The 144,179-nt window shown below is 43.9% G+C and overlaps 2 protein-coding genes, 1 long non-coding RNA gene and 1 other non-coding gene across 6 annotated transcripts; 3 read left to right on the forward strand and 1 right to left on the reverse strand.

The window, feature by feature from the left end:
• Positions 1-2,165: 2,165 nt before the first annotated feature.
• Positions 2,166-68,014, reverse strand: LOC119652920 (putative nuclease HARBI1). Of its 3 annotated transcripts, none has more exons than XR_005249621.1 (4): positions 67,817-68,014; positions 67,176-67,631; positions 59,124-59,245; positions 2,860-2,991 (listed from the first exon to the last, which is right to left on the reverse strand). XR_005249621.1 is itself a non-coding variant. In XM_038057311.1 (2 exons), the coding sequence occupies exons 1-2, from the start codon at positions 4,416-4,418 to the stop codon at positions 2,182-2,184; spliced, it is 1,278 nt and encodes a 425-aa protein (XP_037913239.1). In that variant the 5' UTR covers positions 4,419-4,445; the 3' UTR covers positions 2,166-2,181. The 3 variants fall into 3 exon arrangements, 1 of the variants encoding a protein (XP_037913239.1); XR_005249622.1 differs by lacking the exon at positions 2,860-2,991 and adding an exon at positions 47,217-47,360; XM_038057311.1 differs by lacking the exons at positions 59,124-59,245; positions 67,176-67,631; positions 67,817-68,014 and adding an exon at positions 3,951-4,445 and having other exon boundaries at positions 2,166-2,991.
• Positions 68,015-68,421: 407 nt separating this feature from the next.
• On the forward strand, positions 68,422-102,843 carry LOC119660156 (putative tyrosine-protein kinase Wsck). Its single transcript, XM_038068562.1, has 9 exons — positions 68,422-69,007; positions 81,086-81,243; positions 87,086-87,385; positions 87,456-87,688; positions 88,067-88,253; positions 88,310-88,476; positions 88,537-88,756; positions 88,823-89,106; positions 101,435-102,843. Exons 1-9 carry the CDS (start codon positions 68,724-68,726, stop codon positions 101,918-101,920), a joined length of 2,319 nt encoding a protein of 772 aa, XP_037924490.1. The 5' UTR covers positions 68,422-68,723; the 3' UTR covers positions 101,921-102,843.
• On the forward strand, positions 94,204-94,277 carry Trnat-agu. Its single transcript has one exon. It is a non-coding gene; the product is annotated as a tRNA-Thr (tRNA).
• LOC119660165 lies at positions 94,262-95,729 on the forward strand. Its single transcript, XR_005250403.1, has 3 exons — positions 94,262-94,472; positions 94,568-94,783; positions 94,846-95,729. It is a non-coding gene; the product is annotated as an uncharacterized LOC119660165 (long non-coding RNA).
• Positions 102,844-144,179: the final 41,336 nt, after the last annotated feature.

Genomic DNA, 144,179 nt, shown 5'->3' on the forward strand with positions numbered 1-144,179 from the left:
ATTTTTGCCTATATTCTTTATTTTATATATATGTTACGATTCTAAAATCACATTATCACGTTGAAGAAAAACGTGACTTGATTACACGCGCTTTAAAATTTTTGTCTACGTTCAATTTTTTCGCAGACTTTGGAATTCATTACTTTTCCAAATTCAATAATGCTTAGTAATCGGTTTTTTCTTTAAATGTAGCTTGCGGGCTAGACATGTCGCCCAGTTTTTGTTAATTAACTTCAGCGGAAGCTCTGTCGGTTTGGAACCTTAAATAAAACTTACTCCGGAAACAATTTAGATCTGTGTCTATTTTTACTAGAAGAAGAAAGTTCACTTGATCAACTGGAACAGCGAATAATTCGACCAGATCATCACCTCCTCCGGAAGCAATCATTGTTGGGAATCCTTGACCTTGGATTCCTTCATAACATATATATATATGCTTGGAATTTAGGATGAATACAGAATGAATAATTTCCACCAAAGTTTGAATGGCTTAAGGACTTCCCCCCTTTCTCTTCCTCCTTGTTCCCACAGAACATTTGTTGGGACATCCTCTAAAAAAACGAAATGACCTGAGGATGTCAAGGAAGGGTGGGAACCTCAGGGGCCGCGCCTCATTCACGACCTGAGGCAGAAGAGGCAAAAGTCGGAATTATGATCCGTCGGGGATCCTTCCCCCCTTTGATCGCCGCACTCGCATCCGGAGACTCTCTGCTTCACGCGCGCGGTCGAGCCGTTTTTTTTTCAATTTGAGCTCGCGTTCTGGTCCTTATTCGTTAGGCCATCGTGAATTCCTTTGGATTGTCTATTTTGAAATCCGGTGCGGACACACGCATCGGAATAGACACGTTCATTTTGTAGTAATGAAGCGTGAGGGATCAAAGCGCTCAAAGACATGAGAATCGATCATCTCAACGTCGAAAAAAGAAAACAGTTGATTCATGTTGGGGGTACACCAGCGCCACCATTGACACGATGATCAGGAGATACACACGAAGGTTAGAACGTAGTAATCTCACTACACTATATACCCAACAATCGCCCTCTACCGCTCTAAAATGATCAAGTGTCACCTTCTCAAATCTATCCAAGCACATTGAAAAGGTTTGACATACAACTGGTAGGATCAAGTTCCAGCTGGCTGGGGAAAAAGACCGAAAAACAATGGAGGAGATGAGCGGCATTTAAAAAATCGCTTGCTCAGATTGTCCGAAGGTATTTATCGGACAAACGAAAAGGCTGGTAACTACCAGATTTAGGGAGCATATGAAGGAGGTAGAGTTGGCTGTCAAGTACTCCCGAAAACCTACAAAATCGATGGTGGCTAAACATATGGTGGAATGCGGCCATAAAATAAGCGCCGAGGATTTGAAGGTTTTAAGGGGGCTTTACACGCAACGATACGTTGTAGCAATTTATCGTAACGATCAGATTGTTACAATTTATCGTTGTGTGTAAACGGGAGATTGTAGCGATTTATTGGGATTGGAGTTGGAGTGGATGGTTGATGCCGGCCGGCATCAATTTCTGGGAATCGTAACGACATGTTGGAACGTGTAAACAGTTGCACCAATTCATCGCTACGATTTCACTCAGTGTCCATTCTGTTTTTGCGCTGAGGTGTTTGTATTGTAGGGTTGTTTCGTGAGTGTTGTAGGTAATCATGGCAGAAAATGCAAGTAAACAAAGACCTCGTGAGTTCTTAATTGAATTTATAGAACTTTATAGAAGTTTTACCTGTTTGTGACTCGTTAAGAGCAAAGAATACTCCGACAGGAACAAAAAAGACTTAGCTTATATTGAGCTAGTTAAAAAGTTCAAGGAGTTTGATCCGTCGGCAGATAGGAACACTGTCGTAAAAAAAATTAACGCGTTGCGTACGGTTTACAAGAAAGAACTTTCGAAAGTTAAGAGTTCGGAGAAATCTGGGGCTGGTGCGGATGATATATACAAACCTAGTTGTGGTATTTCGACCTTCTTCATTTCTTGAACGACCAGGACTTTGCAAGACCTAGTAGAAACACAATGAGTGATGTGGATGCAGTAACACAACAAGACGTAAGTAAAAATGCAATTTATTAATAGCATAAATAGTGTAATGATTTGGTTGAATTGTTACAATATTAAAACAAATTATTCAATCTAGTGTTTGTATAGTATGCTTTAACTTTAGAACTGTTAATTTCAAGCGTTAAGTGCAAATTTTTCTTGCCAAGGAACTGACCCCTCACCGTTAAAATCCATACAGAACTTTTCTCGAACAGTTTTCGCGTGTTGTAAAACTTGACCTCCTGAACGACGTTGCAGGTTGTGTAGCAAATCGGGATGAGCCCTTGCACCTAGTTGAATAGTACCATCGATAATATTTTCATGATCAAAACTATCAGGAGGGGTGTAGGTGGCTGATTTTTTTCGCAATAAGTTGTGCAAAGCACAGCATGCAAGAACTACTGATTCAATGGTTTCCACATCTAAGTTTATTGCGGTGTGAAAAATGCGGAATCGTGAAGCTAAAATTCCAAAACTGTTCTCAACCACTCGCCGTGCCCTCGATATGCGATAGTTGCAAATTTTTCTCTCGTTGTTAAGGGAATCCCGGCTGTATGGCTTAATAAGATCAGGGCGCAATGCAAAGGCGTCGTCCCCCACAAATACATATTCCAGATCAAGATCGAAGGTAACTGGTTCAGGTTCAGGAATGTTCAGTTGCTTATTTACAAGTTTTTCATAGAAAAGAGTGTTGTTTATGACGCCTCCATCAGATATTCTACCGTTCGTTCCTACATCACAATATATAAATTCACAGTGAGCGTTTGCTATAGCCATCAAGACTATACTGTGTGTCTTTTTGTAATTGAAGTAGTAGGAACCGCTATCCTTGGGTTGAACAATCCGGACATGCTTTCCATCGATCGCCCCCAAACAGTGAGGAAATTGCCACTTCTCATCAAAATCTGAAGCGATTTTTAACCACTCACTTGCTGTTTTAGGAAACTGAAACAAAAAACTATACTTAATAGTTTTATTATCAAATTATTTATCTAATACTAGATTAAGTTAGGTTAGGTTAGGTAGGGTTAGGTTAGGTTATAGTTATATTTCCATGTTTGTGGGCTTAATAACTAACAATACGTGGTTTTTTTGAACAGGAAGATTCAGAACCTACTGACCAAGACCACTTTCAACGACGAGAGATAAACACACCGGCTCCTCCGACATCGGGGGATGATGGATCAAGTGCATCAACAAGTGTGGCAGCTTCACCAATGTTATCACGGCCAAAACGAAAAAAGAACATGACTCCAGCAGATGAAGTGATACACCTCGCGGGAGAGCAGTTAAAAGGTCTTCGTCCTGATGATGAATTCGAAGCCTTCGGAAAGTATATAGCGCATAAGTTACGTTCCCTTAAAGGAAACCAGTCTGTATTCGCACGAAAACTCATAAACGATGTGATTTTTGAGGGAGAGCTTGAAGCACTCACCAAAGATTTTAAAGTAATGGATAGTCAACCACACCGTTCACTCGGAAATGACTATGTACAATTCCACCCTCCATCATACCTTCAACGACCTCACCCTCCACCTTCCATTTCTCAAATTCCAAATCATCAACTCTCACAACTCTTAACAAACCAATACAGTCCTGAACAAGCCGACTCCCAACAACCCATTACTCAGCAACCAGAACCTCAACAACACACTGATTCAAACTACACGTGACAATCAGCTAGTGAGATATATTCCAAGCAATTAATGGGTAACAATGTTTCGACCTTCTTTAAGAACTTCTCTGAGTAGCAGGACCTTTTCTTCTATGCTTATTTACTTTATTGCATTGTATTACACTTGATTGAATTATATTACACTTGATTGTATTGTATTAGAATTTATTGTATTGTTTTAAGCTTGAATTTGAATATGATTACAAATAATAAACTGTTCTTAACATACCTGTATGTATTGTTTTAATACTTCGTAGATAGCCTCACATGTTTCCGGGATTATTTTGCTGAGAGCTGGTCTAGAAATGACAGTTGAATATTCCATGTCCTTCAAACTTCTTCCAGTGGCAAGGAATCGTAAGGTAGCAGAGAGTCTTTCGTGGGGAGATACCGCTTTCCTCATAACAGTATCACATTTCGCTATAAACGGAGAAACTAAACTTAGCAGCTCAACATAGGTCTCTTCGTCCATTCTCAAATAATTTCGCCAGTCATTTGGTTCATTTTGTAATTCTTTCAACAATTTTACATGAGAGAAATCCTTCCTCTTAAGCAACCACTCCCGGCTCCACTGTGTTCTTGGTTTTCGCGACTTCTTCACCTTTCTCACCAAACAACCGATGTACAGCGACAGCAACACTACTTCCTCCATGGTTAAAGCTTTTATAAAGACTGGGGGGTCGATGTAGGGTGACATTTGACAAGAAATCGTTACAATTTAGCGTAGCGTGTAAACAGTGCTCTACTCTTTCGATTTGTTGGAGCGATAAATCGTTCAATGAATTGTTATGAGTTATCGTTGCGTGTAAAGCTCCCTTAAGGTTTACGCCTCTCCTAATTCAAATTTAGATGTTTTAAAATTAAAAATTGCCGATTTCTGGGAAAATGACGATGAAATCAAGCAAATGATAGATCGATGCTATGAAAGTATGCCTGACAGAATAAGGGCAGTTATTGACACTAGAGGTAGTTTCACAAAGTATTAATGTTTAAGTCAGTTTCCTTTTGATTAAATGAATTATATATAAGATAGGGAATCTAAAAATAGCATTTTCTATTTTATCTCTATTTTCTGTAATAAGCTTTGGAAGAAAGAAAACCAAATTTCGGAAAAAAGTAGTGCGGTCCTAATTTAATGAACAGGGTCTGTAGAACCCACAATGAGCATGAGGGCAATTACAGCACAATAGAGAAGGAACTACTGTCAATAGTCTGGTCAACTAAATATTTCAGACCATACCTTTATGGAAGAAAGTTCCCAATTAGAACTGACCATAGACCATTAACCTGGCTTAGTAGTCTGAAAGAACCAAACAATAAACTTCAGAGATGGATGATCAAGTTGGAGGAGTACAATTTCACAATCGAATATGTCAAAGTAAAAGACAATGTTGTCGCAGATGCCCTCTCACGAATAGACATCAACATAAATTCGGAGTCATCAATGTCAATCGACGAAGGAGACAGTAATTCTGATAATGCTACTATCCATAGTGCAGAAGAAATGTTAACCAGGATTACATTCAAATATCAAAACAATCTCTCAATCTCTTCAAGATACCGGTCAAATTCATGAAAAAGCTCAATTAACAATCATTAAACGATTTAATTTCATTTAACGCTCGATTGAACACGTAAATGTAGCTCCTTAACAGTGAAGCCTACATAAAGTTAAATTAATTCAATTCTCCGCAGAGATCAATACAAGAATTCGGAAATCATTGAATGATGGATGCATTTTGTCTCCGCTGATCTCCCAGAGAGATCAGACGTGGCAGCTCCTGAAGTGAAGTGTTCTTAATCAACAGGAAAAGTGTTTTAGTGTACAGCGTTACTTTCGACTGGCGCTCGACAGCAGGATGTCGAAGCGACCGATCCGAAAAAATTCACGCGGAGGGACACCGTTCCCACAGCCGATGGGTCTTTCTGACCCAAAGCGGTCTCACTCCGTCGGAGTAGACAATATCGAAGCGAATTCACCAACATCTGTTTCTTTCCACAGCCGCATGGATAGCCCAGAACTACCATCAACAGACGAGGGAGAAATAACGACCCTGACAAGCCAGCTTAACGATTCGAGGAAGGAAGTAGCGTGGCTGAAACAGCGAATACGAAAACTGGAGGCCCTCTTTGGGATAGCCCCGGACGAGGAGATACCCTCCCCGGCTACCCACAACGCAACAATAAACGAAACCATGGCAGCGCTCAGCAAGAACGCGACGCCCAACCACGTGACAACTGCTGCATTCACCGCGACCACGGCATCATCATCGAAGAGAAATAGCGCCCAGTCTGACACCCCAGCGCCAGCTGAGGCATACCAGCGACCAGCGTTAGCCGCACCAGCCCAGCCAACCATACCGGCGCCTCCCAGAAACGAGCCACCAACCGCCACACCGTCAGCGCAGACATCGCACCAGTCCACGTCATCAGCCACCAAGCCGGAAAACCTTCCCGCCACGCCATCAAGTCGAGACATCTCCGGCACGACAATCAATAATTACTGGACAGACGCCTAAGACGGTAAGTAAACTATCTCCCCTGATAATTAGGGCTGACCCTGCTGTCTCAAGAAGAATTACCGGTGAGCTCATAGCCGCTAACCCAGGTAAAATCATAATTAAGAAAATAAGTGTCCACTCGACACATGTTTTAACTTCATCAGAAGCGGATTACGACGCCGCCAAAGCCCTATTAAAGGAGAAAAACCAGCCGTTCTTTACTTTTACCCCGGCTCATCAAAAGCTAATTAATCTAGTTCTTCGTGGGCTAGACTACACGTACACCCCTGAGGAGATTCTTAATGAACTCCACAGGGTCGGTGTCAAGGATGCAATTGCTGTCCGTCCATATGAGACAAGCGTCTCACGACGAAGCAGCCAAGACATGCACATTTTCCTCAATACTTTCAGCCCGAGCTTCAAGCAGGCATCCTTAGCGAAGGCACGCGCCCTATTCCACTGCATCGTGAAATTCGAAGCAGTTAAGAACAGAGACATTCTTCGGTGCAGGAATTGTCAACGACTTGGCCACGCGGCTATAAACTGCAATTTAAAGTTTAGGTGTGTTAAATGCACCAAAACCCACGGCCCTCGGGAATGCCCGAAGACCAAAGAGGAAAGCCCAGAATGCGTGAACTGCGGCTCAAACACGCACCCGGCCAGTTATAGAAACTGCCCGACGTTCATTCAGGCCCGCGCCAAATTGAACGAACAGACACTAGCGCCCAAGCTAACACCCTCACCAAAGCTACCCTACTTAAAACACCAACCAATAACACAATCCACACGCACAATCCTCCTCCTCATACTCAAACCTACGCCGCCATCACCAGGAACTCCACGCGAGAGCAACCTTCCTCGACTATTGATAGGGAAATTCTTTCCCTATTCAATACCTCCTGCTGCATTTCCAAGCAAATTATCACAATTCTTTCCAAGCTACCATTTGCTATCATCTCCGATGGAAAAGAGACTAGCTCTCATTTCCTTCCTGTCTGAAATCTCCCCAGTCAACGGGCAGTAATGTAGTACACCACACGTCATACCACACCTTTTTCCCACAAATCCCACATCCAAATCACTAACAAGCCAAGGAGGTTTTTTAATTTTTCCTCTTACAGCTAACCACTAAGAACATACTATAATAAGTAGAGCTTTAATTTAGACATTAAATATACGATAAGTTAGTCTCTAGGTAAAATTTTATTAATTGTTAGAGATAAAGACAGCCATAAGTTTTAGCCATAAGTGAAATGTATACAAGCTTTTAGTGAAATAAATTTGATTTTGGAAACAAAAAATTGAAAGATGGAAATAAATCAAATAGCAATGTAGAGTAGATAGTTTAAACATTAGAGTAACAACAATCTCCGCCTCAATTCACAATAAACAAAAGAAAAGCGCGACCCATACAAGCCACCGGGTATTCGAAAGGTCCACTACGAACCAATCGCACGATCCACAATCCCTACATAGACGGTAGGACAGATACACATGCGGCGACGATTCATATCACGATCAGTCATACCGCGCCGAGTCTCCTGTAAGCTGACACGCAGTCAGCCGCGTCGGGAAATAATTGAAATCTTAAATTGGTTACTAGTGAATTGAATTCGTTGAAATGTAAAAAGTGGTGTGGCGAGTTAAGTATCATGCACACACACATGACTCACATACTCTTCAATCGTGCTCGCAAGTCAGCGATATTAAACAAGTAAATTAACGCTGACTTGGATTTCCATCGAACCACACAAACCGATGTGGCTTTCCAGTACTTATCACTTAACAATAACAATCTTATCCTGCAGATCACTTATTAAAATCAAGAGATCTCATAACAACAACAATGTGACCTTGCAGACCAACTATTGAAACAACAGATCTCATAATAATAACATTTCAACATAACAGTCTTATAAAAGATTTCTCTAGCCAACGATTGTTAGTTAGTAAGCTTGAGGGTTTGCAAATAAACCAATCTTTTTCACCCACGTCTTATTAATTCATCGAAAGTAGAAAGTCAGGATAACGTGAAATAATTAAAAGCGCATCGACACTTTATGCTTTTTACCTCTGCTCGGACTTGAAACTTCACTCGCGCCGGACAATAATTGAAATCTTAAATTCCTAATTAGTGAATTGAATTTGTAGCGCAGCAGGATTAGCGACATTCGAAATGTATTTCGATGCAGCGCACGCGGAACTCAAATACGATCAAACGCACATCGGTTACATGGGAACTGATGAGTCCAGGACTGATCCTCAGTCTTATCCTCAGGAACCCGACCCGAATATTCAGATATTTTGGATACCGCAAATCCTGACTATCAGGACGTCCATTTTTTAGGTTAACCTACTCTTAGATTCGTCAGTTGAGAAGAAGTATAGATTGGTAATAGATTACCGAAAACTAAACTCCGTCACCATCCCCGATCGTTACCCGATTCCGGAAATCAACGAAATCCTAGCTAATCTCGGCCAAAACAATGCTCTATCTGCAAGGAAAGTAGATACGAGCGCCACCTCAGTAATCCTATCCTTAAACCGACTCCTATTCCTGAATTCCCTGCATATAGACATCTTCCATACAGAAGGACAATACATATTAACAACCATAGATAAATTTTCAAAAATTGCCCAAGCCAGATCACTCAATTCCAGGGCAATCGAAGAGGTAAAATTACTCTTGCGAGAGCTTCTTTTCTTCTTCGGGGTGCCCCGAAGTGTGGTGATAGATGGCGAACCGTCTCTCAACTCGGCTACTATCCTTTTCATGATGCAAAATCAACTAAGCATCGAGGTTTACAAGACGCCAGCATACAAGAACGTGGTACGCTCGCAGAAATTATGAGGTGCCTGAAAAAGGATGGCATTCAGAGAACATTCAGTAAGCTACTCAAACGATCCGTCTACGAGTACGAGAGTACGAGAGCTTTCACTCTGCCACAGGAAAGAAATCTATAGAAATGTTTTACGGTAGGGTAGACTCCACGGACCCGGAACAATTAGAAAGATCTCGGAAGGATAACATCGATAAGCTGAAGAAGACACAGACAAGGGATCTAGATTTCCATAATAAAAGTAGGAATCCCTTTAAGAACTACGAAATAGGACAAGAAATTTATGTTAAAGTAAACAGGCGACATGGTTCTAAATTCACTCCGCGGTATAAAAAAGAAATTGTCAAAGAAGATAAGCTTACATTAGTTATAACCCAACCAATTGAAAATGGACCAATATACCAAATTTGCTTTGAAACTTCATCCCTCGTAAATCACCACATCCCAGAAGTTAATCCATTCTACTCACTTCTGGTACGTGCATGAGCTCTCACAAATTCAGAATTTGCTCGACAAGCTCAAAATAAGTAGAACAAAACGATCCTTGAACTTCCTAGGTTCGGCAATAAAATGGATAGCGGGTAACCCTGACTATGTTGAGTTGAAATTAGTAACCCGAAAAATTGATGAAATTGTAGAAAATGATAATAAGCAAGTGCTAATCAATAGAATACATAATGAACGCTTAAACAAAATTACGAATGTATCTAATGAAGTCCTGAATACCATATCGTAACACCTCCATCAGAATTAACAACCAGGAATATGTAGCTGCGGAAACCGTCAGCCTTCACATAATACCTCTGCGGCGTGGCAGGATTCGCAGCATTCGAAATTTATTTCGAATGTTGATTCGCAGCATTTGAAATTTATTTCGAATGTTGTGAATGCGAGCGAATAAGTGGCGCGCCGAACTCTCGACTCTTTAGAGCTCGCCACGGGTGTAGAGGACTAGCGGTGAGAAGGTGCCGTTGGTTGGGACAGGAAAAGATCGCATGGAGATAAGCCGGTCTCTTCTGTTTTGACTACCGGCAAGTACGTGTGGCGCGACAGGATTCGCGGCATTCGAAATTTATTTCGAATGTTGCGAATACCAGCGGCCAGATGACGTCACCGGCGCTCTTCACTCAGTTTAGAGCTCGCCACAGGAGTAGAGACCAGGCAGTGGAAGAGTGCCATTAGTAGGCGGCGGAATGAAAGAAAAATAATTGAAGTTTTAAGCTTGTCTCTCATTTTCTTTTTTATCGTTTTTCAATTTAAATTTTAATTGGATTAGATAATTTTTTAATTATAAAAAAATAAGAGTGGAAAAAAGGGAATGTAAAAGTGAACATCGTTTGTTACAAAAAAACGTTTCTTAATACATAATATATATAACGAATTTGGTGTTTATGTATAAATGGATGAACAATACATAGAGCAACAAAGGATAATTACATCGTTAAAGGAGATCATTGCGAATCTCACCTAAGCGAAGGACTTTCTCTGAATGAGCAACTTATGGATGAAAAGAGTCTGTCACGTGATATCCCAAGTCGTCTCGCGCGAAAACAAGTGTTAATAACTTCAAAATACGCACAGCACGCTTTCTTTTCGAACACGCTTCCAGACGGAAACAGGGAAGGACGATCTTGAGGAGATACTATTGTGGCGCGGCAGGATTCGCGTTTCGAACGCGAACAAATAGATGGCGCGGAACTCGCCACGAGAGTGGAGGATTAGCGGTGAGAAAGTGCCGTTGGTTGGGACAGAAAAGACCGCATGGAAATAAGCCGGTCTCTCCTGTCTGAACCACCAAGGAGGTTGGAAGTTGCCGTCATCCTCAGCTGTGGATTGCAATATTTACGGAAATGCTAAAGGAATTGCATGTCAATAATACCCGACAAATTAAGTTGATTGAAACAGAGAAAAGGACCAACCAACGGATCAACTATCCAATGTTCGCAGTCGACCTTACGGTCCTAACAATAGCTAAATTCGTTAGCATGTTTACCAAGAACACAGATGCCAAAGTCAGTATAGAAACAACAGCACGAATACCAGATCCAACATCCGCAGAATCAAACTTACCTGCACTAAGGACTCGTAACGAACGGTATCCAGAAGCATCAGATGGAAGGTATCCCCAAGGAAGGATCTACAGCATCCGTTTCTTCTAGTTGGACGAGGACGTCCAAGTTAAGAGGGGAAGAGTTCATTTTGTTAATTAGCATCTTAGCAGCATCTGAGGGAGTTTTTTAGTCAATTTCTAATAGTTGATAATATACTATTTATTTTTACTTGAGCAGATATCGGAATGGAACATATTTTGAGGCCTAGATTGCATCTAAGCGCACCACCCTGATTTTTTTGGATTTTTAGGTTGGGTACTTTCCGAAAATGAGTTCTGCGTCACTTTAAGTGCGTACATTTTGACTCCTTACTCACGCACTTTGCAATTCACGCCAAAACTGATGTCAGTTTCATTTGATACCCTACACGACTATATCCGGTGAAAAAAAATTTTGAATCCTCCCTTTGCGTGGATGGGAACCCCCCTTTAAACTCCATCTAAATTTATGTTACTCGCCGTATGCGTGGAATTTCATAGTTTCCATCTGTCTCCCAAATTTCGTCCGGATCGGTTTGGCCGTTTTGGAGAAAAGTGTGTGTGACAGACAGTTAGACAGACATTGAATCAATTTTAATAAGGTTTTGTTTTACACAAAACCGATAAAGAATCCTATATAGATTTGTCCAACGTAGATAGCGAATGTCGCTAAAAAGATGACTTAGGGAGTCCTTCTAGACAAGATATACAACAAAAATGACTTAAAAGAAATCATAAAAATAATGAGAATACGGAGATTCGAGAATACTTATATTAGGCCACAGTTTAGAAAACAAAAGTTCAAAAATTTTAGTTCTGAGAACCCCAACAAAAATTATAAACAGTTTATAGAAAATAATCAAAATAGTACAAACAACAGACAAAACGGTGACAGATCACAAAACCGGTGACAGCAAGTCACAGGAATTACATCCCCAACATACAACACCACTGAACTACGTCCCCAACGTACATCGTCACTGTGTAATCACACAGCTAATGCACTTTTCCATTTTTATGAAATAATATTTCGAAATTGTAGGCAGTTGCTGTTAGAATCTCTTGAAATAAAGTTGAATACACGACAAACTTGCAAGTGTTATTATTCACGCAGTCAGCCGCGTCGGGCAATAATTGAAATCTTACATTCGTAATTAGTGAATTGAATTCGCTGACAAGTAAAAAGTTCTGTAGAGAAAAGAATTTCTAAAGTTGACTTTAGAATCAATGTATAGCTCGGGCGGGTCTAAACGGTTTCCCGAAATAGTTAAAGTGTAGGAAATGCAACACGGAATGTGTGAATTGAGAGAGAAACGTGGGATTAGAATTGTGAATAATAATACAATTACTTTTGAACTGCTACAATTGAGTTTCCTAGAATGATATATTTGGAAGGGAACTCAAGAGAGCAGGACCACCAAAATAAATGATGGCGCAACGGGGATAAGACTTGGGAGAAATTCTGCAACACCTTAGTAGTAGGATAGGAAGAAATCAGGGCGCTACCTGATTTGATAAACGCAGATTTAAACAGCCACTGACCGGAAAAGTTCCAATCCAGTCTCCTCGAAATGTCCACCTGACAGTCGGCTCCCTGCCTCTCCAAATCTGCACAGGTAGAAAAACCCGGACATATATAAGGGATGACAAACTCACATGATCCCTCAGTTAACAAATGTGCTCCGCCGGGACTAAACTCTGCTTCATCGCATTATCTCTGCTACTACAATAAACTCAGTTTTTTCAAAACAGTCTTTTTCAAAATAACGCGTTTAAATACAACGTTCCCTCAAGTTTTGCCTACCACACTCAAAGCAAAACCTTTGAGCAAACCGTGAACATCAAAACCTCATCCGGGCTTCTAACGTGATATAATGACATGAAGTGACCAAAGCTCCCATATGGTGGAGCCAACATAAGTATTTTGAATAAAGCGTCTCCTTTTGCATTGGGGGGAAGCCAATATAATGTTAGGAAGGGTGGGTTGTCTAAGAAATGATAGTTTAGCTGCGCAAGTAGGTAGGGAACAATAATTATAAGTTTAGGAAATATTTTTGGACACTAGGTATTAGAATTACTCATATATCGTCTCGAGTTTGAATTTTACATAAAGCCTACTGATGAGTCCACTCGGAATGAACGAAATGCGTATATAAGCGTTCCCAATAGGTCCGCAAACCCAAGTAAGGAGTGAAGTTTTCTAAAATCTCCATGAACCCGCGATATCCCAATGATGCACTGATCTGCACTTTTCACTGACACTTCCTCCAAAGATAGATATAGTTTAAAACATAGTGATTAGTTCAAGGGCAGACGTATGCAATATGTCGCCAGCCAATAGTAGAGATTTTTTAAATTTAGGGCTAATGGAGCAATGACGCGTACTAAAGGACGGTGAGGTTATAGTGACTCCACACATATCTCACCTAATATTGTCCCATTCAAGGAGCCCTCACACGGTGATTGATGACGTGTTTCACAGGTACAACTCCGCGGGAGGTTTAAAGCTACATTAATGGGCTTCTCCCCCTAAAGCCTTAACGGCTAACTAGTTAGGAGCAGAAGATGGAGTTCCAACTGGTGCAATCGGAAGGTTTTAACATGCCTTGTTTGTCAGGGATTACGTTTATACCAACATTGGACTTCTACGAAATTCAACACTATCGACCGACGTTAGTCGGACAGGTAATTTTTGCGTAAATTATTTTTTATCTTTTTCCCCAGGATGTCCATTTGGGTGGCGGTGAAACGTAAGAAGTGAGCTACCGCGCCGCTTAAAGATGACGCCACGAAGGACATCGACACCGTGGAGAAAGAGGAGCAACCAACAACTAGCGCTACGGACCGGAACGATCCGGCAGCAAGGATCCAGTTCCTGATGGCGCACATCCAGCGCCAGAACCTGACGATCCTGGAACTTCGAAAGCAAGTGAAGGAAATGGAGAGCGCGCGGACGACTACAACACACCGTGCACTTCCAAGACTTCGTCAGCGAACACAGTCGCCGCGAGTACCGCCGACAACAGCACCACCACGACGAAGCCAGCACCCGCATCAACCAGTAAGAAAGTGCGAATTCCGCCCATCATCCTGTGCGAGGCTGAGGCAGTATTTCCCGCTATCATATCGGAGCACCTCGAGTCGCTCCCGGATAAGTATACATTGAAGAAAAGTGGCGCTAAAACCAAAGTGGTCTTGAACTCACTAAGTGACTTCAACGAGACAAGAGACTATCTTGGAAGAAAGGAGAAGAGCTTCTCCTACACCCCGAAAAGCTTGAAACCGGTGAATATGGTTGTCCGGGGCTTGCACCGGTTCCATCCGAGAACTGACGTTATGACCGCTATCGTGCAGGCCGGCTTATCCGAGGCCACAGACGTCAGGGAGTACGCGACGAGACGCTCTCTACGAGAAAATCGTTTGCTCAACCTCTGGCTCATAACGTTCAAACCAGGGTTCAACACGGTGAAACTCGTCCATGTAAAGACACTCCTTAACACGCTCGTTAAATTCGAGCCTGTTCGAAACAAGGAGGTGACGCAGTGTAAGAACTGCCAGCGGATCGGCCACGCTGCGGTCAAGTGCAGCATGCCCTATAGGTGTGTGAAGTGCGCCACTTCACACGCGCTAGGCGAATGCCTTAAAACGCAGGAAGAAAAACCCGCCTGCATTAATTGTGGTTCAACAGAACATCCGGCCAATTATAGGAAATGTTTCGCCTTCTTAGTGTTCAAGAAGGTCTAGTGACCGCGGCTGCATTTAATAATGTGCAATTGCCCTAATGTTCGCCGCAGATTGCACATTATTGAATGCATTCGGCCGAATTGATCTTGACAGAGGCGAATGATTTGCCGCATCCGCAGGCGTATGCGCATGTTGCCGCAACATTGACTAGAGAGAGTTGAAGGCAATGTAGCAGCAAATGAAGCGGTGCGAAAAAAAAGAGGAGGACCGTTGGTTTTTGTTTTTTGGGTGAAAGTCGGGATCGTTGGAAAAAAAGGTGCAAAGATCTTGGGGAAAAAGGAAGTGAGTTTTGGGTGAAAGTCGGAATCGTTGGAAAAAAAGATGCAAAGATTTTGGGAAAGAAAAGGAAGCCTCCAAGACTGCTTCAAAGGGAAAAAAGAACGAATCAATTAAAATTGTTATTTTTAGGATGTTCGGTTTCTAACCTATCCTTCTTTAATAAATTTCATAGTCATACAGCAGCATTGTTCGAGCTCGGAGTGACGGCCGAGGTGAGGTTTTTTTTAAATTTTCTTTGTTTTTTTATTTTTCTTTTAGTTGTTTTTTTTTCTTTATTGCATTTCTTTAATTTAGGTTAATTTTTTTCTATTTTTTGTCTATATTATATATTTATAATTTGTTTTTCCTTTAATATACGATGAATCGGGAATAATTCAAGCGTAATTTCAGGACTTCCTCCCTCTTTTTTCCTCCGTGCTCCCGCAGAACCTCTATCGAAAGGAACATCCTCAAAAATGACAAACTGGCCTGAGGATGTCAAGGAAGGGTGGGAGCCTCAGGAGCCGCACGGCATTCAAGATCTGAGGCGGAAGAGGCAATAATTGGGACTGTGATCCGTCGTGGATCTTCCCCTCCTTGATCGCGGCACTCGGGTCCGGAGACTTACGGCTCCACGCGCGCGGTCGAGCCGTTTTTTTTTATTTTCCAATCTTAGTTCGCGTGCTGGTTGCTATTCGATAGGCCGTCGCGAATTCCCTAGTCTTGCCTATTTTGGAATTCGGTGCGGACCCACGCATCGGAATAGACACGTTGATTTTTCGTAGTAATGAAGCGTGAGGGATCAAAGCGCTCAAAGGACCTCCCCCCCCCCCCCCCCCACATTCCCGAGCCTGGCTAGCGCAGAGGCGTGCAAGAACGTGTCGACCGAGCACTTTGATGGAGCTTCAATCTTTGCGGGCGGACGTTCACGGTCAACTTAGCCAATTTGTTTAGGTTTCTGGGATAGCTCTGCCCTCTAGGTCGTTATCGGCCACTTAGGATGATCGCTCTGATCATTCTATCCATCAAACTCATAACAAAGGGCGCAGGAAACCATCAATCTTCTAAAGTAAGCCCTGGCGTCTCCAACGCCCAGGCCACCCACGGCATGCCTTTAAAGAAAAGTCAGCAGACGCCTGCTCAGACACCAGCCTCAAATGCACATGAGGCCATTGGCAGTAAGGCGCAGGAGCTCTTTAAGTGCAGCCTGCTGGAACTCAGTCGCCAACTGAAAACCTTTTTACAAAACCTGTCCAGTTCCAAGGACATAGTAGTATAGATTTAGAATAGTATAAATAGAACCTTAATGTTTACAGATGAGCAAACTTGTTAGCACTGATGAAGGGAACAAGTGGTTCCCGAAATATCGCGTTTTGCAAGAATAAATATCCACACCAACGAAAAAGAAACAACAAGTTTTTATTATTTCAACAATAATCCTTTTCCACCCAATTCATTGGTTGTGGTATTGACGAATTGATATATGATGATGACGTCATGCAGGTTGTATAGTGCACGAAATTCACCAAAAATTGTAAAGTTTTACCCCCTATAACTTTGTTAATAACAGTTGGATTTTCTTCAAACTTGACCGAATTGTGCACCACATTCTTCATTACACCTATCCTAAATTTTGTACTTTTGCGATGAATATGAGGGGAGTGCCGGGTAAATTTCTAAAATGTGGAAATATACTATTATTAACCTTATTTGGGCAGATATCGGAATCGGATATATTTTGAAGCCTAGATTTCATAGAGGTGCACTACTGTGATTTTATTCGGATTTTTCGGTTGGGGTCTGAGAACAAGACCTGTTATACTTTTTGATGGTCATATTTTGAGCCCTCACTCCGCTATGTTTCAGTCAATTTCAAATAATGAACCAATTTCGAAAAGTACTGATTGAGACCTTTCATTTGATACACGACATGGCTACATTCTGTGAAACAAAAATTGCAGCCTCCTTTCACCTGTATGGGGAGCCCACCTTAAACTTAACACAAAATGGCGCATGTATGCTGCATGTAAAGGGAACGGCAGATCACATACTCCTTCCAATTTTCGTGACAATCGGTCTAGCCGTTTCCGAATAAATCGGGTGTGACAGACAGACGCATGGGCAGAAGAATGGGGTAACAGAGATAACAAGGGGACGTATAATGCTGGAGACATTCTCGCGCTTGAACGTGGTACTTGCCAACTCTGGGGGAGCCAACACATTTCGGAGTGGAGAATTGCAATCGGTGGTAGACCTCACCTTCGTCAGTGATACTTTAATCAGAGACTTGGAGTGGCGTGTCAGCGAGGAGTACACACACAGTGATCATCAGGCTATCATTTTTCAAACCCCGCAAAGGAATAATTTGAAGCCATGAAAACGAATAACGATGACCTGGGTAATTAAAAAATTCGACGCAGAAATGTTCAAGGAGGTACTTCTGGAAGATACATTGCTATCGGGAAACGCACAAAACAGGTCGTGGAAAAATTGCAGCGGGCATGCGATGCCGCTATGCCTCGACGTAGCACTTTCCGAAGACGAAATCTTAATTTTTGGTGGAATTCCGAAATTGAGGAATGCCGGAAAAAGTGCCTCAAAGCTAGGAGACGCTCCCAGCGCAGAAGAAACCGACCTGAGTTCGAGGAGCTACACGTGCAATATAAAAATCCGAGGTGAAACCATGGCGAATTAAGCTACGAGTTAACACAATTCTTAAGTGGACATGGAGGTTATCGTCTGGCCTTTGCAATGACCATAAATAAATCGCAAGGACAGTCGTTAGAAGTTTGCGGAATCAACTTGGAGTTTCCCTGTTTCGCGCATGGACAATTATATTATAGTCGCGTGTTCGCGTGTCCGAAAACCGCCTTCTTTGTTTATTTACGCACCACAAAACAAAACAAAAAATATAGTTTATGAGAAAGCTTTAAATTGATTAACAAACTGTATCATAGCGATGTGTGTCTGTCATTATCAAATTTAAACCTTATAAATGCTTCATTTACAATGTGCTTTTTATTAAATACGGATTCGTTTTGTTTGTTTTAAAATTATTTTATACAAAAGTTTAGGTCTTTTATTTATCGATTGAGGCAATACGAAGTCTGCCGGGTCAGCTAGTAACAGATAAAATTCTTTCATAGGAATTGCAACCGAATGCAATTCAGCATTAATTACTAAATAAATGGACTTTGTATACGTAGCAGCACGCTCAGTCGTTTGCAGGATTTCAAGTCGTATAGATCGAATAATAAACTTTGTTTTTTTCTGTTTCAAACTCATCTTTTAGTGGAACCTAGAGTTTTCTTCATTTTTATTTTTTTTAAAAGGATTACCACTCAGCTACGAAACTCATGCCCATATATTAATTTACTCCGGAATTGCTACATTTCGTGAATAGGTAGTTACCATAGAAGTTTAGGAAATATCCTTTCTGTCACAAAATCTTATTGACAGTCAGCGCTAGGACCTACAAAAGGCAGAAAAGAACAAATTGCTATGGGAAAAGCAAGGTTCTATGGGTTTCTGCTTCAGGCAACAATATTTAAAGTTGCACCTTGTACTTCAATTCGGCTAATAGCTACTCGTCTTCGTCTTTTCTCGTTTTACCGCCCATAGAGGAAAATATCGCATCGTGCCCAATTCTACAAGCCACTAGGCAATTTCAAATGCCTACTTCGCACCACCCGCGTTATCCAATCAACAATTACATGATATCAATTCATATAAAGTGGCTTATGTTCCCACCAGAAGGAGCCAACATAAAGTTTTAGTTTAGAAGTTTTCCTTTTGCATTGAGGGAACCCAACATAAATGTACAGTCTGTCAAGTAAGAGCGTGGTCGACTTCACCGACAGGTAATGGAAGATTTCGCTCTAATTCCTTCGCGAGCCGATAGAGGGAAGTTTTGTCCTTGATACTGTAGCGACATGGTAATGACATGACAGCACCAACATGGCAACGCCTTTCAACAGCTGATATGTTCAACAAAGTAACGTCACTATATGGATCGGCAATGATATAAATTCGACGCCATCCGATTCTTTTAGACGCTCTATCTCTCGACCTTCTCGGTGTTTGTAACTTAATTGTTTTTCTCGAATTTGAATAAATGGGTAGTACCTTAAAAACATACTTTTTCATGTTTCTACATTGATGACCCCGACGACTAGAGTTAAAATAAAAAGTGCAGTGATCTTAAATTTCCATACGTTTAATCGACACCAAGCGCGATTTTCAAAATGGCCACTGAATCTAAATCGCCAGAGATGCCGAAAACATCCCTTCAGAGTGATTTCCTGCCGCCGATAGCTAATCGACCAGCAGGCGTATTCGTGGAAGCGGCACGCATACAAAAATTTCCGTCATTTTATCGACCCGACCCGGCATTTTGGTTTGAGCAGGTAGAGGCTGCGCTCCACACTAATCACATCACGTCGGACGAAACAAGATTTAAGTCCGTGATACAATTTGCCGAGCCGGAAATCCATCCGCATGTGATCTCGATAGCACGCAATCCTCCGGCAACAAATAAGTACGAAGCCGTGAAGGAGAGGATATTGGCAGCATTTGCAGAGTCCGCCGAATCCAAGCTGCGACGACTTTTCCAAGGGAAGAATTTGGAAGGAAAGAGACCATCGCACTACCTGCAGGACTTGCGAAACACTGGCGGGGAGCAGGTAACTGACGCCATGCTAAGATCGTTGCTACTTGAGCAATTGCCCGAAAATATTCGAATGATGTTAGCAATTTCTAACGAGGCAGACGTCGATAAATTGGCGAAAATGGCGGATTTAATGATCGAGATGCAACAACTGCCTTGCATTTCCACCGTTCAGAAGGCACCCACGGAAAATGATGTCTTGGATCAAATATTGAGCCGAATTGACCGACTGGAAATCACGACACGCAACCGGTCCCGATCCAAACAACGGAGCACCAGAAGGCAAAGATCAGGTTCACGGAATCGAGGGTTTTGCTTCTTTCATCAACGGTTTGGGAAACAAGCGCGTAATTGCCAACCGCCATGTAAGTGGCAAAATAATTCCGCGACTTCGGAAAACTAAATTCGTCGTCCTGAATTTCGGCGGTCGAGGACGACCCCTCTCACAGTAAACCCAGCCGATTATTAGTACTCGATCGGAAAAGCTGCATGCATTTACTGGTGGATACCGGTGCTGATATTTCAGTTTTGCCTAAAGACAAAAATCAGCACACGCCAATGCAATTTCAGCTTTATGCCGCCAACAATACGCCAATCAAAACATATGGACATCGCATCATAACGCTCGACCTCGGCTTACGACGACCGTTTACCTGGAGGTTCGTTTTAGCGAATGTTCGACAACCAATAATCGGTGTCGATTTGCTGCACCATTATGGCTTATTAGTGGACCTACGCAGGAGGAAGATAATCGACGAAAATACCAACTTATCCTGCATCGCAAAGCTCACCGGCACCATAACTTGTGGTATGACAACACTGAAGTCTAGCGAAAGTTATCATGACATTCTGAGAGATTTTGTCGACATCACAATTCCATCTGACGAAGCGAAAGTGATGGCTCATGATATCTACCACCATATCCTGACTAAAGAACCGCCTGTTTTTGACCGACCCAGACGATTAACGCCCGAAAAACTGCGCGAAGCAAAGGCCGAATTTGACTACCAGCTACAACAGGGAGTTTGCCAACCATCGAGTAGCCCATGGGTGAGCCCGTTACACTTGGTACGGAAGAAAAACGGACAATGCAGACCATGTGGAGATTATCGGCGTTTGAACGCTATCACCGTCCCAGATAAGTACCCCATCGCTCACATTAGTGACTTTGCGCACAAACTGAGTGGATGCAGATATTTTCCACGATTGATCTGACAAGGGCATACCACCAGATTCCTGTAGCACCCGAGGACATTCCCAAAACAGCTGTCATTACTCCTTTTGGGCTTTTTGAGTTCCGAGTAATGACGGTCTACGGTACGTATTGCCGCACATACTTTCCAGCGGTACATTGATCCGCGGATCAATCCGCGGATTGGACTTTTGCTATGCATACATCGATGACATTCTTAACGCTTCTAAATCGAACGAGGAGCATCGGAAGCACTTATTGACGATATTTAATCGACTCCGTGAATACGGATTATCCATCAATGTCGATAAATGCAGCTTCGGAACATCTTCTGCCGAATATTTAGGATATTTGGTGAGCGAAAATGGCATCAAGCCCCTTCCAGGTCGAGTGGAAACCATTTTGAATTTCGGAAAACCGTCAACAATTGCCGATTTGCGACGATTTCTAGGAGCTGTTAATTTCTATAGACAATCGTTGCAGAATGCAGCCGAAATTCAAGCACTTCTCCAAGAGTATCTCATTGGTGCAAGGAAATGGGATAAACGCAAAATCGAATGGAATCCACGAGCAGATGTCTCATTTGAAAAGTGCAAACAGCAAATTGCCAACGCTGCCTTACTACGACATCGAGAATGCACCATTGGCCATCAAATCAGACGCATCGGACACGGCTATGGGAGCAGTTCTCGAACAGTGGAACAACGATGTTTGGGAACCGCTCGGTTTCTTTTCGAAGAAGTTCTCCGATACACAACGTAGGTACAGCACTTACGATCGAGAACTCCAAGCAATCTACAGTGCAGTTAAGTTTTTTCTCTACATGGTCGAAGGTCGTCCGTTATTAATCAAAACCGATTATAAGCCGATAACGTTTGCCTTCCAACAGAAAGCCGATAAAGCTAGTCCACGGCAATTAAGGCAACTGGACTATATCGGCCAATTCTCGACCAATATCATATACGTCACTGGCGAGGAAAACGTTACAGCAGATGCCTTGTCCCGAATTAGTGCTATTACATTGCCGGTTGCCATAACGCCCGAAGAATTAGCTACAGCGCAACGAAACGATGAGGAACTCCAACATCTACTGCGTTCTGAAACGACCTTGGATTTGAAAAAGTTGCGAGTTGACGACAAGGATACAATGTTGTACTGCGACGTGTCAACTTCCCAAATACGGCCGTATATCCCAATACTTCTCAGGAGGAGAATATTTGAGATTACTCACCGACTATCTCATCCAAGCGGACGCGTCACGAAGAAGCTGATTTGCCAAAAATATGTCTGGCCTAGTATGTCCAAGGACATTCTCGAGTGGGCACGAACATGTCTAGCGTGTCAACGAAGTAAGATTGGACGACATGCAAAACCATCGCATGGCCAAATCGATATGCCGGACACGAGATTCAGTCACGTACATATCGATATTGTCGGACCGCTAACGCAATCACAAGGTCACTCGTATGTATTGACTATGATCGATAGATTTACGAGATGGACTGAAGCGGTTCCGATACGATCAATTACGGCAGATGTTATCGCAGACGCATTCTACACCAACTGGATTTCACGATTTGGAGCACCTACTATATTAATATTGGACCAAGGATCCCAGTTCGAATCCTTGATCTTCCAGTCGCTGACGCACTTAGTGGGTTGCAAGAAGATTCGAACCACTGCATACCATCCTGCTTCTAACGGATTGATTGAGCGATGGCACCGATCGATGAAAGCAGCTATTATGTGCCACAACAACCGTGAATGGGTCGAAGTGTTGCCAACGGTTTTGCTCGGTCTTCGTACAAGCGTTAAGGAGGATATTGGCGCAACCACTGCTGAGCTAGTCTACGCAAGTTCGTGCAACGCCAATCTCTCAACGTGATAGAAGGAAGATGTTCGTCCACAAGGATTTTTCTACATGCTCACACGTGTTCGTGCGGATTGATCGAGTGAAGAAGCCGCTAGAGCATCCATACGAAGGACCATATAAGGTGTTAGAAAGACTTTCCGACAACGTTTTTAAAATGGAAATTCAGGGCAAAGCAACAAATATCAGCGTCGAGCGACTAAAACCTGCCTATTTCGAAGTAACATCTGATCCAACGGAAGCAGCCCAACGACCAATAAGTTTGGCTCCCAAAACGTATGTAGGACCAAGAGCGAAACCAGCGAGTGAGAGGCGAGTAATATTCGATACGTAGTTTTCCAGCCGTTAACCGTCAAAACTACTCAGGAGGGACCAGTGTAGCGACATGGTAATGACATGACAGCACCAACATGGCAACGCCTTTCAACAGCTGATATGCTCAACAAAATAACGTCACTATATGGATCGGCAAGGATATAAATTCGACGCCATCCGACTCTTTTAGACGCTCTATCTCTCGACCTTCTCGGTGTTTGTAACTTAATTGTTTTTCTCGAATTTGAATAAATGGGTAGAACCGAAAAACGTATTTTTTTCATGTTTCTACAATGCATTATCAACAAAGATTCAGTTGTCGTTGATCTTTTGAAAGAGAATCACGTTAAACGCCATGTGTGCTAAGTACGCGTCGCGTTACGAGGCTGTGTTGCATCCACCCGAAAAGTCCCAAAATGTCGCAATCAGCGGCTGCTAAATATATGAGAAAGTCGAAGGCATTTGTACAGAAATGGATACAGCGATATAAAGTGACTAAAAATGTCGACGATTTACCAGAACGTGGCTCGATAGGAAAAGTGAACAAAAAAGATGAAAAAAGAATAGTGAATCTGTTTTTGCGGAATCCTGCTTTAACATTGCGGCAAGGAAAAGCAAAATTAATGGCAAAAGGTTTAGATCTATCCTACGAAACTATCCGAACCCATCTTTGTACTCATGATCTGAAATGGCGCAACACAATGACGAAGCCTCTGCTGACTGAAAAACATGTGACAAAGCGACTCGCTTGGGCGCATGAGAATATTGATAGAGATTTTGAAAACGTCATTTTTACTGATGAATGTTCTATATGGGCACGTTCTGTCCTCTTGCGAGCCTGGTCAACTTCCACCAATAGGCTTGTTCAGCGGACCGTAAAACATGGAATAAAGGTGCATCTTTGGAGCTGCTTCTCAAAGCAGGGATTCGGCACTTTGTACCTCTTTACTGGCAACCTAAATGCCGAGAAAATGATAAAAATCATCACAAGAAATGAATATTGGATTCTGCAGGAGGACAACGATCCTAAACACCGCAGCAAGGTCTGTACTCAGTGGAAGTCTCAATCTGGCATCGTTACAAGAAGAAGAAGGCCGCTCGAGGTGAAAGCACTGAGGGATCCGACCAAACCACTCAACTTGGATCTAACCAAGCCGTACCATCAAATCCCTGTAGCTCCCGAGGACATTCCGACGACGGCTATCTGCCCACCTTTCGGACTCTTCGAGTTCACTAGGATGATTTTCAGCTTGTGCAACGCTGCGCAGACCTACCAGAGATTCATCCCCTCTGTTTTACGAAACTTGAACTTTCGTTTCATCTACATAAAATATGCTTTGGTCGCTTCCGCTTCCGATTCTGAGCACTTAGAGCATCTCGAGTGCATTTTTCAACGTTTCCTTGAGGTCAGGCTTGTCTCAAACGTTGAAAGATGCAGATTCCTACAAAAGCAGGTGAAATTTCTTTGCCACTTAATAATCCCTGATGGTATACGATCTGACCCAGACAAGGTTGAGGGATTAAGAGTTTTCCACTACCAATCATGGTGAAGGATCTGCGAAGGTTCTTGGGCATGCTAAATTTCTATCGTCGCTTCTTCTATCTTCACCATCAAGCGATCCTGAACGACTACCTGTCTTGGCCCGAAAATAAACAGTCCCGCGAAGTTGCGTCGTCTGCTGAGGCCGTTCATGCGTTTGAAACGGCCAAACCACAGCTTGTTGACGCAACACTGCACTCAACGCTTCTCGCCGCGTACCTCGCTATAAAATACTTCTGTTTCTCCTTTGACGGCAAGCCGTTCACTCTGTTGGCAGACGACAAGCTCCTTACATTCGCGCTTAAACAAAAGTCCGACAAAGCGTCCCCTCGCCAACTTAGGCACTTGAGTTATATCAGCCAGTTTGCTTCTGATATCCAACATATGCCTAGTAAAGACAATGTTGTTGCATACGCTTTGTCTCGAATTCCGGAGGTTAAAGTCCCGCCTCGGTCGATTATACGGCAATTTCCGAGGCACAAAAAGACAACGCAGAGCTTCAGAGCTTGAAGAATTCAAGAAGTTTCCTATTTTCGGCTCAAAATTTACGAGACATTAAATAAGGGACCCGGGCATTTATTTCGGGGGATTTTCGCAGGCAATATTCCACGCGATTCACGATTTTGCGCACCTAGGCATCAGGACGACGAACCGGTTAGTCAGTGAAAAATGTTTCTGGCCATCTATGAACAAGGACGTAAACTCTCGAACCAGACAGAGTATCGCGTGCCAGAAGTGTGGACGCTCCTCGAAAGCCGCTGCAACCACCATACGAGGGCCTTTTAGAGTGCTGGATAAAAGCGAGCACTCGTTCAAGTTCAACGTTCATGTCGGGCTCAAGTGGTCTCCCTGTCGAGCTTTGTCGAAGAAATAAATTGTCAACAAAATGCGAAACCTCTCTCTGTTCTCGTCCGCCGGCCAGAGAGGAGGTCAATTGCTAACTTTATTCAATTAATTGAATAGAAAATTGTGATATTGAGTAATTATATATTGAATAAAAACTTTGGTAAAATAAAAGTAAACGTTGAAAAAGCAATGCTCTTTGATTATTGGGGAATATAGCTCCCCAAACCTATTTAGAACGACCTGTTCGGGAAAGATAATTTTAGTGTAAAAAATAGAAATTATATAAATTCATATGCAAAATAAAGAATTAATAACTCCAGAATCTAATGTCTTCATGTCACTTTCAAATTAGTTCGAAAGTCTCAATATTAACGGAAATATGAGCGTTTAAAGTTTTCCAAAAGATTCTTCCACTTTCTGTCCAATTTCCCAGCATCCAGACTCCCAACCTATATACCATTTTGCGAGTCTAATTGTCCCCAACATAAGTGATCATGAATTAAGCTTTTTTTCGTGAAAATCTCACTATTAACGAAGATACGGACGTTTGAAGTTTTTCAAAAGATTCCTCCATTTTCCCAGCACCTAGACCCCCAATCCACCGGTTGTTCAAAAAGTTTTGCGGTTTGACAAGAGAGGACTGTGGCGCTGCAGGATTCACAGCATTCGAAATTTATTTCGAATGTTGCGAATGCGAACAAATAGATGGCGCGGAACTTTCCACTTTGTAGAGCTCGCCACGGGAGTGGAGGACTAGCGAGGAAAGTGTGCCATGAGTTGGGGACAGAAAGAACCACATGGAGACAGATCGTTATCTTTTGCCTCCAGCCTTAAACGACGACGGACGGATCGCTCGCGTTGTTCAAAAAGTGTTTCCATTATTCTTTCCTTTCGTAAATTATGTTCGATTGTTAAATACAAGTTTCAGGGCGTTGCTATTAGCTAAATTGTTTTATTAAGTTGGTACCCTTGTAGGGGTGCGGGGTGATCCGCCAGAGGCGCGATGATCGAGTCGAAGAAGAGAATCGCGAGAGTCGAAACGTAACCTGCAGTCAACACGCACGCGTTTGTAACGGGCTTACATAAATTGTATTTGGCGAATGTTTAGTAATAAATGTTGTTAACAGTTTCCGTGGCGTGTGTTATTTAATTTAGCCTATATCCTCTCTGAATGAACGTACGCGAAGGTTTATTTCAATTTGCCAATTCATTCTTTTTGTTTACAAGTCATTTAGTATCGACGTGTCACAGCATTTTTTTACAATGGAATAAATCAAGTATCGTACAGTGATTGAATTTTTATTTTTGTTGAAAGTGTATAAGGACTCTTCGCCCTCAATTAGTACAGTAGAAGGATAGATTGCTGAATTTTAACGTGGTCGTACAACAACAACATCAAAAATCGTAGAAAAAATACAGTATATCGTATTGAAAATTCGTCGAGTAACTGAAAAAGATTTAGTAGAAGCCCTAGGCATCTCATTGGGCAATGTAAGCAATATTTTGACCTTTTCATCAGGACAATGCTGTCACAGGAGCATTTTAACAATAGCGGAAATCTATGAATACAAGTTCGAATGTTTTGAGCATCCACCGCATTCATCAAATGTGGCTCTTAGCACCTTCCGTCTGTTTCCAGACCTAAAAAATTCATGCGTGAAAAGCGTTTTTCATCAAATAATGAGGTCATAACAGCTGTGGAAGGGTATTTTGAAGCCCTTCCAGATTTTCACTTCAGGGATGGAATTCATAAATTGGGATCTCGTTGGAACAAGTGTATTGATGTTAACAGAGACTATAATAAAGTGTATTTCAAACCATAAAATTGTGTCTTTCCTATCGAACAGTAATACTTATTGAACCGCTATATGGTGTATAGGGTATTCATGCTGTGTACAAGCTTAAATCCGCTGTTTGCTTACAGATGAAGTTAGTGAGCGTATGCTGAGCACGCCATATTTTTTTGTTTTTAGCATGACATTTGTCAACAATTGACAGTCCATATCATCAGCAATTTCATGCTAAAACATATTTTTTCTCTTCAATAATCATGCCCAGTTTTGTTCCCGGAAAAAAGCATTTGCTTCAATTTGAAGAAATCAATCGCTGAATCGTGTCCGAAGCTTGGGAGGCCTACGACGACAATGCTCTATCGGAAACAACGTGCCGGGTTTGGTTTTGTCGGTCCAAAGATGGCGATATCGATCTGAGCGACAAGGAGCGTGAAAATCGACCCAGGGAAGTTAAGGACCACGAATTGGAGGCTGCTTTGGACGAGGACGATACTCAAACGTAGAAAATGCTCGTCAAGCAATTAGATGTTTCTCAACAAGCCGTTCCCATGCATTTACGTGCAATGGGTAAGGTTCAAAAGATCGGAAAATGGGTGCCGCATGAATTGAACGATAGGCAGATGGAGCGGCGCGAAAGCACATGAGAAATCTTGCTTGACAGATACAAAGGAAAGATGTTCTTACATCGGATTGTGACTGGCGACGGAAAGTGGAAAAAAATCGTGGGTTGATCCCGGCTGACCAGCGACATCTTCTCCAAGACTAAATTGCTTCGAACGGAAGACGATGCTGTGCGTGCGGTGGATCAGTGGGGTATTGTCTACTATGAACTGCTGAAACCTGGTGAAACTGTCGATGCCCACCGTTATTACCAACGACTCATCAAATTGCTCGTGCTCTGAATGAAAAACAGCTGGAATATCAGCAAAGACATGAAAAGCTGATTTTCCACCATAATAATGCTCCGCCGCACACATCGAAAAAAGTTCGAAACTACTTAAAAACGCTCAACTGGGAGATACTACCCCTCCCGGCTTATTCACCAGACCTAGCCGCACCCGACTATCATCTGTTTTCCTCGATGGGCTATTCGCTCGCTGAGCAGCACTTCGATTCTTACGCAGACGTCGGAAAATGGCTTGATTAGCGGTTTATCTTGAAAGATCAACAATTTTATTGGGATAAATTACCCGAGAGATGGAAAAAATGTGAAGATAGCAAGGGTCAGTATTCTGAATAAAGTTTTCTTTGGTTCCTATAAAAAAAATGTATTTTTCTTGAGAAAAAAAAAAACGGCGGATTTAAGCTTGTACACCGGTATATTTCCCGCGTACTGCAAAGTCAGCCTTTCGAATCCTTCGAGCGGATTTTGGTGCAAGCGCGAAACGCGGCAGGAAGAGATGCCTTCTTTAACATTCGGTGACCCCGAAGTGATTGTGCTATGACAAATCAGTTAGTTCGGAATAAACAAACTGTAGTGACCGCGGCTGCGCGACTGGAGCGGAATCTCATTCGGCTCTTTCTTAATTAATTTGCTTACACAATGCATTTAATAGTGTGCAATTGCCTTAATGTTCGCCGCAGATTGCACATTATTGAATGCATTCGAGTGAATTGATCTTGACAAGAGGCGAATGATTTGCCGCATCCGCAGGCGCATGTTGCCGCATCCGCAGGCGCATGTTGCCGCAACATTGCCTAGCGAGTGAGAAAGGCTATGTAGCGGGAATAGAAGCGGTGCACGAAAAAAGAACTATTTAAAGACATTTTTTTTTTGCATTTGAGAAGGGAAAGAACCTAAATTGGCATTTGTTTTTGAATTTACCTTGTAGTGGCGGAGGAGAGCAAATGAAAGTGTTCGAGTGATTTTAAACTAACATTATACAAGCACAACTTGCATTAAGTGCTATTAATATAGGTATATCAATATTATCATTGAATTCTTGATATAATTTGTTTTTTTAGAACTTGTTACACCAGCCGCCAACCGAGCTCGGAGTGACGACCTGGGTGAGTCCTTGTTTTTATTTTCTTTTTATTTTTATTTATTTTTCTTTCTTTTTTTTATTATTATTTTTTCTTTTCTCTTTGAATTTTAAAATTTGTTTATTTTTATTTGTTATGAAATTGCAACAATAATGAAGATTAAATAAAGTGATAGTGGTTTGAGGACTTCCTCCCTTCCTAATCCTCTTTTCTTCCCCCCCGCGAAACTGTTTTACAAGGGACATCCTCAAAGTAATAACTGGCCTGAGGATGTCGAGGTAGGGTAGGAACCTCAGAGGCCGTGATCATTGAGACAGTGAACCGTCGTGGATCTTCCCCTCCTTGATCGCGGCACTCGGGTCCGGAGACTTACGGCTCCACGCGCGCGGTCGAGCCGTTTTTTTTTCTTTCCTCTTTTAGATTCCAACCTTAGTTCGCGTTCTGTTTGTCCTCCGATAGGCCGTCGCGAAATTCGTAGTAATGTCGAATTTAAAATCCGGTGCGGACCCACGCATCGGAAAAGGCACGTTGTTTTGAGTAATGAAGCGTGAGGGATCAAAGCGCTCAAAGGACCCCCCCCCCCCACATTCCTGAGCCTGGTTAGCACAGAGGCGTGCAAGAACGTGTCGACCGAGCACTTTGATGGAGCTTCAATCTTTGTGGGCGGACCTTCACGGTCAATTTAGCCAATTTGTTTAGATTTTTGGGATAGCTCTGCCCTCTAGGTCGTTATCGGCCACTAAGGATGATCGACTTGATCTCCGATTCCACTCTTATCATTACAAAACATAAAAACATCGTGGACATGACCAGTATGGATGTGCTCATTCGGCAACAACAAGCCAATGGAACGGTGATCTAGCAAGTGGTTGCAAATTTCCGGAAGGATGGAGCGGTAAGGAAATGACCCCAATAATATTGTGGCGCGGCAGGACCCCCGGCATTCGAAATTTATTTCGAATGTTGCGGATGCGGACGGGTAGATAGCGCGGAACTCTCCACTCATGTTAGAATTCGCCACTCATTTTAGAACTCACCACGGGAGTGGAGAATTAGCGGTGAGAAAGTGCCGTTGGTGGGGACAGAAAAGACCGCATGGAAATAAGCCGGTCTCTTCTGTCTCCAACCGTGGCGTGTAACACTTGCGAATTGAAAAAAAACTTGGACTCAAAAGTGTGCGTGTTATTAAATCAGCAAAAAGTTTTTATTTTTAAATATATAAGTAAATAGTTGTCTCTAGCTCCGATGATGAGTGTTGTATTTAAATATTTATTTATTTACCACTTACTAAAATATCAGGCAAGATTGCGGCGAAGCATGGAGCAGATTCGAAGAGACGGACTCAGAAATTCATGCGAGTGACGTTACCCGAAACTTCGCACTCATCAAAGAATGATTCGCACACTTGTGTCAGCAACGTGACCAAGGAGTCGAGTTCCATTCTACCAGCCCGGCAAATCGGAAAACAATTCGAGAAATGGCCATCGAGACCATCTGAGGATGACGCACCCAGTGTAAAGGCAATCCGTGGCCAAAAACAAACAATAGAAATGTGAACCACGTTACTCCAGCTGCAGTCCTTGGGTCAAGAACTTGAAGGCGTTTTACTATACCACAAGGAATGTCTTCTTTGACTTGAGACTATAGATATAGCCTTGATCAAAAAGTTCCCGGAATGATCGCCGTGTAGCGCTCTTGACACTCGGCTGTTCTTTTTACGTGTGTGTGTTGCTCAACTGTCATTGATATTGCCGCCAAAGTTTGGCGATATTTCATCATCAGTTGTGAAAGTTACGTCGAGTTGAGTACATGTATCTTTGAGCGTGTTCACGATTGTCGAGAATTTTCAAAATGGATTTCAGTGAGCAACGAGTTTCCATTAAATTTTGTGTTAAAAACGATTTCAACGGTACGCAAACTTTGCAAATGTTGGGAAAGTATTTCGGTAATGATGCTGTAGTGACCGCGGGTGCGCGACGGGAGCGGAATTTCATTCGGCTCTTTCTTAATTAATTTGCTTAAACAATGCATTTAATAGTGTGCAATTGCCTTAAAGTTCGCCGCAGATTGCACATTATTCAATGTATTCAAGCGAATTGATCTTGACAGGAGGGGAATGATTTGCCGCATCTGCAGGCGCATGTGCATGTTGCCGCAACATTGCCGAGTGAGAAAGGCTATGTAGCGGGAATAAAAGCGGTGCACGAACAAAGGCAGCGAAAATGTTGCTGGAGAGAAGGTTTTTGGCGGGAAGAAAGGGGAGATGGATTTGAGATCTGGAGGACAGCGGTTGTGGCTAGAAGTTTTGATCTGGAGAAAAATTCGAAGGAGAATTCTGAAGTGGAATAGAAGAGAAAGTGACAAGTTGGTGATAAGAAAACAAAAGGAACAATTCCAGAAGGATTTCAATTAGTGGAGGAGGACAAATTGTGAACAGCAGTAAAACGTGCGAGTTCAACCCGTTATTATTAATGATTAATAATATTTAATTGTTGTTTTTTTGATATAAATCTTTTTTTTTTTAGTACTTGTTACACCAGCCGCCAGCCGAGCTCGGAAGGACGAACTGGGTAAGTCCTAGTTTTTACTTTCTTATCATTTATTTTTCTTTTTTTTTTTGTTGTTTTTTTATTATTAATAGTTGAATTGAATTTTGACTTTTTATTTCTTTAAATTTTACCACATTTTTTTTGTTTTTTTGTTATGATGGTTGAACTTGTATAAATGATGTGTAAATGACCCACGCACCGGTAAAGACACGTTGTTTTAAGTAATGAAGCGTGAGGGATCAAAGCGCTCAAAGGACCCCCCCACATTCCCGAGCCTGGCTAGCACAGAGGCGTGCAAGAACGTGTCGACCGAGAGCTTTGATAGAGCTGCAATCTTTGTGGGCGGACCTTCACGGTCAAATTTTGCCAATTTGTTTAGTTTTTTGGGATAGCTCTGCCCTCTAGGTCGTTATCGGCCACTCAAGGGATCGACTTGATCTCCTATCTCCACTAATATCATTACAAATGGCGCCCAACGTGGGGCTCAACATTTCCTGGATTCAGGCATAATTTATTATTTACAGGTTTCCTGAATCATGTGGAAGATACCCTATTCCGGCTCACAACTTCGTTTGGTGGTGTCGGATAGAGAATCAATAGATTCTCAATATTGTTCCCGGCTAGGCTCCACGTACACTTGTCTTCAGATTTCTAGTTTTAGGTTTCACGCCTTTTTCCCCGGAAGCAAGTGTTCCTAAGCCTCAATTTCCTTTCCCACCTTGTAACGTAGAGTTTCCTGCCCTATCCTTGGTAGAATACCAAAAGAGCTAGTCGTTTGTTGTGTTTGTCTTGAGACTTAACGTCTCGTAGGTGATTGCCTCCCAGAAGTCTCTGGATCTACGGGCCTTTGCGGCTATAAGCTGAAAGGTATTGCCGTCCGAGCTTCTGAGGAGTGTCCTTCCCTACCTTAATGTGAAACGGCTATCTCTTCGTTTCGGAATTTCAAAGAAAATTAAATATTCTTTCTTCTTCGTAGGGAGGAAGTGACGGGTGAGATGGATCCTTGATGGAATACGGAGGTAGTCGGCTATATGCTGTGCCATTCCGTCCTCAATGATTCATCTTCACTTTGTTCTCTGACTCCAGACGAGGAAGATTGAATTCTCGCGTTCCCTTTTTGCTTGTTCTTTTTATTTAATATTCTGCGACGGGGAGCAACTCGATTGTTGTCTCTTCTTGGAAAACACTGTGTGTGGAAGTTCTGCACACAGATGAGAAAATTTATGAGGTTGGGATGGCATTTTAGTCATCCGAGAGTTCTGCGGGAGTTGAATATGGAGTTGAAAATTAGCGAGAGGGAGGAGTCCTCAAAGTACATTTTACTGCATTTTTGGTTCTACTTGGCTGTTGTTTTTCTTTCTTCTATTTTTGCTGGGATTTTTCGGGTTGTCTGTCAGATAAATTCGGTTTTTTTTTTTGTCATTATTCATTTTCTTTTTTTTTTCTCTTCGCATCCAAAATGTCCGAGAACGAGGGTGACCCGGTGCCGAATGGCGATGAACGAGGGGCAGGGGCCTGGGCGTCGACCCATAATCGAGGGGCGCGAACAAAGCAGCGTTGGATTTCGGCCACCTGCGAAGATTCCACTTATCCGGCGACAGACAACACCCAACAGAGAACTTCTAGCACAGCGACTCAAGTTAGAGGACCGTATGATGTGACACCGGAATCACCGTCGGTGTCATATCTAGAAGCTAGATTAATGTCGCGATTAAGCATGTTTGTGAAGGAGGTGCTGGACGAGGAACAGCGTTCTTCCACGCTTAAACATCCTCCGAGAGTGGATCGCCCCCCGGCACCTGTTTCTCTTTCATCGCCATTACCCCCGTTAACTCTCCCTTCCAATTCATCAGGACGACTACGCAGCATGATGTCCCCAGACAAAATTACTCACATCATAAACTCGTGGGGTCTAAAATATGACGGCTCTGAGGGATCGCTGCCAATAGAGAAGTTCCTTTTCAGAGTCGAATCTTTGACTCATTCGACTCTGCAGGGGAACTTTTCTCTTCTCTTGGAGTTCGCCTACACCTTGTTCTCTGGGGAAGCGGCTGACTGGTATTGGGAGTATCGGCGAGGCAACCCTGACGCGCAATGGACGGATCTGCGGGACGCTCTCCGAGATCAATTCCGAGATCGTTTGCCGGACATTGATCTTTGGGAGCGAATTCGGAGCCGGACTCAAAAGGATCGGGAACCTTTCAATGAATTCTATAAGGATGTCCGACGTTGGGTGTCCCGACTTCAACAACCGCCTAAAGAAGCTGAGTTAGTGGAGACTCTACGGCGCAATCTCCGGCCGGAAATCATGCGGGCTATTTTCCCCATTCACCTAGCGACAATTCGTGAATTGCGTGAATGGGTTGAAAAGTTCGAGAATGAGCAAGACCGCTTGGCCGTACGCCAATTGGCTAAATTTTCGGGTCCGAAGCGACATTTGTCGGAAGTGGACGCTACCGAACCTTTTGGCGTACGCAGCAGCTTGAGTCGCCATGACATGCTCGAAGCGGTACAGCCCAGGGGTTATTGGAATTGTGGGGAGTTAGGACACCAATGGCAGGATTGTATGGGGGAGTTGCGTCGATTTTGCTACGGTTGCGGAACTCCTAATATCATGAAGCCACAATGTCCTCGTTGTTAAAATGGTTTCACAGGTCAAGGACTATATCCGCAATTGTGAAACGTGCAAGACGTCAAAAGCTCCCAACCTCTAATGGGAAAAGCGCTCATCTCCGATCGGATATTTCAACGTTTGTATATCGATTTGATCGGCCCATACCCCAGATCTCGCGCCGGAAATATCGGAGCAATAGTCGTTCTCGATTCTCTCTCAAAGTTTTCATTTGTGGAGCCGATTAAACGGTTTACCGCAAACGTGCTGACCGAATACTTGGAGAAGAGAATCTTTCATGTGTTTGGAATCCCTGAGTCGATCACATCTGATAATGGGGTACAGTTCAAATCCGTGGCTTTCAACGATCTTCTGAACCAGTATGGCATTCAACACATTTACACCGCTTTATACTCCCCGCAGGCAAACGCCTCGGAGCGAGTAAATCGCTCACTGTTGGCTGCTATACGCGCTTATATCGGTCCTGATCAAAGAGATTGGGATAACAAGTTGTCATCCATCAACTGTGCCTTGCGTTCAGCGAAACACGTCTCGATAGGGACATCACCCTATCACGTTGTTTTTGGGCAAAGCATAGTCACCCATGGGAGTACCTACGCCCTCTTACGACGCCTGAACGCCTTACCTGATGCGACCTTGCAGATCTGTTCTCAGGATAAACTTGCTATTCTGAGAGCAGAGGTTCAAGGGCGAATCCTCCAGGCAAGAGAGACACAGGAAAGGGGTTACAACTTGCGATCCCGAGCTCGTGAATTTCAGGTCGGAGATATCGTGTATAAACGGCTCTTCAACTTAAGCAGTGCAGCAAAACGATATAATGCCAAATTGGATCAGAAGTTTGTGAAGGCGAAGGTCATCGGTCGAGTCGGAACGGTTCAATACGAGCTGGAGGACATGGAGGGTCGTAACCTGGGCGTAGCTCACGCTAAGGACCTCAAGGCCTAATGTGGGTTTGGATCTCGGTTTACTTTTCCTCGTAAGCGCCAACACTCAGCCGCTATCAGCAGTGAGGCCCTCACTGGTCTTCAGCTTTCTTTCCTCGAGCGGGTCTCGGAAACCCAGCTGCCCTGTAGTGACCGCGGCTGCGCGACGGGAGCGGAATTTCATTCGGCTCTTTCTTAATTAATTTGCTTAAACAATGCATTTAATAGTGTGCAATTGCCTTAAAGTTCGCCGCAGATTGCACATTATTCAATGTATTCAAGCGAATTGATCTTGACAGGAGGGGAATGATTTGCCGCATCTGCAGGCGCATGTGCATGTTGCCGCAACATTGCCGAGTGAGAAAGGCTATGTAGCGGGAATAAAAGCGGTGCACGAACAAAGGCAGCGAAAATGTTGCTGGAGAGAAGGTTTTTGGCGGGAAGAAAGGGGAGTTGGATTTGAGATCTGGAGGACAGCGGTTGTGGCTAGAAGTTTTGATCGGGAGAAAAATTCGAAGGAGAATTCTGAGGAGGAATAGAAGAGAAGGTGACTTATCGGGCTGTTGCTAGAAGTTTTGATCTGGAGAAAAATTCGAAGGAGAATTCTGAAGTGGAATAGAAGAGAAAGTGAAAAGTTGGTGATAAGAAAACAAAAGGAACAATTCCAGAAGGATTTCAATTAGTGGAGGAGGACAAATTGTGAACAGCAGTAAAACGTGCGAGTTCAACCCGTTATTATTAATGATTAATAATATTTAATTGTTGTTTTTTTGATATAAATCTTTTTTTTTTAGTACTTGTTACACCAGCCGCCAGCCGAGCTCGGAGGGACGAACTGGGTAAGTCCTAGTTTTTACTTTCTTATCATTTATTTTTCTTTTTTTTTGTTGTTGTTTTTTTATTATTAATAGTTGAATTGAATTTTGACTTTTTATTTCTTTAAATTTTACCACATTTTTTTTGTTTTTTTGTTATGATGGTTGAACTTGTATAAATGATGTGTAAATAATAAGAAGTAGTTTGAGGACTTCCTCCCCTTAGTTCCTCCTTACTCCCGCGGAATTCACATGATAAGGGACATCCTCTAATAAAATAACTGGCCGGAGGATGTCGAGGAAGGGTGGGAACCTCACCGGCCGCGCCTCGTACAAGATCTGAGGCGGAAGGGACGGCAATCGGGAAGGTGATCCGTCGTGGATTTTCCCCTACTTGATCGCGGCACTCGGGTCCGGAGACAAACGGCTCCACGCGCGCGGTCGAGCCGTTTTTTTTATTTTCCAATTTAGCTCGCGTTCTGGTTTTATTCGATAGGCCGTCGCGAATTCCTACGTAAAATCGATTTTAAAATCCGGTGCGGACCCACGCACCGGTAAAGACACGTTGTTTTAAGTAATGAAGCGTGAGGGATCAAAGCGCTCAAAGGACCCCCCCACATTCCCGAGCCTGGCTAGCACAGAGGCGTGCAAGAACGTGTCGACCGAGAGCTTTGATAGAGCTGCAATCTTTGTGGGCGGACCTTCACGGTCAAATTTTGCCAATTTGTTTAGTTTTTTGGGATAGCTCTGCCCTCTAGGTCGTTATCGGCCACTCAAGGGATCGACTTGATCTCCTATCTCCACTAATATCATTACAATGCTTTAAATAAAACAGCAGTTTTCGAGTGGCACGAACGGTTCAGAAAAGGTCGTGAGTGCATCGTCCATGACATGCGTAACGGCAGGCCATCGACCTTGAAATCCGAAGAGAACGTTGAGAAAGTGAAGGAAATGTTTGCGAAAAACTGCAAATTAACCATTAGAGAGATCGCAAAGGACTTGAGCATTTCTTTTGGATCTTTTCGAAGCATTGTGGTGAACGATTTCGGTCTCCCTCGTGTTGCAGCCAAGTTGGTGTCGAAAGACTTAAATTTCATGCAAAGAAGGACCGTGTGCCCATCGCCAAAGACATGATTTTCATGGCTGATTTTGACCCAACATTCGTCAAACGCATCATTACTGGAGATGAGACGTGGGCTTATGAGTACGACGCGCAGTCCAGACATTAGGCGTCAAAGAAGAAGGCGATGCTTACGGTTTTCATCGATTACCATGGTGTGGTGCATAGTGAATCCTTGCCACAAGGTCTGTCAACAAGAAATACTATTTGGGTGTTATGAAACGTTTGCGGGAATCAGTCCGTCGAAAACACAAGCATTTGTGGGCGATTGCACCGTCGAACAATACCATCTGTTTAAGCGATTTCGCCGGATTTTCTCCAGCAGCCGCATCTTTGGAGCTAGCCCCATGAAACCCAGTCTGCATGCGCATTTAACCTCTTCCGTCGTTACATCACATGCTATGCAAAAGGCCTGTTTGGATATCGCGAGATTCTTTTCCGCCATTGTATCAGCATGTTACTTACCAAATAGTATATTTGGCCTCGACATGACTTTCTTCCGTGTCATCAATTCGCAGCGCAACAGCAGGTGTCGATTTGCCGCCAGCAAGAAAATTTATAATAATAAACAAGTGTTATTGTGTTGTGTACAAGAACACTTTCAAACCAATGTGTAAACACGGAAGGGCCAAACATAGGTGATGTAAAGAATAGCATTACATTTGATTTTTAGTAGTCAAAAAGCCTCTGAACAGAGCTAAAGTGTTCTACCGGGAACACTTTATTTCGCGCGGTAATTTCTTTAACTCGCTTATAGAATTAGTTAGTGAAATTGTTAAAAAGAAAAAAGTAGAATATTGTGTTTAGTAATAAAAGGTTTGTTGAAGTGGAAACGCGAGTGTTTTCTTTAACTAAATCCAAGCCAATCAACGTAAGTATAATTCCTAACCTTTTAGCCTTTTCTGTTCCAGTAGTTTTTGATTACTCCATCGTTCCGAAGTTAAGTTTCGACAGCCCGGAACGAGAGCAACCACGGTCCTCTAATTAAAAATCCAGGAGCTAGTGCGCGAGCTTGGCCAACGCCCAAGCAGGGTAGCCCACTGGAAGAGGCCGTTTAGGATATCGCCGAAACACCATCATTATCCGCGAGTTTTTGGCTAAAAAAAAAACACGAGTACCATCCAACAACCACCGAATTCACCTCATTTGGCCCCATGCGATTTCTCCCTCTTCAATCGAATTGAAAAACTACTGAGAGGAACGCGTAGCGTAGCCGAGAGGAGATAATGGAATAATCGAAGATGGTCCTAATGGAGATACCTAATATGGAGTTTCAAAAATGTTTCCAGGACTGTTTTCAAGCGTAGGCATAAGTCCATTGCATTCGATGGGGACTACCTTGAAGGGGACAATATCGATTTTCAACAATAAACAGCTATTATTTATTTTTTTAATGAATTCCGCGGTCTTTTTGATCAAGGTAATATTCCTGTTGCGAATTGGGATCCACATTTTTGTCAAGAAATGGGACAAAATGACCCCACAGCAATCGAAGGCAACAGCAACCCTATTGCAACAAGGTACAGCAATATGTTGTGCACGTTTGTTTTTTTAGGTTGGGATGTCGAAAATTGTAAGGATGTGAGATAGTTGGTCGCCCGGGACAAAATTGACGAATAGTAAGCTCCACCGGATCAAAGCTACTTAAATGCGAAAAGTGGATCACGATTGTGTCGGACAAATTTTTTAGGCTTACCTGTGAATGTTTTTTTTTTCGTTTTTCAATTGGTAATATAATAAAATCGACGTAAAAGAGATTTAGAATAATAGTAATTAAGTTGTTTGTTCTCTCACCTCCTCCGGAGGGCGTCCGTCTATCCTTCCATTTTAACTAGGGTTCCCCCCTTTATATTGTTGTTTTGATTCCTGAGTCAAGGCACCTGATTAAAACTGTGCCCTGACAGGGAGATAATATGTGAGAACCAAGAACCCCGGCCCTCATTTTACTGAACTGCTAGCATTCGAGTTAGCTTCAACATGTGCTTTCCGGTTCCCTATATTATCTCGCGCAGTCGGTGTACACGAGGACGCAAGACTCAGGAAGCCTGCCATTAGCTATGCTAGTGCGGTCAAGGGCATTCGACTGGCCATACTACCAAAAATATTTCCCGAGCAAATACCCGTGAGAAGCAGGAAACCATTGAGGACCTTGTTGTCAAGCAGATGATCAAGGGTTGGATTTCGAAACTGGTGTTCACCGGGATACACTTTCGACCAGGCCTTATACTGGTGGACTGCGCGACGGAGGACACTGTAGAATGGATTAGACTCATAGTTGCTAGATTGCCAGGCTGGGAAGGGGTGGAACTGTCAACATGTGCTGGGGATGGTATACCAGGAGTCCACATGGTGACACTTTTTCTGCCAAAAGCCGCGACAATAAAAACGGAAGACCTTATGGGCCTCCTAATCCCCAGAATGAAGACCTCCATACCCGACTATGGAGAGTCTTCAGAAGCAAGGTGGAGGGCCAGGGTAAACTCCTCACGATCGGGGTAGATGACCAATCCTTGGAGGCAATCAAACGTCGGAGTTGCCATATCAACTACCGATTTGGCAACAGACCCGTGCATGTGCACAGGGAAAAGCCGAGGAAAGATACCTTTGGATTAACCAGGGAAGTAGACCTGCTGCCCAGTGAAGAGCAGAAGCTAGACGACCTAGACCTAGCACTCCTAGCGTTCAGGGTGGACAGCGATGCGCAGGAAAGCGTCATGTCGGAGGAGGAGGGTGATACTCCGACAGTGGAGAAGAATTGCAAACAATAACGGAGCCAATGACCAGCACTAAGATAGCCCAGATAAACCTCCACCATGCGAAAGTTGCATCTGCGGTAATTGCAAGGGCAAGTTCCAAGGAGAATATTGGAATATTGCTGGCTCAGGAGCCCTGGGTGTACTGGGGGCAGATTCGCGGTCTGCAAGAAGGAAGCATGCAGGTAATTTGGGATTCCTCTTGTGAAAAACCAAGAGCTTGCATAATTCTTAAACGTAATTTAAAATACACATGACTTTCAGAGTTCTTAACCGGGGACCTTGTGGCTATCCAAGTCTCATTGGAAGCCGGGAGGAGCACTCGAGAGGCAGTCGTGGCATCGGGATATGGAGACAAAATCCGGGGTCCACAGGAACAAGTCGCAAAACTGACGAAGTATTGTGAGAAGAGGGGGTTACCACTTCTCCTCGGCTGCGATGCCAACGTCCACCACGAAGTCTGGGGAAGCAGCGACACCAATCGTAGAAGTGAGTACCTTCTTGAATTTATGATATTCTTAGCAATAAGTTAGAAACATATAACTTAGGGAACACTCCAGCATTTGTGACCAGCATTAGACAGGAGGTACTAGACATAACTCTAGGGTGTCGGATGAACCCTCTATGTCTGACCACAGGATAATCAGATTCGACATTGAGGAATAATAAGGAATCCCAGGAGAACGGATTGGGAATCCTGCGCAATGCACTTGAGCAACAACATTGCCCACCTTCAAAGGGGCGGTGACATCAGAAGCGAACTGGTAAACCTGTTAGGGGAGTTTGGTTGATTGACAGCCTTGGTTCGTCTTAACTCAAATTGTTCTACATCAAACAAATCGCAAGCTTTATAGTATATTTCAAATTAATCCCGAAAATCTAGAAATTGGCAGAAGTTGAACCAGAATCGTCTATTTTATTGATGATAGAAAAACAATATCAAAATCATTTTGCACTGATAGTTCAACGAAACAGCGGTGGACGCTTCTTTGCACCGTTACTATTCAGCGAGAAACCATTAGTGCCAGGCAGCACACACGCCTATAACATATTATTGGCTTTAGACCCGTTTCACACGTATACAGTTCCATACGGTTCAGTTTCGGTCGCTGCCGGCAAGTGTCAAACGGTGTTTCGGTTTTTATTCGATACCTAATTGGAACTGTATAGCACCGAAAGCTCCCACGACAGGAATAGGTCTCCTCAGATTTTAATATGGTTCGAATTCGTGTGCAGGAAGCAAAAAGCAATGAAGGCTTTCATACACGCACGATTTAGTTTGGGTTTTGACCTCATAGTGAGTGGATTTTAATGACGAATTGTTAAACTTTGTCGGGTTTTATTCGTCACTTGAAAACTGCTTCCCCTTAAGGCAGCCCGACTTCGCCATGGCTGCGGAACTATTCGGAGAAGATTTCACTTTTTTCCTGACGCATCGTCAATTTGATGGTTTTCCATGTCCTCGATCGGATCGGAAATTCGCCGTCTGAAACTTGTTTCTCTTCGAGGCAGCCCGAAGCACCCGAAAAAAACTTAATTTTCTTCTTGGCTGCTTTTGGAGACGGCAGACCCGCCCTCGTCACCAAGAATTGTAAGTTTAGCGTTTTACTCTATTAGTTATTGTATTTGAATTTTTAACACTTCCAGTATCTTCACTAGCTCGCTATTTCTCCTTGCAAAATTAACTATTCTTAGTTCAACTAGCTCTTTTGTCGTCTGGGTCCTCAGCGTTACGGACTCCATGGCCGATCCGAGCGCCTGCCACTCGTCGGTGGCTCGCCGATCATACCTTGCAAGCAGGTTAAACTACGAAAACGAAATCTTTTGGCTGTTTTTTTCAGAAAAATATCACAAACACAGATTAAAAGGAAGGAAGGAACGACCAAATGAAAATAGCACTCAATTTATTTATTACAATCACCAATTGGGGAAATCTACATCAGGAATATTGGCAATACTGGGCGTAAAAAAGAGAATAGTTTACTATATTATTGGACGTGCAAAAAAAAAAGAAGATATAATAGAGTTAAAGGAGTCAACGAACAGGTCGTCAGAGTGACTGTGTGGCGGCACATCGGAGGCGCGAACCTGAACACTATTGTGAATTTGCTTCTGATGCTACATTGAATGGCCCTGGAAACAGCTGACGGCCTGACAAGAGGCTGGGGTAACAAGTGTCAAAAACGACGTTTGTCAATCTAGAGGCTCGAATCTTGTCCGCCGTCGGCAGCTGTAACGTAAAAACTAAAACACTTATTAAACTAAAACACTTCTCAATTTGGTTTTTTTGTTGTTGTTGTTCAACTAATGTGGATGTTGCGATTATTTATAGATAAAGTAGTTAAGTTAATTAAAAACGCACCTTTCCATATATTGAGGAAACGGTTCTTCAAAACTGTGTGGCGCCACGCGTCCGACAGTGAGCGCATCAACCGCATGGGATTCGCGAACCACACACTGGGCGCACCCATTGACACTGAACCGAAGCCAGCACATCTGGTTGCCGATCCACAAGGCCCGGACGTAACGGAATTCCTTCCAGCCGCAGCCTCGGTAGAGTCCGCCTACTTTGAGGCAGGGCTTCAACGACTGCAGGAACTCCGGGCAGCATGTCAGGGGCAGTATTCTCTAATGCTTGCGGAGATTGCAACCAAACGAAACGAAGGGCATGAAGAGGACTACTTGGATCTTCAATCAACATTTAAAAATGATATCTCACGATATCAAATCAGAACAAACTACGATGAAAATGCAGTGTCACAGCAGGGGCTAAAATTCAGCTGCAACGAATAGTGATCCCGACAATCCGATAGGAACTATACCTAGTGGAGAATGTTCATCGATTCGTTCACATCGATGCCGGACGAAAAGGAGTTATTGTCTGCAGTTGAAAAGATGCAGTATTTAAAAACCCATTTGGTTAAAGAGGGAGCACAAACAGCAATTCACCTTGTCCACTTGTCCATCCATATTGTCACTTGCCATCGCCTTCAAAATGGCATCCATAGACGAATTGGCGGACTAGCAAGTTCATATTGGGGACGAAATCAAGCACCTCTTCACAAACTGCAATGCAATGGCTACCAGCAGATAATGGACGACATCAATAACCAACTGTCGATGCATCTTTCCGCATCAAAGTAGTCAGTGTCTCTCCACCGCTGAAAAACCACATCGCGGCTATGCTCAGCGAACAGAGTGCTAACTGTAGTCAAATCTGTCGAGCTCTTGCCGCTCCTCCTATAAGTTGACAGGTTCACCTAGAACTTTTTTGGCGATGTAAGCTGCAAATCATCGAGCGATATTTGAGGAAAACCCAACAGCAATAGATTTGGGACCAAATTGATGATGCAAGCTCATCAGACTACAATTGCGATAAATTCTTCGGTATAGAAGAGAAAACTAAGATCAAATTGAGCGGAATACATTATGAATTGAGCAACTACAGCCTCGAGCCACCACAGCGGTCGCTAAGACTTCTGCCCCTACATTGAAGCTGCCCAAGATGTTTCAGCCCAAATTTGACCTCAACTATCTGCAGTGGAGACAATTCCGCAATGTTTTCACGGAATTGGTCCACAATGTGCTCCATATCCTTCTCCAGCAAAAACTCGATAGGAGTACACATGCAATGTACGAGCAGTCACTAACCCAGTCTCAAATCCGCCAATTATTCAGCCAATTTTTGGCCTTTCTGGAAATAGGCTTCCAAACTATAGAGGCATTAGGGAATAAAGTGCGACCATCTGGCGCTCAATGTGAAACACATCCTCTGAAAAAGCATTATATCGTGTCGACAGCAATGATAGCATCAGGAGGAGATTGCAACTTTTGCAAGGGCGCGCACAAACTCTTGTCTCGAGCACGTCAAGAAGCCCAACCTATGCGTCAATTGCCTCGCACCGGGACATAGAGCTGCCAAATGTCCAGAACAGGTCTTAAGTACGACAAAAAATACGACATCCTGCTTCTGCTGGGTAAGCAGGGTCAACTGCACAAACTGAGATCGCATCTCCGCTTCGGGGTTTCGTGGTCCTAGATTCAATAGCCAAGCGATATCACTGACAATTACTAAGCACCATTCGCATTCAAGTAGAAGATTAAGATGGGAAGGGAATTCAGTGCAGGGCCATCTTGTATTCTGGATCGCAACTAATCGGAATGAATGAGCGTGTAGATCATATCTCCATTGAAGGCATTGGTGAGGACAGTCCATACTCCCAAAACCAGGTCAATATGCTATTAGGGTCTCGAATCAATGGTTTGACGACATGCCTCAATGCTCACGTTTTGCTGCATATTTTATCGTCACAGCTGACACAACATATTCGCATCGAATCCTGGCCAACACCACAGAACCTCCCGTTCGCCGATCTAAACTTCAACAAACTTGGAAAAATAAACATGCTCATCAAAGCGGATTTGCATTATAATGTTTTGGCCATCGGTCAATTTAAATTAGGAGACAATGTCCCACCACTGCAGAAGACAGTATCTGACTGGATGTTGCTGGCCGAACACACCGACAGACGACAGAAAAATATTCAAGGGCAGTCGGGACCAGGAAAGCGAGCTCCTCAGTGAACAAATCAAGAGATTCTGGCGACTTGAGGAGCGGGAAAGCTTCACTAATATTTTTTGTTGAGGATGCTGGGAGCCCTGAGTTCGCATCCACTTGATGGCGCAACCACTTGGGAAGCAACTTACTTCTTTTCTTTGTAGTTCACGGACTCCTCTTTTTTAGGGCAAACACCCAAGTATATCAAAAAACTTGACTGACGGTTTCGGCCAGGGAAGAGCCAACTTATCAGACGCTACCTCACCTCTGCCCTGGGAGCAGCGTGACCCAAAGTAGCGATAGGTGGTAATCGCTCCTTTTACAATATACATAATCGCAAACACGCCATGAGTGCGAGAGAGGAAGTAAGTTGCTTCACAAATGATCCGGTAAGTCATCAAATGAATGCGGACTCAGGACTCCCAGCATCCTTGACAAAAAAATCATTTTGGCTTGGTTTAGGTCTGAATTTACGACGGATTCCACTTCAATATAATTCGCATTTATGTTGTGTTTGCGATTATATATAAATGGAGCGATTACCTCCTGTCACTACTTTCGGTCACGTTGCTCCCAGGGCAGATGTGAGGCAGCGTCTGAGGTGTTGCCTCTGCCCTGGAAGAAACCCCCTTTTATTTCATAATTCCCATCCTGCCCATCTTTTTAAATACACACTTCCATTAATTAAATTTTCTTTCTTTTTTTTTTAAAGAATCCACCAACTGGTGCATATACTTTAAATTTAACAAATTTAACATATTGGACATTATTGAATGCAGGCAGACGAATTGATCGTGACTGAGGGGAATGACCAGGCGCTACCGCGAAAGCAACTGTGTACATTGATGTTAACGCTGAGGCGGCATGAACTTCGGAGTTCAAGTCCAGGTTTAGCTGGACCGAGACCGGTTAACCGATTGACGAGCGGATGAGCTGAACCGGCAATAGTCACTTTTAAAGTGACTCTCGTCATAGGCGGACGTACTGAAATTCTGCCTCCTTTTTGGTTGCTTGTATGATTTCGTTCAGTGTTAACTTTTTCACTCCAATCCATTTAAGTAATTCCAAATGGCGCCCAACGTATCCTAGATTCAGGCACACACATATTCTAATTTCAGATTCCTTGAATCCGTGGAAGAAAGCCTGTTCCGATTCGCAACTTCGTTTTGTTGTGTCAGATAGAGAAACAATAGTTTCTCAACATTGTTCCATTGTTCATCTTTCAAGTTTTCGGTTTCACGCCTTTTCCCCCAGAAGCAAGTGTTCCTAAGCCTCAATTTTTCTTCCCATCTTGTAAAGTAGAGCTTCCTCCCTAATCCTTGGTAGTATACCATAAGAGCTAGTCGTTTGTTGTGTTTGTATTTGAGATTTAACGTCTCGTAGGTGATTGCCTTCCAGAAATCTCTGTATGTACGAACCTCTGCGGCTATATCCCGAAAGGTATTGCTGTTCGAACTTCTGAGGAGTGTCCTTCCCTACCTTTAGTTTTAGATTTTGGAAAATTAACATTCTTTCTTCTTCGTAGGGGTGAAGTGACGGGTGAGGTGAATCCTTAATGGAATACAGACATCGTCGGCTATATACTGTACTGTTCCGTCCTTAATGATTCATCCTCACTTTGTTCTCTGATTCCAAACGAGGAAGATTGAATTCTCGCGATCCGATTAAGTCATTACAAGTTCCTAGTTTAGTAATATTTTCGTGTTTCATGCCATTAAAAAGGTCAGTCAAACCATTCTGCTCTTTGAAAAGGGAGTGCCGTGGGCGAAGTTCTTGGAATTTATTGCAGTGGAAGATGATGTGGTCATTGGTTTTAACTTCACCGCATGCCTCGCAGCGGTCCATGGTTGAAGCACCTATCCTGGTCACCAAGACGTAATAGAACGTGTGGTTGATGAACCAAGCCTTGGTTGGAATTTGTGGGAATATATAGCCGAAGGACTTTCTTTTCGTCCTAGAGGTTTGTTGATACTCCTCATTCGAGGCACTCATGACGTTTTTAGTGATTAGTTTCATTTCAGGAGGGCGGGAGGAGGTTTGTGGGTGTATCAACTAGAGTAGCTCTTTTGGGAGTTTTGTGTGCCAGCTCATTAATAGGAAGGAATCCACATTAGCTAAATTTTTCCGACGTTTTTTTCATTAATAAAGGCATGAATTTCTGCAGCTGCAGACCAACAGTGGGTGGATATTTGAGATACGATGGATTTGGCGAATCCTATACAATGCCGCAGTTGAGAGGTTGTGGCGACACATCGGAGGCGGGAACCTGAACATCACCCCGAATTCGCCTCTGCCGCCGCATTGAACGGGGTGGAAACAGCTGACGACCTGACAGGAGACCGAGGCGAAAAATGTCAAGATGACAGGGACTCTTGACTACACCGCTGAAGAGTGCAGACGTAGTCAAGAACGAAAAACCGAAGGATATAAAACTATTAACATCGTATATATTATACTCTTTATTATTTAATAGATAAACAAAATATAGAAATATAAATTTCAAAGTATAAAAAGTGCCTTCCACTCCCGACAATAAAAGGAAAGTACTAAAAAACTGTAAAGTTATCCATTGTGAAAATTCCGTTTTTCGACCGCGTCGACGAAATCTCCCCGTCATTATCATCGGCCGTAGTGCCCGAGAACGTGTCCCTGCAAAATCAGATCATGGAATTAAGGATGGAAGCAAATCCCATCAAAATGCTGTCATTAAAGTAGCTCTTTCGAGTGTAACAAGTGTAGTTCCTCACATCAAATAGTTTAGTGTTTTAGAGTTAATAAATAGTTTCATCATTAAACGATTGATCTTTATTGTGCCGGCATTGCATTGCCTAGACGCACAGACTTTAACAGCTGTGTTTGAGGAGACTCATTCAAGTTGCGCAACATATAATAAGTGAAGTTAATCAACCCTGGAGGAGATGGGGAACTGTTGTTGAAGAGGATTTTCATCAGACCCGCAGGTGAAAAATCTGCTTTTACGCGTTTTCGTGTCATTCTTCACACCTCTAAGAATGCTAGCGACTTCGTCAAAAATCAAAAGTTAAAGGAGAAAAGCTTGAGAGCCTTATAACCTCAAAATTATATTTTCGAAGTTGTAAAGAGGATGCCAACTTCCTTCACGGTGAAACAAACGCTAGAGGGAACTACCTGGCCAATAAAAATAGAGGAGTTTTTTCTATCGGCAAATGTTAAATTCACGTTCGAAGGATCTGACCTACGAGAGAAAATTGCTTTTGGATATACACGAGTGAATGCAGAATACTACATTCCAAAACCACGACAATGTAGCAAATGTGGAAGTCAAGATTAGGTTCCTCATCCAACCACTGCAAATCATCCCACGAAAGAAGAAATGCGTCAAAATTCCAGCGTGTAATGATGCATGCGAGAGCTCAAAATGCTTACTTTGCAGGAGCCTTGATCATCAAGTCCGGAGTAAACTTTGCTCAAAATGGGTAGAATACCTACAACACAGCCAAATAGCTGTCACCCAAAATATTATAATTGGAGAAACCCAAAGGAACTCTTCCAGTTATTATGATGTGCTTGGTTCTAATTCGGACAAAACTTTTCAGTCTCTCACCAAAAAGAAGGCCTTATCCATCAGAAAACTCCAAGAGGACATTAACAAAATCGTAAGAGGGAAACACTCCTTTAGCGCGAATCTGGGCCACCATTGTGAATTCGCTGTATTAAGGCCGTAGCAAAGTCTATAGGTGGCCTGGTAGCGGCTGGAAGGCAAATGTCAGTTATGACATTTGTCGGTAAGAAAATTTTGACAAAAGATGAAGTTTCTTGGTTCAGGTCTGCCGACCCGGTAGGAACTACGTAATAAAAAAGAAAAAAAAAGAAGGTGGGATGTAATAGAATAAAAATTTGAATTGAAGTAATAAATATTGGAGAATAAAACCCTAACAACATCAACACACCCCGTAAACACAACGTTCAATTTTCCCCAAACCTGAGCATGTGACCTTCCATAGTGAATTATGCATGCATCAGCGGCTAGACCAGTAGAATATGACACCGCCCTTCAAAACAACACTTCTTCAACGTTTCCAAAAAATCCAGACGCTAGGTCAGAAAAACATATTTAATAAATACACCTGAACCAGTTTTTACCTATAGTCCACAACCGTCGCTTGCATATATTGTAATTAAAACGTTTTGATTAATACAATTAAAGTGTTTCAATACGAAAATCAATTAGTGTTTTATTTTTTTTTAAACTTAGTAAAGGATCGAATCCTTATTAAGCGGGATCCCCGCCTATAACCACCCCATCAATCAAATAAAAGAAGACTATCAAAAGTTGCTAAACAAGATGTTAGGCCGAGACGCGAACCTGAACGCCATCATGAATTTGCTTCTGCCACCGCATTGAATGGTCGTGGAAACAGCTGACGGGCTGACAGGAGACTGGGGTGATAAATGTCAAGAAAGCCATTTTATCATTTCCGGACTCTCTAATCTTGTCCGCCGGCCAGCGAAGAGCCATTCTTCCAAAAAGTCCAAAAAATGAACGAATTGTAATGAATTTAACATTTTGGTAATCTTAGAGACATCTGTGATAGGTTTACGGTATAATAAGGTGTGTGGTCTGGAGTCGTTCAAGCTCGACGTCCGAGGTGGGCTCAAGTGGGTCTTCTTGTCGTAAAAGCGTTCGACGAGCCTGCGGCCGTTTCAACATCTGAATGATCGAATCATAATTTCAAAAACTAATTGAATAAATATATAAACTGCCATTGTGGAGCATAGTTCGGTCACGTCTTCAAGTGCAACTTTCCCAGCACTTCCATATGCCAACAAGGACTGTGTCGTATCAGTTCCGGATGTCCCTATTTTCTGCTTGTGCCATATTGCAGCTTGATGTGTTGATATTATACAAATATTGTTGATTTATTTTACAAATGTGGTGTAATTATGCAAATGATTGTTGAAATGCTGTTAAAGTTGCCAATGTGAAGTATTGATTTTGAAAGTGCCAGTAATAGGCGGTGGCTGTGATAAATGTTCAAGAAAGTAAGTTCATTAGTAAAACCGTGTTTTAAGTATTGACGTTGAGCGTGCCAGAGGTCTCAGGTAAATAGCAGGTATTCAGCTACCATCTGGGACTTCTAACTTCATAAGCGAGAAAAAAGAAAAGGGTCAACAGCTGAACCCATTTGAAGAAGGTGTAAAGATAATAAAGACTCTCGACTAGACCGCTGGCGCGATAAGAGAGTTACTAAGAGAAGTAGCCAAATAAATAAAAGTGTTAGCCAAATAAACAAAAAACGGATTTGATTTATATTGGGGGGAAAACTAATCTTCAAAGAGGCATTACCAAGTATGCCCAGCCTTAAGCTAGACCTCCTCTGCAAATTAAGGGTAAACTCAGTGTTGGTCATCCTAAAAAGTAATTTGGCTTACTTGTCTGGTGACTAAGCTATTGCAATAATGGCAGTGCAGGTCATTATTGATCCCCAAACAAAAAGAATTAATGAAGTTGGGAATATGAGGGAGAGGTTGATTAACCCTTCGGTAAGGAAAAGGGAAACGGCAGCAATTTGTGGCTGCATGAGAAGAAGTACAGGATTAATTAATTTTCCCGAAAATAAACTACCCATAATGATCGGTGTCGGAGTAGATTGGTACACCTGGACACGCAATAACCCAAATGGGTCGAAATATAAGTTCCCTTTTTGGAGTCGCAACTATCGTCCTTGGCCCTGCACACCTGTGCCAGAGATTCCATTATTTGATGAGGACTTCCAGCCTTTTCGGAGTAACTTTCATCCAGTCTTGGAAGGGTCTGATAGTGGTCGCGTAAAAAGGCTAATGATATTTCAGAGCAAATTAAAGGGTGATGTAAGGAGCACTATGAGGCATTTAGGGGTATAATGGAAAAAACTGAGGCTACAGCAATCGACATGCGTTCATAGAAAGGGACATTCAGGCCTTCACTGAGCTTACCCAGTTAGTGTAGAAAAACTCAAGTACCACTGACAAGCCTCTCGATATCGTGCATTTAGTGGTTTTAAACTTCAGGATGGCTGGGTTTCACTGTGACCCCTCTCCACCAGTAGAACATTGTGCCTTGGAGGCCACAAGAAGCTGCACAAACAAGTTTTCCAACAATAGATGATGGGATAAAAAAGGATTTCGGTGCCACATTTGCATGAAGGGCGTGAAGGTATCCACGATTATTGAACTATAATGATAAGGAAGAGATGAGACCGCGAACGCTAGTAAAGGGCAGAATGTCAAAAACGGAAATATTTTAAATGTGAAATTTGTTATAGGCAGCATGAAACTATGTTTGGAGGTACGATAAAAGATTGAAATGACGACCACGCTTGTGGGGAGACAAGTGACCAAAGAGGGACTTCCGTTCACAACAAAGGATTAGTTCATTCCTCATAGAAATATATTGCAAGTGTTTTGCCCCAATTATTTTTGGATGGAATGGAATTTGCAAACGAACTATTGTATATGTCGTATGATCACGCTCTTTCCACATTGCAGGTCTGTCCGTTCTTGTGCAAGTCGAAAAGGGAATGCGTAGCAATTGTGAAGCGCATGCGGCTTGCAACGTTCCTCCAGAAAACACTCAACAAAGGCGTGTTAAAGCTGGAGGAGCTTCTATTTCCTACTGCAGGTGGACATGCGCGGAAGATACGCGAAAAGCTGAATCTAACTCGCCCTCGGTTGAGAGCATCACAAGCGCCAAACGGATGCCAGATAGCCCATTGCAGAGCGAACTGGAAGAAAACGTAAGGAGGAAGGCGCACGTGAAGGAGACCTCACCCAGGTATTCTCCAGAACTCAGAAGAATAAGGCGAAGAGCGATAAGAGAAAACAATAAAACGTTCCGTCAAAAAAACCTCTACCTAAAATTAGCGCGGACACGAATGATGGAGCACCAAAAGAAAAAGTGGGGAGACGAAGGACTAGACCGTCAGCTCTACTTATTAAGTCGACTAAAGGCAAGACCTTTGCGGAATTCCTTAGTGTTATAGGATCAAGCCCGAAAATAGCCGAGCAGAAGTGTCTTCCATTCGGAAAGCGAAGGGTGATAGACTATCCGTCCAATTAGATCCGAAGAAAACAGATAAAGGTACGTTCTATGAAGTTGTTTGTGGGGTTACTGTGAGTGAAAACTTTGGTTTCTAGTTTAGAACCCATGCGCTTTCTGGAAATTCGAGATCTTGAAGAAGTAGAAGAGGTCATCAAGCACGAATTTCTGGAGGTAACTAATGCCTGGATTGGTGTAATCCCTGCGAACTCCCGAGATCAAACACCCGCTGTGATGGAAGTTGGCGAGCAATACACGAGGAAACTTCTTAACAGTGGGAAAATCAGAATTAATTGAGTAATATGTAAGATACGAATTCAGGCCGTTCCACTAAATGTTAGAGACGTTTAGATTACAGGCACACCTCTGCAACCTGCCAGGGACCTGACAAGAGGACAACTTGCCGTAGATAGACACTAAGGCAAATATTTGCAAGGAAAGGGAGAATTGCAATCTATGCAGGCATTATAGCCCGTCTGATGAGCGTGTTGCGCCCACTGCGCGCTTGGGGCCGTGTCCAGTCTTTAGAGGAGAACTGGGAAGAGCTAAGACGCGGTTAATATGAGTCTCATCCTACAGATCAATATGCATCAGAGTGTGGAAACAAGGACTCGGCCTTATGACATCCCGACATATCAGGCACCGCTGCGAGCTGCGTTTGGGACGGCACCCACCTTGGGATTCTTGCCCAAGGCAGCGGGGAGAACTTTCTCGGGATTTGGTGTTTAGGGGTAACGTTTTGCAATGTCTATGTCGGAATGAAACGATGCTGGACTTTCGACATAAGCTTGATGTTTTGGAGGATGCTATCTTGCACACGGGAGAGGGATCCTGCGTGCAGGCGACTTGAATGCCAGGGCGTTTGAATGGGGTATATGGAAATGAATTCTTGAAATGGTGACGAGAACAGGACTCTTAGTTCTAAACATTGAATCCACTCCAACATTCCGGCACCCAGGCTGCGAGGGATGCATTCACGATGTAACCTTCACTGGTGGACGGGTAGCGAGATCTTGAAGATTTTAGCTTAACATTGCCTTCGAAATGGTTAAAGCATTCTATGTATTCATCCACGGCGGAAATTTCTGAACTCCGGAATGAGTATAACAAACTCCGCCGTTTAACAGAAAGTTTAAACGAGCGGGAGGACACATATACCACAATGATGAAATACAGATCAGCTAAAAGGGGATTACGCAAGCCAATAAACAAAAGTAAAGCCTGCTGCTGGCAGAAACTGGTCAACGAGGTGAATGCGAACCCATGGGGACTCGATTACAAACGGATAACCTGAAAAATTTGGCCTCTACCGAAACCCTGTTCATCTAAGGCCGAACAGATTCATTGCATTGTTCGGACATTATTCCAGCAGTATGGAAGGAGTCGCGGACTGGCCACTTGTCTTTATAAAAGACTTGGGAGAGGCAGTCCTCTCTATGAAAAACAAGAAGGCGCCAGGACCCAATGGTATACCGGCAAAGGAACACAAACTGGTGCTCCAATATCAGTCCAAACTATTGCTTGGGGCTTGCCTGTAATTTTTCCCACTGGATGGAAGGTTTTTCCTACTGGATGGAAGGTGGCGAGGCTTGCACTGATTAGCGAAGGAAAAGGCGATTCTGAACTGACGTCTGCATACCGACCACGTTGTCATGCATGCCGTGGGTGCTGTTCATCAAGCTGGTGCTCAGAGGTGGCGGCGAGGAAGATGGGGCGGCAACCCTATCGGCCAAACCAAAACCAAGTGGCCGAGGAGAACCTCCATAGTGGTGGCACTGGGAGACGCTGTAATCACTTTGGTTTGCCGGCCGTGATTCAGTAGGCGAATGCTCCAAAGGCCTAATCAGGGTGATCAGACCCGAGTCTGCACGGGGACTCATCTGAAGTGGCAAATTGGTCACGAAACCTTACCAGGGGTATACTAGTACCATGGGAACCGGGAAAACCCCTGGACTCACATACTTCGAGTGAACTCCTGTTGTATGTGAGGACAGCTCGGTTATTTGCGGTTGGCCCCCCTAGTGGGAGTTTCATGGTGGTTGTGGTTATGCTCAAGCGAGAAGAGACCTTCGGACCTCGACGTGGTGTTGCGTATCAACACGGGTGCCGTACTCCTTAGTTCGGTAGAGATTTAGGTAATTCTTGCATCCACCAGTATGAATGCTAAGCCATGCACTTGGTATAGACTGGTACCGTTGTTGCTTGTCTCAGCGGGGCTCTGATTGTGGTCACAAAATCAATCCGTGTCTTAAGAGGACCGTATGATTTAAGTCTCACGACAGGTGCCTACGTAAAACACCATGGGCTTCACTGTTCAACAAGCTGAGGCACATAGCCGCCGAACTCAACAGATGAGAAAGTCTTTAATTCCGTTAGATGGAAAGGCACTCTAGGCAGACAAAACTTTCCACGCCTCGAGCTTATGGATATTGACGGATTATCTGAGGAACCGCTCTATGAGACATAAGAGGGTCATAGGTGGATGGAGACCTCGTCGGGGCCAGCGTAGTGATGTATCTTAGTCCAGCCCTCTCAAACGCTTCCTACGATAGCTTGCTAAGACTCGACATGCCAGAACAGCCTAGCCGGCTATGCAGATAATGTTACGGTACTTGTTGCTGGACGAACTGTTGAACAGCCGGAAATCAGACTTGATATACTGATATAACGGGTAAGCGGGCGGATGATTGTTTATGGTTTCGACCTGACAAAAAAGAGAATTCCGACCTTGTGTTCTATATCGAACGGCGAGTCGACAATCGATTCAAAACCAACAGTTAAGTACTTTGGGCTGACGCTTGACTCAAAGACGAGCTTTTTTGAGTAAATCGAAGCAGCACCGGAGAAGGCTGGGGCTGCAATCTCGGCCTTATGTTGGCTAATGGCAAACATTGAACGTTTTTTGATGAGTACAACGTAGTCTGTTTTGTTGTACGGGGCAGAGTTATGGACTGGCGTTCTTGGCAAGGAGGTATATCGTAAGCGCCTTACGAAAATATTATACAAAGACGGGAAGTTTTGCGGGTGGCGTTTGTTTACTGTACTGTCTCTGAACCGGCCGTAATGATGATCGCGGGAGTAATTCTTGTTGCCCTTCTTGCTAAGGAGTATAAAGCCACATAAAAGCGCACGAGAGGTGTTTGCCCGTGTAGAACTAGAACCTACACTAAATTAATGGCAACTCTCTTGGCAAAATGAGACAAAAGACAGATGGATTGCGCGGCCTATTGACAATTTAGGGGCGTCGCTGCATGGTGAGACTATTTCCTTACCCAGCTCCTATGTGGCTATGGAGGTTTTCAGTCTTACTCGCAAAAGATTGAGAAGACACGATCTTTTGTTGTGAACGACGCTAATCACACCCTCTCTACTTGTGGAAGGTGGGATGGGATTCGTCGTAATTAAACACAAAGGATCTCTCTCCAGACAAAATTGTCGGGAAGTTGCTGATTAGCGCTGACCGGTGGAGCTGTGTTGAATATTACGTTCGGGTTTTTCTCGTTGTAAAGACTGGTGGAGGGGCCGGATGGCAGGGGGTTTCTTGAACTAAGAGTTTCTATCACCTTGCCCCTCCTCCCCCTTTTGGTGAAAGTAATTCCCTCATTTGAAAGTTAGCTCGACGTAATATGACAAACGATTCCTCTCTGAGGATAGAAAGGTGTTCAGTCGTCCGGTGACGTACCGTTGTGCGATATTCTCATACCTACAAAAAGAATGCCTCTGCCTTGTGCCTTCGACCCATACATTTTCTGACGTTTACCAAGGTTGAGAGGTGGCGGCGTTTCATTGACACGTGGTCCATTTGGTTGAAAGTAGTCCCGTCTGCAGAGACCCATGTTGTAGATAAATTGATACAGGGTACCGGCTAGGTTCTTAGCATTTCGACTGTACAGAGAGTACGTTCTTCCAAGCTTGGGGACTAGTTGACACGGTTTATTCAGTTTGTAGGCGCGGGAGGCTCGCCTCCATCCTTCTCCGTCTGTAGTTTTTCTTAAGAACGAACTTTGGTACTAGAGTTGTTGGGGTTGGTTCAGCAGACGTTTCCCAGGTGTTGTGCTCCATCCCGTATGTAATCAGTAATTAAGAGATCATAGCAATGATTAAAGATATAAATAGGAGAAGTTACACATAATATAAGTAGTCGAAAGTGTACTGAAGAAAAAAAGCACAACTGTTGGATATGCAAAAAAGTAAATTCAATCCTATGTCAGGAAAAACAACGGAAGTGTTTAAGTCTTTGAACAACAGCTAAACAGACACTAGATATGTCTAATTAAGTTTCACTCCTTACCTAGATTTTCTTTATACAATCCTGATGGAAACCCACGAAGAATAACTCGGAAATTTGTCAGACCTAGGTGGACAAACTCCTTAATATAACGCAAGCCGCTGCAGGCTACTGAAAGTTTTGATAAACTAAAGACGAAAAAAAACTCCAAAAATCGTGTTCCTCGCTAAGAAAAACCTCTTTTCTGAGCAGAAAATATGGTAGTATATTAAAAGAGGGACGAAGACGGTTACGATTTCTTACCAGGGCAGAGGCGACTCTTCAGATATTGCCTCACCTCTATTCTGGGAGCAGCGTGACCGAAGCGGCTCTTCATTTGGTCCGGTCCGCCATGAGGTCGATGCGGACTTAGGACTCCCCAATCCCTAACAAAAAAAAAAAAAAAAGAAATTGTTTAGCTCCGGCCAAGCTTTTAGTCTGAACTGTAGGCAGATTTACGTAGAATATAATTCGCACGTCGTGTTTTATGAATTATAAAAGGGAGCGCATAACATCTAACGATTTGCGCGACGCGGTGAAGTCGCAAAAATTCACGAATCAAGCTGCCTTCCTGGACAAAGTATGGGAAGAAAAAGGACCAACCAGAAACCGAAACAGCAGAATTCGGCAGCGACTGACTTTCAGCCCTTAGGAAGTAAAAAGCGCACCACCGACGCTCCTTCAGTGCCCGCATTATGCCAGCATCAACCCGTCGGACGTTCAGTTGCAGCAGTCGTGTCAGCAACCCCAGAACCATCCCCTATCTCAAAATCAGAAACACCTCTATCTCAAAACCCCAGACCCAACACGGCTAGCCCGAAAAAAGTGGAAAAACTATCGGACTCATTGCTAAACTTTCTAGGTCATTCCATTTCCAGCCACAACTTTGTAAACTCCTCCTCAGCTTTCTCCATGAGATAAAAGCCCGGGTTGCTATCTAAAACCATCTCTCCAAAACTTACACTTGTCCCGCAGGCATTCCACAGGGATCGGTCCTCTCAGCCACACTTTTCTCATTATTCACCGCGGAGATCCCACCACCTTCCGACGACCCCAACCCGACCAAAGTCCTCCAGTATGCTGAAGATTTAATACTTTATGTATCAGTCAAAAACATCGCACAAGGAGGCCGTCTGAATTCATACTTAGACGACTTACACCACTACTTTTCTAGGTGGAAATTGTTCCTCAATCCGACAAAATGTCAGACAATAGTGTCTCAAGGCAACGCTAAACTGACATGCGTCATCAAGCGTAACATCGGAGACATCTCCCTTCACATTAACTCCGTCTCAATACCAAAAGGTTAGAGCACAAGGCTATCGTACGGAAGGTCGCGGTTCAAATCTCACTGGTGGTAAAATTTGTGTCGTAACTCGATGTTGGATACCAGTCGACTTAACTGCGAATGAGTACTTGAGTCAAATCGGGGTAATAATCTCGATCGAGCGCAATGCTGACCACATTGCCTCCTACAGGCTATTCTGTAGTGTACCGTTATGGTCTTGAATGAAGTGCTCTAACACTCTTCAAGGCCCTGATCCAATATGGATTGTTGTGCCAACGATTATTATTAATACCAAAAGTAGAGCAAGTGGCATACCTTGGGGTCACTATGAACACTTCACTCTCAAATACTCCCCATATAGACCTCGCACTGAAACGTGCAACCAATGCTTTCCGGTCACTTCTACCGATCATCCGGTACAACAAACCTATTGCACAGAAAGTTAAAATTTTCTGCTACAAGCAACTGATACCCTCCCTTATCACATTCGGGTTCATCTTCTGGACAGACTGCTCACCATCCCAAATTGAGAAACTGCGTCTCTGCGAGAGAAAAATACTGCGTCATTGCGATAATATCTTCAAAAACGAGGACCGTACGAAAAACACTTCGAACCGTGTCCTCTACCACACCTGCGAAGTTGCTAGGATTGATTTCGTCCTAATCAATAAAGCGCTTCGGTTCCGCGACAAGTGTGAAGCACACCCTAACCCGCTGATTAGAGAGAAAATGAACATTGAATGCAGCCCCAACTCAAGCCCTCCTGCACCCGTCCATCCGATGCAATATTTTCGACGAGGCTGGAAAAGTAACCCTTTACTCGGGTTTCTTCTCCAACGACCAGTTCGTGCCACCACCCAAGGCCAGTCACGCTGCTCCCAGGGCAGAGGTGAGACAGTGCCTGAAGAGTTGCCTCTGCCCTGGTAAGAAACTGTAGCCGTCTTCGTCCTTCTTTTAACTTGGGTGGGGGAACTTGGGTGTTAAACCTAAAAAGAGGAGTCCGTGGACCATCAAGAGTAGAAGTAAGTTGCTCTCCATTTGGTCCGGTCCGGCATTAAGTCGATGCGGACTTAGGACTCCCTAAGTAGTATATTCTGGGTAATATGTTGACTGAACATCCGTAAGCTGACCAAATTTAGTGAAGTTACTAGAATACTCAATACTCAATTTTTAGGGCCTAGTTATAGTCTTCAGGCAACATTTCAAACATCCAACTCAAGATTAAAACCAAGCTGTTGCGCATGAGAAAATAAGATCTTTTTAACACAATAAAGTAAGGAAAACGACTCCAATTGAACCTATTCACTTCAGCAAATAATAAAGTAGAAATTGTGCCTAAATTGTTCATTTTGTATTCCTTTTGTTTCTTCTGTTTCAAATGCATCAAGTATTCAATAAAACCCTGCTCTTCGTTATCCTTAATCCTTTCAACAAGATAAGTTTGTAGATATGTAGAAAAAAGTACCATTTCAAATAGCATTTAGTTGATAGTTAGATTTTAGTGCTTTGTGCGGTTTCTTTTGTTATAAATATTCTCCAGTGTCTATTCATCTGATATCCGTACCTAGCCTACAATTATTTTCATTACATATCCTTACAAATGTGTTTCGATGATCACTACATTATGGATTAATTAATTTACACATGTCTTCTCTTCAATTTCCCTTAATATCTAATACAAAAAAAAAAAACAAACAGTAAAACTGCATTCTCTTTCCGATTATGAGTCGTATGATGACAGAATTTTAAATTTTCTAAATTTTTTAAATTATTTGTCCACCACTTTTAGCGTTTACTTACGGTGATGATGTCTTCGACGATGCAACGTGTGCTTAGTATAAAAAGTATATTTTACTATACGCCTCAAACCTGTTGATCCGTTGCTGATTGTGCTGAAGGCAGCAGGGGGAAATTTATTGAAGCTGAAATTAAAATAACGGAGTGAACGGTTTAGTTAGGTTAATGTGTTGACTTAACTTAAAAACTGCGCATTTGTAACTAACTTCATATCTACAATTTTGACATATTTTTTGACAGTGTCATCTGTCACATGTTAAACTATTGTTCATGACCTAATTTACTCAGTATATCATGAGGACGTGGTGACCGCTGGGAGCTCTTTCTTAATAAAAAGCTGCAGACAGAGAAGGATGAAGGCGCTAGCCACTACCCTGTTCCAATATAGGGCTGATGCAACAGCGTTACAGGAGATGCGTTGGACAGGGACCGGTTTCCTGGAGAAGAGCCGCTACACCATATATTATAGTGGCCATCCAGTAAACCATGTGCTCAGAGTAGGTTTCTTAGTCAGCCAAAAAATGAAACCTGCTGTTATCGGCTTTGAAAACATAAGCGAACGGCTATGCACTCTGTGCTTGCGAGGCAAGTTTAGAAATATAAGTCTCATTAACGTTCACGTCCCTACAGAGTCGGAGAGGGATACCTTCTACGAGGCAGTAGAGCGAACCCTCGAAGCCTGTCCCAGATATGATATCAAAATCATACTTGGTGATTTTTACATCCAAGTAGGGAAGGAGCCCGTATTCAAGCGATGCGTTTGCTCCCATAGCTTACACGAAAATACAAATGATAACGGACTGCGGATTATTCAATTAGCAGGGTCACACGAAATGGTTGTTGGAAGTACCTGGTTTGCGCGGAAAGGGGTCCACAAACATACATGGGTCTCTCCAGATGGGACCACTTTCAACCAAATTGACCACGTGTTGATCGTACGCCGCCACCTCTCAGTCTTGATGAATGTCAGAACATATAGGGGGGCCAATATTGACTCGGATCACTATCTCGTTGGCATGGTGCTCCGAGCTCGAATAACAATACCTTCTAGAATCTCCTCTGACAATCAGGTGAGATTTAACACTGAAGCCATCCACAACACAGCCCTGCGCGACACCTATAAGAAGGAAATGGATGCCGCAATAACCGCAGTCAAGAGAGGACCTGGAAATGAAGCACCAACAAATGATCTTCACAACCACCTGAAGAACGTTATCATGGATACGGCTACAAACATACTTGGTCCCAGCCGCAAAAGGAGTCGAACGGCTGGTTTGACGATGAATGTAAGCTAGCAACGGAACGGAAGAATGCCGCATACCGAGTAATGTTGCATTCTCAAAGAACGCGGGCACGCGCGGAGACTTATCACGAACTCCGGCGAGCATAGAAGCGACTTCACAAACGGAAAAAGGAAGCCTGGGAGAACCAACAAGTCTGTGAACTAGAAAAGCACAGGGAGCAACCGCATCAGGCATAGAAGGCGGATGCTCATCCTGCCGAGACAAAGAGAGAAATCTGATTTCCGACAGAATGGGCATATTGGAGTGATGGGTTGAGTACTTTGATGAAGTACTGAACAACCAGAACATCGGCGAGTTGGAGGTACCGCCAACTGAAGACGACGGGCAAATACTGCCATCACCAAGTTTAGGAGAAACAGTCCGTGCAATTCATCGGCTAAAAAATCATAAGTCGCCAGGAGCCGATGGAATTGTTTAAATATGGAGGCGCCCAGTTACACCAAGTGGTTCATCAACTTGTGCTCAAGGTATGGATCAATGCCTGACGAGTGGCAACGAGGCATTATCTGTCTCATACATAAAAAGGAAGATATCACACAGTGCAGCAATTATAGAGGTACCACGTTGCTGAGTGCCATCTATAAGATATTTTCCGCTATCTTGCTAGGCCGGATAACCCCATACGCCAACAACATCATTGGCCCATACCAAAGAGGCTTCACTCCAGACAAATCAGCAACAGATCAGATTTTCTCTGTGCGGCAAGCGATGGAAAAACTGTTGGAATATGGACAACAGTTGCACCATTTATTCATCGACTTTAAAGCCGCCTATGATGAAGCCAGGGTAAAACTGTACACGGTCATGATAGAATTCGGTATCCCGACGAAATTAATAAAACTGACTAGGCTGACCCTGACCAATGTGCGAGGCCAGATAAAAGCAGCAGGATCACTCTCAAGACCATTCGACATCAGCAACGGTCTACGACAAGGGGATACCCTATCATGCGTCCTCTTTAACCTGGCCATCGAGAAAGTGATCCGTGATGCTGATGTAAATGCAAGAGGTACGATCCTCTTTAAGACCACCCAACTACTGGCCTATGCTGACGATATCGACATCATGGGAAAAACCACCCTAGACGTACAAACTGCCTTAATCCAGATGGAGCAGGCGGTAATTGGCGCGAGATCTTGGGCTGCACATCAATGAAGGCAAGACAGAATATATGGTGGCAACGTCAGCACCGAAGACGAACCAACCAACAACACCAACGCGCTGGTCAAACGGGAAGAATAAAGATAGATAGAATACAACTCTGAGACCGTTGATAATTTCTCCTATCTAGGGTCGAAAATTACAACCGATAACAGTTACGACGATGAAATCCGCGCGCGGTTGTTGTCAGCCAACAGAGTTGTCAGCCCAGCTTACAAAAACTGTTCCGCTCGTAACGTCTCACAATAGTGTCAAAGCTTTTACGACGCTCTTAGACAATGATCTTGCCAGTCCTCATGTATTCCTCGGAGACTTGGGTTCTTACCAAGAAGAATTGCGAACTCTTGGTTGCGTTCGATAGAAGAATCCTCCGAAGAATTTTTGGCTCCCTACATGAGGATGGACGACTCCGTAGCCTACATAACGACGAAATCTATGAGCGATACCATGACCGTCAGGTTGTGGATAAAATCCAATCCGGCTCAATAGGTTACGGTGGGCAGGTCGCTTAATCCGTATGGATGAGGATGATCCAGCCCGGAAAGTCTATAAAGGCAATATCTATGGTAGGAAAAGGAGACGAGGCAGACCCTGCCTAAGATGGAGCGATGGCGTAGGCCAGGAGGCCAGACAGCTTTTAGGGATATCGAATTGGTGGACCTCGATACCGGTTGTTGCGCCGTTGATGATGATGATAAGATCTTCCGTTTCTATTGTCGCGGCTTTTAGGAGAAAAACCGTCACCATGTGTGCTCCTGGTATATCATCCCCAGCACATGTTGACAGTTCTGCCCCTTCCCAGCCTGGCAATTTAGGAACTATGGTTCTGATCTACTCTGCAGTGTCTTCCGCTGCGCAGTCCATAAGTATAAGACCTGGTCGACAACGTATCCCGGTGAACACAAGTTTCGAAGTCCATCCCTTGGACATCTGCCTGACGACAAGGTATTCACTGGTTTCCTGCTCCTCACGAGTATTTGCTCGGGAAAAATTTTCGGCAGTGTGGCCAGTCGAATGTCCTTGACCGCACTAGCATAGCTAATGGCGAGCTTCCTGAGTCCTGCCTTCATCTATGACCTGCCCGGGTTTTCTCCCCTCTTGGATTCAGGTTTGGATTTTTTAGAAGCATTCCCTTCATGCGGGCTAATCTCTGCTGCTCCCCGCTTTCTGGGCTCTGGTGGAGATGGCTCAGGTCTATCCTGAGCCCTCTTAAGAGCCTCTTCTGGTTTCAGGCCTTCCTTCAGATAGCGCAAGTACCATTTAGAACCTGCACCATGAGACCTGTTTCCTTCCTGGCGTTTGATATAATTATCTCAGACGTGCTTTAGCTGGTCTCTGCTTTTTGAGCAGTGGCGTTTGTTGGTTGTTGTCCACGCAGTATACCAATGTTAACCTTGGACCCACTGCTTGACGTCCCAACTTCTCCCTTCTTGGGTGTAATCACCTGGCCCTTAGTATTTCCGAGATGTGTCTCCACCTGATTAAGCAGTTTGTGTGCGGTACGGGGCCCCGCTTTATTGGTTTTTGTTTTTTATCCTTATTGTTGGTATTCATTTGAATCCCACGAGTATGGGGGTTAGGAGGCCGTGCCATAACCCCCCATAGCACGGTAAGGTATAATTTACTCACTGAGGTGCCTGCGTTGAAGGAACAATTCAAGTTCCAGGAATTCAGGGAAGAATTTATCGTGAGCCTAAGAAAAGCTTATGGCGGTACTCAAACGGCCACAATGCGAATGCCAGTGGAGTCAGCGCAGAAGTTGTTGGCCGTGGGGAAGGTTCGAATTGGATGGGTTGTTTGCCGACTAAGGGAACAGATCTCTTTAAAAAGGTGCTTCAAATGTCTAATAGGACACTTCGTGAAGGCATGCATTAGCGGCATCGATCGGTCCGATCGATGTCGAAGATGTGGGGAAAAAGGACATATTCCCAAGGAGTGCAATAGAGACCCTAAATGCTTTTTGTGCGAAGAAAAGGAGAGAAGGGATAACTGGCATATTGCCGGAAGTTGTAAATGCCCAGAATTTAGGAAGGCATTAACTGCAGTGAAAAAATGAGGTTAACACAAATAAACCTTAATCATTACAGGGTCGCACAAGATTTGCTTGCGCAGACCACTTACGAATCCGTGATGGAGATTGCTATCATTACTGAACCGTACAGAAATCTTGACGGTGGTCTTTGGGTAACATATTCGACTGGTGGAGCGGCGATATGGGCGTGCGGTCGTCAAGCCATACAATATAGCATGGGTCAGGCGGCTAGAGGCTTTGTGTGGGCAAATATAAGCGGTATATCCGTATATAGCTGTTACGCCCCACCGAGCCTCACACTGCCTGAGTTTGAAGAGACTAACGCAAGGGGACGGTGCTTATTAGAAGGATTCGCCCAGTTGGAGGTGGTTCTGGTCAACGAAGGCGATATAAACACTTATCGGAAAGGGGGAACTGGTTCAACTGTAGATCTGACTTTTGTCAGCCCTGCGTCAGCACGTGACATGCCCTGGCAAGTTAGCGAGGACTTCACGTACAGCGAGCACCAGGCTATCACCTTTGAACTAAGGACGGAGCCACAAGGCAGGAAACCCGCACCCCGGAAGCCGAAATCCAGAAGAACACCAGGATGGTCTGCCAAAGCGATGGATGAGCAGACATTCATGGAGGTGTGAGCATGTCTATAGGGAAGCTCGCAAGAACCCCAAGCGCGCCTTCCAGCGAAGTAAGAGGGAATGTTTTAAGGAGCTCTGCTCGTAAGCGGACATAAATCCGTGGGGTAGCGCCTATAAAATCGTGACAGGACAATTCAGAGGCCAATTGTCTCCGCAGATAACATGCCCTATACTCTTGTTGAAAATAATCCAGAGGTTATTTCTCCAGCAAGAAAGGGGTACTGACACCTTCCAGCGCCCCCTGAAGGTGACGCCAATTCCATCAGTCACCAGGGACGAGCTGATGGAGATTTGCAGTAGAATAGACGACAGTAAAGCCCCGGGTCTTGACGGCATACCCGATAAGGCCCTCAAACATGTCGTCAAATGTAGACCAAATATGTTCGCGGAGCTGTTCGAAACGTGCATGTCGGAGGGTATCTTTCCTGCACCATAGAAGCGGCAGAAGCTCGTGCTGTTGCCTAAGGCTGGCAAACCTCCAGAGGAACCGGCCTCCTATAGACCCATATGTCTTCTAGACACTATGGGGAAAATTTTGGAGCGGGTCATTTATAATAGATTACTTCCAGTCGTCGAGAGCCAAGGGGGCCTTTCAAATAGGCAGTATGGGTTCCGTAAAGCCAGATCAACCATTGATGCCATCAAAATGGTTGCTGGCTTGGCCGAAAATGCAATTCACGGAACGGGTTGTACCAGCAAATATTGCGTGGTAGTGACCCTGGATGTGAGGAATGCATTTAACTCGGCCAATTGGAACTTTATACGAAAGTCTCTGGCGATGATTGATGTTCCCACCTACCTCGCCGCTATTATCGATAGCTACTTGAAAGAGCGGACGTAGGATACCGATGATGGACCTAAAGAGTACGTTGTCTCCGCGGGTGTCCCACAGGGCTCTTTGCTAGGCCCACTACTGTGGAACATCATGTATAATGATGTACTCAAACTTCCGGTTCCGGAGGAGGCCACGGTGGTGGGTTACGCCGATGATATAGCACTGGTTGTGGTCGCAAAGCATCTCAAGGATGCTGAGTTGTACTTAAGCGAAGCAATCAGTGTTGTTAAGGCTTGGTTAGGGAGTGCTGGACTGGCACTCGCAGAGGAAAAGACGGAAGCGGTCCTCATCACTAAGCGCCGCAAAAGAAATTACGCATGTATTAGAATCGGGAATCCAAGCCGGCCATCAAATACTTGGGGGTGATGATAGACGGAGGACCTAATTTTAAGCAGCACATAGAGTATACTTGTACAAGAGCATCAACCACGAGTATTGTCCTGGCAACGATGATGCCGAATGTAGGAGGCCCGCGGCATACTTGCAGGCTGCTAATAGCCAGGGTGGTGAGCTCTATCGTGCTGTATGCAGTCCCCCCTCCCCCAGGCTCGATTGGTAGCGTTTTGTTAATAGTAGGGTCACCTCCTACAGGGTGTGGCTATCACCACTCACTATCGGTCTTGATAGACGAAAGGCTTGGCTCTTGAAAAGCCGCGCATCGTCCTAGATGTGAGACAGATCACCCTCATATAGAGATGGATTGGCCTCAGGGGACTATGTTTCGCGTCAGTCAGTGCACTGCTTGACCCACCCGGCAGTGATAATCACTGATCAAGGAATGCAGTTTCAGTCCACCCTTTTCTCGGATCTAGGTAAACTGCTGGGATTCAAACGCTATAGGACCACTGCATACCACCCGCAATCCAATGGGATGCTAGAACGTTGGCACCGGACGCTGATATCCGCCTTGCGACAATCTGTTCTGGACTCAGGTCTTGCCTATTGTTCTACTTGGCCTGCCGGGAAGAGTTTCCTGCCAGTCCCGCGGAGCTGGTATATGGAGAGAGCCTGAGATTCCCAAGTGAACGGGCCTTTGACAGAAGATCGAGTCTCACAGCCTCAGGATTACTGCACCCGTTGAGAGAAAACTTAAAAAGAATCAAACCGACACCACCCACCCGTCACGCATCCGCGGTAGCCAGCGCACCCAAAGAGCTCGCGCGCCTTGGTCAAGATGGATGCCGTCCGGAAGCCGCTGCAACCCTGTACTTTTTGAGTTCACAGACCTGTTCTCCGAGACTTCCTTTCTCCGTCTGCGAAATCGCTTCTTCGCTTGCGGTATTCATGATAAGTCTCTGCGTGTGTTCGAGCGGGGAAACCATTTTTTCCAGCTCGAGATCGGAGGCCACCGAAAAACGGTCTCCTTATCTAGGCTAAAACCATTCTTTCCATCTGACACAACTCCTAACCAATGGCGCTTTAACATTTAAATGGAGCCACATTCCGGGTTCAGTCGCAAAAACCCCAGGTTTCAGCTGGGGGCGGAGTGATGTTTCGCGACAGCCTGAATTTTAATTTCCTGTGCGGAAGTGCAGCTACCGCATAAGGGATGCCACCACTAGAGCTCTACACAGCGGCGGCCACTGAACTCGCTAGACCGCGTGGTCATGCCGGGAAACCGAGTGGTTGAGAATGTACCGTTTATCTGATAACGGGCCGAGTCGATTGGAGAAGAAGCGATTGCGATTTGCCGGCTGATGTCCAATGTCGGAGGTCTCTTATCCAGCAGGCATCGCTTGCTGATGAGTACGGATCAGTTCGTCTTCCTTTACGGTTCCGAAGTAAGGGGTAACTCCCTCAATTAGGAGAGGTACCGTAAGCGCCTAGCGGAAGTACAAAGATGATGGGCTCTGCGGGCGACTATTGTACCGTATTTTGAAAGAGATTGTTGCCAATCTGTTTTCTTACCACGAAAACAGCGGAAGCAAAGGGTGGCGCAGCTCAATGAGTGCATAATTAGTTCAGTAACTGAGGGGGAAATATGTGGTAGAATCTCGGTGATCACAAAGCTCCAGGTTTGGATGGCATAAGCCACGTTGAAAGCTAAATCAATTCACAAAACAAAAACCTAAAAAAATAGATACTCACTTGCATACAATCCACTCGAAATCCCTTAAATCAGCGGAGGATCATCGTTGTCGTTTCCCATCATCACATCCTCATAAAAGGGACGATTTCTTCGCGTGAACGCTTCCCGCGCGCGTCTAATCAAATTGAAACGTTTCACTAAATAAACGACACCAATCGCGGCTAATACGAACACTACGGGGATCACAATTCCGCCGATTAGATGGTGAGCGCCGGGAGGCTCGTGTTGCGATATCGCCGACGCGGTTTTGCTACCCGACAAGGAGGGGGTGGATCCGGTACCCGACGCTCCTCCGGCTGGCGTCTTGCTTGGCTTATAAATGCAGTACTCAGCCGAGGCGTTTTTCTCGTGTGCCGGGTTGTAGATATAGTCCCGCCAGCACCTGCACTCGCCAGACTCCGTGCACGTTGTGAGGTCCGGACACCCGTACATGCTGTGTGAATTGCATTTTTGATCTGCGCAAGGATGGAGAGGAAAAAATCAGATTAGAAAGTGTTGATTTGAAATACCAGTGCAAAGCGACTGGCTGGGCTAATGCATATCATTATTTCAAATTTAAATGAATGCAAACGGAGCAGCAATTCCGCTAACTTCAACTTGACACGGACCCCATTCCGGAAAAAGGACTCAAGTTACTCACAGTTCTCGACGTCTCCGTGTATCAGCGTCGCGAGCATGCAGAGGATGAACACTAGCACCAAATATTGTAAATTCCGCATTCTGAGGTGAATTTTAGAAAACGGAAACACTAAATGCACTAATTGCGGTAATCGGAGCTGTTAATTGCAAAATTGCAGTGATCCGGTCCGACCAAAACATACGGTTCTCGACTTATCTGAACCGTGCGTTCAATGCCATTGTTTACTTGACATTTGTTTGTAATAATGGCGTTCGGAAAGTATGAAGAGCTGACAGATGTGATAAGAAAAGACGCCTAAATTCAAAATTGCCGGGGAATTCGGAGATATTACTCATGTGCTTGGTATTTGCGCAAATGTTTATTGATTTCGGGAAAGTCCTTTAAATTGGTATTCTAGATATAGTTTAATTGATTTCCAGCTGAACCCGGAAGATATAATGTTTTACTACGCCCGATTTTCACAATAGTCTCTTCGCGGCCCCAATCAAACGGCGTTAGGCATTTCCAAAGAAACCAAACAAATGACCGGAACGAGTGGCAACCGAAACAAACAACACACGGGGCACAACCGTCAGGTGAGTGTCAACAGGTGTTTTGACCGTTTGACGTTTAAAGCTGTACCATCGCGTAGACTTCGCGGACTGCGTTGAGTCAGAATCGGTGGTGTGGTCGCTTCAGTTGTGTTTTCTGTTTGGTTCGCGTTGAAAAGGCTTCGAGGGTTATCTTCGGGTTATCATTTCTGCAGGTTTCCTATCAGAAATTGCATTTTGTTTTGTGTTTTGGGCAGTGCGTGTTCGTCCCAACTCTTGGCGTTATGTGTTTCTGTGCTTGAGTCCCGTCCCAGGATTTTATGTAATTGTTTTGTAGTGTTTTTGGTGGTTTTATTGTTCCCGGTGGCGGTGGCGGAATGTGCTTGGCGAGTATGAATAATTGTTGTTGGAAATCTTCAGGAGGGTGCCGCCCATTAGCGTCACAATGGGTTGGTTGGTTCGCGGTATCGCTGTGGATCCTGAGTGTGAGTCTGGTCGCGGGGCAGGGAACTGGCGGGGAAAAAGGTTCCTTGGATCTGAATGAGGAAACCAAAGGACTCTACATTGGGTGCTTCAAAGAACGTGTTGACATTTACGATGCTTTGGTGTACGCAGGAAACGCTGATAGTTGTGTGGACATTTGCGAACGAGCGTATTTCCGGTAAGTAATTATGTTGAGGAGAAAAAGATTTAATCACAGCGAGACTGTCTGCTGGACCCCTGCATGCAGAACGTCCATGTGGCCGTCGCCGGTGCTTGTCCAAATCAAATTTGATGTGGACTAATTGCATTCAAACGCGAGCCGGACCCGCGCCAACAATTGGTGGTCGCCCCTCGCGGGCCGGCTTGCATGCAGGTCTATAAATTAATCTCTAACGGGTAATTCGAAAGAATGCGATTTTGAAGGTGATACTGCGCTAATTTGCATGATTTCTGCTGGAACATGAGTTGCATTTGATCTCCCAATGGCTTCTGCTTCTGCCATTCCCAGGCTTTGAATGCTAAACATTGTCGAACCTGTTACTGCTAATTCAAGGTTCTAGGGGCTGTCCGCGAAAGCAGAGAATGGTTGTTGATATCGGGGAAGTTGACAGAATCGCTGAAGGTGATGTAATGCTCGTAGATGCTTTTCGATGGTCGAAATGATCGAAGTTGGAAGGTTATTAGCCGGTAAGGTAAGCAAAATAAAGTTGGTGACAGGCCCCGCGACGGGTCGACCAAGAAAATGCATAGAATGTCGTTACAAACATGATGATCGGATTGAGTCACAAGCCTCGGAGAAATGCTAGGGCGTCCACCTCAGTTGACGTGGCAGGACGGGCCCCGGTCCTGTCGAGAAATGGGCAAGAGTTCTTGACGCATGGACGGCGTCAGGACGTAAGCAAGTTAGTCCGAACACAACGAACAAAACAAATACGTGTCTGCACGCTAAATGTTGGTACCCTAACTGGAAAGACCGAGGAACTCGCAAGAGCCCTTCGGAAAAGGCACATTGATATCTGCGCTCTGCAAGAAACCCGATGGTCTGGTGCCAAAAGCTGCGACATTGAACGCGAACACGGTAAAAATGGCTACAAACTTCTCTATTTTGGTAGCCCACACATTCAATATGGTGTTGGCATTGCCATCTCAGAGGGTTTCCGTGATGCCATTAGAGAAGTCGAACGATTTGATGATCGGCTGATGAAGCTCACCATTACATCTGCTGATCGCACTATTCACTTCTTCACCGCTTACGCACCACAGACAAGTCGACCTGATGCCGAAAAAGATGCCTTCTAGCAACTTCTCGATGAAAAGACTTGTCACGTGCCTGCTGACGATTATATGTATAATCTTTGCCGGCGACCTTATTTGTCATGTGGGTGAAAAGGCAGACGGTAACAGGTGCCATAGGGGAGAGGGGTTCGAAGGGCGCAATGAGGGTGGCGAGCGTATAACCGATTTTGCAAACACCCATGAGCTTGTACTTATGAATACATGGTTCATCAAACGATTGTCTCATCTTCCTACATTTTATAGTGAGAACAGTAAAACGCAAATTGACTATATTCTGATAAGACGCCAACATTTGACCACTGTCACTGATTGCAAAGTCGTTCCCTATGAGACCATCGCACCTCAACTTCGGCTGTTGATTGCCGTCCTGCGAATTAAGGCACCGATAAAACAGCATGAGGAACGCACTGGCCCACCACGCATTAAATGGTGTCGATTTCGTGAGAAGAAGGAAGAAACGATCTCACTCATACGATGCCGACCATTACGAATGTGGAAGAATCATGGAACCAAATGAAAGACACGATCCACAAAGCGGCCTCTGCAACCCTCGGGGTCACCAAGCCGGGTAAGCGGTACATCAACCGAGATACTTGGCTTTGGAATGATGATATTGAAATGAAGGTCCATGAAAAGAAACGCCTCTACCACTAATTTCTCGACGATAAAACGCCTGCTAATTGCCAAATTTATAAGAATGTCAACCGGTCGCTGTCACCCGAGCGAACCATTTCAAAAATCTTTACGATAAACTGGACACTCGGGATGGCGAGGGAGATCTGTATCGACTTGCTAAAAGCCGTAATGAACGCCCACAGGATATCGAACACTTCTGTTGCGTTAATGACAAGAACGGTACTTTGCTTACCAACCGTCGAGCCGCAACGGATAGATGGCGAGAATACTTCGAGCAGATTTCAACTGAAAAATTTGCTTATCCTCCACTTCCACAATCATTGCCGACATTTGGAGTAGTTCCACCAGTCAGCGCAACTGAAGTCGAGGAGGCAATAAAACAAATGAAAGCAACAGGACCTGACGACACCGCATCTGAGCTCTGGAAAGCGAAGAGCTGGGACCCAACACTGTGGCTCAGTGAATTCGTTAATCGGGTTATTCAGGAAGGAAGAACACCATCTGACTGGCAAGAAAGTACCACTGTTCCAATATGGAAAAAGAAAGGTAGTCCAGCAGAATGTTCAAATTACCGTCCGATCCGGTTACTTTCCCATACCATGAAGATTTTTGAACGCATTCTTGACAACCGTATTCGCGAAATCGTTGAAATAACCGTGAATCAAGCCGGATTTGTCAAGAACTGCGGAACTACTGACGCAATACACGCTGTGCGGTTACTTATGGAGAAACACCGTGAGAAGCATCGCCCTCTTTACATTGCCTTTCTGGATCTAGAGAAAGCGTTTGACCGTGTGCCACACGAACTCATCTGGTATGCTTTACGATAACACTTCGTGCCAGAAGAACTCGTAGAGCAATTGAACCGCTCTACCACGATCCGAAAAGTAAAGTTCGAAGTATGGCGGGTTTATCAAAACCGCTTCGTGTCTCTGTTGGTATTCGTTAAGGAAGCGCCCTCTCACTTTGTTATGGCCTCTTTGTTCTTGTTATGGACACCGTCACACGGGATATCCAACGTTCAGCGCCCTACACACTGCTTTATGCAGATGATGTTTTCCTGAATGATCGCCTCATGCAACACGGTCTCAGATTGAATTTAAACAAAACTGAATTTTTGACGACCGATCCCCATGAAACAGGCTCAATAACTGTCAGCGGCAGTGATCTGCACAGAACTCGGGTCAACGCTATCAGCCAATGGAGAACTGCGTCATGAAATTGCTTCACGCATTAACGCAACCTAGATCAAGTGGCGTTCGATAACTGGTGTTTTTGTGATCGACGTATCAACGAACGTTTCAAATCTAAAATTTACCGCAATGTTGTCCGTCTTATCGCTCTCTATGGTTCTGAGTTTTGGCCAACTATAAAAGACAATGAACAGTGTCTTGCGGTAATGGAGACGAAGATATTACGTTGGACTAGTGGCGTCACACGTTTTGATCACACCCGAAATGAGGATATCCGCGATCGTTACCTCGGGTCAACGCTATCAGTAAATGGAGAACTGCGTTATGAGATTGCTTCACGCATGAACGCAACCTGGATGAAGTGGCGTTCCACAACTGGTGTTCTTTGTGATCGACGTATCAACGAACATCTCAAATCTAAAATTTACCGCAATGTCGTCCGTCCAGTCGCTCTCTATGGTTCTGAGTGTTGGCCGACTATAAAAGACAATGAACGGTGTCCTGCGGTAATGGAGACGAAGATGCTACGTTGGACTAGTGGTGTCACACGTTTAGATCACATCCGATCGTGGAAAAATTGCGAGAGAGGCGTCTTCGATGGTATGGTCACGCAATTCGTGCAAACGAGAATTCACTTGTCAAGATTGGTCTGAACATAGAAGTCGATGGTAAACGACCAAAAGGCAGAGCTAAACAACGGTGGCTTGATACGCTAGATGGGGATTTGAAAGCCTCGAGATTGCATCCAGATCAGGCATTCGATAGAGCCAAATGGCGAAGCCGATCACGACGAGCCGACCCCGCTTGTGAACGGGACAAAGGCTGAAGAAAAAGAAGAACAAGTTAAGCAAAATAAAGATGCCGAGGAGAATTTTATTTTATTATAGCAGGTACCCTTCTTCCTCAGCAGATTGTGGATCGCCTTCATTAATTTTTCCACTGCCCTCCAAGATATTTCAGAGGCTAGCATGTGATCCACGAGATTCTCAGGTATTAATCGCACCCCGGCGTCGATTTCCGCCTCCGCTCTGTGTACTGCGAACCGCGCGCACTTTAAAACAACATGCTCCGCTTCCTCCGGAATTATCACGCATGTCGGGTAATACGGGGAGTTGCTACCCCCGAAGCGATAAAGTTATGTACGGTACTCTAAGTGTCCGCTTAGGAATTGAGTTAGGTTGTAACTAACTTCACCTTGCCTTGTTTGATCCATTTTGAGACATCTGGAATAATTCTGTGTGTCCCGCGTCCTTTAGATGAATCATCCCATCGTTTTTTTTGCCAGGGCTGCTTCGTCTGATGTTGTTCGGTAAGCGCCCGACGTTTGCAAAGCACTCAATCGGTATGGAAATGCGATTTTCCCTCTATTTGCTTCCAGCTTCAAAGACGTCCACACTGTCCACACTGGAGCTGCATAAAGCAAGGTGGGTCTGACAACTCTCGAAATAAGGAGCCGATGGCTTTGCCTAGGTAACATTCTTGCCAACAATGTAGCTACCCAGTAAGCTTTGGTTGATGAATTGGTGAAACCATTGTCTTGTCTAACCCGGCGGTAAAATACCTCGGCATCATATTAGGATCAGTCCGTCCTCCTTTACGATTTCAACGTATGGGCTGACACTCTCAGTAAGGAAATGTACTTTAAGCGCCGTAGGAGCCGGCTCGGCGATCACCCGGGGACATTCCCCACGTGAAGTCCAAGCTCAACCCTGCAGATTGTGCCTCTAGAGGCCTCTGTCCACAGAGATTCATAGACCACGGGTTGTGGTCCAGCGGTCCCCAGTTTTTGGAAGGGGAGCTTCCTCTCACGGCAGTCGTACAAACAGACTCCGAAACGTTGGCTCATGTAGGGGAATTAGTGCAGGTGAGGATGCCCCGTACACCCCCAGATAATCATTTACCCGTTTCGCATTGCCTCTTAGCTCGCTTTGAAGCATCATTAGACGCTCCGCAAGGCTGATATCAGAACCATCATACATCGAATTAAATACACTTCGGAATGGCACACATTAACAAATGTCACCACTGAACGTAGGGATATCCGGTATGGGCGGGTTGGGACGCGACCGATGCCCTCGACTCCATATTGGAAGAATTCCTGGGCGGCTCAGTTCGGGAATGAAGATGTGAGACCCGAAAATAATAAATTCTATGAAGCCCATAAACTGCACGACACGAAAAATACACTTTTATATTTTATCATCATCATCAATGGTGCAACAACCGGTATCCGGTCTAGGCTGCCTAAATATGGAACTCCAGACATCCCAGCTTTGCGCCGAGGTCCACAAATTTGATATCCCTAAAAGCTGTCTGGCGTCCTGACCTACGCCATCGCTCCATCTCAGGCAGGGCCTGCCTCGTCTTCTTTTTCTACCATAGATATTGCCCTTATAGACTTTCCGGGCTGGATCATCCTCATCTATAGGGATTAAGTGACTCTGACTTCTTACTAAGAACCCAAGTCTCCGAGGAATACATGAGGACTGGCAAGATCATTGTCTTGTACAGTAAGAGTTTTGACCCTATGGTGAGACGTTTCGAGCGGAACAGTGTTTGTAAGCTGAAATAGACTCTGTTGGCGCAGATTTTATGGTCGTAACTGTTATCGATTGTGATTTTCGACCCTAGATAGGTGAAATTATGAACGGTCTCAAAGTTGTAGTCTCCTATCTTTATTCTTCCCGTTTGACCAATGCGGTTTGATGTTGTTGGTTGGTTGGTTTTTGGTGCTGACGTTGCTACCATATACTTTGTCTTGCCTTCATTGATGTGCAGCCTAAAATCCGCGCCAATCGCCGCCTGCTCGATCTGGATGAAGTCAGTTTATAAGTCCTGGGTGGTTCTTCCCATGATGTCGCTATAGTCAGCATAGGCCAGTAGTTGGGTGGACTTAAAGAGGATCGTACCTCTTGCAATTACCTCAGCATCACGGATCACTTTCTCGAGGTCCAGGTTAAAGAGGACGCAAGATAGGACATGATGTCGAATGGTCTTGAGAGTGATCCTGCTGCTTTTATCTGGCCTCGCACATTGGTCAGGGTCAGCCTAGTCAGTCTTATCAATTTCGTCGGGATACCGAATTCTCTCATCACCGTGTAGAGTTTTACCCTGGCTATGCTATCATAGGCGAATTTAAAGTCGATGAAAAGATGGTGCAACTGATGTCCATATTCCAACAGTTTTTCCATTGCTTGCCGCACAGAGAAAATCTGATCTCTTGGTGATTTGTCGGGAGTGAAGCTTCTTTGGTATGGGCCAATGATGTTCTGGGCTTATGGGGCTATCTGGCCTAGCAAGATAGCGGAGAATACCTTATAGATGGTCCTCAGTAACGTAATACCCTATAATTGCTGCACGGTGTATGAGACACATAATGCCTCTTTGCCAGTCGTCATGCCCATATCCCATATCTTGAGCACAAGTTGATGAACCACTTGGTGTAATTGGTCGATTTTTAAGCCGGTGAATTACACGGACTGTTTCTCCTATACTAGGTGGTGGCAGTATTTGTCCGTTGTCTTCGGTTGATAGGACCTCCAACTCGCCGATGTTCTATTTGTTCAATAGTTCATCAAAGTACTCAACCCATCGCTCCAAGATGCCCATTCTGTGGAGGATCAGATTTCCCTCTTTGTCTCGGCAGGATGAACATCGAGGTGTGTAAGGCTTCATCCTGCTGACTTGTTCGTAAAACATTCGTGCCTGACGTGGTTGCTCTCTGTACTTTTCGACTTCACAGACCTGTTGATTCTCCCAGGATTGCTTTTTCCGTCTGTGAAGTCGTGTCACCGCTCGACGGAGTTCGTGATAAGTCTCCGCGCATGCCCGTGTCCTTTGAGAATACAACATTACTCGGCATGTAGCATTCTTCCGTTTCGTTGCAGCTTACATTCATGGTCAAACCAGCCATTTCGACTCTTTTTTGCGGTTGGGGCCAAGAATGTTTGTGACCACATTTATGATAACATTCTTCAGGTGATTGTGAAGATCATCATCTCCAGGATCTCTATTGACTGCGGTTATTGCGGCATCCATTTCCCTCTTATAGGTTTTGCGGAGGGATGTGTTGTGGATGGCTACAGTGTTAACTCTCTTGTCAGAGGGGATTCTGGGTGGTGTTGTTATTCGAGCTCGAAGTACCATGCCAACCAGATAGTGATCCGAGTCTACATTGGCCCCCCTATATGTTTTGACATTCATCAAGGCTGAAAGGTAGCGGCGTTCGATCAACGCGTGGTCAATTTGGTTGAAAGTGGTTCCGTCTGGAGAGGCCCATGTATGTTTTCGCTTTCCGCGAAAGCGTTTTCGTCCGAGGCTTCTTCTGTGGCTTCGTACCATCGGTTTTCCGTGTAGGCTTGTTAGTCTTATCCAACCCCCAACCTGGAGGACCAATTTGTCCCGTTTTTTGGCCTGTGACGGCCTTCATCCTTCTATTCCTGCAGTTTTTTATAATAAAAAAAAAATCCCAGCAATCACCACGCAGAGTTGGAGATAGGGTTTGATAGTAGAGCTGTTGATGTTGGTTCAGTAGGCTTTTCCTAGGTTTTATACGCCATCGTGGTTACCAATCCACGTTTCGCCCTGGTAACTATACAACTCTTTGACCGCCATTTTACTAACAGATAAAATTTGGCCAATCGGAGGCAGACAAAAGAAACTATAAACGGCAGTGCGATGAACCTTAAATGTCTCGTTTTGCGCTCTGGAATTTTGTTTACCAATTCATTCATTTTAAGTTGTTGAAGTTACGGACTACAGGTTTGGAGTGCGCGAATAATTTAAAAATGAATGTTCAAATAATTCAAAGTTATCGCCCATCCAAGGCTGTTCCCATCGTCGTGGATTCGCGGTTTTTGTTAACTGCTAAAAATGGACTCTTTCACCAAACTATCATTTCCTTTAAATATAAACTAATGGTTACTATGCTTCACTTCAATACTTGAAAATAAAAATACATGTTTCACGCTACCACTCAAAAATCGAACTACATATATGCCATGACGTAAAGTCATTCAATTCTGTTTAAGTGTAGTTTCTATGGAATGAGAGAATCGTTCGTAAGATACTGTTATGAAATTACACAAAAATCAATTCAATTCTCAACTTACGATTCCTTGATATCAGTTTTCAAAAAGCATTACTGCTTTTGTCAAAGTTAAATTAATCAATTTATCTGATTTCCTGAGCACCTAAGAATTCTCTTCGTTTTTTGTTTCCTAGCTTCAATAATCAACTGCCAGCATGCGAATAGTGCAATCGGCAGTTTGACAACATTACATATATAAATATTTCTCTATTGCTTGCATCGATCCGTTAGTCAAAAAGCATTGAATTGTACGCTAGCATGGAAATGTACATAGCGTTACAATGATAAATATAAGCAAAAAGGGCCAATAATCATTTTGTTTTCAAATGTTTGTAATTGGATATTTTAAGTTTGATGGGTTTTGAGTAAAAAATTCGAAGCAATGTTAATTTGATTGCTAGAAGGGATATAGGAAATTTAAAAAGTGAGGAAAGTATTCTTAATGTAGATAAATGAAATTAAGGAGTTTGATGGCGTCCTGAGTTTGCCTCCATTGGACGTCAGGTCACCCAATGGTGGAGAAAGTGTCACCTGGCTCTCCTTTGGGCGAAATGTAAACTACGCTACATTGGTTGTAATTCACAGTTGTGTTATGCCTAAGCAGTGCTAAAATGAACAACTAACACCTGGCTGCCATTTGGGGTCGCGCTATTCCTAGGTCATTGTTTCAACACTGTTAATTCTTGATTCATCGCAATGTAATAGAATCCAAACTCACAGCAGAGAGCGAGGAGCTTGTCCTTGACTCAAATGGTCTATAACACCTGAGGAGGAATATAAGGATTTTTGGAATTCCCGCCAAGAGTTAAATGAATTGTCGAGAGCTAACAGCGGTTGTATTATTATTATTCTGTTAAGGGAAAGTCGCACTGCGTCCTTGAAGAACTATTGTGCCCCTTCTACTGGTTATAGTGTACCTGTTGATCATAGTATTTCAAGCAGGCCTATAACCGTTAGGAACTTTAGCATGTTCCCCACTTCCAGAAGTTTCAGCTTTGCATCTGGTATTAAGTGTTCTCCCAGATGTATCGACCTACTTTGCACAAGTGCCGGACACTGTCCCAGGACGTGCATAGAGGTTTCGTCCTCCTCCTCACAGAACCTGCAGGCAGTGTCCGTAGATATTCCTAGCTTCCCTAGGTGATAGTTCAGCCGACAATGACCAGTGAGAATTCCCACTATGATTCGGAGGTTCTTTTTGGTGAGGTTTAAGCAATCTTTTGTACGCATGGGTTCGTATCCCCCAATAAGCACCCTGGACTGCTCCATCCCCGGTAGGCCCGCCCAATATAGTTCCCTCAACCGTTTCTCTTCGTTTCTTAGATTCATAGCCATGAAACCGTTTTCGATTCCACAGAAGGGTTCTGGCCCGTGTAAAGGCATTCCTGCTCCCTTCTTGGCTAGTTCATCCGCTGCCTCATTGCCTTCCAACCCAGCATGGTCTGGAACCCAAAGTATCCAGACCTTGTTGGACGAGCCGAGTGTATTCAGTCTCTCAAGGCATTCCCATACCAGTTTAGAGTTCACCTGGTTGGACCTAAGTGCCTTGATCGCTGCTTGGCTATCGGTGAGAATAGCTATGTTCTGCCCCCTGTAGTTCCTTTGCGGATTAAAGGGGGCACATTTGTCTATGGCGTAAATTTCCGCCTGGAATATGCTAGTGTACCTGCCCATTGGCTCAAAGTACATTTTCCTTGGACCAATGACACCGGCACCCGCTCCCTCTGCTGTGAGGGATCCGTCAGTGTACCAAGTAATCAGTTGCTGGTTTAAGCCGTATGTCGCAGCCACGCTCTCCCAGTTTGCCTTGTTACTCCAACGTGTTTCAAACTTCTTATCGAAGTGAAACCTCGTTGTCATGTTGTCCCTCGGTATCAGTAATTCGGGCTACCGCCTAGAAAGGATATCAATCTTCCTTCGATTTAGGCAGCTCCCCGCCTCACTCATACTACCGGCCATCCTGAATATTGATCTCCTTGCCTGCATATGTATGTGCAGATGGAGAGGGGTTAATCCCAGAAGGACCTCCAGGGATGCCGTTGGGCATGTCCTCATTGCCCCACTGATACACACGCAAGCCAGCCTTTGGAGCTTATGTAATTCCCTGGCTTGTGTGTTGAGTTGGGTTCTTTCTGCCCAGATTACCGCTCCATAGGTAATCATTGGCCTTACTATTGCAGTATATATCCAGAGTAGTATCTTCGGGCTGCAACCCCATTTTTTTCCTGCTATGGATCTGCAAGTCATCAGAGCCCTCGTGGCTTTTCGACAAGTGTTTCCGACATGTGTCTTCCAGAGTAATTTTTGGTCTAGCGTGATTCCCAAATATTTGACCTCTGTTTCTCGTTTCACGTCCATATCATGTAATGTTATGACTTTCAGGTGATCCAGCTTACGCCTCCTAGTGAATGGTACTATGGTGGTTTTGGTTGGGTTGATCCGCAGTCCCACCTTCCTGCACCAGGCACTAGTAACCCTTAGTCCAGTTTGGACTCTATCACATAAGGTATCTTCATATTTGCCCCTACAGATTAAAACAATGTCGTCTGCGTAGCCCTGCACTTGTATTCCAGTATTTGTTAACACGTCCAGGAGTTCACCCACTACCATACTCCACATCAGCGGCGATAGTACTCCACCCTGTGGACAGCCTTGAATGGTGTTCATGATAATAGAATTTGTACCTGTGCCTTCTTTCTAGCATTTTGCCCATCCAGAGTGCCAGGGTGTTTCCCACTCCTTTGCGGCCCAGGGCATCCTGCATCCCTGTGTGTTGTCGAATGCTCCTTCGATATCCAAAAACGCGCACAGTGCAATTTCTTTTGTTTCTATGGCGTCCCGTAGTACCTCTGTCAGCTGATACAGAGCGGTTTCAGTTGACCGTCCTGCCCGGTAAGCGTGTTGACAGTGATGTAGGGGATTACGCTTTAGAACGTTAGTTCTAATATAGTTGTCTATGATCTTCTCCACCGTTTTGAGTACGAACGATGTTAGACAGATTGGTCTGAAAGATTTAGGGTGAAAAGGATCCTTTTTACCCGCTTTCGGAATAAAGACCACTTTTGCCCGTCTCCATGCCCTTGGTATGTAACCCAGTGCTATGCTCCCCCTTACCACCCTCAGAAGAGACTCTAAGATAATTCCTAGGCCTCTCTGGATAAGTGCTGGGAAAATGCCATCTACTCCGGGAGATTTCATTGGTTTGAAAGTTCCCACTGCCCATCTTAGCCTAGCTTCTGAGCATACCTCTTTTGCTAGTTTCCAGCTCTCTTTCCTTCCCCTTTTATTCGTTGTTGGGGTGTTAGGCAGATGGTTGTCGCCTGCCGCCGAGGGGTAGGACCCCGGAAAATGAGTTCTGAGAAGCAGGTGTACCCTGTCCTCCTCATTCTCGGTGAATGTCCCATCTTCCTTTTTCAAGCAGACAGGATATTCCCCCGTCTTTGACTACAGCCTTGTACAGCCTGGTTGCTTCTGTGATCTGTTCAATCCCTTCACAGAATTCCCTAAAGCTGTTCCGTTTCGCTTCCCTGATCGCGTTGCTATACGCCAGTCCCCGGTTTGTTTTGCCCGGTTAAAGAGTTTTCGTACCTCTGTTCTCATTGTGGCTAGGTTCTTGTTTCACCATGGTACATCCCTTGATGACTTGACTGTCTTGGCCGGACAGCTGGCCTCATATGCGTCAATGACGATTGTGTTGAGGTTTTCCACCACCGTTTCTAATTTCAGATCGCTCCTGATGTCCCCGCCCCCTTGAAGGTGGGCAATGTTGTTGCTCAGGTGCGTTGTGTAGGATTCCCAATCCGTTCTCTTGGGATTCGTTATTATTCTTTTTATTTCGGAGTTACCCTCAATGTCGAATCTGATTATCCTGTGATCAGACATTGAGGGTTCATCCGAAACCCTCCAATTCCTGACCATCCCGTTCATTAGGGTATTTCCTAGCGTTTGTATATTTGTATTTGTAAATGATCCATAGATTGCTTAAAATGTGCACATTTGCATCCATTATTCCCTAGCAAAATAATCCCATCTTTCATTTCAGATACGCCGTTCTATCATCAAGCAAATGTGCTTGTTCAAAGGAATTCGACCAGGCGTCCCGCTTGGATCAAGCAATTTGTCATATGCGCTGCAAACGAAACAAAGCACAATTTTGTGGTGGCGTCGATTCGCAAAGTTACTATGCTACCGGAGTTAAAGGTAAGTTGCGAGAATGAGGAGGAATTCTTTGCTTCTTTTATTTGCTGTAGTCACGGAAGGTAACGCCACACGCACTTTCACTGTCAGTCAGTTGTTATCAAACCAGTTTCTGCAAGGGCTTTGTTTTTGGGATTGTTATTATTGATTGCTTGGGAGTTTTCCTTACTTCAAGAATTGCTTGGAGCTGATACTATTAACAAGCCAATCAATATGCTCTTTGGATAGATTTAAGGATGTTTTGCGTAGGTAAATTTTTTTTAGTTTGCTCCAGTAATTTGATGAAGCCCGAGCATTGGAAGGCTCGTATTTCAAGTGGGACTCAAAAATACCTCTTTATATAACGGTTCTCTGAAAGTGGTGGTTGTTGGAGTGAATATCAGGAAGTTACTTTCATTACTTTCCATTAGAAACTAGGTCACCGCATTCAACAGCTGAAATGAAGACAGCGCATAGTAATTTATCCAGGCCGATGGTATAAACTGGAAGCGTGGATTCCATTCAAAGGGGCCTCATTAAGTTCATCAAAACACGAGAGAACCTGTCTTTATTTCGGGAGTTCTCAATTAATTTAATTCTTTACAATTTCCCAAGTGTAAGACATTCGTGAAGCATTAGAAAGAAATGCAGGAAACTTTCGAAGCTTCCAATTATAATAACCTAAAAGAGCATTCCATTAATTACTCCTCAGAATTATGCAAGTGTTATCGCGAATTCTTTGAAATGGAAAATGCTTCGTTCGGTTATCCCATTTGCCTGAAACCAAACGAATCTTTCTATTGAAATGATTCCGGTGTGGGGTCTTGTATTTTCCCACAAGGGAGCTTTATTATTTAGAGTTGACTAGTTTGTTGGGTGTGTAGCTTGTGCTTATGACGAGCGGTATTATGGCGATCTATGAAAATAGAAAATAGACTTGCCAATTCTCACGGTTGCATTATTTTACTGCGCTCATCATTTCATTCAATTGAGTATGAATTCTGATTATTTTCAGTGGGAAACGTACGATTTGTGCTTTTTTATTCAATTTTGCTTCTCGGCGATTGAAACTGGTTTTTTTTTTGTAATTATTCAAAATAATAAATGATTGTACCGCAAGAAATCTGAGTGAATCAATGAAGTCAGCATCGCTGGGGCTGCATCAGTGAGATGAAGATAGTTCTGGTAGTAGTCGTGGCCAATGATTAGTTGCATTTGAAATAATTAAGACTTGCCTTTTATTTTCGCAAATACCAATATTTCGGGAACCACTTGTTCCCTTTATGAGTGCTACAAAGCAGTCACGATATCAAATATTCTCCTTTAAAATTGAGGACCTCTTTCCCCTTATATTTGCTGATTAGTGCTACATCTGTCTAAGCCCTGCGTCACTCAGATGGGTCCACTGTGGGGGAAATCACTTGATTGGATGCTTTTTAAAGTTTTGTTCGGGTCGATGTCTGTTTGTTCGTCAGTCTGTCTATCTGTCTGTCTGTCACACCCAATTTATTTGGAAACGGCTAAACCGTTTGTCACGAAAATTGGTAAGAGCATGTGATCTGTTGTTGCAGCAACTGGTGCCATTTTGTGTTAAGTTTAAGGGGGGCTCCCCATACAAGTGAATGGAGGGTGCAACATTTTTTTTCATAAAATGTGGCCATGTGGGGTAACAAATGAAAGGGCTCAATTAGTACCTTCCCATACTGTCCGATTTGGCTAATCCAAGGGTCTAAAGAAAGTTAAGGATCCTTAAAGTAAATTTCGCCACTTCCTTTAGATTTAGAATACCTCTTAGTTGACTTCGGTCTGGTTTCGAACCAGGGAGACTAAATTCTTTCGATTCTCTTCTGTCTTGATTTGAAATCTGTGCCAAATTTTCCTTCGTAAATGATGCAACAAAATTTTGGGTTTGAGCCAATACAAAGTTTTGCTGATGATGATTATTTTTGTAGTTCCACATTTTGGAAGGAGAAACAACGAATTTCAAATTACCCTCGACGTAGTTTCTCAAGCGCGCCCTCCGGTATGGAACATTCCAGAGTTACTCGCTGTTATCTTGTTGTAACGCTTTCTGAAATCTATGAAAAGCAGGTGGAGCGGGGATCTAAATTCCGTGTACTGTTCTATAATGGTCCGAAGGGTGTCGATGCGTTTGGTGTAGGAGGACGAGGAGCGGAAAACAGCCAGCTCTTTCTTGTTATTATTTTAGTGATAGTATAATGGGTGCAAATACCACTCCAGTTGTTATTAGTTTAGTTTACTGGGGGGAGCCGGAGCTCCGAGCACTTAAGCTATTGTTAGGCCCATGGTACATGGCTCCACCATTGAAGGAGGCGTTTTTTCTTGCCGTTGGAAGGTCATTCTGGTCATACTGGTCATTTTGTGTGCTTGACACAACCTGAAAAGTATTCGAAAAACTGATCAGGTGTAGACCCGCCGAAGCGATACCTGCTAGCGGGGAATTATCCCCAAACCAACGGCAAATGATAAATGTTGGCGGTCCTATTTCTAGCCGGAGACGTTTTTTCGTGAGCGCGACGTAGTGCTTCTGCTCTACAACCCGGAGGTGTGAGCTGATGCTTTATACCCTTGGGGAAATGAGGCATGGTGAGATTGATAATTTCCTTACCCTGTTTCTAAGCAGGCAAAGTGTTTAGTAGGTAGTCCGACTGATTAACGCTTTGGATGTAAAAAACTCTGAAACGCCTTCCTCCACCCTACCCAAAATACAAAGGTAGCCTTATCAAGGCACTGGAAATAGAGACGCTAGTAACTAAGATCTTGAATATTAAATCTCATTGCCATCATTAGAGGAAACTTCTACGGCAGTGGTCAGTATCAGTACTGCTTACTCATACGTTCTCTTTTTTCCAACTTCATGTAAGTGTTCCTATGCCAGGAGGGTCCCCCTTACTGATCTGATCACCTCCGAATGCACCGGTCCCAACCTCGCGGAAATCGCTGACCGAGAAATCTCCTTGTCTACAACTTCCGCCGAAGGTTCTGTTTCCTTGTGTTCAGTTTCCCTGGAATTTGCTACATTTGATGGTGTAGGAACGCCCGTGACCTTATTCCCAAGTAGTTTCATCTTCTTTCGCAGGACGTTCCTCTGCCGTCCACTGGGCGTTTCCCCAGTTTCACAGGGCCCAATCTGCATAGTAAAGCTTTTACATACATTAGGCTAGTTGTGTCCGCATAGACAGCTTCACTTTCTTTTCCTTTTGCTGGTAAAGGCTGATGAGGTGTATGTTAGTTGCTAAAGTTTTCTGACCGTCCCTAGTTAAGTTTTCAGTTTCTCCAATTAAGGGAATTACGGTACTCTCCTCTCTGGCTTATTGTGCATATGGCCTTGTCGCGCTGCTATTGGTTTAGAGGGATGAAAAGGGCCATCTTTCAAAGAAAACATTAAAAGTAAAGTAATTTTAATGGTGAGATATTAGCTCGGAGCCTTTTATTCTCCTCATGACTAGGGATAGTCCGGAGTTTCGTAACCGCTGTATGAGGGATCGATTTCCCACTGCCTAAAAATGGCGTAACGTGAGATGAAGATGTGCTAACAAGGTGCGCTGTCGATGGCAAGGATACGTCTCGGCTCAAGTCTTTGCTTCCGGCACGAAACTGAAACTGACGTTGGGGTTGCGACAGCCATTCGAATTGTAGTCGCTAACGGCGAACAAAACGAAACCTGTCTGTTTGGTTGCTTTGCGATGGGCTGGGTGGCGTTGTGATGGCGGATTCGGTTGGTAACGAAATGTCTGGTGATTTAAGATGTGCTGGTCTTAGATCATCGATTGTCTAGGCACCTGACTGCCCAGTGATATCAATGACAAAGGTAGGGTTGGTCTTGGTCCGACGTAAGCGTAAGCGGCGAACCAAAGATACAGAGTACAGGGTATTGGCGACGGTAGCAACTCGTTAATTGAAAAAGGGACATCGAGCGGCCGCCTGAAAATCAGTCAATAACGGTTATGCAATATTGCATCCCCTCGGGGAGATGTACTTTTGTGAAACAGGCGAATTAAGGCCCACACGTTGGGATGCGCTAGGTTCTGAAGCATATCGAAAACTTTCCAATGTAGGGCGGTTGGTAGGTAGGGCCTAGCTTTTTCGGTGTTATTGTAGTGCCTGCCTGGAGCTTTCGAGTAGATGATGTATTTCCTCGGCGCTTGCTTGGGTTTCGGTGACGGCTTCTATATTGAATGTTGAGGGCATATAAATGATACACGTTCACGAAAGAACATATGTTACCTCGTTGTACGTTCTGTCCAATTGACTTTTATCCTTGCCGTGAATTCCTTTTCTAAGCTCGTTCAGTAGATCTAATATTGCAGTAGTCCTCGGAATGCAATGACGATAGAAATTGAGCATTCCGTGGAATGGATGAATTTCGCAGGAGGTAGTCCATGGTGCATTGCGACTGCGCTGCATTGCGGATACCTATTGATGATCGTATGAATTCGAAGAGCCCTAATGCAATTGTGGTCGCCGTCTTCGGAATATCCTTTTCTGTGATCGGGATTTGGTAGAAGGCCTTGCGGATATCGATAATGGCAAATACCTTGTCTCTCACTTCCTGTAACTAGTCTTTGATGATAGACAGCAGATAATGATTTGGTGTTGCATAAGCGTTTAGACGAATGTAGTCGCCGGTGATTCGCCATGTGTCGTCTAACTTTGAGACGAGTTGAAGTGGGCTATCCCACTGACTAGACTGATGGTGGGATGGAGTCTTGCTCCTGTGATTCCTGAAATTGCTTCTTGGCGACGATCGAAGGGTCCAAAGAGTAAATCTTGTGATTAATTGGAAGGTCTGGAATAGAGGTGGCAGCTTCTGAAATGATGGAAACGCTTCCACGTCATCGTACGAGGCAAATTCTCACAATTGGTAGCGTGGTGAATGAGAAGCTGGCGCTGGAGTTCATTTCTCGTGACGATAATCTTAGGAAGCAAAGAGATAACAGAACCCGAGTCTATCAGGAGCTTGATACGGGTGTTGTGGTCGAATATATGCAGAAATATCTATCACTTGATTCGGAGGCGACTTTACCAGTTTCCCAGGTTGCTATTGTTCAAGGGACAAGATGAATTTCATTTCTTCGGATGGAAAGCTCCGAGGAAACGAGTTTGTCTGTGAGTACTGACTAGCTTGTACCCCTTCAGTAGGCTACTCGCATAAGGGGATAGGAGATCGATCCTGCGAAAGTGCCTGTTTGTCTAAGGGGTTGCAAAGCCTTCCTGTCGTCAAACTGCAATTCGGTGAGCAGCTTCCGGCCTGACGAATCTATGAGGTTGTCGAGTATCCCTGCCTTCCGATGAGACTATTTGTTGATTTCTGTTGGATGCAAAAGAACGTCCGCCGTCTGCTGGACGATGTCGCGATTGAGGGAGGAAACGACCAGGTCATATTTACTTCCATTCAAACGTGGACAGTGGTCAGTGGACGTCGCTTCTACCACTTTCAAGAACCACACCTTCCAGAACTTGCACCTTCAGAAGGGCGGAAGATTGCAGTGCAGCTTGATGCATCTCCGGTTCATTGCCCGTCGCTGTCGATGTTTCAAGGCTCTTGAAAGCTCATCTCTGTATGATGTGGGTAGCCGGCGATTCTCGTTGATTTTCTTCATCGTTGCATAAAGAAACTGGAACCGACGTGGTATGCCCTAAAGATTTACCACTTACACAGTGTTAATGGTAATGAAAGTGAAGCAGTATGGAAATTGGAGTAGGTAAAAAACGGTACGAAAGCAGAGACTGTATGGAAGCCCTATGCTCCATAAAGGAGTGAGCAGAAAAGATAATTCCCCCTCTTTGAATTTATGCAGTTTCCTTCACAAGTAACAGTTGATCTTTCAATTCATCATTTCAGTGTCTGGACCACCAACAAATTTAAGTATTGGCAACATAACCGAAACAACAATGCTGCTTCATTGGAGCGATCCTGCTCAGCCATCCTATTTAACGCGTTTTGTGATCAGAGCCAATGTCCTTAAAACTTTTGCTACTAGCCCTTTGTCGCAGTCGTTGGAATGGGGGGTTGGTGACCACGAGCGTCATCTGCATCTACTCAATTTGCATCCCGGGACATTGTACAACATAACAGTGAGCTCAATGTGTGATGAAACTAATTGCGGAACGGCAGCCATCGAAGCTGAAACACTTATTGGAAGTGAGTATCATTGTCCTTCTGGTCGTATGGAGAATGTGGGGTAAGAATTAATCAATTAACGTAATTCTAGAACCCGATCCGCTCCCCGGTGAACCCGTGATTCTTGAACGGAACGGAACAACAATGAAAGTGAGTGTACCCGAGGCAATCAACAATAATGGTCCAGTCACGTTTTATCGGCTCGTCGTGATGATAATTAATGATGAATTTCAACTGGAATTTGATGAGGCTTTGCTGGGAAGTTATAATCGGTCAGTGGATAATGGAGTTCCCTACTACGTAACAGCTCAGTTTCCTTATCAGGTTAGTATGGGTTTTTCAGCACTGCATTTTATGATTTATGATTATTCGCATATGAAGTATTCTTGGTTTTCCTTCACAAGAGCTTTCAATGTCTATGTCTATGACTAATTTTTGTTCCCAATAGAAAAATGTAATTAAATACTAAATCAATACTTTGCTGGAAAAATCTACTCGTTTATTTTGGAGTGAGGGACCTTACCCTTTGCGTAGATATTTTACTTAATTCCACCTTGCTCTCATCACAATAGCAAGGAAACTTATCCACTTCAACAATTAGAGTACATTCAAGGATTTCAATTGAAAACTTGTTCATAATTCAAGTGGATTGCTCATTTTTATCCGCACATTACGCAAAGATGTTTGTATGTATCCTTTCAGAGCCAGTTCCTCATCGGAGATGGAAAAATTCGAGGCGGCTATTACAACGCTCCGCTTCCGCCAGACAGCCACATTCACGTTTCACTGGGAATCGTGAGTGACTACAAGGGTATAAAAACGGTGGCTTACGCTACCGCTACGCACAAGCAACATTCCAATAGACTAACGGATAGTAATGCAACCGATGGTACCTCGAATCCATTTGATCTGAATAGAATGCTGACTTCAAACTTTGTTTTCTAGACGACCAGACATCTGTTGTCGCACTTTCTGTTGCTTGTGTTATCTTTGGTCTCTTGCTAATTGCTAGCTTCGTAGTGTACGGATATTTACGCTTCAAGACGGGCAATCGACCTCAACGACTGTCAGATAATCATGAGCTGACGTTACAAGGACCAATGGTTGAAGTGGTAGGTTGACGTTGCTATTAGTCATTTTTCCGATTTACATTGAGTTGAATCGATTTGCAGGAGAATAATGGATACGTTCCGGACAGTAAATTGAAGGAAAACTTCAGGGACCAACTGAGCTTAGCTCTAGACGATTTAGATAGCTCGCAGAAATTCGCCCGGAATGCAGTTCGATTGAATATCGATCATATCCTGGCGCAAGGAAGTTTTGGTGATGTTATGTCGGGGAAGTTGCAGGCGAATGCAGAGAACTTGGATTGCCAAGTTCATGTAATATCAGGTAAGAGAGGCTGCTCCATTTAGAACGCTTCTATCATCCTCATCTTCTTCCCCTATTTTCTCATAGACGACATAGAATCACAGGATCAAGCGGTTCTACTAAAGGAGCTTAACCAAATGATTCGACTTATGCCACATGAAAAGTTTCTCACTTTTTACGGTGTTAGCGCTAGTGCAGATTGGGTTTACTTAATATTTGAACTGCCGCCGGTGCTATTGAAAAAGCGATTGGTTGAGGCGCGGATACCACCAAGTGTGGATAGTGCTAGATTCTCAGCGATCTCAGAGGAGATGATTTTACAATGGATCTACGATATTTCAGTTGCAATGGAGTATTTGGAAACTAATAAGGTAGGTACATTTTTCAAATGGTCTATGCAATATGGGAGAGGTTTATTGTATCTCTTTTGACATATTTTGATGTCGTTGGGCTCAGATGGTCTCAATTGGGATCCCGAGTTTTCTCGGACGGTAATACCTTTACAATGTTGTTTGATGCATTTGGTTTTTCTAATGTTGAACTCCTTGTGGAGCGTATAAGACATCAACACAGTCTCCATGTTGTTGTACAACTAATAATCTCACAGTACCCAAACAAATCCAAGACGAATAGAGACATCCGTGACGACTGGGATTTAAAGCCAGGGCAACGAGATCACTTTCTACGCTTTGCCCGTGGAATATGAGTTTATTATGGATTCGATATAAAAATACTCGACAAGTTGAAAAGAATACAAAACAAGGAGAATACGTCCGCACTTCCCGGCGGTCGGAACCAGGAGGAAGTGGGAGTACAACGCGTCGTCCTTGTGCCAGGCCGCCGCTGTGTCGGCGGCAGTTCAGTGGGCCGGCGGAGGTGTTTTGTCGTCGGCAATGCAGTCGGTGGTTCTTGCCTCTGATGTGTCTTCACATTACTCCATTCCCAGCTAAACCTGCGTGGGCTCAGCTGAGGTACACGGGGCATGATCCGACCAATGGGTTTTTTTTTGGAGCGTCTCTCGGTTCAGCAAAGGTCTTCAGCCTCGACAAGGAGACCCACTTGGGCCCGCCAGAAGGTCGACCTTGAAGGAGTGTTTCCGTCGCTCCAGAACCCTAAAGGGGCCCTCATATGGTGGGTGCAGCGGCCTCCGAGTGGGGTCCATCCTAATGAGAACATGCGATCATCGCGAGCCATTAAGGCGGCCTTTAGTGTCTGTTACCAACGCTCCAGCATCGCATTAGACTGCGGATGGTATGCAATGGTCCTGTGACGTCTGAAACCCTGGAGCGTGCCTAACTCTGAGAAAAGAGTAGGCTCAAACAGCATTTCCTGGTCTGTCATGATTACGGCTGGTACAGCAAAGGGCGGGATCCATTCTCGACAGAGGGCCTCTGCACATGATTGTGCCATAGTGTCAGTTAGAGGTATTGCTCAGGTCATCGCGTAAACATGCCGATGATTGTCAGGCAATACTTGTACCTGTGCGAATCTCACAAAGGGCCAATGATGTCGAAGTGGATGGGGTGGAAGCGCTTGGTCTACCGAGGAAATACGCCTGCACTTCTGGCATGCGATGCATTGTCTGGCCCAAGAGTTTATGTGCTTGTTCATGGACGGCCAGAAGTATTTTCCGGTTACTAACCGGTTCGTCGTCCTGATGCTTGGGTGCGCAAGATTGTCTACTGCGTGGAATACTTCCTTGCGAAAACCGCCCGGAATAAATGACCTAGGTGCCTTGTCTGATATCTCGCTATAGTAGGAGTTTAACATGCCCATAGTAGGAGTTTAACATGCCCAAGAACCCTCGTAGATCCTTCACCATGATTGGCAGGGGAAAGTTTTTGATCGCTTCAACCTTGTCTGCGTCTGGTTGAATTCAGTCAGGAGTGATCACACAATTTCACTTCCTTCTGGCGACAAAACATCATGCATGCTGATGAAACAGAAGTTTAATTTTCGTAGGACAGAGTGGATGAATCTTTGAAATGTCTGCGCAGTGTTGCACAAGTCAAATGTCATCCTGGTGAACTCGAATAGTCCGAAAGGTGTGTAGATATTCGTTTTCCGTATATCTTCGGAGGCAACAGGGATTTGGTGATACGCGGAGCGGAGATGACTGAGACATGAGATCTTCGATCTCTTTCTTTGCAACAGTTAGCTTCTGAAGTGATAGGGGATTTGAGAAGATCAGGGAGCCCATAGTGATATTGGAAGTCTGAGCCTAAAATGAGGGTGCTAATATCCGCCAAAATGAATCGCCACGAAAACGTTCGGCGCAATCCGAGACTCACGTCTGCCTGCCTGTAGCCGCAGCCAGTCGCAAGCTTTGCGGTATTAATTTGTGTTTGGATCCCGATGGTCCCTTTGTCGAGATCGAAGAGTGCGGGCTCCCTGATTGCGATTCACGAGACATGTGGCGCTGGTGAGTGAAGTGGAGACAGAACACCGAAGCGGAGAAAGAAGGAAGGAAAGCAGTGAAATCACGCCCCCGATGCATTTTTGGATTTTGTTGGCCAAAAGTGAATCCACCAACAGACGTCTGAGGTGTTGATGTTGTCAGAATCGCTGGTTATGACTTGTGCCATGTGTGGAGAGAGCTACCTGTCGGCCAATAGCCAGCATGGGAATGGTCGCCCTTTCTTAAAGTCTGTCTGATATACTGTCACTTGCGCCCTTTAATTACATCGACCGGCATCAGGCCCGTACGCCGAGTCAGCTCTTCGTTAGACATTTGCTCAGCTCAGAGAACACCGATGACATGGCGGTGACAGGTGTTAACGAAGGCTTGGAGCTTTCGACCAACAGTGGCGGTTGCTTTCCAAGTGCTGCCTTCATATAAGAGCGCAGAAAGATCATTTGTTTGGAACAGCCTCGACTTGATATTGGACATTAAAGGCGAATCTAATTCTGTTAATGCATCGGGTCACATCGAGTTCATTACAGTCCCCAGTATTGTCAACAAGTCAGTATCAATCTGCATCGGAAGTCTTTGTTGTTGCGTAACATTGCACTCTTGTGGGTCAGCCGTTTCCGAAGCTTAAAAAATTGAAGAACTGCCGGTTGCTAACCTGTAGATATAAATATATCCTTTTCTGATAAGCAGGGAATACTTTCAGCGAATTCCAAACCCTCTATTCGCAGGGGAATTACTACTTTATCGGACTACCGACTTTTCGTCTTAATAGTAAATGCTATCAGTCCGGTTGAAGTTGACCCTATCTACTCCTGGAGACGCAGAGCCGGTACACTGTCATTCCGCCTGTATTGACTCTTCTCTTCTCTCAACCGGGCTTGGGATCGTCTATGGCGGTATTTTTCCAACCGACTCGCATTCCCTGCATAATTTTCACCACAGGCACTGGTTTTTCATCCACAGTCCTGATGTCAGCCTTAGGTAAACCTTAAATAAATCTGCATATGTCGACTTTCCACTATTTAAGATACGTTGAAACGCATATATCGGTACTTGTGTCGATGAGGAACCGTGTTCTAGTATCTTTGTCTAACATAAACAAACGGCATGAAGATGATGAAACGGGGCCGTTTGCCACCTTTAACGGCTCCCATAAAAACTTTGAGACGAATCTGGGCTGTGAATGGGAACGTTGATGTTTACGTGCGGAAGAATTCTCAGGCTGGGACTTCTGTTTGATCGTGTATAGCTCTGTTAGCAGTTCTGCAAGCCGACTTGATAATCGTTGGACTAGTTGCGTTAAACTGGTTTCCACTATTGAAGGCAATGATGTTGCTTCCGCGATACTTGGCGGAAGTGTGGCGTAGACCTTATCAGCTATGTCGGTTGCAGTTTGTAGTGCCTGACCATCCATCGTCGCCACAATTGATTGAAGAGCAGATGGCAGGCGTCTTAACCATAGATTTCTCATCAGCGGCTCCGAGACTGTAGTACCCCCGAGACACTGCAGGCGGCGGAGGAACTGGGAGGATTTCCCGTCACCCATATATGTGTCTTCCTGCTGTCTCATTTTCTCCTCTTGACTGGCACACAACCGCTTTATTAGCTTCTCACGTAAGTTATATGTCACGGATTCTGTAATTATGTTCCGGACTTCGGTGACTATGACTTGCAAATACTGCTGTTGTGGGTCTTTTATACCTCACAAAACTTGCCTCCACGTAGCCACAGGGGGAAATCGCAAAATCAAGACAACATTGCCAACTATATCCCAGTTTAAACCGCTACTTTCAGTCACGCTTCCAGCACAGAGGTGAGGCAGCGTCTGATGAGTTGCCTTTGGGCTGGACGAAACCGTTAATCGCCTTTTTTGTATATTTGGGTGCTATGTCCCAAACGAGAGGTCCGTGGACCATATTAAGAGAAGAAATATTCTGTTAACTAAAATTATTCTATAACAGAAAGCGGACAATTTTGTCTGAGGATACTAAAGGCGACAGTCGTGCAACAGTCTAAACCACAACAGAGTCAGCGCCACGAAGAATTTGCTGCTGTCGGTAACGTGTTAAGCATTGTCTAATGTAATAGGGTTTGGCAGCATAGTTGTAGATGTTTTTTTTCAGGGGTAGTGCGCAGTTTTACATTATTTGTTCGTAAAAAGCTAAAAGTAATATATTCCCTATTCTGAAAATAAATGGAAATGTGTCCACAATAATGAAACGCGTTTGGAAATCTTACTATTATTAGCAAGACATTATAGAGTCTTAGTATCACATTAAAGTGAATATTCTGATGAATAAATACATACAAATGGAGTAGTCATCATCATCAACGGCTCAACAACCGGTATCCCGTCTAGGCCTGTTTTAATAAGGAACTCCAGACATCCCGGTTTTGCGCCGCGGTCCACAAATTCGATATACCTACAAGCTGTCTGGCGTCCTGACTTACGCCACCGCCCCATCTCAGGGAGGGTCTGCCTCGTCTTCTTTTTCTACCACAGATATTGCGCTTATAGACTTTTCGGGCTGGATTATCCTCATCCATACGGATTAAGTGACCCGCTCACCATAACCTATTGAGCCGGATTTTATCCACAACCTGATGGTCATGGAGTAGTCGTGAATCAAAATTCTCTCAGTTCTCATCACACAACCTTTTATACCTGAAGTGTCAAGCTTCCAGTTTCGACTTTTGTTTTTATTTAGAACCAAGACTCACCTTAAGTTCAATTATCTTTCCGCTACTTTTTTGATTGAATCTTAATATGCAACCATAATTAAATGGTAGAAAATGCGATGTTTTTTCACGCCATTATTAGGCGAATAAAATGAAATGAAATGGAAAGTTAGTAAAAGTTCTAACAGAAAAAGTTCAAACAGAAAAAGTTCAAACAGAAAAAGTTCAAATAGATGAGCTTTACCGTTATATTTCTCCTCTTTCGAGTGATTTTGAAGCTTTCACTCAGATGCATAGTTTCACTCGAACTTATATTCTATAGAAATGTTTTGAGTGAATGTCTGCAAATAAAGCAGCAAACAGTCAGCTGGCCGTAGGCGCCGTGGCTTAGTTGGTTAAAGCGCCTGTCTAGTAAACAGGAGATCGGGGGTTCGAATCCCCCCGGGGCCTGCACGCGTTGAGCGTGATAACATTTTTATGAATTTTTTTACATTTATTGGTCAGTGTTTTCAAGCAAGATTTTGGCTTCTGTCTCTGCTTTTTGTTATTATAAAATCTTTAGAAAATTATTGTTTTCTACTTGAGTTTTAGATCCGATTCGAATTGAATTCGCATTCCGATTTCAAACGGAAGTTATTCCTCAAGGTGATTATAGATCGCGAGTTCAGCGTCTAAACTAGAGAGAGGTTCACTGAGCCCAATTTCTATATACGCTGTCACATTATTTCTCTTTTTCTTAGAAAATGAATAGAATGCAAAGATTCTGTAAAACAATTCAAGGAAATATAAGTTCCTTGGTTTCCTGAGAATTCGTTATGACAGCGGTAAATAGTTCAACTGGAAAATGTTGTATGATATTTTGTATCTGGTCGAAAGTAGTCATTTGTAAGTGCGCAATTTGTGTAAACGCAGGCAGCTAAAACGTGTATAAAATTACTTTTGAAAAGCTTCTTTTTGTAACTAGAAGGTGTGACGTCAAATCTTGTGTCAGTGCTCAACTTCAACTTTTTTAATTTAGGTTAAAGCGATACCTCGTGGAAAAGTGTTAACCGAAGAAGAAAAAGTATCACTTGCCAGAATGGAAAATTCGGGCTACACATTGAGAGTGATGGCGAAGGAAATTGGTGGATCCAACGGAGTTGTGCAGAAATTCTTTAGATTGAAGGGAAAATACGGTACAAAAAAGCGTCCGCGTGGAAATAAAAAAAAAAAATCGGAAAAGAGAGATCGTCTTGCTACTAGAAATAAAGTCAGCTCGTGTCGGAACTACTTCTTTCTATTAAAAAGAGACGGGTGCAGCAGATTTTGCATGCTAACAACAGCATTAAATACAAAAAGCCTGCTAAAGCCCCTCAGAAACACCGACACATAAAGAGGCTCGTCTCAAACTAGCTAGATCGTGGATAAAATGGGAAGAAGAATGGAAGGTAGTATTTTTTGCGGATGAGAAGAAATTCAACCTTAAGGGCCCAGATGGATTTAGCGGATTTTAGCACGATCTAAAAAACATTTTTTTTTCCTCGAATGAGTCACAACTTTGGTGGTGGCAGTGTTATGGTTTGGGGGGCATTTTCTTTTCACGGCAAGCTGCGACTGGGAATCGTAACAACCAAAATGAACTTATTACTTTAAACTGAGCTTCTGGAAGCCATTTTGATGCCGTATTTAGATGAGAATAATAACATTGACTGGACTTTCCAATCGGACAACGCCGCAGTACATGGTTCTGCATACACGAAGTCATTTTTAAATGATAAACAAACAAAACTTTAAAATGCTGGGAGCAAATTGAAGAAAATACTTTAAAAAATTTAATAGCCTCAATGCCAAATCGAATTTTTGAAGTCAATATAAGTAACTAGCCAATATGCGTTTATTTATTTCAATAGGCTTAAGAGTGTAACTCCGTATATATATAATTTTTGTTAATTTAAAAAAAATGAAGATGTATTTTGTTATTTTTTTTAAGGCTTTGTGCTCCGCTTTTCCAAGTTCCTCCTGTATGCTTTTGATTACGGAGTTCACTGTACACCAGTTTCCCTCCGAGTTCAGCATTTCCCCGACAATGTCCTGTGGACTTAGGTTGGTTTCCTGGGAGTCTTTCAGACTCCTCCTCTTTGAGAAAAATCGTGGACAGTGGAACATAACATGCTCCGGGTCCTCAGGGGTGCAACCACATTCAGGACAAAAGGAAGAATCATCCAGTCTGAATTGGTGCAGATACTTCCTGTAACCACCTGACAGGAATTGCGTCAGATGGTAGTTAATTTCGCCGTGTCGTCTCGTTGGATCCACTCGTCAATACGGGGAATCACAGTGTGGGTCCAGCGTGCCCTCTGCAAGTCGTCCCACCGTTGCTGCCACTTCTCCAGCGACTCTCATCTTGCCGCCTTTGGTATTCTGCATCCTTTTCAGGAGCGTGTCTCACTTGCCAGAACGTCTATCGGGATCATTCCCGCAATAACACACACTGCCTCGCCTGATATTGTTCTGAAGGCGCTGCACACCCTTAGCACCACTAAACGGTAAGTCATATTTACCCTCCTCCGATTACTTTCACACGCTAGTGCTTCCTTCAAATTGGTGCCGCGTATAAAAGTGCGGAGTGAATCCCTCCGGCCACAAGTAATCTGCGACTGTATCTTGGGCCTCCAATGTTAAGGATTATCCGCGTTAATGATACGCTGGTATTTGCCGCTTTCTCACAAGCATAGTCCAGGTGCCCTTTGAAATTGATTTTAGCGTCAATCATCACCCCTTCTTGTGCTTCTTCTCCTAAGGACTTCTCCACTTTGCCGAGGAAATTTTCTACCGTTTTCCCCGGAGACTTCTTCAGCTCCAGCATCAAATCTCCTTTTTGGGAGTGTCTGATTCGGCTGACGTTTTCTCCAAGATCCATCAGCTCAGGATCGGATTTGACCTTCCCGAAGATATCGACGTAAGTCATATCAGCTTTTTTGGAGATGATAATTAATTCGGGCCGTAATCTTCTTTTCTGTGTCGCATTTTTTTTCCGCCAACCTTGGTCCGTGCTTCCTTGGTTCTTTTTTGGAGTTTTATTTTCCTTGGGTCAATTGGAGCCGGCGTCGCAGTTTCCACGATTTTGGTAACTTTGTTTGCCTTCTCCTTTGCAGGTGAGAGGCCTTTTTGCCTTTTCGCATCCTATGAGGATCCGAAAGAATCTTTTGCGCCCTCTCTTCTCCTCTTCTCAAAATTACCGCCTTTTGGATTTTGAGGGGGTGTCACTTGTGTTGGCTGGGTGACGCTTGATTGCTTCTAGGCTACCATACAGTACACGAATAAGTCCTTTATAAATCAGACAACTCTATTATTAGGTGTACAAATAAGTTTTCGCGGTTTGTCAAAAGATTGCCCCACCAGAAGGTTATGGAGAAATTGTCAGATGTAAAACGTAATATCCCAAGTTTCGTCATCCGGCAACACCATAACCTTAAAGTACTAGTGATTCCGTATCAGCATCACGTAATTTTTTTCGTGCAAAAATGTCAAGTTTTGTGCCGAATAAGCATCATTTGCGGGAACTTTTGATTTACTTCTTTAATTTGAAAAAATCTGCAGCTGAGGCGCATCGATTGCTTCTAGAAGCATATGGTGAAGCTGCTTTAAGTGAGAGAAGTTGTCAGGAATGGTTTCAAAAGTTTAAGAACGGTGAGTTTTACGTGAAGGACAAAGAACGCAGTGGAAGGCCGAAAGTGTACGAAGACATGGAATTAGAAGTACTATTGGAGGAAGATTCGTCCCAAACGCAAAAAGAACTTGCACTTACATTACAAGTGACTCAACAAGCAATTTCACATCGTTTAAAATCGTTAAGAATGATTCAAAAACAAGGAAATTGGGTTCCATATGAACTAAAGCCGAGAGACGTTGAACGCCGATTATGCATGAGTGAAATGCTGCTTGCCAGGAATAAAAAAAAGAGTTTTTTGCATCGTATAGTCACTGGTGACGAAAAATGGATTCACTACGATAATCCAAAGAAGAGAAAGTCATGGGTTAAGCCCGGCGAACCATCAACATCGACAGCTAAGCCGAATATTCATGGAAAAAAACTTATGCTGTGTATTTGGTGGGATCAGCTTGGTGTCGTGTATTATGAATTGCTGAAACCAAGCGAAACCATTACTGGAGCTCTCTACCGAACACAATTGATGAGATTGAGTCGGGCACTTAAGGAAAAACGCGCCCATTACTACTCCAGACACGACAAAATTATTCTTTTACACGATAATGCTCGTCCACATGTTGCGGCGCCGGTAAAAACATACTTGGAAACACTCAACTGGGAAGTTTTACCCCACCCGCCGTATTCACCAGACTTAGCCCCTTCCGATTATCACCTGTTCCGGTCGATGGCACATGGTCTGTCTGAGCAGCGCTTCACATCATATGAAGACACCAAAAATTGGGTAGATTTGTGGATAGCGTCAAAAGATGAAGAGTTTTTTCGACGGGGTATCCGAATGTTGCCAGAAAGATGGGGAAAAGTAGTGGCAAATGATGGAAAATACTTTAAATAAAACGTAATGTACTGTTCCTTCACAATAAATTCCTAATTTTTTATAAAAAACCGCGGAAACTTATTTGTACACCTAATATTTTACCTCCGAGTAGGGCAAACGATAATTCGTCCGGATTCTGGCACAGCTCCTCTGCTTGGTTTTCCCACTGGGAACTTACGTATTTATTAGCCCTCCGGGAGCTTCCTTGATTTCCTTCCTTCTTCAACGTTGATTTCGGAGGAGATCGTAGGATCATCGAGCTTCTCCTAAATGGATCAAACACTAAGTTCTGTGGCATGTTCCGACCAGATGTAGTCACCCCACTATTGGCTAATGAATGACCAGTTTGTGGGGTATCTTTCCGTATATTTTGAACAGGCGTTCTTGGGGGTGATGTACTCCTTTTAAATGCCTCTTTTGCCAGACTACTTGTAGCATTCGATTCAACGGTGGCCAAGTAATCCACCACTGAGGCACTGCAGTGGAGGGATATCGACGGTCGGGAGCCTGCTTGCTTACTCTCAAAAGCCGCCGGTACTGGAGTTCCGAGTCCCTGCACCATAACTTTTTCTCTCCTTTCTTCTTCCATATTGGTTTCTTGTTCTGGGTGTCCTTCCCATAGCCATTTTTGTCCACGGGTGGGTGTTTTTCTCCTACTTAGCCGACCTGCGCATAAAGATGCCCATGCACGCACACTTCCCAGTGCGTACATGTGCATATTCCTACGCATCCGCCGAGCATTCCCTTATCTGCATGACAGGTCTGTCTGTCGGTCACACGCATTTTTTCTCGGAGATTGTAGCAGCGATTGACACCAAATTTGTTGGAAAGGTGTGAACTGTGAACACTCTCGCATACAGTGAGTTACATTCTGTTACGTCCAATTTAAGGCGAGGTCCGCATACATGCAAAAGCGGGTGTACATTTTTTTTCACTAAATGTGGTCATGTGGGGTATCAAATAAAAGGTCTCGGTTAGTACTTTCCGAAGTTGGTCTTAGTTTTGACATATGTTGGAAAGGTTGGGAGTGCGAGGGGTTGAAAGTGATCATTTATTTATTGGGGCCATTCTCAGATACTGCCCAAACGAAAAACTGGCTAGGCCCCGAAATACCTTCCATATCCCGATATCCCTTCAAATAAAGGTAATAATAGCATATTACTCTAATAGGCCCCATACACTATCAAACAAATTGCGCAACTTAGGCTATTGCACAATAATTTGCTAATGTATGGGCGCGTATGATGCGTTGCGCAAATGTTTGACGAATTTTAAACATGTTTGAAATGTTTTGCGCAACGTGTTGTGTTGTGTATGGGCATATTGGGCTTCGTTGCGCAATATTTTTCAGCTGAACGGCGAAATATAATTTTCGTAAAGGTAGAATTGTCAACCTCATCCCCGGGGGGAAGTTTATGGAGGAGGAAGGGTAACTCGATGCACCCATCGCCCTTATAATTTTATGACCATTCAAGTTGAATTTTCAAGCCTTTCCCGCGAGGAGGATAGAATGGGGAAAAAGGTTCAATTTTTCTAATCTCGTTAAAAGACAGCGGCGGTCACCATCCCTTTAAATGATAGGGTTTAATTTTGAGCCCTATTCCCGCAGTGATAGAGGATGTTCTCTCTCTCGAATTCCCTCTGTCTAATTGGGGGGGTGTTCAGATGTGGCGGCGAGGAAGATGGGGCGGCAACCCTATCGGCCAAACCAAAACCACTTGGTTTTGGCTGAGGAGAACCTCCATAGTGGTGGCACCGGGAGACGCCGTACTCACTTTGGTTTGTCGGCCGTGATGCAGTAGGCGAATGCTCCAAAGGCCTAATTAGGGCGATCAGACCCGAGTCTACACGGGGACTCATCTGAAGTGGTAATTGGCCACGAAACCTTACCAGGGGTATACTGGTACCATGGGAACCGGGATAGCCCCTGGACTCTCATACTTCGGGTGAACTCCCGTTGTATGTGAGTACAGCTCGGTTATTTACGGTAGGCCCGCTAGTGGGAGTTTCATGGGGGTTATGGTTATGCTCAAGCGAGAAGAGACCTTCGGGTCTCGGCGTGGTGTTGTGTTCCAACACGGGTGCCGTACTCCTTAGTTCGGTAGAGATTTAGGTATGTCTTGCATCCACCAGTATGAATGCTAAGCCATACACTTGTTATAGACTGGTACCGTTGTTGCTTGTCTCAGCGGGGCTCTGATTGTGGTCACAAAATCAATCCGTGTCTTAAGAAGACCGTAGGATTAAGTCTCCACGACAGGTACTTACGTTAAACACTCAAGGGCCTAACTGTCTAATTGGGGGTATACTGATATCGTCATGCTAAAGTTGAGTTTGCCAACTATACCCCCGGGGGGCAAGGATATACATACAGAGGATATATAGAAGGAAAAAAATGACTCTCCTTTCCATTTCTGTTAAAGTTACGCCACTCCAAAAAGGGGCGAATCATAAATAAGCTAAGAGTAATTATCGCCCCAATGTGGAAGTGCCTTCATCCAGATCGAGCAAGTGAAGGTAAGACAAAGTATATGGAGGCAACGTCAGCACCGAAAATCAAAAAATCAACAACATCAAACCGCACTGATCAAACAGGAAGAATAAAGATAGGAGAATACAACTTTCTCCTATCTAGGGTCGACAATCACAACCGATAACAGCTACGATGATGAATTCCGCGCAGGGTTGTTGTCAGCCAACAGAGACTATTTCAGCTTACAAAAACTGTTCCGCTCGAAACGTCTCACCACAGGGTCAAAGCTCTTACTGTACAAGGCAATGATCTTGCCAGTCCTCATGTATTCCTCGGAAACTTGGGTTCTTAGCAAGAAAAATTGCGAACTCTTGCCCGCGTTTGAGAGAAGGCAGACCTAGACCGGATACCGGTTGTTGCACCGTTGATGATGAGAATGAGAAATTGCGCCCACTGTACACTCTTAGGCAAAATGGGATTGGAGAATCAATGAAGCCATTTGAACATGAAAATTTCATTAAAAGTGTATTATGTATGATGAATATAAGTAAAAGTTAGTGTTTGTCGAATCCAAAACATTATTTCAGTCCACTTTTTCTCTTCCATTTCAGGCGGTACACAAGAAACTCTGCTCATACTGCGTCTACGTTACCAACACCAATCAAATCAAACTCTCGATTTTCGGCCCACCGCGTTTAGCTGATCACGAGAAGCAAATCGACATATCAAGATGGATGGCCCCCGAGGTTCTCCGTTTCCAGCACCATTCCACAAAAAGCGACGTTTGGTCATATGCCTGTCTTGCATGGGAGTGCTGTACCCTTGGTGCTACACTGTACGCCAACATCACTAGTCAGGACCTGTTGCCGCGAATGAAGAACGGGCTACGTCCGGAGCAACCGGCATTTATATTTAATGATCTTTATCAGTTGTTCTTAAATTGCTGGCAAATTGAACCCAGCGAAAGACCTGACTTTGAAGAAGTGGCTTTCAATGTAAGACAGGCGCTAACATCCCCTCGGCATTGTTTATCGTACGACAGACTGGATAATATCCTTATTCCGTACTATTTGCCACTTTTAGAGCTGAAGAATTAAGGAAACATTTAAAACGAGTAAAATATCTGCTCTATTGAGACTCAAGCTAATCAAAGATGAAACTTGCAGGAGAATTGTTAAAGGAGGAGAGATGAACGGGAAAACGACAAAACAAAGTTTTTTTATAGTCAAAATATTAGAGCAATACTAATGAGTCCAAAGTTGTTATTTCCATGAATAACTCCAATTTATTTTAACGATATTTAGACATTAAACACTTCTCAAAGATAATTTACAAAGCTATGTACTATCAATTTGAAAATGTATACCTTTTCACGCTATTTTACTCCGGAGAAAAATGACATTATTAGCAAACGGTTCATAACATTCCAAAAAACTGCCTGATTTTGTATATTTTGTGTTATTTATTTAGATCTAGTTGATTTGAGTAAGCAATTGATTTGTTGATTTATTTATCACAAGCGGAAACGTTCCATTATTGGCAATGGAAAATTGAGTACTTTGAAGTGCTAAAAATGGTCGAATCTGTGAAATTCAAGAAGTTCTATGTCATACTCATCTAAAACTACTCGAATATAGTAGACTTTATTACCGATGGATCTACAATCTGAATCTCAAAACATTCCTTAGTTGTTGCGAATTGGTTTTGATAAGACTGCACATATCCACGTTTTGTGTTTTTTTTTTAGAAAAGTCGACATTTCAGAAGAATATTTACAAAATAGGTGACTTTCTGCACAATTTTAAATGATATTATGATATGTGTACAAAATGACATTGTTTATCTTGTGGCGATCATTCCATGCGTAGGAATACGCCAAATTTACCATTTAATGATAGAAATAATGTTAACAATATAATCCAAATAATTAGTGCCTTAGTTCAAGTGTCCTGCTTTGTAGATAGGAATTTAATGTAGAATAAGACGAGAAAAAAAACTTAAATATATAAATCGGAATTGAGTATTGTCTTTTAAATATTTCACTTCCCAATTGAGTTCCATAACTTCCAGGAGTTTCCAAATATATACCATGTTTGACATTGTTATCGTCGGTCAAAGGGTAGTAGACGTCTTAACCCGAAAGCGTGGATTGGCACCCACGAGGGAGCGCAAAATGCTTACTAAAGCAACACCAACAGCTCTGCTATCAGATCCTATTTCCACCTCCTGGGAGCTCTTTCTTAATGAAAAACTCCAGGCGGAAAGGATGAAGGCCAGTTTCCTGTGTCTAAAAACGGGACAAACTGTACCAACTGTTTGAAAAAATAACCTGTTACGCAGAGGAAAGAATCTCGGATTGGACCGACAAAACAACGGCGGCTTGATAGGCTAATTGGTCATTTAAGAGCCTCTCGGTTCCACTCAGATCAGGCCTATGTGTGACAGAGAAAAATGGTGCAATCGATCAAGAAAAGCCAACCCCGCTGCTGAACAGGGCAAAAGTTACAGAAGTTTTGCGTATTTTCTCATGGACCATTTGCTTCCTGTATTCTTTTCTTTTATTTTGGTGCGGGGAAGTCGCATTGCGTCCTTATAGAAATATTGTGCCCTTTTATTGGTTATAGTGTACCTTTAGTATCTCAAGCAAGCCGTTAGGAATTTCTGTATATTCCCTACTTCCAAATCGTTCAACTTTCTACCTGGTTTCATGTGTTCTCCAAGCTGCCTCGGCCTACGTTGCACATTGCCGGACACTGTCCCAAAACGTGTAAAGAGGTTTGGGCACATTTCGCACAGAACCTGTAGGCAGTGTCCGTAGATATCCCTAGTTTTCCTAGGTAATAGTTTAATCGGCAGTGACCAGTGAGGATTCCCACTATGATTCGGCGGTTTTTCTTGGTGAGGTTTAAGCAGTACCTTGTGCGCTTGGTTTCGTATCCCCCAAAAAGCGCCCATTCTTGGTAGGCCCATCCAGTATAGTTCCCTAACCCTTCATTTTTTAATGTCATAGCCATGAACCCGTTTCCTTTTCCTTCTTAGCCCGTTTGCCCGTTGGCTCATTGCCTTCCAATCCAACATCTATATCTATATCTATATCTATATATATCTATATCTATATCTATATCTATATCTATATCTATATCTATATCTATATCTATATCTATATCTATATCTATATCTATATCTATATCTATATCTATATCTATATCTATATCTATATCTATATCTATATCTATATCTATATCTATATCTATATCTATATCTCTTTCTGCCCAGATGACCGCCCCATAGGTAGTCATTGGTGTTACTATTGCAGTGTATATTCAAGATACTACCTTCGGGGTGCAATCTCATTTTTTCCTGCTATGGACCTGCAAGTCATCAGAGCCCTTGTAGCTTTCCTACAAGTGTATCCGACATGCGTCTTCCAGAATAATTTTTGGTCTGGCGTAATTCCCAAATATTTTACCTCTGTTTCTCGTTTCACCCCCATGTCGTGTAACCTTAGGGCTCTCAGGTGATCAAGCTTACGTTTACTTGGGAGTAGTACTATGGTGCTTTTGACTGGAGTGATACGCAGCTCGCCTTCCTGCACTAGGCACTAGTAACTATTAATCCAGTTTGGATTTTATCACATAGGTATACAGTTTAAAAAATGTCGCCTGCGTAACCCTGGAGCTGCATTCCAGTATTTGTTAGCTCGTCCAGGAGTTTGTCCACCATCATACTCCACACAAGCGTACCTCGCCCTGTGCACAACCTTGAACCTCTCTAATATTTCGCCTATCCAGGAAGCTAGGGTGTTTCCCATTTGTTGAATGCTCTTTCGATATCCAAAAATGCACATAGCCCTTTTTTGTTTCTATGGCATCCCGTAATATATCCGCTAGTTGATACAGATCAGATTCGGTTGACTGGCCTGTTCGGCAAGCGTGTTGACAACGATGTAGTGGATTACGAATTAGAATGTTAATTCTTCCCTTATTCTCCACCGTTTTGAGTACGAATGATATTAGGCAAATTGCACAACTGCCTCTCGAGTGCTCCTCCTGGCTTCCAATGAGACTGGGTAAGCCACAAGGTCCCCGATCAGGAACTCTGAAAGATATATATATTCTAAATTACGTTTAAGAGTTATGCAAGCTTTTGGCTTTTCACAAAAGGACTCCCAAATTACCTGCCTGGTTCCTCCTTCCAGACCACGAATCTGCCCCCGGTACACCCAGGGCTGCTGAGCCAGCACTATTCCAATGTTCTCCTTGGAACTTGCCCTTGCAATTAGTGCTGGTCTTTGGCTCCGTTATTGTTTGGAGCTCTTCTCTACTGTCGGAGTATCGCCCTCCTCTTTCGGCATGGCGCTTTCCAGCGCGTCGCTGACCACCATGAGCCCTAGAAGTCCTAGGTCTAGGTCTTCTGTTTTTCACTGGGCAGTAGATCTACTTCTTTGGTTGATTCAGTCCTTCCCGCCTTTATAGCTTTTGAGGGTCTTTCTTCGGCTTTTCACTGTGTACATGCACAGGTATGTTGCCAAATCGATAGTTGACATGGCAACTCCGATGTTTGATTGCGTCCAGGGTTTCGGTTATCTAGCCCGATCGTGAGGAGTTTACCCTTTCCCTCCACCTTGCTTCTGAAGACTGTTCATAATCGCGGATGGAGAATCTCATTCTAAGCAATTAGGACGCCCATGATATCATCCGTCTCTATTGCCGCGGCGTTTGGGAGAAAAACTGTCACGATGTGTGCTTCTAATATATTATCCTCAGCACATGTTGACAGTTCTGCTCTTTCCCAACCTGGCAATTTAGGAACTATAGTCTTAATCCACCCTGCAGTGTCTTCCGTCGCGCGATCCACCAGTATATGACCTGGTCGAAAACGTATCCCGGTGAACACAAGTTTCGCAGTCCATCCCTTGCACATCTGCCTGACGACAAGGTCTTCGATGGCTTCCGGCTCTTCACGAGTGAGTATTTACTCAGAAAACATTTTTGGCAGTATGGCCAGTCAAATGCCCTTGACCGCACTAGCATAGCTAATGGCGGGCTTCCGGAGCCCTGTTTTCACGCCTGACCTGCTCGGGTCCCGCCTCCTCTTGGGTTCAGGTTTGGATCTTTTGGGAGTATCCCTTCATGCGGGCTAATCTCCGCGGCTCCCCGCTTTCTCGCTCCGGTAAAGATGGCTTAGGTCTATCCTGAACCTAAGGCCTCTTCTGATTTCGGCTTTTCTTCAGGTACTATTTAGCACCTGCGCCACTGAGACCTTCCTCCTTCCTGACGTGTGATATATTTATCTCAGAAGTGCAGTGGCTGTGGCAGTGGCGTTTGTTGGTTGTTGTCCACGCAGTATACCAATGTTGACCTTGGATCCACAGCTTGACGTCCAAATTTCTCCCTTCATGGGTGTAATCACCTGGCTCTCAGCATTTCGGAGCTGTGCCTCCGCCTGGTTAACTAGTTTGTGTGCGGTACGGGGTCCCGCTTTATTGGTTGTAATTTTTTTATTTTTATTGCTGGTACTCATTTGATTCCCACGAGTATGGGGGTTAGGAGGTCCGCCGTGCCATAGCCCCCCCACCCCCAAACACGGTAAGATCTAACTTACTCACTGCGGCGACCAGGTATCAGTGAGGCTCCGTTGGAATACAGTCAGTTACCCCCGATTGCAAACTATCCAATGGGCACGGTTCGCATGACACCCTGGATTGGGGGAGGTATATTTTGGCTCCCCAGTCTAGATCCGTAGCGTTTTGTTAATAGTAGAGTCACCTTGTACAGGATGTGGCTATCACCACTCACTAACGGTTTTGGTAGGCGAGAGGCTTGGCCGTTGAAAAGCCACTCACCGCCCTAGAGAAAAGACAGCTCACCCTCAGAAAGAGATAGGTTGGCCTCAGGGAGCTATATTGAGCGTCAGTCTATCCCGCAGTGCACTGCTTGACCCCCCACTACTCTAACCTCACCTTCTGTTTAATTGCCTGCTAGGTCTGAATATAAGTATGCGAACCTGGATTTAATTCATCCCAATAGCACTGGAGATGCCAGAGAAATCCGGCCAAATGTTGGGATGAATGAAACATTCACTTACGAATAAAATTAAAACCACTTCTGGTACAAGTTCGAAGTATTACTATTTTGTAAATAACAATTCCGCCATGTTATGTGTTATGTAGAAATAATTGTGTTCGGGTAAAGTCGGGGAAAAAGGAGAGGTGCACGCTCAGCTTAGTAGGACAACTCCACAATATTGCAACCTATCCGATCACAGCCTTTTGTCAAGGGGGTCTAAAGCAATTGACCTGGCCTTCAAGGTTAGGGGTTTGGAACGATAGACTTAGAACTTGTCAGCCACCAAAACCAAAACAACATACAAACAGACAGGATAAACAATCTCGGATAGGATCGATACCACGCAACCAATCGCGCAAATGAATGGATGACTACGCTCTTTGATGGGTCGAAAGATCAATGATGCTTCAAAGTGGGTTGGGGAATGACGCCAAGCGCGTAATCGAGCCCCTTGGGGTCTATAGTAACAATTATTCCAAGGCATAGGAATTGTTGGGCCGATGGTACAGATTCACACATTGACGGCACCAATCATTAAGAAGAAAGCTAAACCCCTTGGAAAGGCTTGGGACACAATGGGATCAGTAGTTCAGAGCCTCCGGAAAGCTAGTTTCAACCCTGACGTCGGTGTTCCTTTCATTCCCTTCGTGTTGACAAAAGAAATGGATGCTGCAACTCCACGGGAATTAGACGAAACGCTGAGAAATCCGAAATTAGCGGTCACCATCGGGGACATTGATCGATCCCTCGAAAATCGGTATATTATATTGCTACTCAGCTGGGACGGCTGGAGTGGCATGCAAAATCAAACCGAAGTGAGTTCAAAGTGCAAATCTCAGAGAATTCTAGCGAATCAAGATGAGGAAGAGAAGAAAAGGGTCAAATGGCAGGCTATTAAATATATTTGCAAAGGTTATGCATCCATGCAAGAACCAAAGCGAAATTGAGGGCAAGGACGGTATCGCAATGCATCATGCAGCAAATTCGGCTATTCTAGACGGCTCCAGCATTATTCTCGCCACAGCTGTCATCAAAATAAGGGCGGAGGATGGTAGGAAAGGTCTTGGTCTTGGTCGAAGAACTAAGGTAAGCTAAGAAGAAGACGAACATTGAAGTTTTCTTAGTGGGATGCGTTTTGGCTGCTACTAATTGCGAAGAGAAACACTCGATTGTCCAATTAGGTTAATTACATCAAGGGTGGGGAGTCTTGCCTATAGCATTTCGAAACGAATGCCAAACATGACCAATATATTTCCGGGAGAATATAAAGTGCATCATTCCTATACTGTCATTAACAATTATTTTGGAAAAATTGCCATTAAACTTTCCAGAGACCAATTCTTGGAAATCTTAGGTTTCTGCATGGTAAAAAACAACATTTTTAGCCTTCACAACCTGACCTATCAGCAAATGTTTGGGTTACTCTTGGGCAACCCGCTTTCGCCGCTCGTGGCAGATTATATTGGAAGATTTGTTAGGTAACTGCCTAAGCGTTTAGGTTAATTTAATGCGTATCACCAGAGGTTGCAGTTCACTGCGGAGATCGAATCCAATGGCGGTTATTGTATGTGGATACATTAGTCATGCATGACAAAAGGTCTATTGAACTAAATTGGTACTGAAAGGAAACTACCTCGGGACGTATCGTCCATACCCACTTCTTCCATTCCAAAAAGCAGAAGAAGAAGAAAAAGCATACTATATAATCTCATGCACATTGGCGTTATGGCGCCAACAAGAACAAGGTATCTGCACTATTGGAAACCAGCTTCCCGAAGAGGGAAATATGTATATAAGTGGTTGCCAATCACCCCTTGGTGGCGCATAGTACACCTATCATGACTACGTGCCATCGTACATGGTTCACTGAAATGCGCCACTACTCCCCCTGAGACTTCCCAAGATGCCCGCACTCCTCCTCTACTGTTCTGCGCCAAGTGCTCTTGTTTCGACCAACTTGGGCTGCCTTGGGTGGGTGGGTCCCATTGCATGGTATATCCAACTGAGTTCTTTGTTCGAAATAGTATTATTCCAGCGCATCCAGACAGAACATCAGCGCAGAACTGTATCAACTTTTGTTGTTGCTGAAGTAACTCCATTTCTAGATTTTAGACAAGACAGCGAAAGTGGATTTAGCGTTGTTAATGCGCCAAGCGACCTATAGATTGGTGCTATCGTCAGCAGAAACCATAATTAGTAGATATACAAATTAATCAACGCCTTCAATACTCTGCCCAATAATACTGATAGGAACAGGGCGATGACCCGTCAGACTGAGAATCTTGGTTTTGATCATATTTATCTTTAGTCCAAAGAAATTCGCCTCTCCCCCCAAATCGAGAGTAATTTGGCAAGGTCCATGACCCGGTGAAGCGGCGAGAAAGCAAACAGTTGTCATAAGGATAATCGCGCTGTTTGAGGAAAACTGTCATAGTCCATTGAACTCAACCGCGTCCTCCAGACAATGCAGCATGAGGAACGTCATCGATGACAAAGACAAGCATTATAAATAAAAGAAACCAAAATCGTTTCCGATTGGAATCGAATCCAACCACTGAGGAAGGCGACAAGTAGTCACTGAAATATGCATATTTGCAAAAGAAATAAATTACTGGTAAAATTAAAGGAAACGGGTTTGGATTTTTTATCAATAGTGACATAACTTTACTTAAACGCTCTAAACGCAGGCTTCTGTTAACAAGAAATAACACCCTGGTTGACTCCCTTTTAGGCCTCGAATTCTTTTGAGATTTAACTCAATGCAACTGGTGACACTTTGCGCCATCATATCTTGGTCTGATAATAACGATTATTTTCTCTGTCCCTCCTGCCTAGAGCACTCCATATACATTTCCTGTTCACGCAATCAAAAGCGTTTTCGGGGTCGATGAGGAGCGAGTGAAGCGGAGATCCAAACTTCAATTCCACTGTTCTAAAATCATCCGCAGGATGTTAACGTGGTTAATGAAGGAGGATCCGGAGCAGAAACTAGCTCGTTCTCTGCCAATCATGCTTTCGTGATGTTTCTTGATGCGATCCATGGTTAACTGCTTTAATATCAAATCCTATCATCACCTACACCTGGTGATCGCAGGTACTTTCTTACTCAACAAAAAGTTGCAGAGGGAAAAGGATGAAAGTGTCCCTCGCACTTAAAAACCAGGTAAATTCTATCAACTGGTCCTCCAGGTTGAGGGTTGCGCAGGGGTGACACCTTTATATGCAAAACAACTTGTTACGAAGCCACGAAAAAAGCCTCGGACTGGATTGATTTTACATTTTACAGGTAAGGTATCCGGCAATGAAAACGGACTAATAATTTGCGCATTTTCACATGGAACGAACGTTCTTTGTACAGATCCAACACTGCTCAGTAGCTAGCCCTGATACCCTGCCCCAAAATAACGCTGTTGTTACAGCGTTACAAGAGATGCACTGGACACTATATCATGTATTATAGCAGCCATCCAGTAAATCATGAGTTCGCAGTAGGTTTTTTAGTCAGCCGAAAAATGAAACCTGCTTTTATTGATATAAGCGAAAGTTTGAGAACAGGAAAAAGGTGCTGAGGCTGACCCTGCCTGAGGTGGAGCGATGGCGTAGGCCAGGACGCCAGATATGTTTTAGGCATATCGAATTGGTGGACTTCGGCGTAAAACCGGGATGTCTGGAGGTGCTTACTAAGGCAGTCCTAGATCAGATACCGGTTATTGCGCCGTTGATGATGATGAAGAGCTGGAACTTCGCTAAATGTGATACAGCTAAGAACCGGGGATGAGAAATCGACCGTTAACCTCGCTCATCGTTCCTCTGGGATCATTGCGATTTGCGACAGCTTCCGCTTCGATGACCACCGCAACAACAAATTCGCCTTTGTCGGGAAAAAAAAGCATTTTTGATGACGACCCAATTGCTCATTGATTGCTGCCCAATGCTCATTGATATTCTCAGGCGATTTCTTAAAAAAAAATTCTAAAAAAAGCGAAAAAAAAACGGCCTTCACATGGGATGACCCCTTGGCCCCAGACCCTTGGCCTGATACCAACAGTGCTTGTCCTTTATAAATTCAGGCAGCTTAATTATTTTTCTTCGAAGAGGTTGAATTTGATTAGTCCAAAACTAAAAAAGATGCAGATCTTTGCATCGTTTCCTGAGTAGATCATTTTTTTTTGGCTCCTCCATATTTAATAACAAGATTAATCGGCTCAAAAAAACTTATCGCTCAATTTTGCATGGAATTTGCGAACGCTTTATTTGGATGAGTTCGTCTAAGCGATTAATAATAATATGTACATATGAAGAATCACTAGAGATACTAAGCCTGAAATAAAAAAAGTCTATGTAAATAGATTAAAAAAGAATCTTCAAGTTAAGAAGCTCTCGTCTAGCACTACGGAAATATTGTTTATCAATTTGGATGCCTTTGTGAATTTTGCAATTAGCTTTATGAATTCGAAATTATTCTTTGTAATTAGAAGGGGCTTTTCACTATAAATTCGTGTCTGTTTTTCGCAATAAGATAAGGTGTAGCGTTCCGGGCATAGTACTTCCCCTGAGAAGAATATTTCGTCAAATAATCTTTATTTACTGTTTACTTTCAGCGATTCTGGGGAAGTATTTAAGCTCATCGATGGAATCGTATGAAGCACAGTCTAATTCAATTATTCACTCGTTGAACATTCAAAGAATATTTCTGTTCAAAATGAAATTCAGCATTGTAGCAGTTCTCCTGGCAATCTTTGCAGTCTTCATGGCACCTGCTCTAGGATCCAGGGATTCTCGGCCCAGTAGTGGAAGGTTTTCAACAGGCCCTGTCAGACCTCAACCTCAACCAAAGCCTGTTTACTACGATCCACCAAGACCATCGAAAACCAGATATGCTTAAAGTTAACTATGAAGGATATGGAGATTAATAATAAATAATTACAAAACAATCTAATTAGTTTTATTTTAATGTTCTGTTATTAATTTTTTGAGGGATTGAGGAGTCCTAAGTCCGCATCCACTTAATGTCGGAAACGACCAAAAGGAGAACAACTTGCCTCCACTCTTTATGGTATGGTAAGAAACCTTACCCGTCTTCATCTCACTTTTAATTTTGGAACTTTGGGTGTTAAACCCAAGAAGAGGAGTCCGTGGACCATAAAGAGTGGGGGCAAGTTGCTCTCCATTTGGCACGGTCTGACATTAAGTGAATGCCAACTTAGGACTCCTCAATCCCTAAATAAAAATTGTTTAGCTCCGGCCAAGTTTTGGTCCGAACTGTGGGCGAATTAATGTTGGATATAATTCGCACAATTGTCGTGTTTTGCGAATTATACAAGCAGGCGCATAACATCTGCAACAGTACAGTTCCCCACGACACCATTGACGAAACGGTCCGTCGGCATGCAAGTGGCGAACTGATGCCATACCGTCCCTCAAACTATCGCAACCTCATTACCCTCCCCGATGACATCCTAATCGATATCCAATATAAAAAGACTCTCAGGGTGAGACCACTTAGCAATAGATACTCTCCGCAATCCCCTCACCTCGTTTCCGAAATCCATTCACGAAAGTGTCCTCACCCTCTACACCCAATATCACCACAACCGCCTCTTCAACGGGAACTCAGAAAAACCTGCCCGCGTTTAGGCAAATATGTCCAACAAGATGGGATCTTATCCCAAAACATCCCTCGCATAGGGGATAAGCGGAGAAACCTCTCAACTTCTTTCCCACCTTTCCTTCCTCATTCACCAACCTACACAAAATCCCTTCAGCCAACCACTCGCCGACCAAAGTCAATTCGAAAATATCCTCCCCATCCACTTTGTCAGTCCAGACTCCGTCAGGCTGTCCTTCGCCGCCTCAAAAAACTGGTAGGACTTGACAAAATCCCCTCCATCGTCCTCAAAAAATAGCATTGCTCCCATCATCAACCATTACCTCATCAACGCCCACTTCCCAACAGATTGGAAGGGCGCTTGGATAGTTCCTATTCCAAAAAAAAAACAAGAATCCTCTAAATCCCGATAGCTACAGGCCTATCTTGATCCTTTCATCCTCCGCTAAGATATTCGGCTGAGCATGCGCTCCTCGTGCTCAAATCGGTCCTCCCGGGCCTCAACCGGAACCGCGCCGACCATAACCTGCTTTCTCGACATAAAGAAGGCTTTCAACTTCGTATGGCAATACGGACTCGTTTATAAGCTTTCTGAAGTCCTCCATTTCTATCCGCAGACCTACCCAAACTAACCTCACACCCAAATGCAATCCGAATCCTCGCGGATGACCTCATCCTCTACATCTCCACCAAAAACATCCCGGCCGCTGAAGCTCGCCTGCCGCGCCAGGTTACAGCAGTGTGTGGGATTCTCACCCACTAAAACCACCCCCACTTTCTCCTTCTTCCTTTTCCGCGAAAGCGCCGCAAAACATTACTTCGCGGGGTAGACTGCGCTTTAAGCGACCAAGCCTTCCGTTCTTCGCGCCCTCCTTGCCCGCGCTGCTCTTCCAAGTTCCTCTTGTATACTTTTGATTGCGGAGTTCTCTCCGACTTCAGCATTTCCCTGACGATGTTCTGCGTGCTTTGGTTGATTTTCACGGTGTTTTTCAGGCTCCTCCTCTCTGAGTAAAATCGTGGACAGTGGAAGATAACGTACTCCGGGTTCTCAAGTGTGCAACCGCATTCAGGACAAAAGGGAGAATCATCCAGCCTGAATTGGTTCAGATACTTTTTGTAAGCACCATGACCTGACAGGAATTGCGTCAGATGGTAGTTTATATCGCTGTGTCGTCGTTGGATCCACTCCTCAATACGGGGAATCATAGTGTGGGTTCAGCGACTCCTCTGCGCGTCATCCCGCGGAATCGTTTCCCGTATTTGCAAGCACCAAGTTTAGCTACGCGAAAGCCTCGAGCCTCCATCCCGGTGTTCGTAATGCGACTGCCCCAATCCACGGCCCACGCGTTGAAATCACCCGCTATGATCTTGGGGTTTCGACTTTTTGCATCCGAGACTAGTATACCTAGCATTCCTTCGAATTCTGCTATCGTCGCGCTTGGTGGAGCATAGAATTATATATGTATTATAGATACCAGCTATTTTTGCTCTGACGAATTCAACTTCTGGAAACTTCAACACTTTTTAAATGGCTTGATTTCCACACGCCCATATTGCCGCCCCCCCAGTTACATCTGCAGTCTTATTATTGCGGTAAGGCTCGCTGATTATGGCAGCTTCGATTCCGTTCTCATAGATGGTCTGCGAGAGAAGGTCTTGTGTTGCGTCGGAGTGCTTGAGGTTGATTTGTATCAACCTCATTTCTTTACTGCATTCCAAGCTCTCCTAAACACTGAGTATCTGCAATGCAATGTGCCGACAGTGGACGCCCTTTTTCTTCTTGTAAAGCATACATTCAGGCTCAGCCTTGCATTCCCTGAACATATGACCTTCTCCGCCACATTTTCTACAACTTTTTGGCCTTTCACAGTCACCGGTGCATTTCGCCGCTATGTGGTCAAATTCCAGGTATCTAAAGCAACGCTTGAGGGACACCTGCTCTCTAAGTCGGCAAATGACCCAACCTATTTTTACTTTACCAGCCGCCCGCATTTTTAACGCTGCTTCAGCTGCGTATTTATAAGCTTAGTTGCCGTTTGCGTGCTTCCGTATGCTCCCCTGATTGCGGAATTTTACAAGTCAAGTGGTTCGAACTTCTAAGGCGTTGCGGGTATCTTCTTTGGTCGTGATTTCATCAATGTCCTTACATTGTACAATTATCTCCTGCTTTCTGGCCGGTACTTGTGCTTCTTCTCCTAAAGGCTTCCACACCTTTCCGAGGAAATTTTCTACCGTTTTGCCCGGAGACTTCTTCAGCTGCAGCATCAAATCTCGTTTTTGAGAGCGTCTGATTCGGCTGACGTTTTCTTCGAGATCCATCGGCTCAGGATCGGATTTGAACTTCCCTAGGATGTCAGCATAAGTCATACCACCTTTTTTGGAGATAATAATTAATTCGGGTCATAATCTTCTTTTATGTGTCGTATTTTTCTTTCCGCCAACCTTGGTCCATGCTTCCATGATTCCTTTTTGGGCCTTTACTTGCCTTGGGTCGATTGGAACGGCGCCGCAGTATTCACGATTTTGGTAACTTTATTTGCCTTCCACTTTGCCGGTGAGAGGCCTTTTTTGCCTTTTCGAGTCCTACGAGGATCCGAAAGAATCATTCGCGCCTTCTCTACTCCTCCTTCCAAGCTTACCGCCTTTTGGATTTTGACGGGGTGTCACTTCTGTTGCCTGGGTAACGCTTGATTTCTTCGCGGCATTTTCTTCGTCCTTGGTTGTATTGTACAGTACACGAATGGCTCGGACCTTGTTTTTGATGGCCTGGTGCACATTGTGTCTGTCCTTTATGAATTTGGACAACTCTACTATTTTTTCTCCGAGTAGGGCAAACGATGATTCGTCCGTATTCTGACACTGCTCGTTTGCTTGATTTTCCCACTCGGCACTTCCGTATTTATTAGCCGTCCCGGATCTTCTCTCATTTCTTTTCTTCATCAACGTTGATTTCGGAGGAGATCGCAGGATCTTCGAGCACTAAGTCCTGCGACATGTCACTAGATGTAGTCACCCCACTATGGGCTAATGAATGACCAGTTTGTGGGGCATCTTTCTGTGTTTTTTGAACAGGCGTTCTCGGGAGTGATGTACTCCTTTTAAATGCCTCTTTCTCCAGGCTACTTGTAGTAATCAATGCAACAGTGGCCAAGTAATCCACCATCGAAGCACTGTAGTCGAGGGATATCGACGGCCGGGAACCTGCTTGCTCACCCCCAAAAGTCGCCGATACTGGGGTTCCGAGTCCCTGCAAGGTAATTTTTTCTCTCGTTTCTTCTTGTATATTGGTTTCTTGTTCTGGGTGCCCTTCCCATAGCCATTTTTGTCCACGGGTGGGTGTTTTATTTCTTCCACTTACCCGACCTGCGCACCATCCACGCACACCTCCTACGCATCCGCCAAGCATTCCCTTATCCGCACGAAGGGACGCGCCTGATGGAAGATCTGGCAACTCCGCACAGGTCCACCATCTTACCTCGTCTAGACCCAGAATGCCCAACATATATCCCTGGAATTCTTGCTGAAGTTGGAGTAAACGAACATTCTGGGGAGTCTGAATACCATCGTCGAGGAGAGTTCACACTTTCTACAATCCAGTCATAAAGCTTCAATGAAAGCAAAAGGTCGTTGTAGAAAAATCAGTCCAGCTTCAAAGCATGGTAGCCGTTTCATAGCGGGCATTCTTTCGCGCCTTAATATTATAGTAAACGCACCTAGGCGTTACATGACTATTCCGACTATAGCAGTTCTTCCTTTTTCCCCATTTAAATGGGCTTCTATGACGGCGTCAGATTTATTTATTTATTTAATGAGGACAATACACAGAAAGCAAATTTCTTATTATATGTTGTCCTCAGAGGAAGGAGCAAGTAAATGGCATATTTTGCGCTTAAAGCTAGAGAGGGACATAGAGTCAAAGGAACCAAGCTGTAGGGCATTGTAGGACCGGCAAAACCTCGGGATCGGAGAGTGAAAGTAAATCTCGTGCTTGACGAAGGGTTAAAAATGTCCGCATTACGTGTGTTATGAGACGAGGCGATACGGAAAGTAATATCTGAGTTGGCGGAGCAGTCCATCAGACCATTGCAGAGTTTGAAAAGAGTACACATATCAAGGAAGATACGGCGTTGCTGTAGGGAGGGGAGATTGAGGGTGCGGAGTCGTGACGGATAATCAACCCGTGGAAGGTTCTTTTTATAAAAGAGGGACCGGGTGAATTTGCGTTGTACAGCTTCAAGAGCGCGGCCGTCACGGATGCGGTAGGGGGACCAGACTACACAGCAATATTCAAGGATGTTTTTGACAAGGGATTTGAAGAGTGTTAAGGAGGGCTGGATTGAGGTAAAGTCGGACGAGGAACGTAGGATAAAACGTAGGATGATGTCAACGAAGTGGGAATTGAAACGAAGTTTATCGTCGAATATTACACCCAGGTCTTTGAAGGAGGTCAGTAGTAAAAGGGGTTGACCACTGAGAGAATAGGAAAAGGATGATGGGGAGGGTTTAAGGGAATAGCGCATCCAGTAGCATTTGTTGACATTGAGTGTTAGCTTGTTGACCGAACACCAACGGGCTAAATTATCAAGGTTGGATTGTAAGAGAGCACAGTCCAATGGAGACGAAACAGAGGCAAACAATTTAAGGTCGTCTGCGTAAAGCAAATACGGACAGGTGAGGATGGAGGCGAGGTCATTGATAAAAAACAGGAAGAGTAGGGGGCCAAGTGTAGAGCCTTGGGGAACACCAGAGGAAGGAGAGAAGGAACCAGATGAGTGACCATGAAAAGAAACTTTGCCGGAACGGTATGAGAGATAGGAGGAAAGCCAGGAGATGACTGAGGGAGGGAAGTCTAGCGAAGAAAGTTTAGAGAGGAGAATGTTATGGTCAACCGTGTCAAAGGCTTTGGAGAAATCAGTATAAACATCATGTACCTCCTATTGTGAATTCAAGCGTTTAGCAACAAAGTTGGTAAAGACCAGAAGATTTGAAGCCGTTGATCTATGTTTCACGAAACCATGCTGCTCTTTGACAATGAGGTGACCGAAGTACGCGGTCAACCAGTCGTTGACGTATCTTTCTAGGATTTTGGAGCAATAGGAGAGAAGAGAAATGGGGCGGTAGTTCACAGCAAGGGAAGGGTCTCCGCTCTTGAGGATAGGACTGATAAGGGCCTCTTTCCAGAGACGGGGAAAGTAGTATTTGTCTAGACTTTTGTTGTAGATTATACACAGGGGGAGGGAAATGTGTTTTCTACAGTTAAGGAGGAAGAGATTAGGAAGCCCATTGGGGCTAGGTCCGACATTGGGGTCAAGGTTACCAATGAGGAACTCAACCAAGGAAGGCGTAAGGAGAGGAATGACTAGTGATTCGGAGGAGTCTGTGGTTATGAAAGGTGTAGAGAGTGAAGGGCTCGAGGGTCGCAGGATTGTTGTGGGGAGTTGGCAGTGGAGTCAGCGAAGCTGATAGAAGAAGGAACAGATTGAGTTGGATTACGAGAGTTGCGAGCGTGAGACCAAAAGGGTTTTAAGTTACCGCAGCCAAGGGCGGCTTCGACGCTCAATAGGTACCTTTTACGCGTTTTTCTGATCATTGACTTCACAGTAGATCGTATAGCCTTAAAGTGAGCAAGGTCGGCGTCATTTTTAGAAGCCCGAAACTTCTTCCGCAGTGTATGTTTCAAGCGAATGTTAATATGAAGTTCCGTTGTGAACCAAGTTGGGTACGAACGTAGGCAGGGAGGGGAAGAAGGGACATAACAGGAGAGGAGATCAGAGAGGATATTGTAGAAGGTGTTAAGAGTTTGATCACACGATGAATTACTTAATATATGTACCCAGTTGAAAGACGCTAAAGCTGAGTTCAGACCGTCAAAATTGGCTTTGCGAAAGTTGAACTTAGTGGGTTTACGCTTGGTTTTGGGTTTTGAACGAGGGAGCTCCACTTCAAATTCAACCGCGGGATGGTGAGCGTCAGTTTTTACATACGGGGATGTGCCAGGAAATAAAGAGAGGTGGCGCTCGGGGAGGTTGGAAAGGAAGGGATCGAGAGTGCGGTCCAAGGAGTTTTTGGTGGTATTGAAATTCAGGGCAGAGCAAGTATACATAAAGGAAGAAAGTGGGAGGGAAGAATGGGAGAGGTTGTTGGAAGGAATTGGAAGACTAGGATGATTAGGCCAGTTGAGCATGGGGAGGTTGAAATCTCCACAAAGGAAGAAAGGGAGGGAAGGGAATCTGACAGTAAGGAGTTCAGACAAACTATCAAACAATTCTTCATACAGGTGAGAAGGGCTAGCACAGGGGACATATACACAAGAAACAATGAACGGGAGGAAGTTGGGCGGGGAGACACGAAGAGCAACACAATCAAAAGGAAGGCCAGAGGAGGAGAAGACGAGTTCAGCGGGGAGTGAATCTTTTATAGTAATTAGGACTCCACCGCTAGTGGACTTACGAGAAGCATTCCGGTCCCTGTCTCAGCGGAAAGTGGAGTACCCTTCGGGGAGCTCGGAGTATAATATGGCATCGTCTAGCCAGGTTTCGGAGATACAGATGGCATGCTGTTGCTGAGCCAGCGCGGATAAATTGAAGGCCCCCAGCTTGGTTCTTAAACCTCTGACGTTCTGATAAAACAGACGGACAGTGAACATGGATCCAGTTATATAGCTCGGCGAGGCAGGCGGGTTGCCCTGAAATTTACCCGCGAATTGGGGCGCTTATATGGTTTGATGAATACACCTTCAGGCCAGAAAGAAGGGTTGCCGGGGACATCAACTTCGGGTGGATAAGTAACCTTGAAAGATGCAATCACCCGGTCGGTGTTGTCGTCTTTTGTGAGTTTAATGCAGGACAGAGGAGAGAGTAAACCAACTTTGCTCCTTATATACTCCAGAACATCGTCCGTTGAAGTTGTGAACGCTAGCCTGGAGATGAAGAGCTGTTTAGGTGGGGACGCCACCTTTAACTTGGGGCCACTGGTATGGATCGATGAAGTGCCAGGATATATGGCGGTAGCGGGAAGCGGAGCTTCGTTGGCGACAGGAACGATGTCAAAAAGTGCAGATGCTATATGAGGGGCCGTATTTTGTTGTCAGTTGCAACTTTCAAACCTACGCAGTCCAAATACACAGAACGAATCCCACTGACAACCTCAACCTAGCTTACATCATTGCCAGTGACATCGATGAGATGCCTGAGCACTCTTCGGAGTTCCAGCAGGACGATATATCCCAAAATGTTCGGCAGAATAAAACACATAAGGTGAATGTCTTAGAAGCGACCAGGTCAAAAATAGGCTCGGGTTGGAAAATTCTTTTCCCTGATCCACTGCAAGTTGGACTTTAGTAGCTCCGTTACTGGGAAGCGGTTATTTATAATGGGTCTGATTTTAGGCCAGATCATGGAATGGACTGACAGTGGGTGCGAGTTAAAGCCAAGCTTTCCCTCTTCCCTTTTATCCGAAGCAGTTGAAACCCGCTGTCCTGCTTCACAAACAAGTCAAGAATTTATCCTGCAGTCTAATATGAGTTAGAAGACGAACCCTCATTCCACACTGCAAGGTAGAAAGTAATTTACTCCATTGAATGGTTGATTGATGTTTCTCATTTTCTCTACTCAATAAATAGAAACACTTCCACGGATATTACATGCCCCATACGAGTAAATCTTCCATACATGCATATATTAAAACAAATTTGTCGGGAAACACATGCAGTACATTTGTGCAACAATTTTCCGATTCAGTCAGGAATGCATAATTAAGCGTGAGTAATGGAAAAATTGCATTTTCTTATCGTCAAGCATTTACACTATGCAGACCGCCATTAAGTAAACCAAGTCGCCACTGAAATTCACTCTAATTATGCATGTGCTGCCAGTTCAACACTAAATTAGCATACACCCTGTACAGCAGCGTTCCTTTTTGACTTGAATTATTCATGGATTTTATCCTTCTTGGCAGCGTAAATAATACGCGGAATCAGAAATGGAATCCTTTTTGTAAGTCAGAAGGAAAGAAAAGAGAATTCTTTCGATTTCAATGGTAAGTTTCGTGAATGTGTTCACAGGAGTTCGTCAAGTGAAGTTCAAGTTTTGAAAAAGGAAGGACTATTTCGTTTGGTTGGGAAAGTATTTTCTGTAATTGTAGGAAATCGCGCCACCAATAGAATAATGGTAAACTAATTATCCTAGATTACCAGTGTTCACCTCAAATAGGAGGAATACTGGGCAATCGCTCCTAATCCTGTAATTTCATTTGATTGCTTTCTAGGTACTTATTGCGAAGCAAAACTTAGGAATGAACCACTTAAACTGCAATTTTATTGGAAGAAAGGAGGGAGCGGAGCCTTTCCGAAGCGAAAAACCCATAACTGTTGATTTAGGGCAAGGATAAAATAGTCAAACTTGCCTGAATTCCATAAGCAAAATAATCCAAACTTTATTTATTTCTCGGAATTGGCACGCGCCACCTCCACCCACTTTCCCAGGATAACTATCTCCCGCTTAACCTGCAAAAATACATGAAACCTCCTTTCAGGGATTTTTTAAACATGCAAACTAGTAAAATGCCAAGTCGTTGACTGTAATTAGTTAAGAAGTTAATATCGCGAAACATCTATGACTTTTTAATGCTCATGTTCAGCCGTGAATGATGAATGGATTCAGGATGAAATTTTCCTATTCAGGTAAAAACTTTGTTGGCAGCTACTTACCCTGCAATTGTGCTAATCGCGAGAATGGGGGTCAAAGGAATTACCAGAGAGAAATAGAGTTTTAATTCCATACTATGGTCACGAACTTGGCATTATAAGGTTATTACCAAAGTCTATGATTTCTTTGTTATATGCAAACTAGCAATTTTTATTGGTATTACAACAAAGCGTGGGAATTAGCTGTGATTCCTGACACTTTTTTGGGGAGCTACGCTATTCATTATTCTGGCTATAAATCAATTTTAGGCAGACACATACATACATATGTATATTCATATGTGGTGGTTGGCTAGTCCTCCATTTAAGTGCTTTCTTCACTGGGAAGTGGTCAGATTTCAAAAAGAACTTTACCCTAAAAAGGGATTTTTCGAATGATTTACGTCCGAATTTTCCAGAAAGTTTTCATTTGGAGGTGTGTGTTTATGCGTAGGTTGGATAGGAGGGAGGAAAACGTTCACCCGTGGACGAAAATGATGGAAGTTAGGAGACTAAAACTTATTTATATATAATTGCTCCTCGATAACGGTAGCGACGGTCGCTTTCTCCAACATGAGCGGGAATTCCAGCTTTATAAACTAAGCATTCCGAGGCTAAAATTGTGGAACTCTGGAGAGTATTTTTCTCTTCCTAGTGGCAACAAGCTTTTGAGCTCTCTCTCTGTCTAGTGGTAGCAAACGCAAATCTGGTGTTGGGTCGTTTCTGACGGCTACCGCAAGGCGCACTCTTTTGACCTGGAAGCCGACTTCTTACAGACTTCTAACCGCAAAATCTTGGTGCACGTTAAGGAACATCACAATTTTACAACGCTATTTACCAGCAGAGACTTCCGATATAGTGGAGAAGGATGATTTCTACGAGCAATTAAACGCAGTTTAGGGAAAGCTGCCTAAAGGTGAAATTGTGATATTGATGGGTGATTTGAATTTACTCGGACATGTGATGGGGAAACACGGTCTTGGCGACCGCAACGGTAATGGTGGAAGGTGCGTGGATTTCTGCAGCTTCAACCGCCTCAATATTGCCTGCCATAAGGTCAGTTGGGTTTCAACTGACCACGCCTTACGAGCAATCAGATCAACCACTTCGCGATCAACAGCAGATTTAAGAGTTAGCTTTTGGATATGCGTAACAAAAGAGGCGCTGACATCCGCCTCGAAAGGGATCACCATCTGATGGTCGCTTATGTTCGCTCGCGTATTGCGTCCGCCACTTCTTTCAGGGTTGGGGATCTGTAACCCTCTAAGTTCAACATCGACCGCTTGGACGACTTAGCTGTCGCTCGATAGTGAGAGAGCTATTTTGCTGATCGAACGGCAGATCTACTGAGCAACGCGCCTGAGAATATCGATGAGTATTGGCCTGCCATCAAAAATGCTCTTTTCTCGGGTGTACACAGGTCATCGGCCACTTCCCGAAGAGGGGGCATAAGATCTGGCTGACTGCAGACTGATGACACGATCGAATTCCGATACCGAGCGAAATCGCGAGAAATTAAGCGTAGTGTACACCGGAGAAATTGCTATTGCGCTGGTCAGAGAACTGGAAGATGTCGCAGATCGCATTGATTTCATGAATATATACCACATCACGGAAAAGCTTGCATGTGGTCGGAAATCTTTCGATGGCCCTGTGAATGACATCAATGGTTGACTTCTCATCCATAATGGTGGACAACACTTCACCACGGCTCCTAACCGTATCACATTCGGTCAAGCTCCTCCTCTTGTGGAGGGTATGGCTAGGCACAGCGAATATGGACTGTTCCTCCAAGCAGAAGAGAATTCATTTCAGCCATCAATGTTCTCACTAAAGTCTCTGGGCTTGTAATTTATTGCTGTACCTGTAATTACTGCAGATCTGCTATTTCCACTTAGGAATCCGAAACCTTTCCCAGGGAGTGCAAGAAGGGATGATCGGCAAAATCCCAGAGAAGTTTTGAGTGTGACAATTGGAGGTGTATCTGCGAGCTCCCTGCCGCCGCAAAGATTATAGCTAAAATAATCTTGGAACCTATCGAAGAACATCTTGGAACTTTGATTGGGAGAGATCAGGCAGATTTCTGCTCCGCAGCCTCCTACAACACCCTATGACTCATTTTGGAACAGTGCGCGGAGCTTAGATGGATTTAGATGGATATGCTGTTACCTCAACACTACGATCAAGCAGAGACTGTTCTGTGCTAGTGTTCTTTCTGAGTTGCTATATGTGAGTAGCACATGGAAGGTGAACTCCACTGTTACCTAAAAGCTCCAAGCTTTCGTCAATGCTTGTCTGCGTCGTATCGTCGGAGTACGCTGGCTTGACACTATTTCAAACGGAGAACTTGTACGGGCTGTGATCGGGTGACGGAAGTGGCAGTGGCTAGGTCACACTTTAAGGAGCGGCGACAATTTCATTGCGGGATACGTCATGCGGTGGAATCCACTCTGCCAAGGTGACCAACGAGTGGGTCGTTCAAAGGGTACTTATGACAGAACAGTAGAGGAGGTGTGCGAGCGTCTCACTGGTGGCAGTGGGATTTGCATCATGACTTGACGTCGGATACCAGTCGACTTAGCTGTGAATGTGTACCTGAGTCAACTCAGGGTAATAATCTCGGGCGAGCGCAATGTTGGCCACAATTCCTCCTACAGTGTGCTGTAGTGTACCGTTACGGTCTTGAATGAAATGCTCTAACACATTTAAATGCCCTGATCCAATTGGGTTGTTGCGCTAACGATTATTATTATTCCTCCCTTAAGAGTCAGACAACAGTTCCTAGTAATAAGATCAGTTGCAAGAAAACAGGCTCGGAAAAATATCTCCTACGAGGCAGTGGAACAAAACTTCGAAGTCTTACCCAGACATGATTTTTCAGATTATAACAGTCAAATCATATTTAGGTGAGGTATAGTGCGTCAACCATAACTCGTCGTTCACGGTTAGCTGAAATGCGCTTCAACCAACCAGGGCAGATGTCCTGGCGACCGACGACTGCACTCCTCCTCTACTGTTTTATGCAAAGTGCCCTTTGAGCGACCTACTCGTCAGTCATCTTGGTAGAGCTGGCTCCACTGCATGACCATTAGCAGAAACCAGACTTCCTAGATATACAAATTAATTGACGCTTTCGATGCTCTGCCCATTAATGCAGATAGAAGGAGTGCAGTGACCTACCAGACTGAGAATCTTGGTTTGGATGGTGTTCAGTTCGACTCTATTTGCCTCCCTTTTTAAATCCAGAGCAATTTTTAAAAGGGCCATGACCTGATGAGAAAGTGAAAAGATGTCATCAGCGTAGTCAAGGTGTTTGTGGGAAGATATCATCGTTCGTTAAACTCCTCCAAGTCCTCCTGACAAGGCAGCACGAAAAACGTAACCGATAGCAAGAAGAAGTAATTTCGGTGACAGGTTGAAACCCTGATGGACTTCGCTTTAGACCTCAGATTCCTCTGAAGTTTTTTGCGCCATTATATATCACTCTCATGAATGCTATTCACCGGAATGTCGCTTTGCGAAGAGTACACCAGATACACTTCCTGTTCACACTATCGAAAGCTTCCTTGAAATCGATGTAGAGCAAGTGAAGCGAAGATCTAAACTTCGCGTAATGTTCCAAATGATGTGCAGGGTGTAAGGATAATGATGCAGAACGGAAACCAACCTGATTTCAGTCGATCGAGCTTTAGAGATGTTCTTTCATGCATTTCAGGATTATTTTAACTATAATATTATCTTTGCAACGGTAGGGAGCACGCAGATTCCCTGCAATTATCATACTCAAAACGGGTGCCCTTCTTTGGAATCCTAACTATCACCCATGTTTTCCATTCTCTGGGAATTCCCAGTATTTCCGAAACGGAAATAGCAGAGTTGCAGAAACTGCAAGTGCAGCAATAAATAACTCCTCGGGAGGACTGTTAAGCCCAACAGATTTACTCCGTGTAAGTGCATTGATGGTCTCTTCTGCTTGGACGACCATATGTATACCCATGTTACGGTGGAAAGCTATTTCATCCTGACGAGGAGGAGCTTTCTCGTATGTGGTGAGGCGTTCTTTTCACTTCTTCAGTTTGTCGTTATTGTGAATGGGGAGTCGACCGTTATCGTATGCAAGCTCTTTGCTGAGGTGGTGTAAACTTCTAAAGTCATTGCGATCTGCAGCAAGTTCCGCTTTCCTGGCCGGTGCAATAGCAAAATTCCTTTTGTCACGATGCACACTTCGTTGAAATTCCCGGGGTTCCACATGGTATCGGAGTTCGAGTGTGTGCGCCGGCCGTCAATTGCATCGGCAAAGAGCCTCTAATCCATTCCGTTCGTGAATTCATTTACACGATTCAACAGTCAGCTAGATCTTATGATGACCTTCGGAGTAGCTTCCCCACTGTCGAGCGACAGCTGGATCATACAGCAGTCAGCTCGTAGAAAATCCTTCTCAACTATATCAGAAGTCCGGATCGGAGTCTTGCAGTCAGAAGCCTGTTAGAAACCGGCTCCCAAGACAAGAGAGCGAGCCTTGCAGTAGCCATCAGAAACAACCCGACAAAGGGATTCGCGTTTGCTACCACTACACTTCCAGAGGGAGGCTTAGGTCCAGTTTATATCGTTAGAATTCTTGCTCGATATAGAGAAAGCGAGTAGTTTGGAAAATCTCACTACCCTCGTCGAGGAGCATGCGCACATTCCAGAAACCAATCATAGTCCGTTTTTGGTAGCCAAAAGTCGTAGCCGTGAGATCAGTCCCCATCCCAGGCGTTGTTGACGATTGACGTGTCGATGGCTACAAAGTTTCGAAATTTGGAGGTTGTTAGCCCCCAAGTTTTTACCCCTTTTAGACACCTTTTACGACACCTAGCGAAATACATTGAGTGTATTTTCAAGTCCAAACTCACTGGGCAATATAACATCCATTATCAACTTAATGTAGAGGAGCGTTTGTCGCGGCGCAATTCCTCTTTGTAAGAAAGGTCGCCCTTTAGTGATGTTGTCAATTATGACAAAGAAAATTGCCACGTTGATAAACACTTTGGAAGTGTTGTGGATGAGGATTCAACACTGAGTTCTGTCGTAAAGGATATCGCTGGGGTGGATCTCTGTAATTCCACCCTATGTGCTAGGAAAGGTGTCGGTGTTGAAGAACGCCAAAAGTGACGGGCTTTTTAATAGGCTGGGAAAGGAATGCAGGCTGGAAAACAGTTAGTGATGGCATCAATCGTTCGTTGAGCCTTAAGTGTCATAGTAGTGACGGTAGGAAGTTATTTGATCTATAATGAAGGAGTCTGAGGTTGCTTTGGATGCTGCGGCGCATTGCCAAGATCGATTGCTAAGAAGGTTGGTTTCAGTTTTCCCGCGGAAGTATTCATTTCTTGCCCAAAGAGATTGACTTCAACGATGAGGGCCTGAAAATTGTTCAAGTAATGGGTTTACTTCTACAAATACGTGCGGGTACGATTTGGGACAAACGATATCCCGTTAGGTTTGTGCCTAACCACCATTAGAAAAACTCGGGGATCGCTTGACGTGAATTGGGTGCCATGGCCTTGCAATTATTAAACTTGGTGCTTTATATCGGAAATCCATGTTGGATGGAAGGCAAAAGCCATTCTGAGGTAAATAATTAAACTCCAGTTTGTTTCTCTTCGGTTTTCATGTGTTAATCGTCCCATCTGAGGCGGAGAAAACCGGTAGTTATAATATTAATGGTCTTGACGATTTCCTGGCATGACGGGTTGGAGGTTTCCGGGACGGTGATGAAAACTGCAATCTCGCGTAACCGCCGAGATGAAATCGAGATTAATGTTCGCTGGGTATCTCAAGGTAGTCAGCTTAGTAGTGGGTTTAACTAGTTCCTAGATCCTTTTCTACATGCAGCACAAGCGCGTGATACCGCAAGAAGTTGGAGACGTTGGCAGTAAAACTTCTAGTTAAAGGAATGTTTACGACTTAGATTAACGTTTAGCCCTTCATGACTATAAGTATTTTTTGGCATTCTCTTCCCAGCAAATAGTTTAAAATCTGATTTCAATGGTTTCTTAAATTGTCGAGAAGATATTTCGGCACCTGCGTGAGTTCAAAAATGGTGACACGTTGGACAGTCGAATAGAAAAAGGGGTTGGTTAGGGATATCATCAACTCCCGCCGGACAAGCCAATGGCGTTACTAATTTTCCTGGTAATTGATCCAGATGTAATATCAATTTGGCATGGAAGGACCACCACTGAGCGTTTGAATTTCAACGTCTACGTTTTGGAGCGTCGGTGCACAATCTTGAGTGTCAACTTTTTCGTCAGTAGTAACGTTTTTTCAAGACAGATCAGAAATACGCGGATCGTTGATCATTTTCCTTTGACTGAGTTGAGAGGGTCTGATGCTGAACCAGTAATCGCGGAAACATTTGGATTTGCAGGATGCGGTCGGCCATCTTTGGAACCCTAGTGTGTGTAGTAAGTTGCCTACCATGCTCTTACGCTTCATTGCACGTAGCAGCTGGGACGACTTATTGATTAGCTATTATAATTCCACACCAGTAAGAAGTTCGCGTATTTCCATCTCTTCAGTTAGATTTTTCTAATATTTTGTACTTGCCTGTAGCAAGGGGTAATTCCACAACTTCGGCAATTTGCGCCAGGATTTCCGGCTCCAATTCCCTCACGATTTTGTGGAACCTCTGCTCGTCTTTTGGTGACACCAACATTTGAAACTATGCTTTGATTCTCCCAAATGGTTAAGGTCATCCGAATACGAATCGCTTATTCAAATCAAAAACCAAAAATTATCTCTATATTGTATCAACGCGGTTCAAGAGGAGTAAAATGTTTCTGTATAGTTAGTACTTCCATTTTCCGGAACTTCTGGGATATGTGGTCTCTCCCAGTAAGCGAAAGAAGGCAATGATAGTTAAGATCCTGAAAAAGGGCACATTTGCGGGTTCTCTGCGGTGCAACGGTAATACCAGAAATAATTATGGAACATATTAAGGACCACTGTGAAAATCTGATTGACACAGGGCAGGCTGATCTTCAATTTCGGGAAATTTTCGATAGCGTCAAAAGAGAGTGTATCGAATTCCGAACAAATTGATAGCTATTATCAGAGCACATGAGGGCATAAAATATCTTGTGCTGTTTTTGAGGGTAAAACTTCACAGGAATCCCAAGTGCAAAGTGGGGCCTTCCAGGATTGCATTTTGTCACCGCTATTATTTCTTCTTATTAACGGTAACATTCTCGATGTTGCCTTGGATGAAGAATGTAGAGGGGTCAATGGACGATGGCATCTATCTTGAAACAAATCGACTACACTTATGACGTCTACTTCCTTTCTCACCGAGTAATCGACCTTGGCCATATGGCTTTGGATTTGGAAAAGGATGCAAGGAGACGGTGCTGAACTTGATATCGCTCGACGTATTAGCAGTGCTAAATCCGCTTTGCTGTTTTGCAGAATATCTAGAAATACAGCTATCTATCTACCAACATCAAGCTGAGATTGTTCAATATTCTTCCTGTGCTGCTTGCAGGTGTAGTAAACGTCAACCAATCGTAAAGGTATCTCTCGAGGATTTCGAACGTGAAGGTGACCATGACATACTGCACAGGTCCGTGCAAAGCATTTTATTTGAAAAGGGGTTGACCAAACAATTGTAATAGCCGCCTGGTGACACAATGCAGTGGAACCCACTGTCACAGTAGAGGCTAGAGCTACATGGCATATCCCAGTCGCGTTTAGCGAGGCGGTGGGTAAGTCGGGTGATAGTGTACACCACTTAGGTTCCGCTGCTCTCAGGGCTGAGGTGAAGCAAGTTTTGATGTGCTATATCTATCCTCCATAAAACCGTAGTTAAATTTTTTAAAAGTAGATTTTAATCGAGTCAATACCAAGAAGGGGGTCGGCCTATCAGCAATAATTCTGCTTGAAGAGGAGCGCAGCCCAGGGACAATATCCTACTTTAACCCAACGCATTAGTATGGCGCCAAGTGTTTTCGAATGGATGTAAAAAGTTCGAGAACTAGCTAGTCAGATGACGTAAGGGTCTCAGAACTAGACACGAATGCTTCAGTAGAAGGCATCTATATATGGTGATAAAAATCGATTAAAAACAACGAAATTCGACATTAAACTAACATTTGAAATATCAAAGATATTAAATTAATTCATATAATTTAGACCCATTTCTTTACAAAACCCACCGGAAGGTTAGAGGATGTATGGTATGTAGGTCATTGTTACAATACGTGATCTAATAGTTACACTATGTAGAAATATCTGAATGAAATATGATGTCTCGAGGAGAAACCGGTAGTCATGATTGCAGGTATGTGCATATGTTTTCTCAATGACTTTTGATGTATGATTCTCGAAAACACAAAGTTACGTCAGAAAAATATAACATTTTGTCGAAAAAAGCTGGTAGAACAGGTACCACAATTGAAAGGAAAGATTTAAGGTGGAATTGGAGTTGATTTTCATTTCTATTTCTATTTTTATTCTAGTTCCCGTTATTTTTTACTCTTTACTTTTGTTTCCTTACTGCATTTATTGGACGAAGCAAAGGTTCTTCGGGTTTACAACGCATTAGGATCAAGATGTATGTACTGTATAACTATAATCACTTTTTTGTTGAAAATAGAACCTTAAAATGGGTTCATTGTCTGTATGTCTGTCTATCACATACACTTTCCTCAGAAACCTATTGCCTATTGTCGAGAAATGTGGTAGAAAGATTGGAACTGTGAGCCCTCACACATGTGGTGAATTACATTGCCTCACGTTGGGCCCAAGGCGGAGAGGGTGGGGGGGTTCTCCATACACATAAAAGAGGGGTGCATACTTTTTTCCCCAAAATATAGCCATATGGGGTATCAAATGAAAGGTCTTGATAAAGGCTTTTCGAACCCAAAAATCTGAAAGAAATTATGGTGGTCCATGCGCATGGTTAGCTACACCTCAAAATATCCTACGTTATGATATCTGCTCGAATAAGATTAATAATAGAATATTATCATATTTTGAATTTGTTGTGAAACCATTAAGATCGTACTAGATCCGTAAAATTTTGCAGTAATATAGGTTTTAATAGGAGATGTCATTCTCGAATCCTATTATTAACATAGTTGTAGTAGGTTAAAGATGCCTTTCTCGCAAACAGCACTTCGTAACCACTTTGGTTACGCTGCTCGCATTGCGGAGGTGGGGAAGCGCCTGGTGAGCTCCTTCTGCCCTGGACGAAATCGCAACTCGTCTATATTTTTCTTGCAAATTTTGATGTGGGAGAAAATCTTTTCCCATTTGGTCGAGTCCTCCATTAAGTGTATGAGTAGATGGGTTTCGACTCAGGACTCCCTTAATTCCGAAATAAATTTCGGGTTTTCCTCATGATTCAATGATGATTTTGGCATTGGATACTCGTGACGCTTAATTAAGGCTAATAAAGGCGAAGATCAGTACGATGGCCAGCAACATAGTGAGGTAGTCCTTCAACTGGAAAGGTATATGAGGTAAGCGAAATATAGGCAGGCCGCACAACAGATATTTATTTTGGAAAAAGTTGAAAACTAAGTGACGAAGGTTGGGCGAAAAATTACATTCTAGCGCATGGCAAATTCCGAATGGGAGTCTTAGTAGAAGGTTAAAAATGCAATAAGAAGTGAAACATCTAATCAAAAAATCTTTTCTACTTAAAACCCTTCATCTTTTTTTAAGGTTTTGTGTAAAAACAAAACCTTATTAAATGTCTGTCTGTCCGTCTGTTTGTCTGTCACACTCAATTTACTCAGAAACGGCAGAACCGATTGTTACGAAAATTGGTGGGAACATGTGGTCTGTGTGTGTTTGTGTAGAATTTTAAGGGAAGCTCCCCATACATGCGAAGGAGGGTGTAATTTTTTTTTTCACAGAACATGTTCATGTGGAACGCGGAGGAGAGAAGCTGCGGACGGCACGTAGTTTCAATGTACAATGAAGATTTCATATCGGTAAAGTTCGCTCCACGCCGGCAAGGTTCGCTCTGATGACAGATTATGGCCATTTGCAATATGGCGACGCTTTCCGTTTTCGGCTGTTACTTTTGAATGCAATTAATTAACACGAATTCGTTTTGAAAACTGTGGAAGGCACTAACTGAATTGCAAGTGCCAATTAGGAATGTCACTTGCATTGTTTCCGAAGTTTCCATTCATAAAAATTGAATTTGAAGCCGGAGGTAAGTGCACTATTGGCGACATCAATCGTAGGATTTTAATAACACAAAATATGCATGCAGGTCGGTTTTCCGCGCACAAATTCACGGCATTGCAAATACTCTTCACGTTTATGTAATTCGCGCATCTTACTATTGGTTATTTCTGTTTACTGCTACTGTGCGCGGTGCTCCGAAAGCGGGGGGCGCAGACAAAACAATAGTATGATGCATTCGTTAATTGCATAAACGTGAAGATTGTCTGCTACACCGCGAATTTGTGTGCGGAAAAACGACCTGCATGTATATTTTATGTCAATAAAATCAATCAATTGATGCTACCAAGAGTGCATTTACCTCCGGCTTGAAATTCAATTTTTATGAATGGAAGCTTCGGAAATAATGCAAGTGACATTCCTAATTGGCACTTGTAATTCAGTTGCCTTCCACAGTTTTCAAAACAAATTCGTGTTAATTAATTGCATTCAAAAGTAACGAAAAGCGCCGCCATATTGCAAATGGCTGTAATCTGTCATCAGAGCGAACCTTACCGACATGAAATCTTCATTGTACATTGAAGCTGCATGTCGTCCGCAGCTTCTCTCCTTTGCGTTCTGCACGCAACGGAATTGTGTTTGGGTCTTAAAGTGAAAATGCGTGAAGATCAATTTAGATGCGTACATATGAATATATGCATGCGATATGACAGAATATTTTGTATTTTTAGCTACGTACAAATGGAAAATCGTGTATAGCGAGTTTCTCACATAAGACGAACACAAAAGCTTTATAGCCGAAGCGCCCGGCTTCTGATATCCCGACTTGTTTATTTTAGTTTTTGGAATTATCGTTTCATATTATCTCTATAATCTTCACAAAAAGGCAGTGTGAGTCTTTCACTTTTCTCATAAACGCTTCGCTTAATAGTGGTTGTTGAATGGAGTACGCTTCAGAATCTACTTCCAGAGGTGGAATGGTTTTCATTCATGCATAGGGAGGCTCGTTCTTTAAATTGTCAATGCGGTCCCCTGTACTGTAACTTAGTTAGCCGGGGGAAGATATCCATAAAAACTTGTCGGTAAAATTAATTACAAAGCTAAGGCGCCTCAACGTGAGTTTTTTTTGGTATTATCATGATACAAATTGAATTTTCAGCGCTATAGGGAGGAAAGGATATGCGGGAGGAAGGGGATGGTATTTCCTGTCTAACAACGTTAAAAAGCCTTGGCGCCTCAAAGATGGACTATTTCATATCATTACAGTAGCGTTTAATTTTGAACACTACCTTCAGAAAAGTGTTATGCCTGATTCGATAGACCGCTAGAATGTCGGATGCCGGTCAGATTCAGCTGTGATCAGTAGCTTTTATAAGGGCACACAGGTAAACGCCCCTTCGATGTTCACGAGCACCTCCATCGCACTCGTATTCGCCATTCTGAATTGCGTCCTCTATCGTTGAAACCAAAGTGTGAAGAGCAGCCAACGACAATGCACTTGGCGAAACCGAGCACGACGAGCCAACCCCGCTTGTGAACGGGACAAAGGTTGAAGAAGAAGAAGATTTTGTTAAAACTAACACGTGGCTGTTGTACCAGAAATATATCAGGATAGTCTTGCAACTCCGCCAGTCTTGCCGCGAGTAGATAGGAAGAGCCATTGGCATATTGCAGGTTAATTTGACTAATTTTTATGTTTGTAGGCATAGGTATAGTCTAATGCGAAAACCGCTCCTAGCTAAAAAGTCTGCTACGTTCAGTGTGGACCCAACCGGGGTTACCAGCTTCTTTCCGCCGAAAGTTTCTGACTGTTTCTGAAAGGTGCTGACAGGCAAGCTTGTAGTCCTCTCTGCTCTGTGGCTGAAGTTTCTTTCTGCCGAGCCAGTCAGGTTTCCAGTTCCTCTCATTAAGAGAGTTGTTGTACTACCCTTCGACTTCGTAGACACTGGGTGTAGGTTTTCCACTGATGTGGAGACCATGTTTCACTTGAAGGCTCCCGCGCCATGACACTACCTTGTCATGTCCGAGGGGGAGTCACCGAGGGCAAGGCTTATGTAATTTTGACCAGGGCCACTATGTTTGTTTCCCACAAAACCTTAAAGCACCTTGAAAATAATATACGAAACAACGTACTTAGTTAACTTTTTGTAATTTCCATTCAAGTGGTTACTCTAATGTAATGGTCGATTTATTGTTTCTATTCAATACGACAAATTCCATTTGCTTCTTTCCTTTCATTGTTGTTCCAAAAAGAATTTCGTGGGTATTTTACATGAATGAAAATGATGCGAGTAATAATTAGTTTGGACATTTAAATATTGTTCAAGAATATTTAATCTCAGATATCCATCGTATGTTCCAAAGTCTATTCACTAGTCTATTCTAGTCACCAGACAAAAAACCGGCAAACCCGGGGAGTTTCCATGATTGAATTTCATCAGCGTTGCACCAATATCTATTTTAAGCCACAATACACCTGTTCGAATATATTTATAAGCATCAAGTGCTTAAAAAATTAGCGCAATAAAATTAGTGATCAATCGCGCATAATATCTCACATTAGCTCTGAAGCACTTGAATATCTTTGGACATAATAGTTAGGGAATTTCGAATGATTAGTCATTTGGGTTCCATATCCATAATTAGGTTGATGTAATTGGTAACCAGATATTGATCAGGTAGCCTTCGAGAGCTCTTTTTTCAAATTCATTGCCAATGTCGTAGAAGGTCAACGAAAGCTTCTCGATCTATGGAATTGTTGAGTAAAGCCTGACCTGACTCCTTAAGGATTTAATTAATTTGCGCAACTAGATATGTAGAGGTACGGATCAAACGGATACCAGAATCTATAATGAATGCTTGGTAAAAGTCGTAGTATTTGAAAAGTTACAGTATTCAATGAAGTTGGGATATTCGAGCAATCTTCATTTGAAAATCTGTTCAACAAGCTTTCTGCAAATTGGCCTGGCCATTCACACCGGCTGTTTATTTGTTATTTTTGGCAACAAACTTCATTGGCCTCTTGCGTTTTATGCAAAAAAACACGGATTGATTTTATTCCAGTAATAAATGCCTTGGAAAAACTTACAAATTTATTTTTATTTACACATCTTAAATCTTTTTTTTTGTTTTCGATACACTTTATGTATTGCTGATGACAAAGCTTAAGACTTTTGGAATTTCTTGCAATATTTATATCCAAACTCATGTAAGCAGCCAAAATATAAACATACCCAGCCGAAAAAACCTGACTATTCAGGTTTCGATGCGTTACCATGTTCACCTATATATTGCCTCCTACCATCCGAACTGATGCTCACTATAAATAAGATTGGACCAGTTCAACCACCAGAACCCATTCCAGGATCTTCATCCGAAGCTGTTCGTTGCAACACAGATACCAAACGGGAATTGTGAAAATGTGGAGGAAAGTCTTCCTGCTTTTCGCTTTGTTTTTAATTTCTTTTCAAATATCGAGTGCTCAGTTTCTTGACCCATTGTCTTTTCCAAGACAAAGAGCTGTTCACTATTCGTTTCCGCGAGCTGTTACCAGTCCATTCAATCCGGCGCTGAATGTCCATCCGCATCAAAGAGTTTATAATTGAGTGGTGGCAAATTGATTATGCAGAAAACCAGAATTGCAATGGATTGAATGATGAGTGATATTTCCGAGTGTAACTTAAATTAAGCAATCAAATGTTATTTGTTATTTAACTTTATGGAAAAATTTAGTCCCGAATGTATAGAATAGGGTAAATGTGAATTAAGAATTTTATAAGTTTGAAAATAATATGTCTAATAAATATCTATGATATAAATAGCTGGTGCTATAAATTATCTATCTAATCTAATCTTCAGGCCAGTGAAATTCGTCATCAGGCTCTATGCATCTCCAGCATCTGCCAGAATTCTAACTCATGATATTAACAGTGTACCTGCATTCTCTGGTCATGTTATTGTTTAAAGTTGCCAAAGAGTTCGATCGTGGAATCCAGCTGCTTTCGTATCCTTTAACGCGTCCCCACGTACTTGAGGAGGGAATCAGGCCCGAGTCTGCGAGGGGCTCAACTGAAGTGGTTTCCGTCCCCGAAGGTTATTTGGTACGATGGAAACGGGGATGGCCACTGCGAGCATATCTTCTTCTTTTTCTTCAGCTTTTGTCCCGTTCACAAGCGGGGTCGGCTCGTCGTGATCGGTTTCGCCATTTGGCTCTATCAAATGCCTGATCTGGATGCAATCTCGAGGCTTTCAAATCCCCATCCAGCGTATCAAGCCACCGTTGTTTAGGTCTGCCTTTTGGTCGTTTACCATTCAGACCAATCTTGGCAAGTGAATTCTCGTTTGCACGAATTGCGTGGCCATACCATCGAAGACGCCTCTCTCGCAACTTTTCCACGATCGGTGCAACCCCATAACGACCGCGGATATCCTCTTTCCGGATGTGACCTAAACGTGTGACGCCACTAGTCCAACGTAGCGTCTTCGACTCCATTACCGCAAGACGCCGTTCATTGTCTTTTATGGTCCATTTTCCATATCCCTAAAACGTCTTGGCTTACGTTATCACTTCATCTGAGACAGAGCCTACCACGTCTCTTTTTTCTGTCATAAATATTGCGCTAATAGACTCTCCCAGGGCGGCCTGGTCTGATTATGATTCAGGTTAAAGTTGCATAATTCGACAAGTCCTCACACGATCTTCTTGTGGTAGCCGCTGGAAACCGTCTTCGGACGCGCCAAAAGTGTGTAGTGCCGGGCTGGGAGTAGGCTCATCCAACTGACGAGGATCTGTTTGTCTACTGGTCACGTGCGTGGGGGCAAGTAGATCTGGCGGGGGGATGGACCGCAGATAGTCCTCCCTGCACTGAAGAAGGTGCTAATTGGATCCCAAGCCAAGGTGGAATAGCATACGCCGAGTGCTGCGTGGCCAATGGGGAGCTTGGTCTTTAGTATGCGAATTCTGAATACCTCATCATCATCATCATCAACGGCGCAACAACCGGTATCCGGTCTAGGCCTGCCTTAATAAGGAACTCCAGACATCCCGGTTTTGCGCCGAGGTCCACCAATTCGATATCCCCAAAAGCTGTCTGGCGTCCTGACCTACGCCATCGCTCCATTCCAGGCTGGGTCTGCCTCGTCTTCTTTTCCTACCATAGATATTGTCCTTTTAAACTTTCCGGACTGGATCATCCTCATCCATACGGATTAAGTGACCCGTCCACCGTAACCTATTGAGCCGGATTTTATCCATAACTTGACGGTTATGGTATCGCTCATAGATTTTATGTAGGCTACGGAATCGTCCATCCTCATATAGGGGGCGAACAATTCTTCGGAGGATTCTTCTCTCGAACGCTGCCAAGAGTTCGCAATTCTTCTTGCTAAGAACCCACGTCTCTGAGGAATATGTGAGGACTGGCAAGATCATTGTCTTGTACAGTAGAGGCTTTGACCCTATGCTGAGACGTTTCGAGCGAAACAGTTCTTGTAAGCTGAAATAGGCTCTGTTGGCTAACAACAACCGTGCGCGGATTTCATAGTCATAGCTGTTATCGGTTGTGATTTTCGACCCTAGATAGGAAAAATTATCAACGGTCTCAAAGTTGTAGTCACCTATCTTTATTCTTCCCGTCTGACCAGTGTGGTTTGATGTTGTTGGTTGGTTGGTTTTTGGTGCTGGCATTGCCACCATATACTTTGTCTTCCCTTCATTGATGTGCAGCCCAAGATCTCGCGCCGATATCCGCCTGCTCGACCTGGATGAAGGCAGGTTGTACATCTCGGGTGGTTCTTCCCGATATCGTCAGCATAGACCAGTAGTTGGGTGGATTAAAAGAGGATCGTAAGTCGTGCATTTACCTTAGCATCACCGATCACTTTCTCAAGGGCCAGGTTAAAGAGGATGCATTGACAGGACATCCTCTTGTCGTAGACCGTTGTTGATGTCGAATGGTCTTATCTGGCCTCGCACATTGGTCAGGGTCGGCCTAGTCAGTCTTATCAATTCTCGAATTCTCTTATTCTCTATCTCTCTCTCTATCATAGGCGGCTTTAAAGTCTATGAAAATATGGTGGAACTGATGTCCATATTCAAACAGTTTTTCCATCGCTTGCCGCAGAGAGAAAATCTGATTTCATGGTGATTGTGATTGTGCCCACATCGCAGGCAGAGTTCCTTGTGGGTTCAAGCTCGAAGTTTCCGTACACAACTCAAGTGCCGCACTTCTTAGTTGCGTTAGAGGATTTAGGTATGCCTTGTATCCACCGGTATGAATGCTGATACTGCAGTCAGTATAAACTGGTAGTCCTTTGCCAATCACGGCGTGGCTGTGATTGTGGTCTCCGAATCAATCTGTACCCGAAAAGGACCGTGGCGTTAGGTGGACTGGGCGGTGCTCACGTAAAACCACCAGGTCTTAATCCCTCAGATTGAAAATCCATTTAGCTTCAGGTTGATCCCGCTTGCCTCCTTCTCCAAATCTAGAAACATTTGGTCAATGTGCATAATTTTATGAGAAAGCAGCACAATCGAGTGGTTCAAGAAATTCCTCCGGCCGATTTATCACTTGATTTATGTTGCGTGCCAACCGACTGTGTACGCTGGTAAATTTCTTACATCAGAAATTCTGCACCCGATCCAGACCTGCGCCCCTCCAGTTTTTCGAGCTGTTTATGGCTGGTCATCGGTAACATCCGCAAAATTCATCCCAGGCATATTGGCAGCGCTGAGCAGGATCAGTTTAGTAATGTTCTGCCTTCGTGAATCCCGCCGACGTGCTAGACGAATTTTCCATGGTGGATCTCTTCCAACCAACAACAAGAAAGCGAATCTTCTGACCGTGACACCACCACAATACACAAGTGACAGTCGAGATGCAATCTGATTATTGATTTTAGATACATGTGCCGGAGTAGCTGGGAATACCTGGTCTATGCAAAGAATTAATTTCTGAGAATTCTATACACGCTCTTTAGAATTCGTCCCGAACCTCAGCGGAAACCTCAGCTGGACGGTGGGAAGAGTGCTTCGGCGAGCACTGAAACTGTTACCTGCAGTGCGGCGTGGTGTTGTTGATGCCGGACCTCAAATTTCTCCTTCTTCTCATTCGATGGATTTGCATTTTATACCTAACTTCCATAGCGTCCTCAGTGAGTAATTTGCAACACTGCAAAGTTTCTGTATTTTCCGCACCTGCTCCATCCCTTGTAGGCCCGCCCAGTATAGTTCCCTCAACCGTTTCTCTTCATTTCTTAGATTCATAGCCATGAAACCGTTTCCGATTCCACAGAAGGGTTCTAGCCCGTGTAAAGGCGTCCCTGCTCCCTTCTTGGCTAGTTCGTCCGCTGCCTTGTTGCCTTCCAACCCAGCATGGCCTGGAACCCAAAGTATCCAGACCTTGTTGGACGAGCCGAGTGTATTCAGTCTCTCAAGGCGTTCCCACACCGGTTTAGATTTCACCTGGTTGGATCTAAGTGCCTTGATCGCTGCTTGGCTATTGGTGAGAATAGCTATATTCTGCCCCCCGTAGTTCCTTTGCAGATTAAAGGAGGCACATTTGTCTATGGCGTATATTTCCGCCTGGAATATGCTAGTGTACCTGGCCATTGGCTCAAAGTACATTTTCCTTGGACGAATGACACCGGCACCCGTTCCCTCTGCTGTGAGGGATCCGTCAGTGTACCAAGTAATCAGTTGCTGGTTTAAGCCGTATATCGCAGCCACGCTCTCCCGGTTTGTCTTGTTACTTCAACGTGTTTCAAACTTCTTATCGAAGTGAAACCTTGTTGTCATGTTATCCCTTGGTATCAGTAATTCGGGATACCAAATACTCACACTACCGACCATCCTGAATATTGATCTCCATGCCTGCATCTGTATGTGCAGATGGAGAGGGGTTAATCCCAGAAGGACCTCCAGGGATGCCGTTGGGCATGTCCTAATTGCCCCGCTGATAACCACGCAAGCCAGTCTTTGGAGCTTATGTAATTTCCTGACTTGTGTGCTGAGTTGGGTTCTTTCTGCCCAGATAACCGCTCCATAGGTAACCATTGGCCTTACTACTGCAGTATATATCCAAAGTAGTATCTTCGGGTTGCAACCCCATTTTTTTCCTACTATGGATCTGCAAGTCATCAGACATTTGTCTTCCAGAGTAATTTTTGGTCTAGCGTAATTCCCAAATATTTGACCTCTGTTTCTCGTTTCACCTCCATATCATGTAATGTTATGACCCTCAGGTGATCCAGTTTACGCCTCCTAGTGAATGGTACTATGGTGGTTTTGGTTGGGTTGATCCGCGATCCCACCTTCCTGCACCAGGCACTAGTAACCCTGAGTCCAGTTTGGACTCACATAAGGTATCTTCATATTTGCCCCTACAGATTAAAACAATGTCGTCTGCGTAGCCCTGCACTTGTATTCCAGCATTTGTTAACACGTCCCACTACCATACTCCACATCAGCGGCGATAGTACTCCACCCTGTGGACAGCCTTGAATGGTGTTCATGATAATAGAATTTGTACCTGTGCCTTCTTTCTAGCATTTTGCCCATCCAGAGTGCCAGGGCGTTTCCCACTCCTTTGCGGCTCAAGGCATCTTGTATCTCTGTGTGCGATGTGTTGTCGAATGCTCCTTCGATATCCAAAAACGCGCACAGTGCAATTTCTTTTATTTCTATGGCATCCCGTAGTACCTCTGTCAGCTGATACAGAACAGTTTCAGTTGACCGTCCTGCCCGGTAAGCGTGTTGACAGTGATTTAAGGGATTACGCTTTAGAACGTTAGTTCTAATATAGTTGTCTCTGACCTTCTCCACCGTTTTCAGTACGAACGATGTTAGGCAAATTGGTCTGAAAGATTTACGGTGAAAAGGATCCTTTTTACCCGCTTTCGGAATAAAGACCACTTTTCCCCGTCTCCATGCCCTTGGTATGTAACTCAGTGCTAGGCTGCACCTTACCACCCTTAGAAGAGACTCTAAGATAATTCCTAGGCCTCTCTGGATAAGTGCTGGGAAAATGCCATCTACTCCGGGAGATTTCATTGGTTTAAAAGTTCCCACTGCCCATTTTAGCCTAGCTTCTGAGCATACCTCTATTGTTAGTTTCCAGCTCTCCTTCCTTCCCCTTTTATTCGTTGTTGGGGTGTCAGGCAAACTGTTGTCGCCTGCCACCGAGGGATAGGACCCCGGGAAGTGAGTTCTGAGAAGCAGGTGTACCCTGTCCTCCTCTTGCTCGGTAAATGTCCCATCTTCCTTTTTCAAACACACAGAGGATATTGCCCCGTCTTTGGGTACAGCCTTGTACAGCCTAGTTGCTTCTGTCATCTGTTCAATCCATTCACAGAATTCCCTGAAGCTGTTCCGTTTCGCTTCCCTGATCGCGTTGCTAGACGCAGTCAGTACATTTTTATACCTCAACCAGTCCCCGGTTTGTTTTGCCCGGTTAAAGAGTTTTCCTGCTTCTGTTCTCATTCTAGCTAGGTTCTTGTTCCACCATGGTACATCCGTTCATGACTTGACTGTCTTAGCCGGACAGCTGGTCTCATATGCGTCAATGACGACTGTGTTGAAGTTTTCCACCACTGTTTCTAGTTCCAGTTCGCTCCTGATGTCACCACCGCCTTGAAGGTGGGCAATGTTGTTACTCAAGTGCGTTGTGTAGGATTCCCAATCCGTTCTCCTGGGATTCCTTATTATTCTTTCTATTTCGGAGTTACCCTCAATGTCAAATCTGATTATCCTGGGATCAGACATTGAGGGATCATCCGACACCCTCGAATTCCTGACCATTCCGTTCATTAGGGTATTTCCTAGAGTTATATCTAGCACCTCCTGTCTGGTGCTGGTCACAAATGTTGGAGTGTTCCCTACGTTGTATATTTCTAACTTATTGCTAAGAATAAATTCAAGAAGGTACTCACCTCTACGATTGGTGTCGCTGCTTCTCCAGTCTTCATGGTGTTCATTGGCATCGCAGCCGAGGAGAAGTGGTAACGACCTCTTCTCACAATGCTTCACCAGTTGTGCGACTTCTTCCGGTGGAGCCCGGATTTCGTCTCCTGGGAAGATGCCACGACTGCCTCTTGAGTGCTCCTCCCGGCTTCCAATAAGACCTGGATAGCCACAAGCTCCCCGGTTAAGAACTCTGAAAGACATATGTATTTTAAATTACGGTTAAGAATTATGCAAGCTCTTAGTTTTTTACAAGAGGAGTCCCAAATTACCTGCATGCTTCCTCCTTGCAGACCGCGAATTTGTCCCCGTTACACCCAGGGCTCCTGAGCCAGCACTATTCCAATGTTCTCCTTGGAACTTGCCCTTGCAATTACCAAAGATGCAGCTTTCGCATGGTGGTGGTTTATCTGGGTTATCTTAGTGCTGCCCATTGGCTCCGTTATTGTTTGCAGCTCTTCTCCACTGTCGGAGTATCGCCTTCCTCCTCCCTCCTAGGTCTAGGTCGTCCAGCTTCTGCTCTTCACTGGGCAGCAGGTCTACTTCCCTGGTAAATCCAGTCCTTTCCGTCTCTATGGCTTTCGAAACTTCTTCGGGGACCTCGGAATTCTTTTCACCCGGTGGCTCCTCTACGGGTATGTTGCGAAATCGGTAGTTGATATGGCAACTCCGACGTTTGATTGCCTCTGGGGATTGGCCATCTACGTTGATTGTGAGGAGTTTACCCTTTTCCTCCACTTTGCTTCTGAAGACTTTTCATAGTCGGGTATGGAGATCTTTATTCTGGACGATTAGGAGGCCCATATGGTTTTCCGTTTTTATGTGGGCTCTTGGTATAGCATCTCCAGCACATGTTGACAGTTGTATCCCTTTCCAGCCTGGCAATCTAGGAACTACGGTTCTAATCCATTCTGCAGTGTCCTCCGTCGTGCAGTCCGCTAGTATAAGGTCTGGTTGAAAGCGTAACCCGGTGAACACAAGTTTCGAAGTCTATCCCTGGCACATCTGCTTGGCGACAAGGTCCTCAATGGTTTCCTGCTCCTCACAAGTGAATATTTGCTCGGGAAACATTTTTGGCAGTATGGTCACTTGAATGCCCTTGACTGCACTAGTACAGTTAATGGCGGGCTTCCTGAGTCCTGCCTTCACTCTTGACCTGCCCGGGTTTTCTCCCCTCTTGGGTTCAGGTTTGCATTTTTTGGGAGCTGGTTTGGCTGATCTCTGCTGCTTCTCGCTTTGTCAGCTCCGGTAGAGATGGCTTAGGTCTGTCCTGAGCCTTTTTAAAGACCTCTTCTGGTTTCAGGCCTTCCTTCAGATAGCGCAGGTACTATTTAACACCTGCGCCACTGAGACCTGTCTCCTTCCTAACATCTGATATATTTATCTCAGACGTGCTTTTGCTGGCCTCTGCTCTTTGAGCAGTGGCGTTCGTTGGTTGTTGTCCACGCAGTATACCAATGTTAACCTTGTATCCACTGCTTGACGTCCCAACTTCTCCCTTCTTGGGTGTAATCACCTGGCTCTCAGTATTTCGGAGATGTGCCTCCGCCTGATTAACCTGTTTTTGTGCGGTACGGGACCCCGCTTTGTTGGTTTTCGTTTTCTTTTTTTTGTTGTTTGTACTCATTTGATTCCCACGAGTATGGCGGTTAGGAGGTCCGCCGTGCCATAGCCCCCCGTAGCACAGTAAGATCTAACTTACTCACTGGGGCAACTAGGTATAAGTGAGGCTCCTTTCGAATACAGTCAGTTACCTCCGACTGCAAACAATCCAATGGGCATGGTTCGCATAGCACCCTGGATTGGGGAAGGTGTTTTTCGACCCCTAGATCCGTAACGTTTCGTTAATAGTAGGGTCACCTCGTACAGGGTGTGGCTATCACCACTCACTAACGGTCTTGGTAAACGAGAGGCTTGGTCCCTGAAAGCCACGCACCGCCCCAGAGGAGAGACAGCTCATCCTCAGAGAGAGATAGGTTGGCCTCAGGGAGCTATGTTCCGCGTCAGTCTATCCTACAGTGCACTGCTTGGCCCCCTCGGAGGACTAACGGAGATTCGAATATCATTGATCTCGAAGGAGAGCTTACAGGCTCATTCTTCGGACGTCGTACTTTGTCCTCGTTGTGCCAAAGGGTTTGATAGAATGCGTGGTGTAGATGAACTGATTCTTTAGATCTTCAGCGATATCTTTAAATATTGGTTAAGATGTTGTGTAGCACACGCCTTAGAGTCATGAATTTGGTCAATCAAAAGTTCAAAGCCATAATTCGCAACTGCTTTCTAGTGAAAAGTCACATTTAGTGATTAAATATGTTTATTCCACGATGAAACAGTAAAGTTATAATATCAACAACACTGATAAGCGATGTAAACAAATAAATCGTTCATTATGGCTAAGAATAAATTTCTATTATTGCAAATTTCTATAAACATAATTGTTAGTTTCCGACGAAATCTGTGATGCCCAGGTAAAATTATGTTCCCATTTGTATTGTATGAGCGCTGCTAGTGTATTTTTATCGTGAAGAATATTATTCAAATTTTCAACTTATTTAGAATGTTTTGAAAGTTACATGCGTTGGAGTTTATCAGTATCATTGACCTATGTACATATCAAGCACTCATTCTTTTATTGACGCAAAGAGCATGGGAATTCCACTTGAAGAAAACTCACCGATTTTGCAATACAATTTTCGAAACAGCCACTTCGGGACTTTTTCTGAATTTCCAGCCTATTTTCGGAGGTATATAAAATGGTTTGCAAAATTGAAATTAGCATCAGATCAAGTTGAGTTACTTCCAGTTGAGGATCATAACTTCAAAGTGAAAAACCTAATACTATCAAAAATGGCATCAAAAATCG

This window comes from Hermetia illucens, chromosome 1 (genome assembly GCF_905115235.1).
Source record: "Hermetia illucens chromosome 1, iHerIll2.2.curated.20191125, whole genome shotgun sequence".
Classification (NCBI taxonomy): domain Eukaryota; kingdom Metazoa; phylum Arthropoda; class Insecta; order Diptera; family Stratiomyidae; genus Hermetia; species Hermetia illucens.

Excerpts from the sequence above, each read along its gene's own strand:
- LOC119652920 (XM_038057311.1), bottom strand. The coding sequence starts at position 4,418 with ATGTCACCCTACATCGACCCCCCAGTCTTTATAAAAGCTTTAACCATG. Across the intron at positions 2,992-3,950 it reads TATTAAAACAATACATACAG|TTTCCTAAAACAGCAAGTGA; the intron begins GTATGTTAAGAA and ends TTTTTGTTTCAG.
- LOC119660156 (XM_038068562.1), top strand. The coding sequence starts at position 68,724 with ATGTGCTTGGCGAGTATGAATAATTGTTGTTGGAAATCTTCAGGAGGG. Across the intron at positions 81,244-87,085 it reads CTATGCTACCGGAGTTAAAG|TGTCTGGACCACCAACAAAT; the intron begins GTAAGTTGCGAG and ends TCATCATTTCAG. Across the intron at positions 87,386-87,455 it reads AGCTGAAACACTTATTGGAA|AACCCGATCCGCTCCCCGGT; the intron begins GTGAGTATCATT and ends ACGTAATTCTAG.